Here is a 121,896-nt window from a genome sequence, read left to right on the forward strand (position 1 = left end):
GGCGGCCATCTCTTCCTCTGTGTGATGGCCCCTGTTTTTGTTATGAATGGTAGAAATAAACCTCAGTGCAGGTAAAGGCTTGAAACTCATGCTCCTAAAGACTAATTTTTACTCTTGGATTTGGAAAGACATTCAGAAATGTCTGTCAGCCAGCAGTGTAAGCCAAACCGATTGCACAAAACGCTTATTTATGTCTAGTCAGGTTCTTAGGCTGCCTTCATCTTTGAAACTTCTCCACTTCTGCTACAGTGTATTGGGTGCACAGGCCGCCCATCCTACCTCTTTGCTGATTTCTTGTTGGCATCAGGACATTTTTCTGGTTTCTTCCCTTTCCAGGTTGGATGATTTGTTTGGCTGTTTCTGAAGTGCTTTTTCTCTCAGATTTGTCAGTTTATTGCTTAATAGAGAAGGTACAGTTCCTACTAATATTTAAGGTGAAGGATACAGAGCTCTTATTCATAGTTTTCTTCTTTTTTTGACTAGCACGCAATTCTTTTGCTTTTTTGTCTTATAAAGCGGTACAGCTCTATGTGACAAACCAGCCATATCCTTCAGCTACAGCAGAATTAATCTTTCCTTCAGGTGCTCGGGTTCTGCTTCAGTACTTTGTTACCCACTGTTCAGAATGGTTTGTTTTACTTGTTTTGCAGTGTCTTTCTGATTTGTCTTGTTCTTAACTTAAGATGGTCTTGTTGTTCTATTCTGTTTGAGTTAATTCCCAGCTATGTCACTATCGTCTGGAGACTAATAGCTTTTTTATCTATTACTTGTTTTCTGAAGGGTAAACTGCCCCTAGAAGAGTCTTAGTGATGGTGCCCTGGAGATTACTTGCTGGAAATTTTTTACATCCCAACCTATCATACATGCAACACTAAAAAGGAAGCAATGCAGAAGCGCTTAGTGGATGATCTGGAAGGCATCCTTTTGACAGAAATATAGAAGAATAATTTGAGATTCATGAGTGTTGTCTTGAGTTTCTGGAAGGATTTGCTTAGACCTGAGTGAAAGAAAATCTGCTTCATATGAAAGAGTTGTGGGAAAAATATGACAAAATAAAGTAAGCCTCAATTTTTAAAGGTATATATGTAGGAGGGAAGCACAAAACACTTGAAAATCTTGGCCTCCCACCTTCTGTAAAAGGAGGAATGTGAGGGTAATATTTGCCAAAAAGAGATCTGTTTCTGATTAAAGGAATCTTAGGCTTGATACAGATTCTAGGGATAGTACAACAGAAGTGCATCAGCTCCTAATATTGAATTGTATGTTTCTTCAGTATCACTTAAATGTGTAGTTCGAGAGATTCTTTGGACTCCTCTTAGATAGTTAAACTCTGACTTTCAGAGGCAGTTAGGTACTGCACTCTTCAGCGCTGTGTGAAGACCAGGAGAGCACTATCACTTTGAATAACCAGCAGTGCAACTTGCTGTTTTATTTAGCTAACTATGAAGACTTAGGTCTCGACACACTAGAATCTTGAAAACATTAAAAAAACCCCAGAACTTGAGGAAGTTCCCCTCATTTCTGGGGGAAAAAAAAAATCTGCTTTATTTACTTTCTTGTCCAACCTAAACTTTATTTACTTCTTTGAAGCACGTTACATAAAATAACACATGAAAAATGCTACTAAATACACTCATGAAAATACTACAAATTATGACTGGAAAAATGATAAATATAAGATGTGGAATTGTACTGCAGACTAGTTTCTTCACGCATTACTCATGAGTATCCAAAAATGAGTGTTTTATAATCTCCTCTGGATGAAATGATTCACTTTGATTGACTATAGAGGAAGCATAAACAGCCAGCTCAGACTGTGTGCCTAACTTCACGGCTGTTTTATGATTTAGATGTTTTCATGATTTAGAGGATGTGAAATCTGCTTGAGGTACTGTTCATTTCGTTTGTTGATTCCGTCTTTGGAGATATTCAGGAACTGTCTGGACATGGTGCTGGGCAGCTTGCTCCGGGTCACTTTGCTTGAGCAGAAGGATTGGATGAGATGACCTCCAGAGGTCTCTCCCATTCTCAACCGTTGTCTGATTCTGTGACATCTTTTGAAAAAAGATGACATTGCAAGTAGAATGTAGCAGTATTGTTAATTAGTAAGAAGAAAGGTGGCCTAATAAAGTAAATAGCATGATACCATTTTCTTACAAATTTCTTTAGCCAATGCTAGCTCTGGCTTCTCTGCTCAGCAGTCTTTGTGGTGCTAAGCTTTTGGCTATTGAAAGAAGGGACACTCAGGAATTAGCTGAATATACATCTGCTTAAATTAGCCAGGTAATGAAAAAGAAGAAAACATACATGACTATCAGTGGTGATTGCTGCTTACATTTGACTTAGTATGTACCTCATTCTGTTGAGGTTGCTCATACTCTGAAATCCAATAGTTTAGTGGATGCGGAATTTTTATGGCACTTTCTCTGTTTGCCTCCCTTTCTTCTCTAGGAAGACGTGCCTTGTGAAGAGGCATTCTACAGTGCTCTTGCTACTGCAGGTTCAGTTTCCTCTGTGTATCCCCTCTCTTGATTTCTGCACTGTGCAGTATCGTATGTCCCTGTTGCCTAGGGATTCCTCATCTCCTCTTCCATCACTATGTTGGTTTTTCTAAAAAACTGCATTCTTATTTGCAAGGACTGAGAGGAACCTCAGGTAGTTTCTTGTAACTTAAAGGGATTTTCATCTCAGTAATTTGTGCTAGTAGACAGGTATTGGACACCAGTGCATAGTGAGATTGTCAGACATTCATCGTAGGTTTTAGTTCAGGTGGATTTTCTAAGCAATTGCATAGTTACTATATATAGAAAAAGGAATTGTATTTGTCAGTTTGCTTTTTAGTGCTATGAGCCTACAGTTAAGTCAGTCATGTGCTGATGTGGTCCTGGTCTCCTTTTCCTACTTCAGTGCTATATTCTCCCATGGATGATGTTCTAGCGTAGTGCTTTGTAGTCACAGTGGTAGATTTTATATTTGGTCCAAACATGTTATAGTTTAAACTTTTTTCTGTTATTCTAACTGCTGACGTACTGGTACTAACAGGAGTAGTGTTTATGTTTGGGGTTTTTTTTACAGAGAATGTTTTCCAACAGGTATGTTTTAAAAATACAAATTCTCCTGTTGTTTGGGGGGAAAAAAAAAAAAGTAGTATAGGTTTAGCGCCAAAATATACAGTAACTTTGTATGCTAATATGGAAAAGTTGGGGCAAACCTGACCCTAAAACAATAAAAGTGGTTTTTTATTTTTTTATTTCCTATTTTCATCCTTACTTCTTACTGTTAAAATTTTGTTATCTAAATTCTCCTGCCTTTTCAATAGTCAATAAAAAAGGCAAAACAAATCTCTCCTAACACTCCCTAATAAAATTTGTGCTTAGAGAACAGCATCACTGATTAAAAACAAGGCATTTTGAAATACTTATTTTTTTATTATCACTGGCAAGCAATGTCTCTTTATGTAAGTGAACAGAACACTGATTTATCTGGGCACTCTTCATTATTGTTCACCAAATTCTTAAATAATAGGAAGTGGAAAGAAGTGCTTCAGCAGATTCCTCTTCCCCACATCTGTGAAAGTAAAACCACAAAGTGTAAATTATAGTAAATGTTCAGAGATATCTGGAGAACAGTGACTATTGTTTGCTGAAAAGTCTGACAGAAGTAAGCTATTGTGGATATATCCTCTTTTTCTTTATATTTAAGATGGCATGTCTTTGTTGCTTCATGGAGATTGTAATCTTGAATTTCAAACCCCTGCTTCTGGCCCCTTGCAGAGATGTTCCTCAAGCATAGATTTGTGCCTGAATCTATCTTATCCCTTCCTTCTTGTACTCCTGCTCAGCACACACAAATTATTCTTGCAAATGCACTGATTGTCTTTGAGAGTTGTATGTTTACACTTTGGTCATGAGACTGGAGACAGTTCTTCATGAAAAAGTTCATTGGACTGTTATTTACATCTGGACTACATCTGTGGCTCATCTCTGGGTCATCTTGTCCTGAGGCATCCAGGGAGACAAAATAGTTGCCCCTGCTGTCCTACCCCTGCCTAGATAGAGAACTCCAGGTGGGTACCTATTTTGAAGCTGCTGGGATGCTTACACATGTTTTAGCCACTCCTTTCTCCTCAGCAATTCGAGTTCTACAAGTCCACAGATAATATAATAATAAGTTTATGCTTCTGTCAATAAAATCTACAGGGATACTAATGATATGAGTGTTAGCTTACAATGTCTTGAGTGAAGTAAGGTATGACAAGTCAAGAACTTGAACTGAAACATGTGAATGGCACCGAGTTGATGACAGAAACCAGTGTCTTACGGGAAATGCAGCTGCAGTCTGGGGGTGTTCAGTGGAAGAAACCTCCCCCCAGCTTGCAAGAAATCAAGCAAGGAAGGAACAGATGGTGCAGAATTGGGTGCAAGGAGTACAGCTCCTTCTCATCCTCTCCCACTATCTTCCATGAATTAACCCTAATGTATAGATAGGTGGCACTGTGTTCTTGGAGATGTCAAAACCAGAGCTTCACCTCCTATGGACATCCAGTAGTCTATGACACTGTTTGCAAGGGCAGAGGTGCTCTTCTTGGTGATGTAGTCCTTATATGTCACAGCTTTAATAATACATTCAGATTATATGTTTTGTTTGGAGAAAATATTCTATTACTTCTGGTCTATACATTTATTGAGTAATAGTCTTGGTTTACAAAGGCTGCCATATTTCACCTCAGGCTGCGCGTTTCATTTGAAGATGCTTCATTTGTGTGGAGGGGAGAGATCTGGTAAAGAACACATCTACAGCAGAGGGATCGTACCACATTCTGTTGATATCCGTACAGTTACATAAATAAAATAATGGAATTGTATCTATTTGTTAATTCCACTTTTCCTGCAAGCTATTGTTCTAATGAAGGCAAGATGGCAGAAAGAGTTGAAGCTATTTGAAAGATAAATGGCCAGACCCTCCGCTGGTATAAAACAGTTGTTGATCTACTGATTACAATTAAGCTATACTTTACTGGTTCACAGCCTGTTAGATTTTCTGAAAGACTGGAGTGCTTAAGTGAGTTGAACACTTAATTAATTAAGCTGAGCTAGAAGGCGGCTTTCTTTGGTCTTATTCTATTAAAAGTTTAAGTGAAGTTATTGTTCAATTCATTAAGAGCAAGTGTTTATAATATTCTTTGCATGTACTACTGATAATTACCTACCTGAAGCTAATATCTTCATTTTCTTTTCCAAGTGTTTTTTCCTTAGGTATATCTTTATAGAAGTAAGATTAATACAATATTAAATGGAAGGTGATATTTCAAGTACATTACAAAAATCTGTAGCAATTCTTTTTGACTCCCTTCAGGGCTGAAGAGTGCACAAACAAACCTTGAGAAAATACAGGGCTATTTTCGTTCAGTGCAGCATCTTATCATGGGACTATTCATGAAACATATTCTAGGTGTCCCTTCAAGGAAATATTTAAGCCTCAAAATATTATTCTGGTTTTATCTGTATTTATCCACATTTATCTGATAGATAATTTAATGTCACAGCATTAGACAAGTAGGGTACTTGCTTAGTTGCTTGATTATTTTTTAACAACGCTAGGTAATCTGAATAGCTTCTTTCATAAGATGCAAACATCTGCTAAGGGACAGTAAAAAGCTCACTATATTTAGTCCCTAGAAAAGCAGGCTCAGAACTGACTTCGCAATCATTTTTGATTGCCTACTTAGTGAAAAGTGGTGTAGAATTGTTTTTGCTCTGTGATCCAAGGGTATCTGTGCACTGTTTCTGAGAGGTCTACAAAACCCAGGAAAAACACAGCTAGCTCCTGTAGGCTTAGATGTTCTCTGCATTGTAGTTAATTTCCATAGGAACATTTTTAGAATTGAAAAAATTAAGAGAGGTTGAAGGCCACTTGCTAGCCATCTCATGGGCTAGAAGCTAAAATCAGCCAGTATCAAACTGGTAATTGCAAAGTTTCGGTTTGCTTGAAAAAGTAAATGTAATTAACTGTTGGACTGTATTATACATTGCTGTGGCAAATTATCCATATTTGATTTATATAATCTTGTGTGCTTTATTTCACTGCAACTTGCTGTTTTACACAAGGAAAATTCCACATTTCCTGTGTAGGATGCTGTACTAGATTATGAAAATAGTTTCTTCTGGCCTTAAAAGCAATTAATCCATGTTCAGCTCATTTTTATCATAGTCTTTGAGCAAGTTGCATACCACTCCTGGGGTGTGGCAGTGAAGCAAATAAGATGATTTACTCCGTTTCCAGAGGTCTGAGTTGGCACTTTCCTCCAGACTTGTGCTTTGGACTGTCTCCATTTGACCCAACTGCAAGTGAGAGCTAGGTTCTGGGGCTTTGGACTCAAAAGTGTCCAAACATGATTCTAAAGGTATCACTGTTTATTCTGTCATTTTTCGTAGACAGCATTGTGCCACTCTGTCTGATGTGCCATCTGATGTTCCTGATGTGGCTATGTACCTAACAGTCTCAAGTAATCTTTGAATTGCATCTCACTTCATCTGGAGAAGACTTATGAAATGCCAATATTTTTGTGGGCACAATGGAGAAATATGAAATTCAAAATAACTGAAATGCCCAAGTTTTTTAATATGTTTCTTCTGTTACTTTTTTTTTTTTTAAAAAACAAACACTTTTTGAAGACAGAATATGGATCAAGACAGCATAAGAAGAATCAAAATGAAAGACACCTTTTTTTGTTTCATTGGTAAAGCATGCAAAACTATTTCAGGAAAGACTATAAAACTCCAGTAAGTGATCCTGGAAGTTTGTGACTGGCAAGGCACCGATTTTTGAAATATATGTGACATGTTTACCGCTAGCAAAATTGAGATTGATGACATATGTTTTTCAGATGTCAAAAAATGGAGTAAATAGTGTAATGAAAATATAAATACCAGTTTTATTTATGCAATTCACTTTTTAATTCTACATGGGGTTTTAGGAAAAAAAGATTATGTATCTGGGAAAATATTTGAATTGCAGAATGTCACGAAGTATTTTAGTTTCATTAATTTAGTGAGATTATGAAGTAGACAGCTAGATAAATCTAAGCTACATGACAGAAATGTGTTTTTTTTTCTTTGGTTCTAAAATAGCAGGTGCTTGAGCTGAAGATACAGCAGACCTAATACCTAAAAAGCAGTATCAGCTTTTATGAACAATATGACAAAAGTATCTGGAAAAATAAAAAAAAAAACCACCAACCCAACACCCTAGCCTTCTCAAAATATAGATTTGAGGGGATGCAGCCAAGATCAGATTCAGCAAAACATAATCAGACAACCCTCCCTTCCAACACACTGTAAGGCAGCAGAAGTTACACTGTAAACTCAAAACAAAGCTGAAAGCAGTAGCACAATCTAAAATAATACAGTTTTTATGGAAGTGAGCAATAAGTATAATGAAAACCATGTGTCAAAAGACTATGGTGCACTACTCTTCAAGCAAATGAAAATTTTTTTTTTTAGAAACTAAAATACTGATTACTTACTTCAATGCATTTTAAGGAGCACTTTAATGAACTGGCAGTGGTTGCTCACACAGAATTACGTGCATTTTAGAGCTCTTCAGGACACATCGTTAAGAAATTCTAAGCCCATTCAGATAGATTTGTTTCTAATATATTCATCCAGTTAATTATGATGTAAAATACGTGAAAAAGACAAAGGTAGAAGGCTGTATCTCTGGATGCCACTATGACTTAAGAGAATGAAATATACTTGTACACTACAGTGATGGATAGTTGAAATAAAAATTATACAGTAATACTATTGTATGTGTACCAGAAAAAGCTTATTTACAGGCACACATTTAAAGGTCAAAAGAGATGAGTAAGGTCAGAAGAAGACATCTGTTTTGATCTTCTTCATAAAACCCCATGGATTTTCTGCCAGTTATTTCTGCCTTAAGCCTGGAATTTCTGTAGAGCAGCTCAGGTCATCACATTTTTTCTTCAATTTTCTAGTAGCATAAGTACATAGAAATGTGATAATGTGAACAATGACAAACCCTTTTCTGTATTTGTGACTAAAATTATCTCAAAAAAGGGCGACAGGTCCTGCTGCTGCTTTTGTTCCCTCTCTAAAGCCACATTTTGTCCCCTTTGCATTGAGCTTTACATTGCTCTGGCATTTGGTGTTTTGACTGAAATAATGCTGAGAGCTTTGGCTTCCATTAAAAAACTTCTTAGAAATATTTACTTTGGACTCTGGTATCCTGTTTACTAAATTAAGAGATAACATCATTATCAGAAATTGTAAGAAAGCAACTTTTTAGACTTATTTGTAGGATGCCACTAGGACTGAGGACGATGCTGTGTATTGACATTAGGACCTAATGTAGGATGCCAAACTAAAAAGTGTCTTTTGTGGTTCTGTTTTTTCTCTTATTCCCCAGCCTCCACAACCTATCTATTTATAACTATTTTTTCTGTCATTCAGTAGAGGAAATACTTCAATGTGAACCATTTTGATACTGAACGAAGTTAAAAGTTTTATACTTCCAGTAACGTAGATTAATTCCACTCTTTCCTGTGCTAGAAGTCCTTATATTTTCTTTGATTCACTTGCAAAATCTTCTATTTCCCCCAGATTTTTGCTGAAATTTCCACTGTGCTTCAGGATTGATAGGTATGGTGCACAGCTGGGGAGTAAGTTTGCCGGTGTACAAGAATGAGCAGACTTGCATCAGCAGGTCACTATTGAAACCCACAAGGACTGGCAGCAGAGATTGCCTCCTAAGAAGTTGTTTTGTTTTCCACTCAGTGAATGTGCCACTAACTAATGGCAGAGAAATGTTGAAAATTATTTGGCTTTTCTGAGATTTATGAGCCAAGTTCATTGTTTTGTTTGCCTGGTTTATTATAGTTGAATGGATAAAGTACTATTACTGTTGCACTTTGAGCAAGAAGTTAAGGCCAGAATAGTCAAAACATTACTCATCTGATTGGATTACCTCAATTTTATATGAAGGAACAAAATTTGATGTTCTTTTTAGAATGTGGATATGTGTAACTCTGGTTCAAAGTATAGGCGTGTAACACCAAAGTCTGTGCCAATATATTATCTGTCTCTACAATAATCTTCCAAATAGCTGTTTCTGTAAAACAGAAGTGTTTCTATTTTCATACATACTCATTATTCTGTCCAAGTCAAATATTGAAATGGACAACATGAAATTAGTGATTATTACTTGGTCTCAGAAATAAAATATATTTGACATGATGGAAGTATCTGGGGAATTTGTAAACATGTCATCAATGTCTAAATATCAGTTACTTGACATAATACCTACAATTTACTTTGTTTTCTGCTTATAAGCTCCTTGGGAATGGAAGTATTTTTTCATTGTTCCTTGCTTGTTTAGACGATAACACAGACCAGCAGAAGTCATTCCAGACAGGGTTAGAGCACCAAGCTACAGCTAATCCTACAGCTGCTTTCCATAAGGGCTTGTACTTACCCCCTGGTATCTCATATAGTTGTGGCCAATTAGGTTCCTGCAGGCTGAAATTGCCACAAAGAGCATCATACCTTTTCACTACCCATCCTACTACTTGCACAGAAAATCAGCATCGCTGAAGGCTACTGTTATGATTTGCTTCAATCTTCTTTTGCTCTGAAAGCTTGGGGTGTCTCTACGTATAAATATTGAGAAACAAATTTTTTAGCACCTTTCTACTTTTTTCTTCCCTTTCTTCTTTCTTTCCTCCTTCTTCATCTAACCCTAGATGGATATTGCAGATCATCGCTAGGGAAAGGCTTTCCAAAGGAGGGCCATTCTGCATTTCACTCTGAAGCACAATTCAGATAAAAAAGAGTTGCTGGGGTGAGGAATTTTCCTTGCCAGAGACGTTTACAGAAGCTGTTCTGCCATGAGGTGGTAGAACTTTGCTCTGGAGTCAGAGATCTGCAACATCGTTGGAGAATCCTGATATCATGGTGGTTTGTGGGCTGAAAGCTGCGCAATGTTACTGCTGGTCTGTTGATTGAGAGACAGCTCAGAATTAGGAACACTAATTAGATCCAGAAGCAAGTATGGATACATCAGAAATGTACAGCCCTGGAGTAATGTGTTCCTAATACTCATATGAAAAAAATAGGGATTTGTTTGGCTTTCCTTTGCTTCTTCAGTGAGAGTTAGAGACAGAGTAGGAATTACTGTAGCAAGCTGTTGGTCTGCGAGAAAAAGATTCTCTTTTTTGAATTGAATAAATATCACAGTGAAAACTTTCCAGACTAAGCCTTTCATTAATTTCTCCATGTAATCTTAATATATTTAAACTCTTTAAAATGTTATGCTGCAAAAAAGTTCTCCCCACGTGTAATTTTTCCCCAAGTGAAGTGCATACCTTTCAAATTATAAACTTTCTACTTGTCCTAGGAAAATCCTCACTGTATAAATAATTGAACTCATCTGCTGTGTACACAAGTATTCTTTCTCTAGCAGTCTAAAATATATGCCTAAATACACATCTTGTACGTAGTACTTTAAATAGTAATTACTCCCGTGAAGTCACTGGAAGCCCTTAAAAGGATTTGACAGTTCCCCCACAATCTTTCAGTGAATGTAGTAGCTGGGCTGTGCAGTGCTACATCCACTGATAATTCAGCAGCTGAGGAACTCAGCAAAGCCTGCTCCAAACTTCTCAGCTGTTGACAGGCTTGACTTGCTGAGAACACTGGTTAAATATAGCACAAGCGAGCTGAGCTCAACAAAGTCATTGCTGTAACACTGTGTGAAGAGACCAGAAGAGGGGAAATACAATCTGAGAACTAAACTGCCAAAGCCTAACACCACCTAGCAACAGTTGAAAAAACTTTTAAACAAAAGTCTGGGTGAGACACAGGCAGAGTATACCTCCTGCTTCTTCTGCCTGGGATTTCTGCGAGAAGCAGCTTCGGTCTTCTGTTCTCTACCCCGTTTCCTTCATTACTTCAGCTGCTGGTAGACCTAGAAAAGTGGGAAAAGTTTCTCCTTTGTGTTCTCCTGGGCTGGATCAACCTACTACTGTGGCACGAGCTGCTGCGTTCTTGTAGTGTAAAGGATATATTCATAGGTTCGTGTTGCTGACAGGTAAGACTGAGCTAACCACTCTAATGCATTCTTTTTTTAAATCTATTATCTTTTCTAGTGACTATTGTCTCTTTCCTTCTGCGAACAATCCTCTGCATGTTTTGGAAACATCAGTAGACGAAAGCTAGGAGACAGGTTTTAGATTTTTTTTATGCTTTCATCACAGAATAACATTGCTTAAATAACTTTTGCAGTTCTTAGAATGAGCATAATCAATACGAAAAATGTATATAGATTTTGACATGTCGTACTTATATCTGCTTACATCTTGCATTCTGACAGAAGACAAACCAACATTTAAGAATAGAATATATATCATCCCTTACCAGTGATAGTCTAGCAGCTATTAAAACCAGTGACAGCCTGTGTGGTAACTAAGAGGAAACAGCCATTCAGTAAGGAATTATCTGAATACTTTGTGACCCAGTGCATTTGTACTTTTTGTTTCCTTACTAACTTCTAGCACACAGGCACACCTGGTGCCTTTCATACTGTCCTTGTGACAACAGTTCTTGGTTCTTCATCTTGTACTTACTTAGAATATTGTTCTCTGCTCATTTGATTAGCTGTAATGCAACCATCCTAAAGACTGACCTTATGTTTATTGTACCCAAATGTGCTTGAGCTGGGTCATTGTTGTTAAAGCGTTTGTTTCTTTTAGCAAAATAAATGAGAAACTGGTTCTCAGATGTTTTACCAGGACAGCAGAATGGAAGCCAATTTGTCTGTTGGAAATGCATATCCTATGGCCCTATATGGGACCACAGGATATAATGGTCATGTAATTTAAGGGAAGAATTGCTTGGTATGATTTGCTTTCTCTAAACTGACAAAAGCTGCTTGGTCAGTTGAAGAATGAATCCCCCCCCCCCCCCCCCCCCCCCCCCCGCCCTGTCTTTTAAAGATCTCATTTTCTCCAAACAAAAGAAATTTAGTATGCATGAATTTTGAAAGATGTACTGATTATAAATTCATGTGCAATGTGAATTCAGTTATGAAGGCAAAGATTTAAAGAATGCACTTAACCCCATGAAAAATCCCTGTTCACAGATTTCTGTAGAATTGTCTCAGATGAAAAATATTTATCCTAAAGAAGGATTGGACTGACTGAGTCTATGCTGACTGTCTGTGGTGTTTGACACTTCTTAGTCTCTGGACTCTGGGACTGTCTCAGGAAGATGAGAAGGTCTTGCTTGAGCTGAATAATTCATCCCTGCATACTATATAAATGACATCAATACCACAGCAGGGACATGCTTACAGATTGGATTAAATAGAAATACTCTGAAAAACTTTGACTTGGTGGCTAAGAATGCAACTGCCTGTGAAACAATAAGATAAATTAAGTATTAGAATGGAGGAAAAATCTTTTATTTCATAGCAATGGGCACACTAAAGCACTAAACATGAATACTTTTTGGTGGCCATGATTTAATGTGGTAATCATTGCTGTGGAATTACTACAGCACTATGGTATCCCAAATTTAAATCTCAAAAGGATACTTTGGTGTTACTTTTTAATTTAGATGTATATTGAGAAAGTTATTTTTTCGTAAGAAAACTGTACAGTAAGAACTAAAACTGAGACAATATGATTGATAGAGTTTTTGTCATCTTGACATTAGAGTGAAAATTCCAGTTTCTTCTTTTGACTGAGTTAATTGGACATAATAAACTGGAGAAATGGCAAATTTGACCTTCTGAATACACAGGGATGACAAAATCTGGGAAAATGCTATACTATTGTCTGCTTTTTGGTTTTGGTTGTTGCTCAGCACAATGTATGGTTTTACAGTTTGGCTTTTCTTGCACAATTTACTTTTAGCAAAGTTTTTAAAAGCAAAAGTTGAATTTATTAGACTGATAACTATCAAGTGAAGTGACTTGAACAGGCTGATAGCAACTTCCATTTCTAACACATGGAGTTGTGGTTTTACGTACATCTGTCTTCCTTTCCACTTCAAAATGGAGGAGAAGGCTAAAATTACTCTTCTCAACAGGTGTCCACGAAGAGGCTCTGGGATTTTCCAATCAAATCTGTGGAATATGTAATGTGGCTATTCAACAGATGGTTTCATATTTGAAGAACAGCCAATTCTGCTAATGACTACAGTGATATCAAGCTCAATTTTATATCGAGTCAAAAAGTAATTTAGGTTTTGGCGATACACACCATTGTAGAGACTTTCTTGGAAGACAAGTAGACATAGCATACCCATTTATTTTCCCCATTATAGTTTTTATTTTGTTTGTATTCCCATAACTGTGGAATGAATGGTGCCTTTCATGGTGCTAAAGACTCTGTATTCCTCCCAATCTGAATCCACTTCCAAACTCTGCCTGTGGCTCATTCTTTCACCTTCATTAGAGCAATGTTATAATTTATGGCCTCTTCTAGCCAATCTAGCCACAGCTAAAATCATCATCTTAATAGTGTTTTGTCATCACCTCAGTGTTTCAATCTCTGTAGAACGTCTGGTTCTTTTTAACACCAAATTCAAAGGCTTGAAATTCATCTTCAAAGCTCAGTACTGTTCTGTCTTTGCCTACATCTGCCCTGATTTTCCCATACTCCTCCCACTCATATCTGGTAGACCTTCAGCTGTGTGCTAACTGGTCCATCCTCTATGCTACTGGCTTTAGTAAGCTTGAAATTGACCTAATGACATAGGAGTTTTCTGTAGGGACTCTCACTACATGTAGCACCTGACACTAAAGTCACGATAAAACTAAACTTGTCTACTACCAGAGCTGTGTTGACCCGTGTAGGACTCCTGAAGATGTAGCTGTGCTTCCTGGAAGCAGCTTGTGGAGTATGTGTAAGCATATTGGGAAATCTCTGCTTTTACTGGTGTGCCCTGTTTTGTTCCTCTGGGTCACAATTTCACCAGTATATGTTCCCACATGAAAAGCTTTTTACTCATACAGGTGTATCAGTAAAACTCCTCCTGATACAGGACCTTTCTGTTGGCATATATTCCACGCATGCTTAATTTAAGGCTTTTGGTAATCTCATCTAACTCGGTTGAGGTACCCGCAGGCATAAATTAAGAGCGCGCCTCAGAGCTCTGCTGAGTCAGAGGCCAAGTTTATGCCACTGAATTCAGAGTGGGATTTCCTTCAAGTTTAATAAGATCAGGTCTTAGTGTTCAATAATTAACAGATAAATTTCCACTCCCCTCAAGAGCATTTAACAACATGGATCGTCTATATTTCTGTCTAAATGAGTTTTTTCCTAAGAGACATTTTACTTTTTCTCCAATTTCCTGTTTCTTTTCTTCCTTTCTCAGGGTCTGTTGTTGCAGTTTGCTGTACTATTTTAATATATAAACTGAATTTGGGAGCAGGGATTTTGTCCTTCTACGTGTCTAAAATGCCATTTAGAGAAATAGAGCTATAATATGTGCGAGGAAGCCAGATAAAACAACAAGAAAAAGGAGAAGGAACATTCATATTTCCTTTTTCACCAAAAATATTTAGTATATAAAACCTATGATAAGAACTGAAAGCTAGAAAGATAAAGTAGTGTATGTGATAAAATACTGATAATCTGATGTATAGAAATGTTTAAATATATCTTTACAAGAAGCACAAACACCTGTACTTTTCAGCTTCATCATCTTATTCTGGTGCTTTTCATTTTTAGCCTTTTCTCATTTCATTTTTTCAATGTTTTCTACTGAAAGTTGTTTCCTAATTTTATACAGAATACTGAGCATTTTTGGGAAATACAGGTTTTTTCTTGATATTGGAGGATACTGGGTAACTGAGGAAAGAATTATTTCATAAATAATTAAGATTTCTTAACCTCTCTTTAACTAACTGTCTCAAGTTAGTGATACTAGAAAAATAAAGCATTTATAACACAGTCCTGTACTTATTCTTTGAGATACTGTTGTCCAAAGGACTGGAACGATTGTGCCTATTTCCTGGTCATGTTGAAGATTGTGTGATGCTTAATGCATTTGTGACAATTATGCCTTTCTGGATACTTGATTAGATTTTTTTTCTTTTATTTTGGGTCTTTTCATCTACTCCTTCAGTTTCTGCAGATAATCTGCACTTGCTGTATTAGTTTTTATTCTTGCCATCATAGCAAACTAAGTATTAATATCAGTGCAAACACAAAGTCTTCCTAAATTGGGGCAGTTATGTGGGTTTTTTTTAACATTCAAGATGTCTTTGTCCTATCATTCTCATTCTGCTTTGGCTGTACTATATCTCTAAATCTTTCCCACAAGTAAAGCGTGCAAATGCTAGCTGTGAAGATGATATGTAAGATTACATAGATTGTGGTCTCCTCCAAAATGCTTTACACAGTCCACAAACAGAGACAATTACTACAATTAAAAGCATATATCATAAAAATGCAATTGCATTTCATTTTGAAATCATTCTTCTATAGTTACACAGCTGTTAAAATACGTGATTTATCCTGGGCTGTTTAATGGGTGGTGTTCTGAGGTGAAGAAATGGCAGTGCTTCCTGCCCCTGCCCCCCCCCCCCCCCCCCTTAATAGAAAATTGCTATATGTGGTATTACAGAACTGAGAAGAACATGAGGAATTCCAGCATCCAGTTCCTTAATCTTGCAGCTCAGTAAGAGCTGAAACTTAATCAGAAATGTATGTATGTTTGTGCACGTGTGCATGCCTTTTACAAGAAAAGCAATGCCTTTTGGCATTACAGAATGCACTGCTGAAGCAGTGGGACAAACACATCCGAAGGACAAGGAAATAATAGGCTGGAGCTTGTACTTTTTCCCTTAAATGGGCAACCCATCTCGCTGCTGTGAGCTGACACAAGCAAAAGGGTGTGTGAATCTAAAAGATTGCTGTACGTTGTCCAACCGAGTTTCATTTCAAAGCTGATAAAATGAGAATTAAAATCTTAATTACCTATGATGTGGCTCATTCAGATATAAACCAGTGGGGTTTTGGAACAAGAGCAAAAACCTCAATGGATTTATAAGAAACTTTTTTTTTTAGTTTGATGTATATACTTTAAGAGCTCTTTAATACAGTAAGGGTTGCTTTCTTTGCTTTTCCTTTTTGGGGAAGTGGTGTCAAAGTGTACAATGTTTTGTGATTTATGCTGTTCAAAAGTTTTTTCCAGTGCATATGTAAAAGTAATACTTTGGAAGACAAATCCATTCTAGGTTTGGGTGGAGGGAGGTATCTAACCAACCAGTGTGTTATGGCTGTGGCTACCAAGAGCTACAGCTTCACCAGCAAACTAAAAAAAAACCTGAGAAAAAGTGGATTCTGTTGAAATAACAGGATTTTTTAAGAAACTGGTTTTAAGACTGCTCCTATTTTTCAAAAAAGTCATTGAAAATGAAAGCTCACGTGTCCTTGTTAAAAGATTTCTCGTTAGAGTTTATCAGACTGCTTGCATTTTTCAGAAAATACAAAGCAATGAACACAACAGAAAGCAGGAGACTGCTAACATCAGTGCAATCGAATTGCTGCCAACTTGCCTTGTTTATCTAAGAGATCTCTGTGAAAATAAGGTCTTTCCCACACATGCATGAGTCATAGGATGTAATGGGGCTAAGCAGGCTTGCTTCAGCTTTCTAATGTGCACATATCTAAACTAACCTGTTTTAGTGCCTGTTCCTGTAACTAAATGAGATCTAGTTTGACAACAGGAAGGGAGAAGTGGTGGTGAGTTCATGGCGCTATTTCAGTGCAATAACCTGAATGCTAAGGAAACGATGCAATTTCCATTTATTGGGAAAACTCAGTTACTGTGACAACAAATATACACTGAAGAAAAACATATACAATTTATCCTCAAGTTCAAATTTGTGAATGTAGTAGATAGGATATTTATAAAATGTCACATTGTCCAGTTGTGTGACTCAAAGAACATTTTTACCTTTAAAATATGTAATCCAAATTGTCGAAAAAATACCCCTTTAGAAGCCGTAAGCAAGGACATAAGTGAAAGGATGGCAAAGCACATGTGGTTAACCATGACTGGTCCAGTGCTGGGCTGACTGGAATTTTTTTTTTTTCAATTAGGCATCTATTTCTCAGGTTAGAGCTATTCGGTTCCTGTATCTGTCATTCATACTTATCCCCAAAAGCTCACATCTATTTCTTAGGCTAAAGCTATTCAGTTCCTGTGTCTGTCATTCATACTTACCCCAAAAAGCTCACTTGTCCCATCATCATAATCACAAAACCTCTTGGATCTAACTTCTAAGGTAAAGGTTACAGTAGGTTTCTATAGTGTCTTATTTCTCTCCTTTGATTCTTCTATGAGGACTTCTGTAATAAAAATGAATTATATTCCAGTAGATAAGGATTTCAGTTCCTCAATCTGATGAAATTCTTTAGAAAAAAATAAACATTCTGATTTTTGTCTCTGGGCAGGAGACAGAAGGAAGGGAACAGTGCCATGCCAGATGTCCTCAAGCATGTAAAACACAGCACAGAACGAGATATCTCTTCTGCATGGAGGGACAGACATAGCAGCAGAGCTCCTGAGTGCCAGAGGAACCATGTCTTAGAAGGCAGCTGGATATGGGAACCACTGCTGCTTCAAGTGGCAGGAGCCAGAAACTAGAATCCAAGCCACAAAAGCCATCACGTTGCAAATAGTAAAAGGCAGGATCACAGTGGCATGCCCTCTGAATGAGAGGTGCCACTTAAGGAATTATAGAACCAGACTTTAGGTGGAGGGAGCTGAAAGATGTTGTCCGGTCTCACTCGGAGTAGGGCTAACTCCAAAGTCTGATCAGGTTGCTCAAGGCTTTGATCATTTTCAGTTATCTTGAATATTTTAAATTTTTCATTATTCTAAGATCTCACATCTTTTTTTGGTTCACAAAGTTTTGACCATGGCTGGCTGAGGAATATTTTGCTGGACTTTTTACAAGGGCATGTAGTGATAGGAAAAGGGGCAATGGTTTTAAGCTGAAAGAGGATAGATTCAGATTAGACATGAGGAAGAAATTCTTCACTGTGAGGGTGGTGAGGCACTGGCGCAGGCTGCCCAGAGAAGCTGTGGATGCCCCATCCCTGGGAGTGCTCAAGGCCAGGCTGGATGGGGCTTTGAGCAGCCTGGTCTGGTGGAAGGTGTCCCTGCCCATGGCAGGGGGGGTTGGAACTGGGTGATCTTTAAGGTCCCTTCCAACCAAAACCATTGTATGATTCTATGATAATCTGTGTATCGAAATTCATACACTGTATAAAAGACGGCTGGAGAGATGGTTGATAGTAACATGAATCACAGGCCTTTGGCACTTTCAAAATTACAAAAGAAGCAATATCTTTTGGGTTTTTTTCAGTTTGTTATGTTTGATGTGTTCTATCCTAAAATAAGCAGAACAACAACCAAAACACTTCTGTGTATTTTTCTATCCTAGTTTACTCCAGCTTTTAGAATGCACACCCTCCTCCTCCTCCTCCCTGTCATATTCTGCTTGAAAGCCAAAGATTTATAATTAGGATGCCGTTAAGGTGCCATCTGTCTGCAAAAGAATTCTGCAGGTTAAGTACATTCTCTCTTTATCTTTCCAAGTAGTCCAATAACCTGAAAGGCTAGCGTTGAGTAGCAAATAAAGAAAGAAAATAAGAGATGCTGCTTTTGAGGAGGGAAACCCTGGAGCCTGCTTCCACTGCTGAGTTCACTTTTCTTACTGAACATCTCTTTCTAATTGTATCCTAATCAGGAACAGAGCATGATGCACATATGGCAAACAGGATTCCTAGACGGAGTTCTGGTTAACCTGAGACTAGCTTAGGCCCTTTTGGCTTAGAAAAGCCCTTGGCTGTGGAAGCACGTTTACTTGGTGGCAATTACTGTAGCATGAAGCAAGGACAAAGAAGTGGCTTTGTGGCACTCAAAGGGATGTGGCAGGCCCTCTTTTCATCTAGGATTTCTCATACCTGTTAAGAATAACCACTGAAGACAGATATTATTATCTTTAGGTGAATCAGTGAGTGATGTTTCTAAAACTGGATACCGTATAAAGTTTTGCCATCATTAATAGAGGTAAGTGGAATAAGGCTAGGGATTTTCTTCGCTGTGAGGGTACTGAGGCACTGGGCACTCAGGTTGCCTAGAGAAGCTGTGGATTCCCCATCCTTGGGATTGTTCAAGGCCAGGTTGGATGAGGCATTGAGCAATGTGGTCTAGTGGAAGGTGTCCCTACAAATGACACAGGGGTTGGGTTTAAGGTCCCTTCCAACCCAAACCATTGTATGATTCTATGAATTCTCATGGACGGTGAAGTACAGAGGTCTCAGCAGTGCTTGCTGCAGAGAGGAACTTGAGGAGCTAGTATGACTTGCACACACACAAAGGTCATACAAATTACCCCTGCAGCTGCTTTAATAAAAAAAGCTGCCATATGCTCTAGCAGTGGTTGAGTTAGTGAGAAAGTTAGTGAGATTTAGGAAGAAGGGATCATGCTTTGAAAGACACCAGAACAGGCTGGGACAACAAGAAGTGCTTCAGCAGGAGGCTAGGAAGCTTAGTGTTTTAAACCTAGGGGCCTTTACACCATGGGTTAACCAAATGGCAGCATCTTTAGCTACCCTGCCTTCAATCCATCTGGGCAGTGTTTTTAAAAGTAGCTTATGGATTAGAGAAAAAAATAAGGAAACTGATTTTTCTGCTTTCAGAGAACATATTCTTAAAACCCAAATTATTTTAGAACAGTTTTTTTATTAGAAAGATGGAGGGAATACAGTCTAAGTACCTTTGATAGAGAAATTGATCTATTTGTAAATAGAAACATACAACAGGATTGCTGTGGTATTCAGGAGCCTGGGACGACCTGTTCAGAGCCCTCTCTGTGACAGTGACACAGCTGCCTGGCTCCAAGAAAACAAATTCCCTGCAGTGATACTAGTCTCTAGCCCCTCTTCAGTATCACTACCAGTCACACAAACTATATCACCACAGGTCTCTGAGAGCTAAGGAAGTGTTAGAAAAATACATGAAGTTAGCTATAGACAGTGTAATGACTTTCTCCTTAGCTTAGATAGCACAAAGGAAACACAGGAAAATATCAGAAATAAACTGAATAATCTATGTAAGTGTTCGGTAAATACCCAGAACGTAACAGTTTATAACAGTTTGTTAAGGAATAAGTAGATTGGGAACAATTCTACAGGCACTGGTGTCAAAATGAAAAATCCCTCCAAGACAGCAGTGAGTATCTAAAAATGCTTACAGAGAGGGTTAATTTAGATACATCCAGCATTAGTTGTATAAACAATGGCTAAATCACACTGCAGGGAAACAGGCTGTAAGAGTGACAGGACATCTGATAGATTGCTTATTAAACAAAAACACTTTGCTAAATTCAGGTCCCCTCTCCAAAGTATTCATGCTATATTCTAATGTTGTTATTTATCCCTTTTAAATAATGTTACCGTAAACTGTGAGGTGCTAGGTACCACACCAGGGCAGAGGAAGGCTGGTTAAATGGCTGGCTTTCACATCAGTGACTCCTTGTAAGAGTCTCAGCAAGCTATTTACTTCTACACTTTTAATAACACCTGGGATCTTACAGGAATAAATATAGTAGTGACTTTGACACCCTGAGATGTTGCAGTATTGAACATAATGTCAACAGCTTTGAATAGCCCTCCGTGGAAACCAGCTTCTGCTGGGAGAAGTAGGAATAGAAGTTGTATTAGTCTGAATGACAAGAATATGTATTTTTAGAGGCGCTCTGCAGAGGGAAGCATAGCTGTGTCCTGAGTTGTGGATAGCAAGAAATCGGCTATACTGGTAAAGCACAGCAGAAAAAGGAAAGAGGAGGACCAGGGATGTGACCAGGAAGCCATACCAAAACGGAAATCAAACTAAGTCAATACTAAGATGTTTCAGGAAAAAAACCATTCCCTCAGGCTGAGTTGTACCAGAAGTAATTCACAGGACAAAGATGGTGCTGTCAGCTTGTGAGCTTCTTGTTATTTTGGGAGTACTCAGGACAAGCTGCCTGGTACAAGGAGGAGGCTGCTGGGGTGAAAAAAACCAGCTTGGAGGAAAAAGGACTTTTGAGGGAAGGGCTGGGCAGGTGGTGACTGCCCAAATTAGCTGGTGGTGGGGCAGCCAGCCCCAGAGCCACTGTGGGGCTGGGGGAGCAGCCACACAAACCCCATGTACTGGGCTGGGGAGGAGAGAGTGCCTGGAAAACAAGTGTCCTGCCGTGCTGCCTATCTCCTGCAGGAACAGCAAGCAGCTCCAGTCCTGCCTGCTTTGTTACAGCAATGGCAGCAGCTCAGGCGACTGTCATGGCAACAGAGATTTTTGATAAGGATTTACCCTAGGGATTAGATGGCGGTTACATGACTCTGACTCTCGGCTTCAGTTAAAAACAGAGAAGATTAGAAAAAGACAGTCTTGATGGCTTCAAGAGAGTTGAAGTCTATGAGCTATGGATGATCTGATGCCATTATGTATTGCCTTAAAGTCTCCTGAAATAAAACTTTGGGTAATTATTTCAAGATTTTGAATGTGTGTGGTTGGCAATGCCAGTAACGGAAGGGACGGTGAGTCCAAGAGCAGGGCAGAATCCCACACTCATGTACGTGGCATGGCCCAGAAGAGGCAGGCCAAGGTTTGCAGCCACAGCTGCTGAAACACTGTCAAAGGCAACACGGGTCTACCACACCGTGCCCTGTCACGGTGTAACGACAGCAGCAACTGCAAAGGCAGGCCCAAAGCTAGTCCAGATCAAATCAGGTGGTCAGGAAATTATTTCTTAGTTTACTTGAGAGCCTTTCCAGCCTTTTCAGGGGGGTAAATAATGGGGTAATACATGACCCTTCCTTGGATTTCATGAAAGGGAGGTCAGGTCTTGATTGAGAGCTTCCCCTGATAAAAGGTGTGAAATATGGGAATCCCGAGCAGCCACCCATGTACCTGGGTGTACCAGCACAGGCTGGATAGGGAGAAAACTGCTCTGCGTGTCCTGCTTTGCTGGGAGGGGCTGCGAAAACTGTAGTCCCCACTTGGGGTATGATGCAGGGAGGGGATGTGGGAAGATAGGAAAAACACCTACAAAAAAAGGGTTGGGAAGAATGAAAATTGAATTTTGTTAAGCTGCAAGAAAAGGGAGTGGAAAGGAAAAGAAAGCAGTGGCACCCTTTTAGGTGATCCCAACTAGCTGTAGGAAATCACTTAATTTCACTCAAAAAATAGGGGCCCACATTAACAACATTTTGAAGGCTTGAAAAATGCTAGGGTGTTGCATACATACCGTAGTGCTGTACGGAAACATAGCAGCATTTCAGCAAATGATTTAGCATTGTGGATAGTGGAGCTTCTCCACACGTGTACAACGGTAGCACCCATTCTCTACAAAAAAGGCATACTATTTTCAGCCGGTGATGAGTTCAAAAGGTTTGTTTAAAGTCTTAATAGTAAATTGTAGCATATCAGGGTTTGTTGTTGGGTTGTTTTTTTTTAATTTTGTGGTTTTGTTTTATTCTTTGTTGTGGTTTTGGATTTTTTTTCCTTTTATAGTGAAAGAACAAAGTTAAACTCTCAGGGTTTGGACCGACTGTCTCAAGGCTAAACCTAATCTCTAAGCTCCCCTGGACAGCCTACTTCATTCTTGTTTTCCTGATGTAAAAACAAGGGACTCTGAGGAACAGACAGCTAGTAACTTCATTTCAGGGTGGTCATTTGGTCACTTCTTGAACCAGGCAGCGTGAGATGCTTGAACACAACTCAGTGTGTCTTCTCCAGAGGATACATATATATCACATCTCTGATGTGTCTAAGCTCCCTTGGCCTCTGTCCAGGAACATCCAGATTTCCTGACTCATGGCAATGTACCCTGTCTGGTTGTACTTCATTAGCAGCAGCTCAAAAATCAGAACAGTATTCTGCTGTTGCATAAGTTTTTCCAAGCGATAAACAATAACACTCCACCACAAGCTTTATTATATTTATCTTGGAATTCAAGATCCAGAAGAGACTGCCTCTTATTATTATCTTTAATAGCAACCCCAAAAGACTGTAAGATGTTATTCTTTAATAAATATTTTCAGGATAGCTTAATATCTTATTAATTAATGTTCCTAAGGGGAAGAATAAATGCTACAGAAGCTATAACAAGCCAATAATTTTTCTTCCAGCTGAGAAATGTTTATGATTTTTTATTGTCAATTTCATTGTTATATCAGCACTTACACACTAAAACAGTGAGGGGAAATATAAAGCTACAGCAGATGAAAATAATTAGTAGGAAAAATTACATTTTATAGGAGTAATAGCATACCTTTCAATAAGTCCTATTCTAAACAGCTCTTCTTGACTTGCATTCAAGTATTTGTTTAAAACATTTTAAAAGCAGTAGCATTATCAACTGGCTTAAACCAGGTTTGAAAATAAACAGTCCATGACTATTACTGGGATTCATTAAAAGAAAACTCTGTCTGACTCTCAAATCTATTTTGGAGCTACGACTGCGCCACTCCCGTGGTTGTGGCATGATGCAGCTGCTCTTTCTTTAATATTTTTGCTGACAGCTACAGCTGACAGATAACATTTCAGTTCACCCCAGCATCAACCCTATCTCCAGGCTCCCTTACTCAGACTGAAAATGCTCCCTTCCTCGTGGCTTTACCTGCATCACAGTGCAACTGTAACTATGCCATTATTTGTACTGGTCACTTGTAATGGAGCAGCAGAAATAGGGCTGCAGCCAGGTCATGTGTTGGGGGGAGCACATCAGCCATCCCACAGCTGCTAATGGTGCAGTGACAGCTCCTCTTCTTTCCCTTCATCTTCTCTCCCATGCTCTAAGGAAACAGGGACCTGAATCTGGGAATAAAAATAATATTGCATATATAGCTATGCGTTGTCAATTGATATTTTACATTTTACGGTCAACATAAAAAAAATATTTTATCCATCTTAATGTATAATCCCCTAGCAAACAGGCTTTGATTTCTTGGTTCACAACAGTTTTCATGTAATAATCAATCATTCAGTAATACCGTGGTGGTTCACCCGCAAAAGTAACTTTTCACAAATGCAGCACTGTTTTCCTCCCAGACAGAAAACAAGAATATTTACAGTGCTCCCAGTTCTGCCTCTGAACCTCTGAAGCTGTAAGACAGCGAACTTTGACAGAGAATTGGGACACGTGGAAAAAGAGGGCAGAGAAATAATTTTCTCATAATTTTTTTGCTTCACTCTAATAGTACTTCTGACTTCTTGTGATCTTAGCGTGGGGGAAAAATGATGAGAAAAAGCGTAAGGAACTGTTTCTTCAGTTCATGCATTCCATTTTCTTTTTTCTCTGAAACTTTATACTGAATTTGACCCAAATCTTCAGAGTGCTCAAACCCATGCTTTTATGCAGGATGAATTGTTTACTAGAATAAATTGCGCAGCATGATTTCAGCTGCAGGCTCTAATCAGACTGTTCTGCTTCCAGTCCGCCTGCGGTGGGAATCCCCAAGGGGCAAAACCTTGGCAGCATGATGGATGTGTACCTGTAATACCAGGCGTTAAGTGAGAAAAGCACATCCTCGAGCTTTTAACAATAGTGTGCAGGTGTCCTAGCCTTTCTCTAGGCCACAGGAACCGATTTAGTGCTGGAAAATATTGGTATTAACCTCCTATTCCCATTTCTCTCCATAGAGAGAACCTAGGCAAGCAGAAAGCCATCACTGAGAAAAATATCTATCTGTACAAATAAATATTATGGTACCACTGTACTATGAAGAAAGCAACAGACCTAGGTTTTCTGTGAGTCCAGTGATGATACTAGATTATGTAGCCTTTGACAGTTTAAGAAATACCTAGTGTAGGTACTATTGTATTTTATTTTTGGTTTATATTGTCCACATACTTCTCAAGGATGGCAAAAACTTTGCAGTTCTGTCATGCAGTTCAGTGGAATCACCTGAATTCTAACTCTGAGGAGTAGCATTTAATCTGTGTAACCCCTAAAATCGAAACCGTTTCTTTATAGAAACAAGCCTGCCTTAAACAGCTTGCGTTAAAACTCCATTGTAGTTAATAGGTCAAAATTCCCAAGGACATCACAGAAAAGTCTGGCAGAGTGTCAGGTTAATCTACAAATGCTGTCATAGAGCATCGCACACAGGAAAACTTAAATTGCAGACGTTATGTTATTTTTATATATTTTCAGATTGCTGCCAAAATAGGTCATTTGCAGATCAAATAAGGAAAAAAACTTAGCAAGTTTGGCTGAAACCATTATAAGTAATATTCAGAAATTTCTTAGGGCATCTTTGAGAATGTGCTGTGTATGTTAGCGCAACAGTCACGATCACCTCCTTTTTTCATGTACTTTTAAAGAAACTTCAGATTTAGATGTCTCATGAAATCCACTCAGAAAAAGAAAATGAAAGTCAGGACACTACTTCTGATGTTTCCATTACAAAAAAGAATATGTGAATTTATTTAATAAAACTTCTTTTTCATTTTTAGCATCTTTAAAAATGCTTCCTTTTGAACACAGAAGGGAGGGAATGGGTTTGTTGATAATTAGTCTTATGAACATAGGCATATTCTGAGTCTCATCTATTTAATTCTAGAAAGAGAACTAGTTGATCTAAGTCAACTGCTTCAGCAGCTTTCTCTTAAATTTTCTTTGTGAGTCAAGTCATGAGAAAGCTGGGAAAAGTCAAGATGTTCCATCCATATACTTTTGTGAGGTTGATTTTTCTGATCTAGAAAATAATCTGAAACTCTGTTAATAGAGGCATTAGAAGGAATCTTACTTATCTCAGGTTTTGTCCTCGTGTTAGCAAAATGTAGCTAATCAGCTGGGAATTAGCAATAGATTAAATTGGGAAGTATAAACGTGAGCAGATACTAAATGCTATATTAAACTCAGGTATACCGATTAACTTACAAATGTGATGTTAGGCTGGGACGTAGAAGAGAAGACATAGAAGACAGCAAGCTGATAACAAGGCCCCTATCTAAGTTGGCCTGACATTTTTCTTTGAAATATCCAGTCTTGTATGAAGCCCAGTTGTTTACAGCTTTGCAAAACTTCAGTCGTTCAGGCTGGATGTCTGGCTGAGTCTGAACTGTTTTGGGAAGTTTCAATGAGAATGCTCTGAGCATTTCTAAGAATGACATGAGAGAAAGTTGTTGTTTGTCCGTGTGAAAATAGTCCTATAACCATTTTGCTGAAGAGCTTTAATGTCTACGTGTTCTAGAATGATCTACTGAAATTCAACTAGGGAGCTGCCTTGTGGCAGGGAATTGACTTTTGCCATCCCTGTGAAAATTAGCCAGGCTAAGAGCCAATGAAAAAAGGATTTCACTGAGGGTACCTGGTAGAGAGTTGTACCTAACTTCTCAGAACGGCCCACACATGCCGATGCTGTCCCAGTCCCTCACATCTCACCTATTGCAGATGGTTTATGCATGCGCCATTCCCAGAGAGCGCTTCCATCTCAGGCTTACAGGGTTAAGTAATATTCTTCCCACAGTTACTTATTCATCTAATGCTACAGCACTGCGGCGCAATAAATGAGGTGAAGGCTCTTGGTTTTTTCTGTTGCAACAATACTTCCTCAGCAGAGCCTGTGCCACGGTGGAAGAAAAGTGTGTGGACAGCCTGATTGCTCTTGCTGCTAGGGAGGGACACTGGGAAAGAGCAGCGCTGTGACAAGCCCTTGCGTGGAACCTTTGTACCTCTCAGTCAGGATCTCTTTTCCAGTGGTAGATATTGTCCATCACCTTTGCTGTGGGACAGAAACACTCTCTTCAGGAAGACAAAGGATAATCAACAATCATACTGACACTTTGCCAGTGTGAATATGCTTTTATTAGGATTTGGATTGTTTGGATCTCCAGCTGACTCATTTGGAATCAGAATTATCTCAGTTCATGTCTCTCTGTGGTCAGGGCTTTGTGTCATTGTTCTGTTTGGCATTCACCATTGCCTGCCAGGCAAGCTGGACTTCTCTCTGGGTCCCAGTGTCCACCTTGGCTGATCTTCCAGCTGCGAGCTTTGGAAATGATATGTCTCTGATCCCTCTCTAATATCTGCAACAGTGCACAGTCCAGCCTCACCCATCTGCGTGGCACTATACTTCCCTGCAAAGCTGTCGTCTTCGTTCTTCCCTTTGGATTTGGGCACAGGGCAGGCTCCTGAGGCAATTTGCTCAACCTGCTTTACTTTTGTAGAAACAGCTATGGCAGCTGCTATTCCCATATTTTTACCATGCTTGCTGTTCTTCTTCTCTCTGCAGCACTCCCCCTCAGGAATTCATTCCATCTGACTGTGCCATCTGTCTGAGTGCTTCTCATTTGCTTGCCCTCCTCTCAAAAATCAGGGCTTTTCAGTTCTGCTGAGGTTTTGTAGAGCAACAATACATGTTTCCGCTTCTCACAGTTTTATCCTTGTTTGAAAACAATGTGGTAACTGCCACACAGAAACTGTTAAGAATTTATGGGTGACACTGGCTATGTCTGTATTCAGGAAATTAGACAATGCCAATGCTGGTTCTCTGACCCTCAGTCCAGTTGTCACTGGTACGTCATACCTACACTATTAAACTTCCTCAGTCTTCAAAACAGGTTGGCTATGTCCAAGCTGCAAACCCCTGGCTAGGCTGGTCCCCACCCAGGGCTAATCCCTGAACCATTCTGGGAAGACCACTGGTTAGTCAGTGCCAAGCCCTGACACTGTTTAATCCACTAGTTTACACATAGTCCTCATGTCATACTCATCTGAACGCATCAAATCCCTGGAATCATCTGAACAATCATCTAAAAGCTTTTCTGCATTATAAAGATACATTTTATTATTATTGAATTAGACTTCTTTAATATTTCAGATAGACTGACTGCTTTCCAAGCATATTTTGAACTTCTAATGCTGGAAGATTCTAGCATTGGAAAAAATTTTGTGGTTTACTGATGTATTTTTTTAAAATTGTTTAAACTGAGTTTTTTTGAGTTGCTTCCTTAGGGGTTATTTTAGTAGCTCCTCTGCATGCACCTTTGTTTGCTTTCTACTGTTCCACTTCAAATGTCTGTTTCCTTGTCCTCCTTTCATGTGAAAAAAAGACCCAGTCAATTTTAATAAAGCTCAGGGACCAATGTTTCCACCTGAACTATTGTAATTAATGAGCATACCAGATGATACTTTGGTCAGATGAGTCAAAGCTGGTAACACTTCATTGTGTCTTCTTACTTCCTCATGGGTAAACAGTGCTTAGAGCTACAGGCACAGTTGTGCACAGGATTTCACAGAACTGTCTCCTTTTCAAAAGGAAACATGAGCGAGGAAAAAAATACCAGCAAAAAAAGCTTATTTTAACCATATGTGGGTTTGGAGGACTGTCTTTTACTAAACAGCAGTTCAATGAGTAACATAAAAAACTCGTACAAGCAATTCTAAGCTCTGTCAGAGAAGAGAATAATAATAATTTCCTGATGCATCAATGGCTAAACTGCAAACAGCCAACAAACCAACCACAAACTGAAATAACTACTTGAAACCCTTGGCTTCAGCAGAACAGAGCCCACACCTTTACACAGTGGGAACATCAGGCCATGCAGGGCTTTCTGCACTGTTCCATGCAGAAGTAGAGCATTGGTGTTTGCAGCAACACATGAAGATTTGATGCTGGCTGACTCCCTTGGCCCTCCTCTCCTGTGAAAGGACAGTGGCAGTGGCTTAGAGCCCCAGGAGTTGTTCCTCCTGTTAGTGAAGCAGAACCTCAGAGGCAACTCCATCCTGAAGTGATAGCATGAAGTTAAAAAGACCACCCTTTTTGCATAAGTTTCCAATGCCCTATGTACAATGTATGTTTTGTTAAAATTATAAATTAATGTATCACAGCTCTAAAGCAAACCAAAAGGACTTTTATCTGCCAACATCCTTGTTCAAATTCTTCTCCCAGAGCTGATGAAATCATCTGACATAAAGCAGAGCAGAGGCTGCGTTCTTTAGAGCTTCGAGTGATGCATATTTTACGGACTCATCCATGAGAAAGGGATTCTTGACCAAAATGGCTAAGTGAAAGAGATAATTTTAAAAATATGCTTATGTGGAATTTTAGTTGTGACATTCACCGTGAACATTGCTAGTGATTTCAGTTATCAGACTAGCCTGCAGTTAAGAAGCAATTCAATATGCTTTTAAATTGTAGCTCTGAAAACATAATTTGTGTTTCCTTTACTTTTATCTTAAATAGTATTTCTGGCTTAACAAAAAATTGGATACAGATTGTTTAAAACCTTGCAAGCCCAGCACTAACTCAGCCGAAAAGTTTCAGAGAAGCAACCAGTAAACATAAATCTCTAAATATATGTACGATTAAGATCCTTGCTGTTCAAGTTATTCACCTTTCATTTTAGGTATTTGAGGCATTACTGAAAGCTTAAAAATATTACTGAAAAGAGTGCTGTGACATCTGAGCCATGGCATGCAACTCCTCCACATGGGCAGTGACAAACAGCATGCTCTGCCCTTCTTTCTGTCCATGGGAAGAGTTGATTCTGGATTTAATTTAGGGGTGAGGCAAGGGCTTTTGAGATAACATTTTGCAGTTCCCTGCTGCTCTGTTCTTATTTGAAGGCCCACTAAATACTGTTTTGTGAGAACAGCTTTCTCGTTTGAATGGCTCAGTAATGACAACAAATTTTTGTGGTTTAAGATTAACATAAACCAGTTCTAGAGCACCTGCTGGGAGATAGTATGATTTTTATGTACTTCAGCTAAGGATACAGTTGGCTTGTGTTGTTGCAAGGTATGAATTACAGTTTTTCTTCTAAAAATATGTGTTTTGCACTTGGACAATAAAGGAAACATTAAATTTATATTTAAAAAAATTCAATGAAAGCGTCATCAGTGAGATAACTCTGTTTTTCATGTCAGAACTACAGTGGGTAAAGAAGCCTGCTTTCAAGGGCCCCAGCCAAGCCATAGTAATTTAAAATAGTTGAGCATCAAGTCCTTCAGTTTTAGCTCCATGTCCTGTCATAAGCAATCAGATGAAAAGAGAGAAGTTTACTGAATTAGTTGTAAACCACTGAGTAGGTTTCCTAAGATGAGATTTAAGCCTTGCATTCTCTCTGTGCCAACCCCTGCAATTCAGTCAACTGCAGGGAACTCTGCAGCATAATTTGTGGCAGCTGGGGACTGCATTGGTGCTCTGCTCTGGGCAGGCAAACAAACCAGCCAACACACAGACCGGTGGCTGAAAGCAGTTAGCAGGAGAGAGCAAGTGCAGGGCAAGGATTTGAAACTTCCCCCGAGTACTCTCCCAGCCTCCAGCTACTTCAGTTTAAGAGATTGCCTGAACCTGATGTGGTTTATCTGGTTAGCAACCATAAGCGAGTATTTCTTCCAAGTATTTCTTCCTGTCTCCCTCCAAGCCATGTTAACTTCTGCATCCATGGACAAGGCGTTCTACAGATCTGCTGTTTGGGGTGTGATGAACCACCCCATTCTGTTTGTCAGTGGAGGCTTCTTCAAAGCCCATGTAAAGCAAAAATAACCATCCAAAGAGAGCAGGTGCATGACATGAGGACATGACAGCAGCGTAGACTAGTTTTCTACTAGAACTCTACGAGTTTGAAACATGTCAGTCACCCACCTTCCTGGCTTCCTTCCCAGACACAGCCAGGACAGGGGGCAGTCCCTGCCGGAGCCCTGCAGAGCCCAGCTCCCCGTTGCGAGCAGGCAAGCAAGGGTGAAGGCAAATCCTCTCTGGCTGCTGTGATGCACAGAAATGATCTGGCAACTCCAGGAGATTCTCGAAAACAGATTTGCTTCTCACAACAGATGAATAGAAAACCTGCACATGAAATTGTTGTTCAGGGGTCTGGATCTAGAATTAGTACCATAAACTTGCTGACCATCCTTAGAATATTTATCCCTAATATTTCAGAAAAGCACAGAAACCATCAGTCCTTTGGGAGGCTCTACTGTGCTTATACCAGTCATAAAGGAGACTTAAACCCTACGGTGCTGGACATTCCTTAGTGAAGCCATCTCTTTCATCTGGTAATCAAACCTGAACAAAATAATGTGGCCCATTAAGATTTTCTCAGATGCCTTTCAGGGCCCCGACACTGTTGACTCACTTGTGAAATAAGTTTGTGATCTTTGCCTTGCCAGTGTCCAGCAGCTCTGAGTAGGATCTGCATGCAAAATACCATGGTGCTTTTGCTATGTGAATAACTTTCTGTTAGGAATTCCGCCACAACCACTAATTTATTCCATATAAACAGCAAAGAAAGGAGAAAATACAGGCTTCTATTTACTACCAACCTGGCCTACTGTCACACAAGCACATGTACATGCTGCGTTTTGGTCAGCTCTTGCTGAGAGTAGCAGCCATACTTAATTTATCTTGTCTAAATCAATGCACTGAGTAGTTACAACTTTCACTGAACATGGAGATGATTTAGTTTTTGCATTGGTGAAATCAGTCTATTTACACAGTAAAGCATATATTAAGCATTGAGAAAAAAGCACAGAAAATGCCTAACCACCTTAGTTTTTTGCACAAGTCTTCAAGAATGATCTGTAAATTTGCAACTGAAGATTAGCATAATTCAGCATGTTACTATTTTAGAACTACATTGCTATATTTACTATAAAATGGTGGAAAAGAGATCGGGCATCAAGCTTTAAATTAGTAGGTGACAGTGATTTATGTTACTTCTATTGTGGGAGGAAGAAGTTAAGAATTTGAAGTCTGTTAGAAAATAAATCTTGACAAATCAAAGGAGTACATTTTAAAAAACCTATTAAATTACTGATGTGTAAATTCAGAATCTAGTGTCAGAAAGCATGTAACTTTTCTTTTGAATATGGATCATGTTTTCTCTTAAAAATAGTAAGGACATTTTCCCCCCATGTATGAATAAATATTTCAGAACATCAGACTTCTGGAAACACATTAGTCTCCATTTATTCATGACCAGTTTGTTCCTGAAAGAGTTCGGACCCCATAGACAGTTTCTGTTCAAATCAAGGACTGTTTTTGCTTGAGACAAAAGTGGCAGTTTAAGGAGGGAAATGGACTGTTTTGATGTATATACATCTTGTGGACTGCTGAGGTAAATCAGGAACTTGAAAAATGTGTCTCTCTTCTGAAAGAATCCTTAAAAATACATAACAGGAATAGAAACAGAGGCTATGATGAAAATCACTAGCGTTGTCAGAGTCAAAAGCGATATTGTGATTGCTTAGTTAAGAGAGAAAAATATAAAGGAGGCATGAAGGAAGGATGTTGAATAAGAAGAGGCTGGAGAAGATGAAGGGGTGCTCCTTCACAATGCATGAGTGAATGTGCGTATGGTAAAAGCAAAAGGCAAAAAAATTGAAACAAAAAACAACAACATGCAAAGATATGTAGACAAACACATATGTAAATGGGTTCTTCATTTTCGCCATGTTTGATTAAAGCCAGAAGCTTAGAATGCTTTCAAAAGAATTTTAAAATAAGGTAGGAAAAGATGTTAGAGGTCAATAATTTAGGTCTTAAGCCATCCATTAACCGATGACAATGGAGAGATGTGTTCCATCCTACTGAATCCTTTCTTCCAGAGCATCTAATGCTGCATCTGAAGAGCTGAAATCAGCATTGTTCACAAGAAACTGATGAGAGATTTTTAATTTCACCAGCTAAGAAAGCAAACTGCTAATAACAAAACCAGCAAAACTCCCCTTGGGTGAGAGTAGAGCAAATCAGATTAAGATGCTATCAATTACCATAAGATATAATCTTACAGTAATGTTTTGGGCATCTTCATAGTAAAATTTGCCTTCACTGTGCAATAGTACAATTTATAGGAAGATAGCATGCTGGTATTTCTATAAAAATTACAAATAGGAGCTACAGGAAAGTGAAAAAATGCATAGTTTCATCATGACCATAGTTTCATCCCATTTTGGGGGGTCTCTGTGTGTGTGTTTATATGGCTGTGCATTTAGAAAGAAATAATTTTTGTAATGATTGATTTTTATGTAAATGTTTTACTGCTTTTGGTGAAAGTAGATTTTTTTTCCAAACTTTTTTTTTTTAACCACGAAGATTTCTGCTTTGTAGAAATTCATGGGTTTTTACTTAAAGCTTAGGATAAGCAATCCTTTAAGCATGAAAAAACTGAAGTTCTGTAAAGGAACTCTAAAACCAGATGGCTCTGTTTTTAACAAAATGTCTTTCCTCTCATGTGTACAACCCATGCAATGACCAAAGTAAATGAGAAACAATCATAATTCTGTTCCTTTGGCTATATCTTTTGGATACCCTCCAACATAAAATGCATTAGCACAAAAATGTACTTGTCCTTAATTAATTTATAGCTTAAAGCAGAATACCATAAATAACAGTTGAACTTCAGCTGCAGAGGTTTTAAAGTAACGGCTAAAATGTTGTATAAAATTTGTAATAAACCTTAAACAGTGCTAGAGGACAAGTAGAACTAATTATCAATAATCTTAGGAATTTCTGTGATGGACAACTGAATGTAAAAGATGTTTATTTTGTAATACATTTGGGTTCTATTGAATTTATTGTCATTGTGGGAGAGAAAAATATTTGTTTTACCACTACCCTGAAGAAATACACTTACTAAACTGAACTATTTGGTTGGGGGTTTTGATTTAAATAGCTTGAAGCATATAAAGTATGCTGCCATATCTTGTTCTGAAGCACGCATGGTTGAAGGTTACAGAATCTCTGTGATACGCTATAGCCTTACACAGGAACTCAGGACTGGAAAGGATCTAATAGGTCATCAAATCTATTGTCCTAATATTGGAGGAATCCCATTTTATAATCCCCTCCATAACCTTATCAGGTTCTACTGTGAGTGTAGTTAGGATTTTTTCTGCTGTTACTCCAACTGGAAGATGGTTCCCAAATCTCATTGCTCAAGTGCGAACCTGTTTCTCGTTTCTAGCACAGATTAAATTCTGGCCAGTCTGTGCTGATGGATTTCCTTGCCGACATCTACATTTGGTTTAAATGGCTCTCCCATCTCCCTGATGTTTGCCTCCATTATACATTTATAGACAGCAACTGGGTATCTTAACAGCCTTTATTTTGTTAAGCTAAACAAGCCAAGCTCTTCATTCTGTCTTCTCATATGACAGGTTCTTTATTCCCCTCATCATCCTAGAAGTCCATCTTTGTACCTGAACAAGTCTGAGGTAATGTGCTACAAACAACAGTCTTTTATAATAGCATAATAAAAGAAACCATAACAAACAGAGTAATAATTTCAGGCTTGTAAGGATATGCTGTGCCAAATATTTAGGAGGTTGAGTAAAGGTTTTGAAATCTTCTAAGGGGATCTTTATTAGAAATAATGGAGTTTTTTCTACGTTGTTGATTGAAATTGCAGTATGAAAGGTTTTAGGGTTCTAATCAAAACCTGGGAAATCAGTGAAAATTATGACTTGATTGAGACCTTCAGCCAGTGTAGTATGCACTTAATTAGATTTGTGACAGTAATCGTTAAAGAAATGGGTCTGGCACTTTGAAAGTTTGTTTGACAGTAATGGCTGAGAAAATTCCTATGAACACTGTATAGGATGTGATGAATCTTTCCTGGATAAGCTACAATTGCATGCACATGTTGTCTTTAAGAAATGGCAGGGTTCAGGGAAAGCCACTGGAAATCAGAAGAGAATGTGAGGACAACTGATTCCACCACCTCCCAGGGACAAGGAGAAAAGGATATTTGGTCAAATCCAGTATCTCTTGGTCTCTTGTGCCATAGCTGCTTGGAAAACTCCAGGAAACTCCCAGCTGTTAAGACTGTGACAGCAATCTTTTTGGCTGTTTTCCTTCTAATCCCTACTGAGTCAATAGTTTAATCAAGTTTCAGGGGGAGCTTCGTACAGAAACTTTTTCCCATTTGTGCTGAGCCTGCCATCCCAGTGCTTGGGGCCACGATCACTGGAGTGTAGGATGTCTCTGATAGTGGGGAGGAGAGGCATTGTTATGTTGAGGGGGGGTCATTTGTTTTTCTACAGTCCTTCTTTTTGCAGGAATAAACACATTGATTGCTTTTTTAGCTTTTTGCTGTCCTATAGCATAAGGAAGAGTTTTATAATATGCTGTAGGAAAAGAGAAACACAAATTTTAGTTGGTACACGCACATATGAAGATCAATGGAAATGAAAAGCTTTTAAAATACAAGGTATTTCTTAAGCAAGAGCAAAAGGGAATCCCAACCGTGATTACAAGCAATTTAATACACAGTTAAGGAAATACATGTCAGGGCAGTGCATGGGTGGCTGCTCCTTGAGGGGTGGCAGCAGTCAGCATCCCCATAGGGACAAGTGGGCTGGGGGCAGCCCCAGCCCTGGGCATCAGGCACTTCCCTGGGAATGGGGATGGGCCGAGGCCCAGATGGGCCCAGCTCAGTGGTCCATGGCCAGGCAGGGCAGGGCTGTGGGGAGCTAGAGACCAGTCTGCTGCAGCAACGCTGGGGCAGGAGCTGATGGCCCCCCAGAGGGGCTGACATAGTGCATTTTTAATGTAAAATTGTAATGCAAATGTAATTCTAGTTAACAATTCTGATGATAACAGTTGTCATCAAATAGTTGGTTTGATAGTGGAAGCTGTCACACGTTGCCTGCCCCCATGGTGGCCTATGGGCTGTGGGAAGTAGGTGCCCCTTCATGCATCCTGAAGCCCCCAGTGATGCTGGTGGGGCACAGGGTGACTGCCAAAATCAGCTTCAGCTTGTGTCCTATTCTGAGAAGCTGTGTGTAGCCAGACCTTCACAGCGCCCCACCAGACTTGTTTGGGAGGACTCGCCCTTCATTGTACCATCCCCAGTGTGACAGCTGGGGCTTGGAGTTGCAAGGGAGAGAAAAGCAGCTTCAAAAGCTCTTTGCTTTCCCTGGCTGTTCCTTTGAGGGTCGTGGGAACTGAGGCTTGTAGATCAATGGGAATATGGAGACTTCCATCACAGCTGTCATTAGAGTATCTTGGCCAACCTGCCAAAGAAAGCTTCACAACTTTCCTTCTGCTAAGTTTGGTTCCCTGGTTGTGGTGCATCAGGGGAAAGGGGATGTGTATGTGAACAAGGGAAGCTGAGAAGCTTTCTCCAAAACAAAGCTACAGAGAATCAATAGCTTTGTATTACTGCACTGAGACTAGCAAACAAAAACGTTTAGTGCATGTGATTAAAAGTCTCAACAACTGGCATGGAAAAAGCAGCCCAAGAGGCATCTTGCTGTGCCAAGTGCTGTCATGTTATTGTAACCCTGTTAGGTTAAAGATGCTAGTAAGGCAAAGTCTACAAGCAAAGCTGCCTCTTGCTTTAGCCTAACGGGTGGTTAGGAGCATTTTTTTTATGTACCAGTGTGATTGCTGTGAGTGAAATACCAGCTCTATTCAAGTCAGTGGCAAAATCCCATGGGCTTTTCGGTACAACACAATGTTGTATAATGGAGAGTATTTGAATTAAGTAGTGATATTCTTCCTGTTTCATTTGCTCACCATATTTACTGTGGCATCACTTAGTTAAAGTGGAGAATAAGACATGTATAGGCATAAATATTATCTCAAGATATTTTAAAGATGAACGAAGAAAACGGTTTTCCAGAGTCATGTAAAACATCTACCTTATCCTGCTGCTTGGTAAAACACCGGAGGACCTAAATTACTCAAGTCCTAACTGTTTTCAAGGATGTCTCCTTTTGGAAAGATGTAGGTGTAGTTACTACGCTTGTAAGATGACTTTAAAACAACATATAGTGGAGGGAAAGTACTCTTGTCTATTTTTAAACCATGTTTTCTGTGAACAAGGTCTGTGCAAACCATGAACACTGGCACTTTTTTTTGCATTCAGTACATCAGATTTTAATCTCATTTAGACTGATGAAAATCTAGAGTAACTTCTTTAAACTCAGAACAGTCAAGACAAATTAGGTCAGAATTTGACCCATTAAGCCTTGGTCCACCCTTTTTGTCATAATTAGTGTGAGATGATTGACAGAAAACCATTCTTTGTTTCTTATACTTTGTGAATTGCACTGAAAATTAAGCTCTTCATTGCAAAAACATGGCCCACTTTCTTTTATTAGCCTTTCATTAGCTCTAGATAGTTGCATATTAACTTTTAAAGACAATAGTCTTGATCCTTCCTCAGTTCAAATTAATGAGAAAACTCTCACTGACTTTTCCAAAGAACAAACTTTTTATAGGACAAATTAATTCCTGTAAATCACATGTGCCTCATACAAATTATCTCTAATTTGCTTCTTGTAAACTGTTACGCCAGATGTGATTTGGAGCTTGTGGGCGTAGGAGTGTGATAATCTGAATTCTTGAACTTGTAGGAAATGCTTTCTACTATTAATAAGTAAAAATATAGATGGATAATTGCTCAATTTTCTCCTGGAATTAGCTGTTCAAGACTAAAGTTTTCTAAACAAATTTTCAAGAAAATTGAAGTATGTATCAATAAAATAATCTGGGCTTTTTTCCTATAAAGCTAAGTTTTACTAAAGTGATTGCACCAATTTAACTGTGATGACAGCTGGTTAAGATTTCATTGTTGTATCTGTCCTTGTGTTGTTCATAATCCAATAAATCTTGTTCTTTCAATTCAGAGAAAGGATGAAAAAGATCTACAAATACTAAGTTGATATTTACTATTTTACAAGAATTCATATATAGTTGGTTAAGAAATAATGGGGAAATATGCCAGACAGTTCTAATTGCTATTAACTTTGACACTGCAGTAGTCCTGCTTTATTCCTTAAATAGTAGTGTCCCTTGTATGGCTACACTGTTATTAGGAGAACTATATAAATGATTTAAATAACAGTTAGTCTATAGAGTTGAACAAAATTATTACTGTTTTCTTTAAAAAGATCACAGCTTTCCAGAACACCATGTTCTCCTTGACCAAATGTTTTGCCAAAGGAAAGACCTCCGTGGTCTCCTCACAGCCCTCAGAAGCTCTCTGGCACCACCAGCCCTGGCACTGAGCCTGCCTGGACACATTACTGCTCAGATCCATTGGCTCTGATATTTCCGTGCTAGCTGTCTCGGAAGTGGGTTTGACCTACCAAACTTTGGTTAAACCATAACCATGCTGCACAGTTAAGAAGGTCAGGGCAGAATTCAGGGAATCAACAAGGTGGATTCAAATTTTGTTCATTTACGCAAACTAATCAAATGCCTGAATGAGCTTTTATCAACATGAGACATTGCCTCCCTTCAGGATTACAGCTCTGTTCCTCATATGCCCTGCAACATCCCCAGCTTTCCAGTAGTAATGTCCTTCATGCATTCTCACTGAGCAGCTAGAAGTCTGCAGACTGCTTGCAGTGCAGCTAATAGATGGGCCAAGCTGGACATGTTACTTCTCTGCTGTCATTTTGTCATTGCATTGCATTGCACATATTCTGCAGAGCTAGTCTACTCAATGAAGAACCCAGCACGTCACCTGTAGAGGAATGAAGGCAGTGGGTTGGTCAGCGTTGATAACATGCAGCTGTGGCCTGGCCTCAGAGGCAGTGGGTTGATTGACATGGATGATGCCCAGCTGTAGCTCGTTCCTGCTAAGTAGTTAAATAGCTCCGAGGCTGTTGGGACAGGTGGTTGGAGGAAGGAGGGGTGGGGTTGTTTGGCCTTTGGGGGAAGGAGAAGCAGCATAGACAGTAGAATCTGATGGAAGGTAAAAGCCTTGTTACAGTATACTAGTTTGTGCTGTTGCAATTGGTGCCTAGTGTGAGGATAACTGAGTTGGAGTCTGGCTACAAAATTACCTGCCAGCTTTTTTCTTCACTTGTTATGGCTGCTTTTCTTTTTTTTTTTTTCTTTTGGATGAAGGGGTTTACTTGGTGTTTATTGCTAAATTAAAGCAGAAAGCTGTGACTTGTGGTACCAGCTCTTAGGAGGCAGCAGCAGCGTGAGGTTTTACCATCTGGGTTTGTGTATGGTATCATGTCTGTAAATGTGTATTCTGGATTCTTCAGGTTCCTGTGCTCTGTCATGGCTTTGGAGACACGTGGATAACATCAATGGGAATCTCTAAATTAAAAAATGTAATTATCTTCAAACCACTTTAAGTATGGAAGCCTGTGTTTTCTAGCTGGCCTTCTGGCTGGCAGGCAGAGCAAGCAGAACGTGTTGCTTCTTGCTTTGTCCTCGCATGCAGCCCCTGAGCCTTATCTTTTCCCTAGGGAGCAGCAGGGACCCCAGTCAGCCTCAGGTGGGAGCAGCAGAGCGATGGCACAGGGACACCTCCATCCTCGACTCCCTCCTTCCCCCTCCGGACCTAGATTCTAGCGAAGCCCCTGCTCTGGAAGCATCCCTCAACACAGGTATTACTCCACACCGTGGGCTGTCTGCCTGATGTGCAGGAGCTTCCAGGTGGAAATCCTAACTTCATAACATTCAGGAGAGGCTGTTGCAATAGCATGGCTGGAAAACAACACTTGAGCTTCTTGCAGATACCAGCTCTAGGAGGTGACCAAAATGACTTCTTGTCACCTCTTGTCTTTCAAAGGTTCATCTGAACTGCAGAGCTGTCAAAGCCCTCAGGGACTGTTGAGAATTACCAAGAACATTCTGAATGTATGTTATTTTCCCTGATTTTTTTAGCATAATGAGTTAATACTAAGCATCTTAAGTTAACAAGTTAATATAATGAGGATGTTTTCAGCGGGCATTGCTGACTTTTATGACCGTAGTGGGTGTCTCACAATACTTATCTGGGCTTTTGCCTGTCTTTTAAAAGGCTTATTGCTAGTATCACATTGGTTATACAGTAATCTATTTCCAGTTTTAAACTGCCTCATGATGCTGGAATATACTTTGAAATTGTGAACCCAGCTCAAAAACTGGAAGGCAATCTCTTAACTGATTTTATAAAAATTTCACAACTTTAAGCCCAGTATCATATATTTTTAAATGTCTGACTCATTTGGAAATCTTGGGATTGTCTATATTAATTATGGCCCCAGATGATCCATCTGAACAGACAGAAAGCAACTCCATTTGTAGTCAAGGATTGCAAACGCAATCTTCCTGGAACAGAAAGTTGTACAATGTGCAATTTTTATGGCTTGTATAGTTTTTCTATTTTTAGTTGGTTGAAGCCTGCAATACATCATATAATCTTTCTTAAATTGTCATTCAGAATGCTAATTTCCATTAACTTGGCATAAATAAGTTATTTTCTTTCTTAAATTTGTATAGTTACTATTGTACCTAACAATGTTACACAAACAAAATGTTAGCTTTCTCTGATACAAAGTTGATGTGACTACAAACTGCTATTGATGTGTTTATAGTTATGGACTCTTTAAACCAAATTAAAAAAACCCTCACCACAAAATACAAAAAAGTATTTTCTTTTTTATTTAGAAATATGCATGTGTTATAAAGTCCAGTAACTGTTCCATTACTTCAGCAAACCATTTATTTAATCTTCCACCTTTCCAGGCATTTGGAAAAGTTTCTTTGAGGTTTGAGAAAGCCTAATAAAATATCACTTTGAAGCTTTTTTTGAAGATACAATGGGAAGAACAATTCTGCTTTTTTTTTCCCCTTTCTAGAAATGCATCTTCAAGGTATAAGAGATTAGTCGGTGACAAGTATTTCTACAGAACTCTCCCGCCTTGTTCTTGCTTATTTAAGTAAAGATAACGTCATATGTTTGGCTGCCTGCAGAAATTGTGCAACATTACTTTATGCCCTGGCTGAACAGAGGGCAGGGGAGCTAAGCCTGCTGCTGGTGCACCAGTTCATGATGTCTGTGCCATAATGCTAAATGCTGGGTTCTGACAATATTTTTATTTTCTAGGCTTTTGTAACCCTCTAATTATAATCCTTTGTCTTCAACACATGCTTATTTAAAGTCCAAGGTTTGCTGAATACTTAATGTTTGCTGCTTTCCATGGGGTATGGCCAGGTGATTTTTTTAGTGCTTGGAAGGCTGGTACTTACAGCTGAGCCATGATACCATGCTGGCATGTGCTGCCAAGTACTTTTCTGTGCAGGCTTTTGGGTTTTCTTGATTACAAAAGTAATAACATTTGTATCGGTAAGTACAATTATAATCAAGATTTTTTTTGCAAACATGAAAGTTACCTTAGGTCAAGCATGTGGCAAACTCCCATCTGTACAGATTCTCTAAAGATGGCCATTTCATATCAGGTCAGTTTTGCGGTCCTAGAATCAACTAACAAACTGCTGACTGAATTTGGTTTTTTAATGTATGTTTGTTTGGCATGCAGTCAATGATGTTGTACAGGATGAGTTTAAAAGACATGTTAATATACCAGATTTTGGAATTGGCTTTGATTAACTGAGTTACAGACCTTAATATGGAGGCAAATAGTTTTTCTTGGGGGGGTTGGCTGAGTTTAGTGATTTTTTTTCTAAGATAGTGATGTATAAATCCTAAAGCAATGTGCTGATAAAAGAAAATCTGAAACTGTAACTGAGTAGAAATGAATGTGAACAGATGAATTTTAGTTTCCTGGCTGATAAATATTATAACAATGAACAAATGTAGGTATTCCTCAAATTACATTTAATCTAGCAGAGTCTTTCAGGATTAAAGATATAAAATACTCTTTAATAACTTGTAAGGAAATATTTATTCAACATAAGGACTTTGTCCTGGCTCTTCTGAAAGCCTTGTGAAGTATTTTCAGTATATGTACAGCAAAGGCTCAGTTGCTTAGTCTGAGCTTGCTTTTTCTGGACAGTTGTTCTTACCAGTCAGCACTAGGTGCTCTGGAGAGCTGTCCTTTAACTTTCAGCTGGGTGGGACTGAAAAAAACCTTTCACCTCTGAAATTCCTGCAGTGTGTGTGTGTGGACAAATACAGATAAGGAAAAGCTCTTATCTGTGGCCTGTGTGATGAATATTAAGAGGAAAAAGGTGGTACTACAAGCTGACTCTACAGACATTATCGCTAGGGATAGAAACCTGTGTGAGGTCTATTCTCACTGGGAGTAAATCAGTATGAAATGTGAAATGACACATGAGAATACTTTCTGTTACATCTTGTTTCTTAAGATAACTAAATATAGCACTTTAATATGACAAGAGGTGAATTTGCATCCTCCTGGGAGAAAAACTGGTTAATCTTTCTTTTCCCAAACCACAGGTGAGAAGCTAAAAAGCAGTAATGATATCACTTTGAGCAATTAGGAAAGATTAGAGTTTTGGCTGTAACTAGCATTTACACCTAAGCAAGCAGCTGCCTGGGCAGTGCAGGACCTAGCCTGGTCCCCACAGAGCCAAGACATGACAGAGCTGCCAACAGTGATCACGGCAGGTCCTTGCCAAGGCCATGGATCTGCCACACATGCACAGGGGAAGCAGCCCAATGTAATTTGCCAGTCACCTAATCTTCCTTGAAGGCAGCTAAAAAATAGTTAAGCAAACAAATAAGTAATGTTGAGACATTACATAACTGGGTCAGACAGTTTTTCACTAAAGAAAGAGAAATAGTTATTTCTCTATTTATATGCTGCTTTCTTACCTGGTTTACCAATCACCTACCATCTGTATATGCCTTCCCTCAGCTGTTTTTTTTGATGACCAAACATTTTGACATTATTGTGAAAAGTCAAATCAGCCTTTAAAATTTGTATTGATAGACCCAGTGATGCCTTAATATTTAGAAACGCCCATGAGTTCCCTTGAGCCACACTGAGACCCATGTTGCTTTTCTGTCATCTACCTCCTCATAGGAAATTGGAACTTAAATCTGGAAAATAATAATTTTTACTTATTAAAAATTAATCTCTAGTTTCACTTGCTCTAACTAAAAGAAAGCTAACATAGATCCATTATTTACTGCTATTTTTTAAATTACTGTTTTGGGGCAATAATGGCCAAATTCATCCCATTTTTCCTCCCAAGAAATAGAGTTCTGCACAAGGAGTTGTGGCTGGAGAGTCAAGTAAGCTCATTTCTTAGGCAGCTCAGTAAGGGTGAGCTTTTGACTCTTTTGTACTTTTTAGAAAAACTGTGTTCTCTTCTCCTCTCAGCCAGAAGTGTCCCTGCGGCAGCAGTCTGTGTGCTGATGCTTTGTAGAAAATACATCCCAACAGCACAAGCCACTTGAGTCTGCAAATTTATTAACACAAAGTTGGCAGGGTTGGTTATAGCAGGGACTGTGAGGGGTGGACGCAGTCCCACAGCCTCTGCCATGTCCTAACACTCGCCACCAAGTGTGGCACTGTGTCAGGTGCTGATAACAAGGTGCCAAATGCCTGCTATTGCCTCCCCACCCCGCAGGAAAATCGGCCTTTGTGATGATGCGTTTATGGATCCAGTGCCAGTTTATCAGTTATCTTACTGATGTGCCTGAATTCAGGGCACAGCCTCTTCAGAGAAGTCAGTAGTGGCTCAGAGGGGTGAAACTGAGACCTCCAAGCACATCCCAAGGTCAGATGCAGCGGTGTCCTCCAACCATGTCCTCTCACAGGGAGGCTGGAGCAACACCACCCTCTGCCTAGCACCTTTTTCCATGGAAAGAAAGTGAGGGGATGCTTTCCATGACAGACAGGAGCCATGGTGGGCTTCAGCAGTGGTCACTGGAGCTGCATGACTGAGGACAAGGACAGGCCTGAAGTCTTAACATAGCCTCAGAGAGCCTGGGCTCCATTTCAAAGAGTGCAGATTACAGATGAAACCTAAACTCCTAGCTCAGTCCCACAAGTGAGGTACTTAAAGCTGAACAGAGTGAATTTGTGCAACTGCAGATGATTTTAACTTGTAAAACACCCACTCCATTTGTAAGGGCTCTTTTTAACATCTTTCCATGGCTCTGAACTGAAATTACTTTCTAAGAAAAGCAGCTAAGAATTTTTTACTCTATCCTAGTGGAAAAAAAGAAAGTTCAACCTTTTTTAAAAAGTTAAGTAAGGTAACATGTTTGGCTAGTTGCAACAAGGCGCACACAATTCACTCGGGTTTTATCCCTGTTGAAACTGGATTTTTAAAAAGTCACAGACATTAAAGCAACTTGAATCTGGCAGCAGGTAATTTTACTTATGTTAATGCGGGACCAAGCCCGTGAAATGATACTTGTCTTCCTTCCCTACTCGAAGAAGCTATCCTGTGTTTTCAGCTTAGCCTTTTTGCTCTGAAGTAAAAAGCCAGATGAATATTTGAGCAGATTAGAATTGATAGGTTATTCAAAAAAAGATCAAAATCAGCTCAACCTGCAGAGGTAGGATAACTCTCTACCTTCGTTCTTTTCAAGTGAGGAAATTGTCTAGGGGTTTTGAAACCAAGATATTAGAAGAGGCACATAAATATGGTTCCTATAAGTGAAAGCTATTACAGTGGATGAAGCCATTTTCAATGCCCAGGTGAGGTAACTGCAGGGTTTTGTGCCGCTCCCTGTTAGTGTGAGGCATTGGTATTATTTAAATCGGTTAGGCTGACATTTACTTCTTTACTTTCTTTGCCACAAGTTCTGAAGTCAGTGGAAAGCCTGCAGGATTACTGGGAAATAATGACAGTCACTAGGCTGGCACTGCCAGGAATGAAGTAAGACTCTCCTTTCCTTTTACCTCTTTACAAATAGTAATGGGCTTTGAATAATGCAAGTGCCACTCTGAAACCTCACAGTGCTAGTTGTCTTATCAGTGACATGAAGCAGAAAAGCTCAAAGTTTGTGCCACCGAGCACAGCAGAAGCCTGGTGTGAATGGGGATGTTGTGTGATCTCTCTGCTTCAGCTGCCCTGTCTCTTCCTGACCCCTGCTGAACTGCTCTATCTCCAGACCATCCTTCAGCAGCAACTTAAAACTACTCCTCTAGAATAAGTAATATACTTCTGCATGCCTTGACCTAACTTACTTGAAAAAATATGGATTCTTTTCTGTTTTCCCACCACCCTCTGCTTATTTTCTCTCTGCAGACTGTGTATTTATGGTGAGTTGCACTTTCCCTTTACACAGCTGATTAGTTTTCCATTTCCTTTGTTTGTAAAAGAGCGGGCTGTGGAAAGGAAAGGTTCTAAATTAAACAGTGCCAGGGCGTGAGCACAGATAGAGGGTGAATGTCTGTGCTCTTATTAAACCACTGGAGTGGTCCCCGGCATGCTTCTGCTGAACCATTTGCGAGCATGTTTCAGGAGTCAGCATGGGCTAGGAGCAATTCCCAGCGGGCAGCGTGGATGCAGCCAGCATGTTATGGATGCTGAGAGGGCTTAAGAGCCTGAAGGATTTTCCAGGACAGCTGGCCTCACAGTCAAAGAGCAGTCCTGGACGTGGATATTCACTAGTATACATGTAGCCAGAGAACTCCTTTTTTCTTTTTTCTTTTCCCCTACAGGGTAAATATTATTATAAACCCACCAAAACTGATAACGAAACTCAAGGGCAGGTTTATATCAAAGGCTATTTTAACGCCTTGTTTTGAAACCACCTAAACTTTACAGAGGAGAAGAACCTTCTGGGAGGTGGAAGGCAGCCCAGTCTAACGGAGGGGGTTAAATTCACCTCTGACCAAATGACCAGACGTTCATGTGCAAGCTGGTACTCTGTGTCTATCAACAACTGAAACTTCCTACAAAGGAGTCACTGAGAGAGATTTGGAACTTGCTCCCTGCTTTGTTTGACAGCTGAAATTTGAGATGCTGCAGATGTGTTTTTACACTGTTGCCTCTTGGAGACAATATTTGTAGAAGATACAGGTCTTCTGTATAATTTCTTTCCATTTGCTGTAAAATCTGTAAGGGTATCTATATTGTGGTTGGTTTTTGCTATTTTTGTAAAACAGAAGAAAGATAAATTAGTCAAATGTAAAATGTAGCTATAGTTATTTACTGGTTTCAGCAAAATCAGAGCTGTGCAAATCATGGCTACCGAAAAGAATATGGGATTCACAATTCATGTCTGGTCAGCAAGAGACAGCAAAATATTTCCCTTGACCCAAAGCCTGAAGTTTGGTTTTGGGACATTTAGCTTTTTGCCTTGTCTTACGCTTGTCAAAATTCAAGTGAATTTTGAAATAAAAAATAATTTTGAAGTGAAAATTTGAAATACATTTCATAGAAAGCTAATAAGAGTAATTTCTTCATTTCCTAATTGTATTCTTTAATTCCCTGTGGTTCACTTCTAGGTTAAAGCAGGATTGCAAGGACCACAGAATGACTTTGCTTTCCATGTTGTGTTCCCTCAGTGATATATCAGTTTTAGGTTTGTTTTGTGGTTTGTTTTTTTTTAAATCATTATAAGGATAGGGACAAGGGACTCAGACGCAAGAGCTGTGACTATTATCAGCCTGCTCCTGTCTTTTGCTGCTTTCAGCATTTTCTTGCCATCTTGGAAGCAGAAAATGCATTGTTGTAGGAGCAGTGTTCTTTAAAAACTACTTGTGAGAGATACAGTGTGTTTCCTAAGTCCATAGTACATTTGATCTTGCAGGTTACCAGCTTGATTCTATGCTGTCAACAAAAAGGAATGACTAAAGCTTACCTAATACTAAAGATTACTCACTGCAGGAGAGAAAAATCTTTGGTAGGCCAGCTAATCTGCATCACCTCTTACCATTTTCCAGGCACGTTCTGGCTGTCAGATGATAAAACAAACGTTTAGTGGGTTTGGACTGAAACTAATGGTGACATTGCTACATTTATCTTCATGTGAAGTTCACAGTTTGATTTTCAATTGAAATGACATAACTCAAAAGGGCAGAAAGCTGCAAAACAATATGTGAAGAATCATGATAGGGCACAGCGCGCATCCAACCCTCAAGGGGTGGCTGTGTTTCGAGACAGGCTCCATCAGCTGGGTGCAAGGTACAGAGCCCCAGGAAGCAGGGACATCTTTTTCCTCCAAGGATCCATGCTTTGCTTTTGAATCAGGAGTAGTCCTGGGCACAGGACACTCCAGTGGGCTGGAAACAGGCCAGGAAGAGGCATGATTAGGAACCAACCTATTCCCTTGTCTCCCAGCTCAGCTGAAATGTGCTAGAAAGGCTGCACAGTTAGCACTGTTGCCACCCACCATGCTTTTGGCCAGTCTCTTTCAGCGACATAACCACTCCAGAGAATAAATATCTAAACCCTCGTCAGACCTAGTAGTATGTTTGTCTAGTGGTGTCAGCTACTTGAGCTGTCTCTTCTCTATGACTCCTGTTTGTACTTTCTGGCAGCTGGGAAGCACAGTAATCAAAACATGGGTAAAGTGATATATAAAAGTTTATTTTTTTTTGACTGAATGATGATCTAATAGCTTATCATTCCTCATGCATCCAAGATGTTTTTCCAGATGAAGGCTGGGAAACATGAATCTTTGTGTAACGAATCTATGTTACTCCTTAGTTGGTCAGCATGCATTACTCAAGTAAAAGTATTCCAGCTGAAACCACAAGTTTTCCGGAAGATGACAAAATTAATGGAATTATACCAGCATAAACTCTGTTCTTTGTAATTCTGTGCCATAATTTAGCCAGCGAATAGTTTATCTTGGAATTTTTAAAAATTGTGTTAAAGTGGTATAAATCTGCCTTAGTGATGGCTGGGTTTCCTCCTTTAGTTTTGTGAAAGCCTTTTCTGCTTTCACACAGATTGTATCTCTTCAGAATGGCACCTGGATATGGAATTTTCAGAAATGTTTTTCTTTTCTTCTTGAGAATACATTTATGCTTATTCCTTTCATTTCTCTTTTCAAGCAAAGGTACTATTGTTGGCATAATCCTTGGTGAATATAATCCATGTGCCACTATGTCCCACTGTTATAAGAATCAATTTTAGAAGCTATAAAATAAAACTTTGATAAAGCAAAAAGGCTTTGCTGATTCTCATGCTGTACCTCAACAAGCTTGTCTGCTATAACTTTGCTACTTTTCTACGCTATTTGCAGGCAGCATAAAAAAAAGTTCTATTCACCAAAATAGATTAGGGATTGCTGAGATAGAAAAAAATAATCTGTCCCCTGCATCTAAAACAGTCACTGAATTTTTGTCAAATACCCTTAACAGGGACATATTCTGCTTCTTTCTCATAATTAAAAAGACTGAAAAGTTTCTTCCACTGATGAGACTCCATGTATGGTATGACAAAGAAGGAGACACCATGACATTTGCCTGCCATGGGGTAATATACCCATCCCACACAGTCTGCTCTGAGCAATGCCATGGCCTCTCCCCCTCACTGGACTGCAGGCAGCAGGTGCAGTCCAGGGACCAGCCCTATCTGCTGCATCTGACAGAGGGCTTACGTGGTGGGAGGGAGCCCACCAAGCAGCATTTCTAGGGCAGGTGGTGCAGACCCCACTATGGAGGCAGCGTCAACAGGATGACATGAACATTTCTTTTTCAGTGCATGAGGGTCAGCATGCGTGTTTGCATGTTGCTCCTCCTAACACCTGTATGACAAATGCTTTTCCAGTGCAGCAAGCAGACCAGGTGAAAGGATGGAGGCAGTAATGGTGTTACATAGCTAGACTAGCCACAAGTTCTCTTCTAGTTTGTGTAAGAATTACAGCCATGTGGCTTGGTTGTTTAAGCTGTTTAGTTGTCCTGATTCATAAAGTATCTGCACCTCTGTGCAAACACTCCAACAACACTGACAAGCAACTAACACATGCTCTCACAAAAGCACATGGGCAAAGTATAAGACTGTCAGAAGGAACAGAGACTTTGTCTTGCTTGCTCTTGCAGATAAGTGATGATCCATATGAGGGCAAGAGATTGAGGAGGGGTTAGAGAGCACAATGCATTATGCTTTAGGCATGAAAGTTTAGAAATTCAGGAAACTCCAGAGCTGCTAAGGGTAGATATTTGTTCTGTTCTTCATTGTATTAGTCATTTAGATTAGCACTCTCCTCTGACCAGCATGACTGAAACAAACACTGGAGTAATCTACAAAAGCAAACCCAAGAATGAAGTCTGCATTCCCTTGGCACAGTTTTGTTTGGCTGTTGCACAGTCCGGAGTCTGACACATGTCTGCTTCATGCAGCATCCGAGTCCAACTGGGCAGCATCGCTCAGCATGCGTCTCTACACAGTGCAGCCATCAGTTCCTAGCTGGTCCTATGACAACCTCTTGGTAGCATGATTTCTTTTATTTCTTCAAATCAGATAATAACAACAAACATTTCCAAAGCCCAGGAAAGCCGCCTGTAATAGCTAATAATAAGGAATAACTAAAAATAAAACTGATAATTTTAATCAGTTTCTGAGGTGGTACGAACAGCGGCATCTCTACATGTTTGTTCTATGAAAGCCACACCACTGAAGCTATGTAGCTTTAGTTCTCACTACCTAGAGCCCCTGGAGCTAAAGCCATCCATCCTTATCTGGAGTGGTCCTTGCTGAGGACTCAACAAGGTCAATTTGGTGCCCCTTTCTTCCTCTCTTCCTGATATCTCCAAAGGTGTCGTCTTTTTTTTGGTGTTTTTGTTTGGTGTTTTTTTCTTGGTATCTACTACTACTTATGGATACAGACTGATAGTATTTTAAACATTTTCCAGCTCTCCTCTTCATTTATGGGATGTTGCAGATTTGATGGAGATTTTATATGATTTGGTCTCCATTTTGAATATATTTAAATTATTTTTCATTTCTGGTGCTATACATTGACTGGCAATCACTGGACAAAGATTTGGCTTGCTCAGTGCCTGAATTCTCAGCAGTCATCTCTCCTGTGTACCAAGCACTTCTGCACAGTGCTTTGTACCACTCCAAATGCCTGCACAGCAGACCCTCTGAAAGTTTTGGTTCACTAATAACTCAGTTGCAGCAATTGTTAGCCTGTCAGAAACCCAGAACTTTCATGTGATATCTTAATCAGTTAGATCTGCAACTGAACTCCAGACTACAAATTTATAGCCAAAGGCAATAACCATATCATGGCCGTAAATCAACTTTTTGTGTGTGTATATTATAACATTATTATGATGATTTTAAGGGAAAGCACTACAGAGCCAAGATCAGCATGTCCAATTAGCAAGAGGGACTATGCATTAAGTTCAAAGAACTCTTTTGAGTTATCTGATTCTAATAGCACTAGCAATGGAGCCTAATCTAACCTGTCACTTCAAGAGCTATAGGGAGAACAAATTGCTGTCAACGGGGGGAAGGTCTGGAACAGCATGCAGCCTGTCCTCTCCTGACATCCTACTCAGCAAATTCCTCACAGATTTTCTCCTGATGTCAGTAAAACTAACATAAAGGTTATTTCATAAAATCTTGTGTGGATTGCTAACTTGTGAAAACTGAAGGACCCATGCCCAGAACAACAATACAGACTGAAATAAATAATCATAGCATTTGTCCTTTGTGCTTAAAGCTTAACAAACAAGTGAAACAGAAGAGAGGCTGGAGAGTTCCTATGCCAAGTACCAATGCTGTGAGCACATATTGAAATGAGTAGCCAATAAATGTCAAAATCAAGGTGACTGATCATATAAAGACTTCTTGTTTGACTGGAGACTGTTAGCAAAGGTTTCCAGTTTAATATGCAATATGATAAGGGGTGGGAAAAACCCCAGTAGAGTTAAATATTAAATGCTAAAGTCATTATAAATCATACAAGCTATTTCTTCAGGGAACACAATCCCTTCAGCAGATCAGGAATGCTGTAAGATATAGAGACGTGATCAGGGCAGACAGCAGGAGGACGTTTGTTACCAGTGTTAGACTGGCAGTGTCCCCAGGATCAGTTTTGGAACCCTGGTGAAACAACAAATAGGCAAGTTTGGGGATTTTGGTATTTGTGTACTGAAATAAGGTTGTGCAACTGGTCAGAAACTTGTCTTCTCTATCGTGTACCATCAGAAATACAGATGGACATCCAAAATGATAATACTATGCACTCCTTTCCAGCACACAGTATTTCAGCCAAGATCACTGGTATGTTCTGGCTACTTCACGCTGCTCTAATTAAAACTCAGTCATCCTTACAGCTGCTTTGTATTCCTAGAGCACTGCACAACAGCTGGATCATGCCGTTGATTTTGGCCCTTAAACTCCTTGGAAATTACTGTGTGAATATCAAAACGTTGGCCCTTTCTGTCACCATTTAAGCTTGAGTTCACCTGCATCTCTGGCTTCAGCACATAACACCTTTGCATTTGGATAACATGTTGGAAAAGTATCAACATCGTAACTGAAGACAGAGTAGGTGTTAGGGTTACACTGATTTTGGCAGGCTTTTAGCATAGAAAGGCTGTTAGGGGCAGTGTCTCCGAGAGTGACAGAGTGTCTGCCACACTTACTGTGATGTAAGACTTGCTGCAAAATAAATCTACAAGTGCTAAAGAAATTTTTAAAAAGGCCAGATTTGACTGACTTTAGCAACAGTCATATTCTAATTAGCTAGTTGATACAAAACTCCAGATCAATTGTTTAAGCTGCTCTGCTGCTGTATTAATGAATTTGTTAAAAAAATAAATTTTCATCTGTCCTTTGTAGACCTATATTGATTTACATCAAGTAAAAGAACACTTAAAATATGCATTCCTTATTTGTTTGTTAGTGTGCTTATAAACCTATAGTCAACTATGCAGCCTTTACATGCCTTCATGAGTTGTGATCATCTCAGCTTCCACAGGGACAGGTGGATTGAAGCGGCTATCTTGAGTTATGATGTGACAGGGTGACACACCACATTTCATGAAGTCTAACGTATCCAGCTACGTGCATCTGGTTGATTAAGCAGTGCTAGATGTGGATGATGTGTCTCAACTAGTCATGAGTTAAATTTAAAATTAATTGTGCACCTTCAGGTCTAAGAGTTGAGTCATCTTACTACAGAGAAGTCGCTAACATAGCATGTTACTAAGCAGAATACACTGTAATGTAATAATCTGTTTTCCACTGTAAAACATGTGTAAGACAGACTTGCAATATTTATTCTTAAAACATGTAGGATGTTCTAGAGCCATGGAGCCATTCACTGTAAGCCATGAAAAATAAGTTGGTTTAGAGATGAAAGTGGCTGGAGGCTGTGACCCATAGGGACTCAGAAGGAAACACTTAGAAAATAGAGACAGATTGAATCCCAAGTGCTCTCTCCTGAGAGGAAGCGTGGTTGGAAAGTTTAAAACCCATTAAAGTTAAACAAATTGAAAGGCCCTATCTAAGAGGAAACATAGTACAATGTTTATTTTTCCATTACAAACCTGAGACCTAAAAGATTTCCTGAGGTTCTCAGGTATTGTTCATGCTTATAATGGAGATCTGTTTTTAGAAAGCATAATTCATGTGTTTAATCCAAACTGTTTGATGAAAACCACACTGCATAAGCATTCAGGAAGTTAAAGGCCATTGTATACCTGTATCACATATTGTTTGGATAGGAGCAGACGTACAATGCAAGGAATCTCGTAGTGAAATTCTCTCGTTCGAAAACATTGGGTCTAATTCTCTCCCCATTTATGCTGCTGGACAAATTCCACTGAATTAATGAAGTTAAGACATGAGTAACCAACGATAATAAAAAGACTATCTTCCTGCTGAGTGTGAAACTACCAAAATGCAAGGCTAATGTGAGCAAGAGATTTATAACACTGGCCTGAGTCAAGTCAGTAGCAAGACATAGCAGGCCCTGTGTAACATTAGCCAAGCTGATCAGTCAATGTAATTCAGGTTTTGCCGCATCACTAGTGAATTGCTGCTCTGAGATCCTTATCAGACAAGTAAGTGTGTGATGTTAGCAATGTTGAGAAGCATCTGTTTGACTAATGAACAAGATGCAAACTAAATCCAGAGATTAAGTGAGAGGAAAGATTCGGAAGCAATGGAATATTATTCATTAGATCTATTGATGTAAAAACTGGGCAAGCCTCAGACATACAGACTCTTCTTCACCTTTCTTCAGTCTGTGTGTTCAAATTGTAGTTGATTATAGAAACAGCAACATATTTCTCTGTGAAGATATTGCTTTCTAGTATTCTTGGACTGTCTTGGGTAAATTGGATTTAAGTAGAAAATTAAAGTACCAGAAAATATGACCATAAACAAACGTAAATTGGAGTAAGGCAACACAAACGTCTGATGGTTTGCCTTGTCTGTTATAGAAGCAATTTCAAGTAGGATGAATAATGTCTAATTTTCAGGAGACCAACTTACTTTTTACATTTGAGTTTGGCCCCAAACCAAGCCTAAATTCACTATTGTCTTTGTACTGTTTGTGACAAATATCTTGACTACAAAGAACAATCAAGGTCTTCTACAGTTGAACACTGAAGAAAATTACAAAGACCTACTTCAACATAACACAGGAAGGTGACAGGATAGCAATATAGGTCCATATAAAAACATGTCTGAGTATCCTATGCACATGTGTTTAATAGTGGTAAGTAATGAAATACACACAGAGGAACCCACCCTGTCTTCTGTGTGATTGTTAACCAGTGACACAGGGCAAGACCTTACAGGGTAAATGGGATTTTAAGGGCTAGCAACCTCCCTGGCCAATCTGCAGGGTCAAGGGGAAAAAAGAGAGATGTTCATAGGAGAAGACAGCAGACAGGCAGATTAAGCTAATTTTAGGTGAATGCATTGTGTGGATGACACCTTGAAAAGAGCTGATGGGTAAGAAAGAGAAGAACTGTGTAAAGATTTAAAGAAAAGGGCAAGTGGTTTAATTTGATATTGCTGAATGACATTCAGAAGAGGGAATCAGAGAAGACTTGTTTAGTGATGATATGCAGGAAGGATGATTTTCACAGCTGTGTTTTGTGGGACACCAAGGTTATGTTTGTTGTAAACTAAACAGTTCCAGGGCCCCCCATTCTGTGTTAAATAGCACAGTCTAGCTATGCTTGTACTGCTAAACTCTCTTCTCTTCCAGAACAGGGTGGCTGCATCTGGAGCTGGCCTGGGTTAATTCCTGAATTGTGCTTAGGAACTGGTTGGAAGAGTGGTAGTTTACCTGGACCAGAAGTGTGCCAGGAAGGGTGCTAAAAATTTAGCGATACAGTAGGTCAAGTGTGAGAGCTCAGGAACATTTGCTGTCACTATTTAATTTCCTAGGATAGATATAGTCTAAGAGTGCAGTGTAAGTGCTTAAGAGGACAGAGATGTGAGCATTCGATAACCATGACCTGACATTTTGGAGAAACCTTGAATCTTCTGGAAGGACTGCATTGATCTTGCTCATTTACCTCTTAGCGGTTTCATGCCCTCTGTGTTCTTTTTTCAAAGTGCTTTTCAACTTTCCTTTACGGCACTTACTGTCTAATAATCTCATGCAGTATTTAGCTTAAGGTGGAGTTTACCACTTGATTCAGTCTGCATTCCCTGTTTTTCTTGGTTACCTGGAATAAAACCACTGCTTCACTTAGGGAAACTAGAGAGAGAGCTTTGTTTGTCGTGCAGCATTGTCACTCTGCTCTTGTGGATAATTTATACTCAAGAAATATGCTTTTGTAACATTCATTTGCATTCCTCTCTCTCAAGTAAACCTCATGTTAAAATAAGATCTACGTAACAACGTCCTTTGTTTTGTATTGAATTGTGAAGGATCAAAATGTTGACTGAAACTCTGGAAAATGTTCTTTATAATTTTTCTGCATAATTTTTAAGTTTCATACATTTAAACTCATATCAGCATCTTAACATGCTGAAAAAGATGGTTACCCTTACTTTAGCGCTCTGTTAAATTTATAATTAATGACCTGGATTCACTGTCTGCCACACACAGAGTTGTTGAAATAGTTGAGTTTTCTACTGCTGTCTCTTGAGCATGACAGTATTTTTCACTGTTTAGAAGATTGTTGTTCTTCCAAAAGGCAGTTATTTCCATTGCGACTTTTTTTATATAATCTTGTTTATAAATGCATCTTTATGTTTGTTTCTTTTTAGGTAGGGATGAGATCCCGAAACCAAGGTGGAGAAAACTCGTCTAACGGGCACTTCTCCAGTTCCAAGCCTGTCATCAGCCATGCAGAGAATGAAAAACTTCAGGAGGATGCCAAGAAAAAGAATAAACCTCATCGGAAGGAAGATGAGGTCATGGTTTCAGCAACTGTCAAACGGCACTCAAAATCACCTGGACCTACTGAACGAAAGAACAAGAAGTCCATAGAACTTTCTAAAGAGGACTTGATAAAACTCCTCAGTATAATGGAAGGAGAACTGCAGGTAAATTAAACATCTTTTAAACTGTATTTTCAATGTACCTATTTATTTTTCGGTTGTCCAAAAAGCACAAGGTTCAACTGACAGGGATATGAAAATTTAAGGCAAAGGACGGTAAGGACAAAGCAGTGGTAGCTGGTGTTTAACAGGATAGCCATAGCTTTAAGTACTGCTTTATTTACCGTCTCTACCTGCAGCTACCAAAGCAAAAGAAATTATAAACACCTGTCAGAACTGAGGAAGAAAGGGGCATCTGCAGGTCTTGAACACTTAAAAAGAGGCAGAAGACCACCACAGAGGAATCAGTTGTGGTGGACAAGGGGTGGGGAGTAAAATAGTGAGTGTAGTTACAGTCAGTAATGCAAAGATTCAAGAGGCAAATCTGCAAGTCAGTGATACTGAAGAAGGAGTTAAGATGGCCCCTGGACCGTCTGCATGTTCAGATTTTGCTCAGGGCTCAGCCAGATCTCTGCCTGTCCCACCTGGCTTCCAGTGCTCTGCACATTCCCTGCCTTACAAAGACCCATTAGTTTTATTTCTTGGAGTAGTGCTTGCTTGAAAGTCTTCTCAGTTGTCCTGGCTTGCATGTTTATTCAGCCCAGTACTAAGTCCTCTGTGGCAGACAGCCTGATTTTGTCCTTAACTCCCCTAAATGTCCACCCCATTCTGAGGATTCTCTTTAATGCTGATAAATCATTGAACTCTCAGAAGTGTCATCCTTCAGGGAATTTCAAAATAAAAAGCTGAAACATGGTATTTAAAAAAGTCCATATGAAGACTTCTGACTTTTCAAAACTTATCCTCTTTTGCAACAGGAGGGCTTGCCAAATCTATAAATTCTTTTGTTTGCACTTTAGTAATATTTTTCACTGAACCTATGGACAAGCAGAAAAAACTGCCCAACCTGTGTGAAAACATTTTGTCTCACTCCCTTTATTCTAGTTAACCATCATTATTTAGCATTTTATATAAGGCTTTACTTTTTCCCTAAACTCAGATTCATAACATTTTTGCTTTAATTTTAGACTTGTGACCATCTTATCTGATTAAAAGAAGCAATTGTTTTGCTAATTTCTTGGTATGAGTCATCTGAGTTGCACCATTACCATAATTCTGAGATTTCATCCTATTAAGTACCATTAAGTATCACTCTTCCTGTACATAACTGACCTTCAGTTTGTTGGCAGGTACTTTCAAATTTCAAGAAATATGCATTCAAACTAAATAATTTTGTCACAAAGACAAGGAATGGTCATTCTGCAGTGAAAAACTGCAAAAAAAACCTGTTGAATGCGGTTTTGCAAAGGAAAAACGTTTTAGCATTATAGAACAGTTATCCATTTTTACAGTGCTTCATTTTACTTTATAAAAAAACTTGTGTATGTCATTTCCTAAAAGATGGGGCTAGGATGCAGCTTCAGTGATGATTAGAGCCAAACCTCATTAGAAATGTATCACGCTCATGTTGTTCAGAAAGGTTTACCCTGAAGTCACCTTTGTGGTCTGGAGAGGGGAGGCGAAGAAAATCACTAATATTTCCTGGGTGGCAATAAATGTGCTCTTTATTCTTATTTCTGTATATTTCTCCTGCTCAATACATGGAAATGTGCCTCTTCACCATAGCCTTTTACACTGTGGGGGAGTTATATCACCTTTAAAGGACTACCTATGTTCTCATTATCCCTGTGGGGAAGATGGGGATAGCTGCCATCTGCACTGTAATATAGTTGAAAATCCTCACCAAGGTGATACTCCCATTGTCCTGGACAATATTTTTAGGGATATTTGTACATACAGACCCCACAGAGATGTTAGACACTGATAAAGCTTCCTGGCATCATGGGAAGATTGTGAGCATGCCACCATGGTGGCAGCCGTAGAGTATGCCTGTTCTTCTGCTCCTACTGCCAGGCAGGGAAGAGAATCATTATTCTTTTTAATCCATAGAAGTTTTTAATTTCATTTCAAAAAGCCCAGTTTTAGTTATTTACCTGGTACCTGTGTTGAACTGTCACTGAAGTGGGCAAAGCTGCAGCACTTTGGCTCGAGATGAGAGCCTGGCTTTGATGCTGCAAAAGAAGATGAGCCAAAGAAGACTCCAGCCAAAGTAAATGCTCTGGCATTACCTCCTGGCTGTCACAGTGACCTAATGCACTGAGTCATTTCATGGCTTTTCATTTTCGGATCTGTTAGAACATCTCTGGTGGCTGGCTGGTGTTTGTTCGACTGACAAATCAGACTGTGGGTTTATTTTGAAGCCATTTCAATACTGGCAAAGCAAGCATGATATAGGCCTAAATGTAAGAAAATTTTGTTTTGAGAATAACAGCAGGCTGTACCTGTAGGGAGATCAAATATTTTCTGAAGAACGGGATAAAATACCATGACTCTTTACTTTACAGCCGTGAGCAGAGAGGATCTTATAGCTGTACCACAAACGCAGAGCAGGGTGACACTGCCTTATAAACGCCAGTGAGCTCAGGAAGCAACCTGGTCATGACAGCCATGGGGTTAGCAGGGTAAACTGGTAATGTGTACAGATCCTTCATGTGCTTAGTTCACTATTCACGTAATTTAACAACATAGGAAACACTGCCACGTTGCTGTCAGTATCAATTTTGAGTCCTTACTTTGGGACTTGACCTCCCAGCTCATCATTTTGAAGGTGAATCTGCAGGTAAACCATGGAAGGGCAGTGATGTTTATGTCTTTTTGTTTGGTTTTGTTTTGGTTTTTGTTGTGTTTTTTTTTAATTATAATTACCTCAGGTAGCTTGCCTGTGCTTTAGTTTCTAAGGCCAAGTTGGCCTTGGCTTTTCCTGTCATCAGATTTCCTGGCAGGGCCCTGTGCACTTACAGAATACAGAGAAGGAAAGGCTTTCATAAACAACTGAGGTCACCGTAGCCTAGGCCTTATTTTGTAAGAAAACAAAAGGGGAGAAAAGGTATACAGGAGCTGTGGTGATGAAACTGTATCCCAGTATACATAGCAGGAGAGCTCTTAAGTACGGCCTCTCTGAAGGAGAGTAGGAAACAAATTGACTGATGACAGGGATTGATTTTAAAGGCCTTATAGCTCTGTGGAGTGTCTTGTCTTGTGAGATCTCACAGGTCATATAAAAAACCAGTGATTACATGGTCTTTAAACACATATTGACTCTACAGGGGTAAAAAATCCATAAAGGATTTATTCCTATACCTGGGGAAAAAAAAATATTCTGATTTTTAAATGCTGCAAAACTGAATTGAAAAGAAAATTTCTAACACAGGTAGAAAGAATTGGACCATGAAGGCATGGTGTTAATTTGCCTAGTTGTCACAGTGATTTCAGACAAACCAACGTGTGAATATTATTAATTACAGAGCAACACAGGCAGTGAAGACCTTTACAATGATTATATAATCCTATCAGTGGTTCACAGATTTTTGTCCAATGGCCTATGTATTTGTCCTGGCAGGAATATATTCCCTGTACACATTCTGAGCAGCAGCCATTCATCTCCAGCAATACCAACACTGATTTTCAACATTTCCTGATTAGGGGCCCAAAAGGAAACGGGGAGTAGTATTCATACATGTTTACCATTCATTCTTCTATTGCATGTTGGAACAAAACCCCCACAATAATAAAAGTACATTTATGAAGACAGCATCACACTACAAATCATTGGGTTTTTTAAGAATAATATCTTAGCCAGGTTCTGTGCCTATTTCCAGATGACAGTTTAAGCTTAAGGAGACAGTTTCCTATATTTCACACCGATTTAAATAGGAGCAACTTTTCCACTCAAGGCCTTCATTATAGCCAGTGTTTTACTGTGTTTCTCCAGTGCAGAAATGGCATTCATCCCCTGCAGCTCAGCCACCCGTTCCTGTTGAGGTCCTTTACATGCTTTAGGGCTGTGGGAAATGTTTCCTGAGAGCCTGGTGCGGTGGAGGAGCAGAGCTCTGCCCCTCAGAGCTAGGCAGCCATGGGGTATGAATGAAATACATGTTAAGGTATGTTTCCTCTGATGCAGGCCTGAGGATGTCAATGGGCAATATGTGAAATGTGATGTCTTGGAGAATAGTATGTATAGTGTACAAATTATATGTAGACTAATCACAAGCCACAACTCCTGAGAAGTCTTCAGACTTCCAAATGGTCTAATGTAACACTGTGTTTGGACTGACTTTTGAAGGGAAACACTGCATAGCAGATACTCAGAGGCAAACCTATTTGCATAGCATCCCTCCTTCAAGGGGAGAGGCCAAATGACTCCACTGTCAAAAAAGCCCTTTTCTTTAATCTGTATTTATTTAAGACTTCATTTAATAGTTAACTTGAGTACTCACACAAGGTGTCAGAGTGATAGCTCCTAAGGAAGGATGTTTCTCCCCTTGCCTGGGGAGCAGCAGCCAATGCACCCCATAGCAAGGTGTGCTCCCTCTGTATATCGAAGTTCACACTTGTCATGTCCAGTTTGATTTTCTCTATCTGATGAGGTTGCTATTGAAAACATCATTCCAGGATTAAGACTGCCAGTCTGGCATTAGTAGGTTAATTGCATTTGTGCCACCGATTACCAAACTGCAGATTGCACTGGTGCTTCGTCAGCTGCAGGAGGGGTTGTTGTAGAACAGATGCAGGTACAGGGGGCTGGCTGCTGATGGTTCAGACAGGGTAATCATGTGGGGAAGGAATCTAATCTGACAGAGCCAGGATGAGGTCACCTTCAGATGGGCTGCAAGACTTTCTTCTTGACCTGGGTGTGTGAGGGAAGGGGTAGCAGAGGTGGGTGAGGGCTTTGTGTTTTGTTCTGTCTAGCGAGGTCTAGGAAACACATAGCAGTGGCTGTACATCCTGTCACAAGGGAAATCCTCTCTCGTAACACACTCCATTAACAGGTACCCATGTGGGTATAGGTGGTGTGCTACCTATTCTGTTCTAACATTTTTAAAGGTATTTTAGTATTGTAACCATGTCTCTACCAGAAAGCTAAGCTTTGTAAATGTAAAGGAAAGGAAATTTCTTTACTGTTTCCATTTGTCTGCTTTTTACTTTCCTTTTTCTATAGCTACATATTTTATTAATATATTTCATTCTATAATAACGTTCCGTTCTCTTTCCTAAGATCAAAATTTTCCTTTCTTCAGCTTTCCTTCCCTCCCTTATCTCTCTAGTTGTGGCCTTTGTCCTTATTCTACCTTTTTGTCACTTCCTAACTTAGGCTTTCTTCATCCTCATACTGCAGATGCATTGACTAACCCTTTTCCTGAGATTCCTGGTAAAAGAATTGTAAAAGATCTGCTGTGAATCAAGTCCCAGCAGCTAATTCTTTAGACAACCACTTCATTTAACCTTTGTCATGAATAAGATTAGGTGGGTAAACCTTCACTAGTCCTATTGGAAAACAGGTCCAGAACTGAAAAGCTTTAATGTTTAGTAAATTTCTGTCTTTTAATTTCTAGTGAAACCTTTATGATATGGTGCTATACGTTGATCATGCTTTGAAAAGCCTGCCTCTCTCCCTACTGTTTAGTGCCTGATGTGTTTGTAGGCAGCAGTCTCACACTTTAAGCCTTCCTTTTGCTGTGCTAGCTGTGCCATGTCCTTTTAGTTTCCTCTAGCAAAATAGGCTTTCCACGTCTTCCATCACCCCTTGATCGGCACCCGTTAAACCCTGAGTTCATCTTTTTGTCTCTGTAGCAGGAACTGCACACAGTGCAGGAGGATAGAGTTCACTGCTGTCTTGTATATTGGGTTTAATACTTCTCGTTCTCTGCTGACATGGCTTTACATGGCCTTCCCATCACTTGTCAGTCTCTTTGATATAAGTGAGAGAGTTTGATTCTGTAGCTGTAGTTGTGATGTTTTTCTCTCTCTTTTTGCTCTTGCTGCAATGTGTAAACTTTCATACAATGCCTTGAACTGCTTTTGTTTCAAGCTTGACTTTCCTGAGATGTTGAAACAACATTGTGATAGCCACCTAGGTATCACTCAGTTAAAAACAATATACAAAGTCCTATATTTTTTCTTCAGTGCCTTTCTTGATACTCTTGCATTAATATTATTTAATACCAAGCTGGTGTTAAAAGGGCTAGATAGGTGGGTGGAAATGAGATGTGTTTCTTTTGGGTAATAATAAAGTCAGAAGAGAAAGCTGGGACAAGGTGTCTTGGCACCAGAGGAAGGGGTACATAACAGTGAAGAGAAGGAGTTTTCAGTCATTAGCAAAATCTCACAGTTTGAGAAGCTGAAGAAGAGCCAGAGTGGAAACAACAGGTAAAGCCAGAGAAAAATGCATGTAGAGTAGCTTTGGCTAAGTGTTTATAACTGCAAATTCTTGTTAATTGGATTGAAATAGTTCAGAATTTTCTGAGCATATCATACAGATGAAATTCAAATTCCCTGAGAGAAAAAAAACGTGCAATGTACAGAGTGACAGGGAAAAAGAGAAGATAGGGTTAATGTGAGGAGGGAGAGGTGACTTAAGGAGAATGGAATTAGGGGAAAGAGGTTGGGCAATAGAAGAAAAAGAGTGTAAGGAAAACAGGAATACAACAGTGATAAATGGAACCAAGCTAGAGACATGGAAAGGGGACATAGAAAAGGCAAGACAATGAAGAGAAAGGTGATATCCACACTGCTGCAAAAAGATCCCTAAAAATGTCTGGTGTATCCGAAAAATGAGTTAAAAAATTCTCTCCCCTCTGACTGACCCCTTGTTTGTTTTTGTTTTCCTGGTGAAGCAGGACAAAAAAATGAAGTTAGGATAGACTTCAGACCATAAATGCTCTCTTCTATTTCCACTGAATAATTTATAACCAGAGATTAATTTTGTCCAGAATAGTATGTTTTTTCTGTAGCTTGCAATCATTGCTGTGCAAAGTGCAGGAGATACCATGAGAACTAAGCACGGCTTGTCTAGCAAGTCCCAGAATCATGAATTTTAAAATAGAACCCTGCTGTTTTATAAGAGGGGGGGAAAAAAAGCCCCAAACCCAAACAACAAAACATAAGACAGTATACTGAAATATAATTAAATTTTGCTATTTGGGCAATTTCCTGCTCCCTCTGAAATTAAGGGCAGAGGTACTAACAACCATAGAGATGATAGTCATCTCTTTGGTAATAAAATTGCTTTATGTTTTTCAAAGTAATTATCCTCAATAAAATGTCGCTGTTACTGCACAGCTGTAGGCTGAAAACCTTTTTCACAAAGACATTTTAACATCCTTCTCTGTTAATGACTGAGCTGTACTTAACAGAGCTACATCTATGATGTTATTTAGGCTTGGAGGGTCAGAAGAGAGAGGAATAATTGACAAGTGTCTCTGATCCATTGAACATCTCATCTAGACTGGAAGGAAGAGTATGAACAGCTTGGGTTTTTTTCCAAAATTCTTGGTCCTCTGTCCAAAACAGAACAGTAAGGACTGCTCCAGATCAACTTTTAAGTTTTGGTCTTGTTCCCATTCGAATCAGTGCCTTTAACAGATCCTCCTTCACAAGCTTTTAAAAATAATTTTGATCAACCAATGTAATTTGATTTTTTTTTCCATTTACTTAATAGAAATTGTATACTCAGTGAAACAGTAATGTGAAAGCTTGTATCTTTTCTCATTTTCTTGAGAGAAGGCTCACTCTGAGAGAGAGGACATGGCCAGCCCTTTTGCAATAAATGCTAGATGCATGGACTTGCTGGCTTTTAAAATATCTGGGATTCTTGGGAGAGCTTGCAATGAGCACATGTCTTATGTATCATAATGCTGTCCAGTACTCTGAGTCACCAGTTGTTAATGTAACATTGCAGTTGTAGCTGAGTCTGGTTTTATTAACTTTACTGCCCCAGTTGTGCATTTATTGAGTTTGTGTCTCCTGTTCTCCAGCTGAGGATTCAATAAGCTCTTGAGAGCAAAACAGATTACTTTCCATCCAAAATGAGTTTTAATAAAAGCAAATATAAGTCTTCATATAATAATTGTGAGAACATGGCTATCTGAGAAAATGTCTTGTTTCTAGGGTTAAAGGCTCCACCTATTGGTTGACTAAAATGAGAGAAATGTAACATTTTCGTATAGAAAACTGCTGGCCCTACTGAACATCCTGTGCCTTGCCACATCTTTACAAAACTGCTGGCTTCAGTGTAGAATTTTGCATGATGTCCAAAACAAAATGAGCTCGGTGGCTTATTTCTGAGGGCTGTGCACATGCAGCACCCAGAATGATACACTGCTGAGACGCTATGAAGGAAAGTCCTTTCCTAGGACAGGAATGGTTTGGATTTTGCAAGTGAAGTCTTTCTCATGCTGGAAATGATTGTTTTTCTTTGCAAAGTAATTAGCATCAATTCTTCCATGCCAGCAAAATGAATGGAACTTCCAGGCATTTGTCACCTTCAAGTTTAAACAAATCAGAAACAGAAGTACTGATGCAGTCAGCTTTATAATGAAAGGCTGTTTCCTCAGTATGGGCTCAGGCAGTCTCAGCAGTTCAGGCAAAATGGCATTTTGAAGGGCTTCAGAGTCATTCCTGGGAATGCAATGGGAGGATGGAGAGGGGAGAGCTTGTCCAAGTGGGTTTTGGGGAGGGTGAGGGGAAGGACAGACAGTGGCGAGGATCAGAGGGATTTCAGAGACAGCAGGAGGCTGTGAGGGCATCGTGGGCATGGCTGGGAGTCGCTCTGTGCCTTTCATTGCCGTCACTCTCTTAAGTTACTTCACTCTAAGAGTTCACAGCACTCCCCTCGTTTCCTTCGACAAGTCCTCTGTTCAAACAATTGGCTACACTGGTGAGCGCTTGCTGTAATGCAGTCCTACTGTTCTTGACCATTCATCAGTCATCAGTAACTTGAATGCACATCCGTGTAACACACAGCACTGAAAAACAGCTTGTTGAAGCCAACAAAACGCTTGGACAAGAGAAAGTTGTGTATACAGTTTATTACACATGTATACACACGTCTGTTGGTATCCCACTCTGAGTTTCTGAGTTGTGCTCATGTCTCCACAGAGGAGGCAGAAGGATTTCCTCTGAAATTCATCATCCTGATGGCTATGGCCCGACTGGCACCAGCTTGTCTCTCGTTCTGTCCCACTCCAAGCGTGCTCATTCCTGCCACAAGGCAGCTAGATCACTGCAGGAAAAAATACCTGGGCAATTTTGTTCCTCTTGGAGAGGGGGTACTTACACCAGCAGCTTCAAGTGCCTCCCTGGAGTTCAGGTCAGAGCACCTAATCTCTTATTCTTCAGTTCCTGATACAGTCAATGAAGCACTTTCAAAGAGCAATTTAGACAACCTGAGTTAAATGTCTAATGAAGATACTTTTTAGTTTTGAGTGCGTTTCAACAAATTGGGTATAGTATAGAAGCGCATAAACGTGGAGGAAATAATATAATGAATGGGAGAAAATGAATGGAACAACTATATTGATGTTGGAGTGCCATATTTTTGGTATTATTCGCAGCATTAGTACCTAGATCTTATATATACTTATGAATTAAATCTTGCAGCATTTCTAGGAAGTATTATTTCCTTTATGGAATGGAAATTGGAGCATGGTGAAGTTAATTTTATGTGTGAAACACAAGAAAAAGGTCCATGAGCAGAACAGGGATCTCCTGAGTCTCGGTCCAGTCTGGCTAACATAAGATTAAGGGGCAGATGATAACACAGGAAAGAGGAAAAGGAATGCTTTTTCTGTTATTACCCTTTCATTATTCTTCTGTTTTTTCTTCTGAAAGAGGTGATAACTGATCACTAACTAAGTTGTGGTTACAAAAGGAACATGACAACTTACTACGTGACTCCGGCAATATAAAAACACCGCAACGTGCAAAAGTGCTGCAATTTTAATGACTTCCTATACTGCTATAGTAGCTCAAGAGTGGCCATTCACCTATGGTATGGAAAGCTGCAGACACTTCCTTAGCACGAGTAAACCCGAATAGGGAGTTAGTCACTTGGGTTTTCATGTCTGATTTGGAGTACCTGAACCAGGGAACTCTCTGCCTTTCCAAGCATTGTGGTGACTAGTGCTGGTCAGAAAAAAAAAGACCTAAAGTTGCTTTGTTAATTAGCTCATTTGTTAGGATGTACACTGCACCATGCAGCCACATACCAGCCCTGAACTGCCAATACAGTCATTTGTGTGCTGTTAATGATTCTTCCTGCTCAGGAGTCCAAAAAGGTGTTTTAATAGATGTTCCTTCCTCTCTCTGCTGGATAGTTGGATCAATCTGCCGCCTCTGCTTGCTGCTGGGCTTCAGGTCATGTGCAAAATGTTATTGTATGGTTAATATTGGCTGAGACATAAACTATATGACTGGAAACAGCAAACCCAAAACAGCGGGTTTAGCCATTGTGATGCATTGCTGAGGCATGTAAAGCGTATCCCAACATGCAGATTTGTGCGCGTAACTGACGGCGATGCCTCGCACTGGTCTTTCTGTGCTGACTGGTTCATGACACTGTAATTCTATATGCTACAGTAACTGCCTCAAAGTTCGATGTTATCGAGCATAACGCTCTTTCAATGTGAAAAGACATGACAGGATATCCCAGACCCTAATAATTCTGAAAACATCAAGCAGTGTGGAGTTAATACTTCTCGGGGCCTTGCCATGGGAATTTTCTGGCTGTGGCCCAGACTACAGATAATTAATTATGTCAGTGAAAGGCTCTGGTGGCCTGTTTTCTTCAGAAAAAAGTGACATCATCCATGGAGCTCTCTGGCAATAAAGCAGAACAAAGCTGTGTGGGCAGGAAATAACAGACAGATGTCTTCTAGTGCTCATTTGATCTGTTTCAAAGCTTGCTGTAAGAAGTAATACATTGCTCAGTGCTGCTTCTCCTCAGCTCTGCAATCTTTAGTGTGGACTTTTTAAACATAAGAGGCCAAATTAATCTCTGATGTAATTCTTCTGGAGCCACTTCAGAGGGTTTGTGCAGTGGATGAGCTGGTCTGTCATGTGCCTATCCTTCAGTATTGGTTTTAGAAGGACTTTCTGTGTTATCACTGTAAGAAAACACACAACAAAATGAAATACACTGTATAGCTCCAAAGGCTTCATACAGGGCCAGAAAGTTCTGTATGGTGTGGAGAAGGCAGAAAATTCCTGTATCATGTCCCCAGAGTTATGAGGGATCCCTTGCATTTCCAGATATATTTCACTAAACTTTTGTACAAAAACATGATTGTCACTTTTAATCACTGAAGTCATCTCTTTACCTCTATCATGTACATAGACCCAAGTCCCAAAAAGTTAAAAGAAATTCATGCAAGTGAACTCAGCAATTTCAAGTATTAAGAAATCAATCTAAGATGAAAAGCAAGAGAATAATTCTGCTGTACATAGAGTCTTCCTTGCAAGAAAAACTGTGTATACATGTAATTAGCCAGCATTTTGCATGAGTCACAGAGTGATATAAACAAGGGTACTTCAGATATCTGCAGTAGGAGAGAAAAATATTTCTTGAGTTTTTAGCAAAGAAGAACTTTGTACGATGTAATATGCAGTAGGGCCTCTAACTTTCCAGCTTTGAAGCATGCTTTGTACACGAAGTGCATCTGACCTGGAAGGCAAATTGCTACCCAGTCCTTATAGCAGTGCGTAGGGACAGTTTGAAGAATCAGGCCTTTAACAAGCAGCATTCCAGTAGGCAGGTGTAATTTTTATTACTTTCTCTACTTATATTCATAGTATCATGACAGAAAATGAAGGAAGTGCACTTCCCTTTTAATTATTTGAATTTCCTCCTGGGGTAAGAAAAGAAGGGAAGTTACTGAGTTTAAAAAGGGAGTAATGGATTAGTGTTAGGAAAGTTTTGCAGATACAGGGGTTTGAGTACACCTGCCTGAAGATGCTTTCTTTATTAAAGTAAACAAAGCGAAATTGTGCTATTCACTTTCTGAGGTCTCTAATGGGAATTTTTAGAAATAAGGCTATTCCTGCCCTGACAGCAATACAGCACGAGCATGTCCTGGATAGCATAGAAAGCAGCTCTTGATCTCCCTCAGAAGGATGCCTTGAGTGTGATGTTTGTTAGCTCTAGGTGAAATGTTTGTAAAACCTACTGGAATGTAGGAAATCAGCCACTGGTAAGACCACAACATTACAGGGACAACCTGTGACCTTATCTAGTTTCTGATGCAGTACAGAGCAGCTGTTGCACTATAAATAACCTGAACTGTGTGCAATGCAAGTAACAACAACACAAGTAGAAGTAAAGGTTCCTGTCTGTGGTTTGATAGTTATTTCTTGTCATTAATCACTAGCAAGAAAAATATGACTTCATAAACATTAAACGTCTATTACCTGGTGCTTTCACTTGTGCAGGCATAAGAAAGTGTCATGATAACTAGAAAAGAAATAGTCAAAAGGTGCAAATAAAATATCACATCTTCCAAATATTACCCAAGTGTATTCCTTGTAAATGCCACTTACTCCTGCTCCTAAATTTTCAAAACTCAGATAATTCAGAGGATTTTCATCATGTGACTGAAATATTTAGATCGGTCTGAAGTAGTTACATGTCTTTTAGATGGCTCCAAACATGCAGCTATGAAAAAAATAGTTACTGGTAACTGATTTAGAGAGAGGCATACTGTGAGTTTTGCAGGAAGACTGCTTCTAAACAAAATTCAGGAGAAGAGTTTAGAAGATGTACTGGAAAAGGATCTTGAGTTTGATTTTACCTTCAGCTGGCAGTGGTTACTTTGACTCTATTTAGCCCATCTTGAATACAATTGATTCCCCCCCCCCCATTTACTAGATGCCTTACATTAAATGAGTTTGATCAGCTCAGTCCCATTTCCCAGGTGACAAATGGCCCGTGGCAAAAATTCCCCGTTTAGTGGGTGCTGAGTTTTGTTAGCAGTCTCACAGGAGAGGCCAAAGACTGTGGGAATGGGGAGAGAGGGCTGTAGTAAATTGGCAGGGCAGGGCACAAGGAGGAAGCACTGAAGGAAGCATCTGAACACCAGGCTTGTGTAACAGTCTTTCCATTGACCAAGAATTTGGTTGCTAGGCTGCCAGTCCCCTTTTACAAGCAGCAGAGTCATGCTATTGTTTCCTAAATGGTTTCAATTTTATGCAGGGACCTCTTTACATCCTTTCTATATCATTTAAATATTTTACTAGGCACATAGTAAAGCGAGGTTTGGAACTCAGACCCCTGCGCTGCTCAAACCAGTGAGCAAAAGAAAGCCCTTCTCTTTTATTCTGCCAAAAAGTGAGTGTTTCAGGGTAGCCCTGCAAAGAGTGGCCTCACAACAACCTTCCAGCTGGGCAGCTAGCATGCACGCCTGAGGGGAGGGAGCATTGTCTCCTCCTATTTCCCAGGTAGAAATGCAGAAGCCACAAGTAAGAGCAGTACTCAGTGGGTAGTAGAGGTGGGTAGTAGGGAGGAGGGAAAGGAGAGCAAGCAAAGCTGTGTGGGACTTCAGCCCCTCCATGGACATACTCAAGATCTGAGGTCATCAGCCTTTAGATTTTGGCACCTCCAGTACGCATAAAACAAGGCTTAGATACAGTTCAGCTTTGCGGTTCCCCTATTAGCAAGGATAGCTGAAAGGAGGTAACTGAGTATAATGTCCAGTCCTGGTCCTCACAATTCAACAAAGATACAGACGAGCTGGAGAAGGTCCAAAGGAAGGCCGTGAAGATGATCAAAGGGCTGAAGAACATGCCTGGTGAGGAAACACTGAAGGAATTAGATATTTTCCCCCTGGAGAAGAGAAGGCTCAGGCAGGACCTCATCACAGTATTCCAGTACTTAAAGGGCAGCCACAAAGAACACAGAGGCTCTCTCTTCACAAGAAGCCACATAGAAAAGACAAGGGGTGATGGGTAAAGGTTGCACTAAAAGAGGTTTCACCTCAACATAAAGAATTTTTTTACAGTGAGAACAATTAATCACTGGAACAACCTTTCCATGGATGTGATAGAGTCCCCATCACTGGAAGTTTTCAAGATGCAATTGAACATGGCGCTAGATGATCTCATCTAGGCTTCCTTTCCCATGAAAGGCTGGACCAGATTATTTTCTGAGGTCTCTTCCAATCTGAGCTGTTCTATGATTTGATGGACAGGGAATCTCTAAGCAGTCTTTGCTCCTGGAGAAAATGAGTGTGAAAAGATACCTCTTAACATAAATGGTCTTCTTTGTTTTTTGCCTTGAGTCTATTACTAAGAGATAAAAGTGGCCTCTTCATTAATCTGTCATCATTGCTCCTTCTGTTTAGAGAATCAGGTATTTGGGGGCACTTTATTAACAGAAAAGTCTGTTTATTTTCAAGAACCCACAATCTGAACAACATAGATAGAAAGTTAGCTTGGAGTTTTCTGTAGGACAGTTTAAGTAACAAAAACCCAATAAAAGTAAATTAATGTATTTTCTAAATTCTGTATCTTGACATTAAAGAACTTCTGTAACTAATTGCAGTCTTCTGGACTTACACAAATAAGTTTCATTGTGTTACAAGCTGTTGCAATATGTGGTCTTCTCATGCCTGAATACCCTCTCTCATCAGAGCACCAACAAAACATAATAAAAGGACTTGAGAGATGACTTTCCTGTGCCAAACAGCATGTTCCTTCTACCAAAGCAACTAACAACTCTCCTCTGGGATTTTTAGACAAGTTTACTTCCAATTTGAAATCTCTTCCTTGTGTTTGTCTCCTATCTTATGATTTATGCTAAACAGCATTGTGCTTTGAGACAAGGGAGGGAACTACAGTAAATGTCCATGAGTAGAAACAGCTTGCCAGTATGGTTCCCTCTTCTTAGCTAGGACCCCCCACTTTGAGCCTCCTGAACCTCTTTCCAGGTACATGTGTGTAAGTAGCTCAAGTGCTCCTGTACAGGATTATTCTGACTTGTTTTCCGAAAATGGTCTGTATCCGGTGATAGGGTACAGTGACAACTGTGTCCTGTGTAGTGCTAGTTGTTGACTCTACATTGAGAGAAAACATCTCTACATGAGCTTTATTCTAGTTGTTTCAGTGGACAGTTAGTCATTTGGAGGAAACATGAAATCATGAGTTTGTTTCAGCTGTTTCATCTCCTTCCCTCTATATAATCCTCAGGAGTTTGAAAGGGACTAACTGGAGTTTGCAAATCCCAAGGTTGATGGGAGGTTAGGATGTCACCCTGGCCCCTCTCTGACCTAGGGTTCGGACTTCAGAATCTTCCGATGCTAGGGCTTGTTGCTGAAAAGCAATTTGCTCTCTAGTTTATTATTAGCACAAGGCCCCTTTTTTGGTCCAATGCTTCATAGCAACATGAGTGTCTGTTTGTTAGTTTGCTTTTCGCAAACTGTTATAAGAAGTCCATTGAAACAAGAGTACCTGGTGAATTAGCCAATACCTTTGATACCATGATAGGAGCAATGGCAAAGCCCAGAAAAGGTGGAAGGCACCTTGCCACACTGACGTGATTCAGATCCTGAGTGCCTGCAGAGCATGGGGTGCTCAAGAAGGGGTACGTGAGCAGGGAGCTGCCTGTGCCCTGGGGATGGTGGCACCCGGGGCACTGCCTCCAGGTTGGGCACCCTCCCCTTGGGCTACAGCGAGGGGTTTTCAGGGCTGACAGCCCTGCGCTGTTCCTTGGAGCTGTGTCACTACTTCCTTTTAAAGATGAAGCAATGTTCAAAGCTCTGGACAGAGCTTGGGCGCCTTCTTTCCTGCTTGGAGTGCTAGTTCCTCCATTCAGCATCACCCACTGCCCTCACTCAGCTCATTCTGGCTCTTGGGGGACCCAAACCTGCAGCTTCCAGAAACCTTTCTTAGCTGGCAAGTTATAAGCTGTTTCAAGGACTCTCCTTCCCTCCTGCTCCATTTTAATTGTCAATGATTAATGAGGCTGGATTGAAAGTATGCACAGCAGTGCACAACTGAAGAGGGGCTGGGGCATTCGCTGGGAAGAGCGGTGTTCGGTCCCTCCATCAGCTATTACTGTATTAAATAACCATCGCAGGGATCGGAGTCCAGCTTCTGGCACTTTGCTTTCCCAAGTCATACTGTTAAATCACCAAGCCCAAGCTGCCTCTCTTTGCTCTGCCTGGCCCTGTCAGTGCTTAATTATGCCATGCAGGGACCGACAGCTTCAGCAGGAGAGAACGAACACGTCCTCCTCCCCTCCAGAATAGCCTAGGGTCTGAGGTGTGCCTGGCCCTGAGGGTGGTGGGTGGTGGGGCCTGAAGCTTTCTGTGCTCAGGACCAAAACCATTTCAGGTTTCAGCATGCCTGGTTGCGGCCCCTGGTGCATAGGGTAGAAGGGGGCTACCCCCTCATCCTGCCGTTTGCAGTGCTCCCTTTGCACAGTGCCCTCCCTGAGCACGCCTGTGCCATGGGGTCCCTGCTGCGAGGCCACAGTGGGGCACCGAATTCATTCACTGGGGCAAGACACCGATACGACCCAAAATGGTCTCTTCCTAAAAGGGCCTAAGACAACATGTCATAGAATCTTGATACTGATGAATCCCCACAAACTCCCATGCTATCCTATTAGACTTTTTAAGGACTTTTTCTTCAATATAGAAGCATTGGCCTCATAGTAACAAAGACACTAAGATAACTGTTATTTTTACGGGGATATAAAAAATTATATATTCTCGAACCTGTCTAAAACATTCCTAAAATAACATTTTTCCTGTACTGAGAGTGGCATATTCCCAGGATGTGGTGTAGTGAGGAGTCTTTGGGACTAGCCCACATAATTCACTTGTAGTTTTGACATCCATGGGTGATGCACCTTTCCCACGCTCATGCTGAAACAACATTAACACCATTCCAGTCTACATTTTGTGTCTTGCAGACATGCGCAAAGCTTTTACTTAAGGTCACAAAATGTGCAGTGCAAGTTTCTACAGCTGGCTGCTTATAATTGGGCTAGTCCTCAACTGGGTGGCATGATCTTTGCTTCAGGTTCATTTTTTGTTTTATTTTCATGTTACTCTGGTTTATTAAAAAACCAAAACAAACAAACAAACAAAAAAAAGATTACAGGGTCTTTGCCATTTCCTGAAATTATTTCCTTGCTCATTTTAAAAGCAGATAATTTTGTAGAGCTGTGATGCCTCTGTAGTACTGGATAAAGATTTAAGATTTGCTAAAGAGATAATATGGAGTGCCATTGTGAACACCGTGGAAAAGCGTGAAGCATTGGTCAGTTCATAAATCATAAACAGTCATTGCTTACATAGGGGCAGGATTTGTAAGGGTTTTTCCCTAAAATATCTGAACCTTTCTTTTCCCCTTAATTTTCTTCCCAAGCTCACATGGGTTGAGCGTTGGAAGGGCAGGTGAGAGAAAAATTGGTGCCCATACTCTTCTGTCCCACATCCCTTTGGTCTTGTGGGAGAGAGGCTCTCCAGGGAAATCTGGGAGCTCCCTTGTGTCCACTGAAGACTTGGACCTTTTACAGCCCAGGTTTTACAGATGGCTTAACAGATGTCGGCAAGTATCATTAGAAACAGAGCTCAGGGTTAAGAGTTTGTCCACAGCATAGCCCTAAAATGCCCCTTGTCCATAGCCAGGTGGCCTCACAGAGCAGTGTTATCATGCCCAGATGCCTGCTTGCACTGCCTGAAACTGGGGGCTCTCACCCAGGGCAGGGAGCAGGAGCTGGGACCCACGGTCCCCTCAGGCACAGGAGCACTACTGCTCCCAGGGGTGCCCTCTGCTCCAGCATCAGCAGCTCTCCTCTGCTGCTAGGAGGGTTTGCTCAGCCTCCTTGGGTCTGCTGCCAGTTATGCTGGTTAGCCAGGGTCTGCAGTGTTTCCAGGGTTTTGTTTAAACAACAACAAAAGTTAGAAAGCTTTATTTTAAAAGTTACTTGAAGAGAATATTTAGTCACAAAGTCAGGTGGGGAATGACTAGAAAATACTTGATTAGAGGCTGTCTGAGAAATATTAATTCGGCCCACTTGTGCTGCCTGTTCTGCTCCTCTCCTAACCCTAGTCACGGAACAGCATGGGCAGTGAGTAAGATGAAGTATAGGAAGAGAAATTATGTTCCCTGGCTATAGTTGCAACCCAGATAAAAATGCATAGCATTCAAATGTAATAGCAGGCAGGAAAAGAATAATTAAGACCTATGAGGACGACATTTGGATTGCACATATCATGTTTACTCTGTTATCTCCCAATGTTTTTATATTTGCATTGGTAGCCTGAAATTCCTCTAATTTATTTTATTTTTGTGTATGCAGTCCATATATATGAAAAGCCCCTATTTTCCCTTTTTTCCCTGTTGGTTAATAGGTTAGCTTATGGTAGTGATTTGCAATGTTGCAGGCAAGGGAGGATGTGATCCACATGCTGAAGACGGAGAAAACCAAACCTGAAGTTTTAGAAGCTCATTATGGGTCTGCAGCTCCAGAGAACGTGCTCCGAGTGCTACACAGGGATGCCATTCTTGCCCAAGAAAAGTCTATAGGAGAAGACGTCTATGAGAAACCAATTTCAGAGGTAATAACTTCTTAATTCACATCAGTATGTCTGTGCAGGGGGAGCCCTACCCAGAAGTGAGACTCCACATATTTTGGATGTGCACAAAGCACAAAAGGGGGTAACAGAGCGTTTGTACATTGACAAGAAATCAAAGAAAAATTAATATTCGTGTTACTCAACTGCAGAATAAATTGTAAGCAAGTCACTGGGCTAGAACACAAACAATAAAGAGCTTGTATGCTCCTTAGGGCTGGTGCTTTTAAGCGAGAACAAAATATTTGGGTATTATATTTTTTTAAAAAAAATTCCTTTCAATTATAGGCTCCAACCTCTACTGCTCACAGCACTGTTAAGCACTCTTTGGTTCTCTTGGCATACTAAACCACAATCATGTGGGTAGTTAGGAAAAGAAGACCTTCAGAGATTGCCTTTGACCGTATCATGAATCCATAATCATTTTATGTCACTTAAGCTCTAGGACTGCAAAGTCAGTTCAGCCTCTAAAGGAGAGCTGTAGGTCTTGATCCCTTGCTTTAAAATCTAAGCAATAAATGAATGTAGAATAGGCCTGGGACTGCCTGAGGCCAGCATGAGTGTCAAAATAAGCTCATGTTTATAGTTTTAGAACAGTCCAGGGCACGGAGAAAGAACATGCAACAAGATACAATATAATATGCTGTAGTGCCTGTCCAAACTTGCATAATTCCTCCTATTAGAACATTTAATTTTTTCACCAGGAATTGTGTCTACCACAGGATATCTTTATACTGTGCATTCTCATTGAAGCAGCTTCTGAACATTTTGGGGTGATAGTAAATAAGGAAAGCAAGTTCTAGCATGTGGGAGCGTGCATGAAATACTGTTGAACAAGATGAAAAGAGCTTAGCAGGGCTTTTGTCTAAAGAAGCTGGTTATTTGATGCGGACCTCAGTGTAAAACTTTTGTCATGTGTAGGTCCACAGAGATTATGATGGAGGTAAAAATAGGATGGTAACAAAATTTTGTAAGTGCAAAAGATCTATTCTCAAAGGCTGAACGCAACCTGGCTCCTTTATAAAATGCAGTAACTGTTTTACTTTGGCCGCCGGGGTCAGTTTCCAGAGAGCAAATCATGGTGGTCCTCCTGCTCTCTTATTTCCCTTGGTTTGCTGAGACAGCCTGTGAAACAGCAACCGCCCGGTGTAGCCAGGGCTAAGGAAGATATGACTCCCACAGGGTAAGGGCTGGGGGTGGGCCGAGCAGGCTCTGCCAGCTGCCATGCCAGGGGCTCGCAAGCAGAGAGGTGCCAGGGCTGTGGGCTGCTTTGGACGGAGGGAGGAGGATAGACTTTGTCATCAGCTCCCAAGAAACAGTGAAAGGAGCAACATGAATAGCCATGGTGGCTGCAGGGTGCCCTGACAACTTTTTAGACACACCTCTCTGACCTTAGCGTTTGTTTCAATAATAACTGGCATATTAAATTAATTAAAAAAAAAAACCAAACCCAGAAGATAAAAAAGCTAGTATGTTGCTAAGAAAGAAAGAGAAATTTCTGTCAAAAAACAGGCTGAGGGGAAACCCCAAAGGCTTATAATGAATTGTGTTTGGTAATGTAAAACTGAATCTATGCTGAATATAAATAGTTTAGACTTTTTGTCTCAGCAGTCCTACAGGTGCATTGAAGATGCATAACTCAAAATTCATCCTTGAGTGTACACCTAATGTCCACATGTTGGTGTCTAGCCCCATACAGGTGTGTGAACTCAGGCTCCCAGGGTCTGAGGGCATGTATCCTGCCTGGCATTTGCTACTGCTTTTCCTGTGTGAAATGAGAAAAGTGTGCATAGCACCTTGCCACAGGGGAAATTCTACACTGCAGCAATATTATTTGTTACCCTAAAACTAAGCAAAGTTTTGTCCTTTGTGTATCTGAGAACCGTTTAAATGCTTATTGCAAATACACCATTCAAAGAAATCATTACTTTTACAGGACAGTGATTTCTAGTCATTGCTTTATGTGACGCCTAAGACATAACATTTTTTTGGAACTTGCATTTACCATACACAACATTGTTGGTTAATAAATCAGGTGAAGTAAGCAAGGAGACGTTTAAAACAGTCTGTTCTCCTGTCCTACAATCCAGCTGGACAGACTTGAAGAAAAGCAGAGAGAGACATATCGGCGCATGCTGGAACAGCTCCTATTGGCAGAAAAGTGCCATCGCCGCACAGTTTATGAGCTGGAAAATGAGAAACATAAACATACAGATTACATGAACAAGAGCGATGACTTTACCAACCTCTTGGAACAGGAGCGGGAGAGGTGAGTACCTGACACAGTGCAAAGAGTATCCCCAGTGTCCCAGAGCTTGCCAGTTCAGCAGTGACATGGTCTGGTATTTTCTATTATGACACTAAACTCACGTGTAAATGATTTTTAAGTTCCACACATGTTGTTAGTAAGTACATTACTGTGCAAGTCTAGAGGTGGAGGAACACCACTGAATGTTCCTGTAGCGTGCGCTTGAATTAAGAAACAAATTTGTTTTGCATTACTCATGCCCATTTTGGGTTCACCTCCAGGTAGCTTTTGATCAGACATTATTTATGTTGGCTCAGTCTGAGGCTGGCTTACTTAGCCGAGTGCTGCATTTTGTGAAGGACGGGGCACTGTTTGTCACAGCAGGAGGAAAAGGTAAGGAAAATCACAACACACATTAGGAAGCTGGCACACAAATGGTAGGGACTTTGCCACGCCCTTCACATTTAGGCTCGCAAAATCACAAACCGCTTGCATTATTTTTCATATTTTTGAAGGCACATGCCTCAGACAAGATCTGTGTTCCTCTGGAAGAAAATATTTTCTTGTTGTATAAAATGTGCCTGGCCTGAGATGGACTATCTGCAGCGTTTATGTCACAGGCTCATACACTCCAGGTTTTTTTCTTCAAGTGCTTGTTCTCCTCGTGGGAGTAATTTGTTCTTTGAGTCTCTAAGAAAAGAAAGAGCACCTACCTTAGGTGAAAAATAAGCACTCAGTAATAGCCTCAGTTTTTCAATATGAAATTTTCATGCTCATACCAAACTGCTTGAAATCAATCCACAAAGTGGTTGTTGTTTGGGTTTTTTTGTTTTTTTTTAAAAAGGCTCTAAGAAAAATACTTAAGGCTAGTTCAAAGAAGAAATGCTTTTGAGGAAACCACAGTCTGGTGGCAGACATTTGCAAAAAGCCAGGAGCTAAATTGTTCAGTGTATTTCCTGAGCTCAGTTCAGCGCCAGCTTTGAGTAGGTGGCACATGAGCTACAGTGACCATATTTCCTGGTTTAATAGCTGCTGGTTTTCTGTCTCTCAGTTTTCCTGGGTTGACTGACAATGCTTAAAGGACAAAAATGCTTCTGCATCTTAGAAATGTGATTCTCTTAGCAGAAAATAAATAAATAAAAAAGTTGTATTTCCAAATAAGGAGCAATTTCACATCTGATTCTCACAGATGCCTTTTTTTCTCTATGCTGAATATCTGTGTATTTGTGGACATCCAGGCAACTAAAATGCTACAAAAATAAAAGTGGTATTAAAATACCATTTATATTTGTCTTTACATTTTACAGTCACTTTAATTTGACAATTATTGCCTTCTTATTATTCCAGCTCAATTAGTGAATGCCACTAAATAGCCTAAAATTATGACCTGTTTTGAACTGACTTCCTTCAATGAATTGATTTCAGAAAACTTTCTGTCTCACATTGCTACTGCTGAGATCTCAAGTCCCATCTCTGTGGGCATTTTCTCAAACTCTTCCTGCTCTTTTGTGTCTTTTAGGCTTCAGTTTTTCTACATTCTACAGTTTTTGGAAACACAGCAGTAAAAAAATGAGAAACTGAGTCTGAAATTCTATTGAAAGTAGGTCTTTAAGAGCAAATAAATCTGCTAGTTTTAGTCACCAGTGCCTTCATACTGGTGGCTGCAGGGGAAGAACTGCAGTGCTGAAGCCCTTTTGATTTATGTTCAGTGGCACAAGAAACCTGATGTTTGCTATTTAATACACTTTGTCTAAGCCACTAATGAGAAAAATTCGTTTTGAGTTTAGTAGCGACCAAGCAGAGAGAACAGTACACGTAGCTAAACATAGAAAACCAAGCATGCACATCCCTCCCTCTTCAGGGTCCTCCTCCCGGATCACTTGCAGACTAGATTAGCAAGATCAGGATGGGCTGGAAATCACTTATTAGTTTATAGTCTTAAATGATCTCAACTCCTTATCTTTGTTTCCTGAGTGTACGTGAAACTGAGGCTGTTTGTATCCACATCTTTGTAAGTATTAAAAACTGGATGTAGTATCATTTGAGGGCTATATTCACAGAGAAAGAGGTTGATGGGCTGACTACTCAGGAAAGCCCCGCAGTGGCAATCAGCAATAGATTTTTGTTAAGAAGGAAGAGTTTATAGTGGAAAGATTAAGTTGCAATAGGCTAAAAGGTACAAAACCCCTCCCATATTCACTTAATCTGCACATTGGGACAGAGAACAGACCTGCCCAATTGTATTTGTCAGGGTCCTGCATAGGCATTCTTATTTTAGAAGTACCACTATATATATAATTTGTTTTACTGTGGCCTTTGAGGCCTGAGTGTTATTTTATTAATAGCTGAACAGACTTGTAGTCTCCGTGAAAAAGGGACACGGAGGTGAACTTTGCTGGTCAGCCACTCTGCTGCACTCGCAGTTATAATGTTAGTGAGACAGGGTGAGCCAGAGGAAGAACAGTCCTGTGGGACGGCCATCGCACAGCAGTCTGGTACAACAAAAGCAGTAATAATTTCTGTCCTGGATCACTATCATTCAAGTAGTTTCTTTCCTCACGGTATTTTTACTAATCTTTCCTAACCATTGTTGTCCACACCAACTTTTAGAGGCCACATCTGCTTTTGCTGACCTGTGAAAGTTTGAACAAGATAAAAAGGAAAATTCTTTAAGAGCAGAAATATGCCTTGGTTCTAATGTATTTCTAGCACTCTCTTAATGTGTTTATTTTGGAATACTTCTTTACATACACTTTCATACATTATCTCTAATCCATCCATAACAACACGATATGAAAACAAACAGTCCCTATGAGGGAATAATTATTAGGTCAACCCTGCACAGGAAGGAAGGAACAGGAAAATATGATTTGTCAAGAATAATATGCATGAAAAGTATAAAAAAGAGAAAATACTTGTACACAGGGATATTAAAAATGTATGCAACTAGGAGGGGTAACTGGAGAAAGCTGGAGAGCCTGAATGTTGGTGTTGGTTCCACAACACCAAGTGCAACTTAGCTGTAGAAAGGTTGTGGAAAAGGTTAGCATGTTATAGGAAAAAAGTTGTGGCAACCATTGGTATTTTTAGTGAAAGGTGCTTCTACAGACATGGTGGCTGAAGTGCTTTGCAAATTTCTGTATAGTACGCTATAATCATATCTAAAGATGGGAAAGTTTTGAAAATTAGGGACAGTAGTTTCTATTTTTAGCATTCGACCAAAAGCCCCCTTTTCCACACTTGCCCACCTCATCTGCTGTGCCTGTAACACTGAGTTGTCCTTGGTCATCTCCCAGCCCTGGGAGTACAAAAGCAGCCATCTTCCTGGAGCCTTCTGATGAGGCTGAGGGATAAGGAGAAGAGCTGGAGGCCCCCCAGCCCCCTCAGAGACCTTTAGCAGCAGACGGTGGTGTGAGGAGTCTGGTCTGGCAGGGGGAGAATGAGGGGTCTGACTGGAGCTGCACTGAGAACACAGCTTGCAGCGGGCACCATGCAGCAGCAGCTGCAGCAGCAGCATTAGTCCCGCCAGCACAGGCACGCTTCTCTTCAGCCAGGTTTGGGGAGTGAGGGGTGGTGTGAGCTCAGGCATCGGTGGAGCTGGCTGCAGCTAAAAGCACTTCCCTGCTCCAAAAAGTTCTTCTGTAAAGCAGACCTAACATGAAATGGGACTTGGTTGTTCTCTGTTCTGCCTAGTCCCAGCCGCCTTGCCTTCTCTTTTAAGGAAATGGGCAGTGGGAGGGAGAGAGAGATCTTTAGGATCAATTATAAACTTTTTTTATTTGATCAGCAGGGTTTTTTCCTGGTGGAAAAGGGGATTGCTCTGTGTAACCTCTACACTGCTTCGACCTCTCCATTGACATAGGAGACGGGGTTTAAAATCCTGACATTTTCAGAAGTGCTAATCTCTGAACAATTTGTTTTGTACTCTTCTTTTAATCCTGTTTGTTGACAGCATATTTTGCTATTAAGAGCACTGGAAAGATCCCATTGATTTTAATGGTTCAGAAACAGGCTTGTGGTGAGGACCACTGAGCCAGTCCCGAAGGACAGATGGCAGAAATAGCCTGAAAGCCTTCAAAAATGGGGGGAGGAGAGAGTTTCTTTCATATGCATGGGATGGGTTTGCCGGATAGAGGGTGAGATGCGGCAGAAAGGCTTTGTTGGAGCTCATTAAGGGCGATCTGTGCAACTGCTTTGTGAGTAATTTGATCATTTCCAGCATGGTCCCTGAGACTGGGGAGACTCTCTTACCCCACCACGCAACACATCAGTAAATAAACACCCAGTATCTAATGTAAGCATTGTCTGTCTGAAAGCATTGATATTATGTTCAGTCACATTTTATTCAAGACTTCATTGAAGTGATGAGGATTTTAAATTGGCTCTTGCTTTCCTTGTCGCAGCTTCAATTTTTTCTTTACAACCACAGCGACAGCGTTCCCAGTGCACTGAAGCATTTCGCATTTTCCTCAAAGGCAAGGCCGAGATTCAGTCTGTACTTCCTAAGCAGTGCCCTGCTAAATCTGGTTTTGGTTAAACCCTCTTTTTGAAGTACATGGCCATAATTAGATCTGCTTAGAGGAGACAGCAGGACTGTGACCCCAGATCTTTCCTCCACAAAGTTTCCTTTCAGTCTTTGCATAAAATTGTCTCCTTTCTGCCTCCCCCATCACAGCACCCCCAGCAAGGAATGCACTGGCAAGTCCCTCGGAGGTCTGTGATAATACATTCCTCTCGGCTTTGGTCATCCTGGCACCGAGATGCTCTTGGCTGCCCTGCTGGTGATGTAATTCTGGGCCCACATCACCTGCAAAGGAAACTGATCTGCGAGCAATAAAGCACACAGCCGTCTCGAAACAAAAATGAAGTGTTGATGTTAGCAAGTTTTTAAAATCTCTTTTCTCCCCTTTTTGCATTTCTGCTTTTATTACCAAAGCTCCCCTTCTCCCTTTTCCCACGAGACGGCAGCACCAAGCCTTTCATCGGGAAACGCTGGCCTTTTTGTTCCCCTTTATTTCGTGAACTCAAGCAAGTGTAAAGGCTGGAGTGTGACATAGCTTGGAGTTTTTGTGTGTGTTACCTTTCCAGTTTGCATTTTCTCTTTATTTTTATGGAGACTGTAAAATGAAGAAGCTGGCAGGAAGAGAGCTGGCCAGAGTATCCATCAGTCAATTATTTGTTTAGAGGACAATCAAGCCAAAAGTATGAAGTGTTCAGGGCTAATAAATCTCTGTGATTTACTAGTTTAAGGCAAAACTCTGTGGTCAGAATAGCCCCATACAGAGATATTGCGGTGAGGTTTATGGTGCAAACATATAGCACAGATTTTGGCCTGTAACTGTGTAATCTGTTGGTGATTCCTTTAAAGCCTGGAAATGAAGTTACCTTACAGAAAGATTTTTGCTATTTTTTTTTCTCCAAGAGTTCTTAGCCATATTTGTACTCTGGGTTTTTTCTCATATGGTGATAGTTTCTGTGTCCTGGTTTCCAAATGGTGACCCAAAAAAAGGGAAAAGCCAGCCCAGTGGGACTGTGGGAATTCACCGTTGCCTACAGTATTTACTCATCTTACCGCACATTGCTGGCTGTAGTAGAGCACTGAGTCACTCTGTCTACTTTTCAGTAAGTTCATCTCTAAACTTTTGCTCTTACAATGTAGAAGACAAGGGCAACAGTACAGGGTTGTTTGTTTTTTTTCTTTTCTTTTAGGCTGACATGCTGTCTGTATAGTTTGGAAGTGCTGGCTATTTTCTGTCAATGTTATATATTCACAGATCACAAATTCTGTGGTAGTCTATTAAAAGAAATAAATGAAAAAAACTGGCAATGACAAATACCGTTTCCGCACAGTTAAGTAAATCTGAAGGTCATCTATTTTGCAGGTCCTGTTTTACAGCTCTAGCTGACTGCAAGGCAGTGATTGCTCAAAGTTTATGTTTTAACTAATGAATCTGGTCCCAAGTTCCAACAAAATGGCTCCAAAGGTAATTTAAAAATGAGAGAACAGGCACATCTGACTGTGGAGAAACAATATGAAAGTATTGCGAGCCTTACACAATGTGAGGCTTGCCATGAGCTGGGACTAATCCAAATCCATCTCTTCACACTTGGATAGTCCTCAAAACTGTCCAGTCTTTCAGTCACTTCTGGGATTATATAAAATGGCATCATGTGTTGTTTCAGCTATTCTTCCAAAATTATTTCTAAGTAGGCATCAACTTCACAGCCCTTGAGAGACGATTATTATACAAAACTATATGTGGTTCATTACTCCCAGCAAGTTTGCTTGCTAAAATCATCAATTCAAATGCTCCCAGGGTCAGACAGGGGGAAAAAATGATTTCATTCAAAATCTACTCACGAACCCAAACTCCATCCAGGGTGCAATAGGTGACAATTTTAACATTTAAGGGGCCTTTGGCATGTTTCAGAGTTATTATACTTCTGAAATAAATATCAGTTCACAGTTCTGCTGAGGCCATCTTTTTAAGTTGTCGTTTTTTAAGGCAAAGAAAACAAGAACTGAGTCAGGGTCATGTAGGGAAAATTGCTTCCTCATTCGGAAAGATTAGAAACAGGTTTCAGGTGAAGTGCCAGGTTTCAGTAAATTTCTAAAAAATTTAGATAGATGCCACTTATTTACAAGTACAAATATATGCTAATAGGCACTCAAGCTTGAACTTGCTGGATATTTGCTTTACAGTTAAATGGAAGTTCCCCCGTGCAGAGATGTACAGACTGACTAGTGAACTATATGAATGACTATTTTGATTAATGCCCTCCAAAAATTCAAGACCTGTTCTACATGGTCAGATAACTTCCACTAAGTTGTGTGAAGACCCACAAGATTTCATCTGACTGGGGGAGTTATTCTGACCCAGTGAGCCTATATAGAAGCTTTCCTAATCCTAAACAGATGTAACGATTTTTCCATCTCCTTTCCCAAAAAGGGTGCTAAGTTCTGCATCCCTTCTCATTCCTGCAGTATCTCCACCAGCAGTGGAGATCACCAATAACAAGTTTTATATTTGCGTCATTTCAGTTTTCAGTTCTTTTTAAGGCTTATATGTGGAGAAATCTTAAGAAGGAAAAACCCATGTGGTGCAAAAATCCAAACCAAATGTTCTTGTGAAATTTGCCAAACCTTGTGCAAATGTGAGGGGGAAGAAATGCAGAACACAAAATGTATTATTCAGCACATATTTGTAAAGCACCTGTGATTATAATATTCTGTTGCCATAGTTAGTGTTCCAACTAATTTTTAAAAAACACATTAAAAAATACCATTTTGGTTGTAAGATAATTAATATGAATGTCATCAAATAAAATCTGGTGACTCAATTTACAAGACCGGCTACTCAAAAACCCCATATCAAATAACCCTGTGATTATGCCATTTCACCTGGACTGTGGGAAACTTTGAATCCTCCTGTCAACCCGTTGGGATCCAAACCCACCTCTCTGAGGAGGCATTCCTGGTCATGTCGCTGGGTCTCTTGGAGTGTCTGTTCCCATTCTTCCTGGGTAAAATTGTTCCGCTTTTACAAGTTACAAGTTGCTTACATACCTTATTGAGTTCTTTTCACTGAAGGGCTGAAAATCTTGTAGCTCAGTGCCTGGGTTTTCAAATTCCCCCAGACACAGGAATTCACCAGGCCAGGTCTCCTCCATATTCTGAAAAAGGAGGACTTTTCACTTGTTAGTTTGGTGCATGGTGCTAAGATATGGCCTTCTCTATCTGCTGCTTTTCTTAAAATGATGAAGACTGAAATGAAAATACTTATTCAAGATGAACAAAAGTTACAGTGAAATCCACATGAAACTTCTTTTCACTTGAATGAGAAAGAAAAATAAAGTGGTTTTTTTTCTTTGATAATTACATATTGGATTTTTGATTCAGCCCTGGAACTGAGTAATCAATTACTCACACAGTTCTGATATACAGTTTCTTATGTTAGGGAATGGTTAATAGTAACGTAGCTGAATATGTAATGCCCTAATGAGAAAAGATAAAGAAAATAGGACAAAATGAGGCTAAATTGTAGCAGTGTGACAGCAATGCTTTTCTGATGATAGCAATTACGTCATAAGTGAAAAAGTATCTCTTGGTGACAACTCTGTATATGACAGGGTGAGACTTCCTGTACAGTTCCATTTAAAATGTTTATTTTCAGAGAAACTGGAAAGGGATAGATGTATGCTCTTTCATCATTGAAATATAAGGCTTTTCCTAGATGACTTAACTTGTTTTAAAATAATGCATAGCTTTCAACATTTTTTCATTCTGCAAATTACTGGCTGGGATAGAATCCTGGTTTCCGAAAACAGCAGGGGCAAAACAGTGCCCATACTGGTGAAAGGCGGGCAGGTGCTGTGGAGGGTAGGGCATTGCCGCTTGCAGTTATTGCACAGCTCACGCTTTGTAGGCACTGCTGATCCTATGATGGAGAAGAGAATGTGTCCAGGTTTGACTGGCACGTGTCCTTACGTGACAGAACGAGAGGTGCTGGCCCGACTTGCTTTCAGTGGCAAGCGCTATTGCTTTGTGCCCATCGTTAGCACGCTGAGCTCTCCACATCCAGCTTCTTTAGGTCTTAGGAAACTAATCCATAAAAATGCCAACCTGATTTCATGATCACATGATTTGGATTTCATGATCACAAAGCTGGTATCGTTGCAATTCCTTTGAAGCCAGTAGAGCTCTTCTTGATTAATGGGATTAATAAGAATCAGGGGAGGAACGCTGAAAATGCTACAGAGTGTGTGTGTGTGTGTGTGTGTACCTGTAAAAGTATATATATGCATATAGAAATGTATTATATATGTCAGTTTCTTGAATTGAGTTATAGCTCCTAGATAAGAATTTCTCCAGCAAAATAACTTATCAATAATATTTATTTCCTGTATGAATATATTTTAATATAACTTATATATACATTTATGTTTATTATAACAGTAATTTATTAATGTATTATTTTTACATAATTTCTACAGCCAAATAACGCCTTTGTATTTTGAATTATTTTTGGTCAGTATTGCCTATTGATTCTACCATGGAGGCTGTAAGCTTTTCCAAGCTGATTTTTCCTCTCTTTCTGTGTGTGGCATCATTTGCACTTATGTCACTATAACATTTTTAAACATTATAGTGATTTGTAAGTGATGACGCTCAGTGGAAGACAACAGCTGACAACCAAATACCTGACTAGAAAAGAACAGGTCCAGGATGCATAAGTTCTGCGTTTATTCGGATGGCAACACAGACAAGGTAGAAAGAAATTTTAGGGCAAGAAGAGCACCTTCTAATTCACATTTACTGTATGAAACTGGCCTGGTTTCTCCTTGCTTGCTCTCCGTCTATGTACATCAGTGTTCCCTGTCCTTTCTTTTTGCCATCCAAACACTCAACAGGCTGGTGATCGGGACATTATCTTGGAAAGAGGTAATGCAAGCTGGAATTATTTCAGACTGAGGAGAGAAATAAAACGAGGCATACCACTCCCTGGGTAAGCAATGCAGCTCACAGGCGCTGGTGCAAGAGGCAGCCCCCTTGCAAGTCTTCATTGAATGGAAGCACCTATGGCTCCTGTCCTTGCACAGTGGCTGTGGTCAGCCGTGTCTCCCTGGTTCTCAGAACAAGCCCCTTGCCATTCTGTGTGTAGACGTGTATTTCATGAGGCCCAAATAACCTCGGGTGGAGAATGATGTTCAGCTCAGGCAGGATAATGGCACTTCCAAGGACGTGTAACAGCAAGTTTGGGTGACCGATACACAGATCTGCCCAAAAATCAGGTGCCTATGAACATTCAGTTTTATATGTGTGGGTTTGGTTTTTTTCGGGGTTTTTTTCCCCTTTCCTGTTTTTTTTTTTTTTTTGTGTGTATGTTTCTTTTTACCTTTCCCTTTTAAAATTCTTCTTTAATTACATTCCAGATATCTATGTCAGTCCTTTTTGGATTCTGCTTTAAGCAACTACAAGTAGGAGGTTAAAATAGCAGGCTTAAATCTCAGGAGAGTCTAGCCCCTGGGAGAGTGCCGTGGGGTGTACAGTGGGGAAAGTCTCCTCTATAATTGCCTCTTAATTTTCTAATGTGAACAGCAAACCTAAGAATTGCATAAGCTGTAGTAATTATCTATGTGGTAGTAGAAAAGCTTTGTGTAGGTGTAGGGGGGGGTATTTGTGGGGGTTTTTTCATGGTTGCAGTGGGGTTTGGGGTTTTTCTGGTGCGTATGGGAAGTGTCCATTTATGCTGCATCTCCAGAACACAGGGGCAAAAAGCATTAGCAAAGGTGGGTTTGTGGGGTGGATGTGGTGGGCAGGTGTGTGCTCCTTCGTGTTCAGGGCAAGAGCTAAGGGTCCTGGCATGAAAATAAACAGGAGTACCTTCATAGCCTTTTAGACTGACAGTTGGGACACAGCATATTAGGATGTGGTGTGACAGCCAGGATTACTCAGTGCTGATGTTAAAATCAATAGATTTTCTTTAGCTCTTTAGCTCATAAAAGCAGCCACATACTGCTCTTTTACAGCATTTGAGAGTTTTACTGAGGATTCATTAATTGCTAAATCACTGAATATGGTGCTCACAGGAAGTCATGTTTAAAAAATCTAGAAGAAATCTTCATGAGTTTATTTAATTTTCTCCACTTATGTGTATTTTATCCTTATGTCAAGCTGTGACTGAGGTGGCCAAATACGATACAAATCAGTGCGCTTATAGCCTGTATTTCTAAGAAAATCTGAGACCCTGCATTGAGGGAGATGGAGTTTTTATATTGAGTATGCCTGAGCAGGCTCTTGCTCACAAGTTGCATTGCTGTTGTACAGCTGTGTGAGCTTTTCCATGCTTGACTAGCCTAGTGCATGCAATTATTTGAAAGGTACTACTTCCTAAATCCAGATCTTAAACTTCTTCACTCTTTTTTTTTTTTTTTTAACACTTTCCCATGTTTGAGACACTGTTATGGTGACTCCAGACACCATCAGTTGGGGTTCCTTGATGCTAAAACAACCTGTTTTCTCTCATTTTTCCTGGCCACCTTTTTTATTCACTCTATCAAATAAATTATTTCAGTGGTGTATCAAATAGGAAGCATTGAGATGGAAAACCTTTAGTTTTAGGTGTTGGACTCAGGTGCCTTTGAGTCCCAGTCAGTCATTAGATCACTTTGCTTTGAGGAGGTGTCAATGAGAAGAAGCAACAAAGAAAATGAGGTCCAGAAAAGGTCAGAGTTAGAGCAACGGGGCAAGAACTGAACTGATGGAAAGGGGAAATAAAGGGCAAGGAATAGCAAAGAGGCAGGTTTAGTACAGGGAATGGCAGCCACGAGACAAAGAATATGGGAACTGAATCTGAATTAAGAGATTAATGAGAACAGAGGGAGTGGTGAGGGGAACTAGCTGTTGGCAAAAGTATAGTGCTATAGAGCCTTCGAGGTGTATGACTGAAGAAAGATAGTGAAGAGATAAAGATGGAAGAGAGACCAAGCTGCAAGCAAAAGATGACATATATAGAAAAATACAGCAAAAATGAAGCAGAAGGCATTGTGTTGATGATGATGCTTGATGCAGTATAGCACAGGCACTGGGACTTCCCAGAACTTGTTTGCGCCAACAAATCATGTGCTTTAGGGGAAAAAAAAGTAATTCTGCCTTGATTTTCAATTTCCAGTAAGGGAATATTCATCACTGTTCTTTATGAGTTACTTACTGTCACACTTTAAAATGTAACCCTTATCTCTAGAGGGAGTATTTATTTCCATTCTATAAACCCATGCTCAGAGAACTCAGGTGAGGGGGAGGCAGCAGAAGGGGCAACCACAAAGCACCAGCTGCCAACAGAATAAAAGCAACACACAGGTGAAAATCAGTCAGATTTAATTCATGTCCCAGACCCAGCCTGAGCAAGAAAGGCCAAGACACTGCCAAAAGACTCTTTCCTGGTAAGCCGAGAACAGGCACGGCTTTCCCTGCTCTTAAAGTCTCAAGCTCACTCATCCACATCATTTTTTGACATGAACACCTAGCATATCAGAAGTGAGTAACGTAGAAAAACAAGGGTAGGGACCAGATCAGGTAAAGACAGCATTTGGTGGGGTGCTGTGGTAAAGCACAGATACGTGAAGCAGCCAAAACTAAAGATGGCAGGTCTGCAGGGAGCAGCAAGGAAGCACTTCACTGAGGTCCTGGACACCTTTTCCCCTGACTCGAGAGATGCTTTCTGTGGTCAAAGGGCCACAGCCTGCTTCTATGACACTGTTGGTACTTATTCACAAAGTAATGATGAAATTATATTATAAAAAAGTATCCTTGATGTAGATGAGCCCTAAGTTGTAATCACTTATCCTTCAGGGCATCTCACCAGTATTGGAGATGCTGAGCTTTCCCAGATATCAAAAGGGTACACACAAGTGTTAAGAAAGCAGAAAACCGGAAAGAAAAAAAAAAAAAAAAGTGGAAAAGAAAGCCAGAAATGCTTTTGTTAAACTTTTGAATCATGCTTGCACAAAAGGCAGCAGTTCCTAACACAGGGCAATTTCCATGCTACAAAGAGAAAAAGAATTGAAAATCTAAGCAGCATGACTTATTTAGAAAGATCTGAGGAGTAATAAAAAAGCCTGTGTGGAAATGTGTATGCATGTGTATGTGTGCGCACAGTGTCTTTAACAGCTGCGTGGAACAACCTGCTTTAAATAAGAACAAAGGTGAACAAAGCCAGTTGTCAGTGCAACTCGCCGAGTGAAGTTTTTTTAGTGTGCATGACGTATGCCATATAAAATGTATTGCCTGAGATATAACAGCACGGAGTCCAACTTGAAGTCTTTTTCTCTGGCTTTTCCTACAAAGTCATGTTTCAGGAATCTGCTGTAGTTTTCTTCATTATTTATTTGTCTTCAAAAGGCCCAATGGATCACCTTGTTCACTGTATCTTCAGCAACAAATTAAAAGTCAGACTCTCCCCTCCCTCTGTGTTCAAAGTTGTCATGCTCGATCAAGACGCTACTGAATTCATTAGTATCTGTTATGCTCAGAGTAGGCAACTGGCTAAGTAGAAAGTGGACAGGTCTGACTTACCAAATGAGTTTGACTTACCAAAAGAAGAAAAAAACCCAAACCCACCCCAAGTAATGATAGAAGATTTTCACTGCTTTGAAGCTTTTATGTACAAAGAAATTAAGTCTGGCAAGCAACACTGTATTTTTTTCATGTATGTAAGTAAACACAAATTTAGGACAAGTTTTATTTTGCACAAACAGAAATATTTGGGCTTTTTGTAACATGTTAGAAAACTTGGAGAGAGTTGCAAGTGCTGCCTTTGCTATAAATGTTACATATGTTTCTGCACTGAAGATAAAGAGCCAACAGAGAGCAGGGCAGTCCCTCTGGAAAGGTTACAAAGCCCTGTTTACAGAGAATTTTATAATCCAACAATCATTTGGTACAAGTCTCTAAGATCCACAAGAGGAATCCATTGCTGTGCAGTTTAGTGAGTTTTTAAAGAGAGGAACTTGTCAAAGAAATGTGTAGTCTATTAGCACATCATTTAATAGTTAAACCAATTCCATCTTTTGTTGCTTCCTAGTTACTCTCCTCTAGATCAGACAGCTGTGCCAGGTGCACAGTATAATTTCAGACTTTCTGAGGTGAGCTGGAATTTGGGATTCCTAACTATTCCTTCCCCTGCTTTTATTTCTTGGTGTTTTTCTTAACTGGTCTCACAATGTCACAAGTGCTCCTTTACTCAGGAATGCATTTCTTGGACTACTTCATCATAAACAAAAAGACTCATGAAATTCTGAGAAGCAACTTAGGTTTTCCCAGCCTTTGATGGGACTTGAAAGTGAAGGTGCTCTTGAGAAATAACAACATATGTAGTACCCTTATATTTTTATATATACACATAATTTGATTCCTATGCAGTAAAAGGAAAGTTGTAAAGGTTAAAGGCCTGTTTGACCTTAGCTGTGACGTTCTGTGTGATGTCCTCTATAGCTCTGGTACTGCTGTCATGGTGCCTACCTGGAGCAGTTGTACTGGTGATGGAGAGTAATTATGAGATCAGGTGGTGGTACGGCCATACCTCAGCTAGTGCAGGGTGTGTAGGCTCACCACTGCCACGCTGCGCTTTCTCTAACAAGTCTTGCAGCCAGTTGCCTGCTGGCTTACATCCAGACAACTTCAGTGACTCTACATCACATTCCCTGTGCTTTTATTTCTAAGTTGCAGAGTAAGCTGGAGGAGCTGGCAGGCTGGGATAAGTCCCCTCTGGGGATCACTGGTGGACACAGGTGCTGCTGGTGACTATCATGAGGCAGTGTATGTTGTATATGTCACCTTGTCTTAGTGTTCCAGCCTAACTTAAGATTTTTTTTCAAGATGAGGTTGGTCAGGTGCTGGAACAGGTTGCCCAGAGAAGTTGTGATGTCTCTGTCCTTAGAGATGTCCCAGATGGAAGTAGAGCAGGCCCGGTGCAACCTGCTCTAACTGGACCTGCAGGGGGCTGAACTAGACATCTCCAAGGTCCTTTCCAACATCAGCCATTCTGTGGTTTTATGATGCAGCACACTATGGAGGACACCACATGTTTCCTGACTTTGCTTGCACCAGGGCAAGATGTAATGGCTTAGACTGGGACCAGCTCTGTGGCATCCTCTGGGCATTCCCTTTAACACATCCCTTGCCAGGCAGGGACACTAGCAATGCCCTCAGTCAAGCTCTGGTTTTCTCATGGTACATTATATTTCTGGCTGCTGGTTTTTGGCTGCCAAATTTGTGATGGGCAGAGGTAATGCCTTGAGGTCTCTGGTGTGGCCAGGAGTCCACTGCACAGCTGCTGTGATTGTGTGTGGTTGGACTTCATGAGACAGGTGATGTCTTCTGGCCTGGATCCCCAGTGTCCCCTCCCTTCTTCATGTCACATCTGTACAAAGCTGACTGCTATAAACTCACAGCTGCCTTCCTAATATAAATATTAGGATCCTCTTGATGTCCCTGAAATTTCTGCTCTGAGCTGAGACCAGGAAAACATAGATGAAGGAAGATGTGTCATTTGCAGTTCCAGGCTAGCCTAAGAGTGCCATTACGGATGAAAGAAGAGCCAGAGCAGATAGGGGACATCTAGGTGGGCTGTGGATTTGGGAGGGGTGGGGGTTAGAAATAGAGTGCAGAGGTGAGGATGAGCCTAGAACTGAACAGTGGGTACGGTGGGACTGGTGTGAGCTGTGCAACGAGCTCAGAGCCCAGAGCCAGCCAGGTCGGGGTGTGTGACCAGATATCCTCCTGCAGAGCCAGCAGTGTCACAGGGCAGAGCCTTGCTCTCAGCTGCTGATCACAGTCAAACCCGTCTGTCAGCAGATAGTTTTGAAACTTGCTTGCAAAGTACTCTGTGGCTTTCTAGTATCAAACTGCCTCGAGGCTGACAGCCTGCTATTGCTATCAATTATTTTACTAACTCAGAGCGTAGATTTTTATGCAGGCAATCTAAAGATCTGAACTCTTCAGATGATCTCCCTAAAGCACCAATATAATGCCACATCATTAAACTTCGATGCTGGACATCTATTTTAGTGTTTACCATTGTGCATGTAATTTCCTCTTTTTAAAGAATATGTATCTTTACCAGAACAGTTACTAAGACTGCAAAGAGCACAGTGAGTAAGCAGAATATTTGTCCTCTTGATGCGTGTAATGATTTTAAACTGCATAATCAAACACAAGTTTTGTATAGAAACATTTCCTCTGACACTGGAAAAATAGAAACATATTGAGATGCAACAGCTTCGTGCACAGGAGGCAATGATTTCTCTGTAGAACCTCAACTTCATCTCTTGGAAAGTATTTAGTAAATGAGGTAGGGGAATATAAAAAGGGAGAGAATGATTAAGGCTGGTATATGTTTCCCTGGAAAATGTGACTCTACCTACCCCTGTTGAGTTTGTGTGACGGATTTCCTACATGGTGCTAGTTAAGTCATGTGAAGCTAATTTACATGGGTTGTGAAAGTTTTTCATTCTAAGACTGATTCTCATTTTGAGGAGCTTGCTGGAGATCTGGGCTCAGACGTTCAGGAGCCTGGAGCATCCGCTCCTGGGCTGGAGGCAGATGGGGCTGTGATCTGAGCACACGCGGCACCCACCCTGCAGCACTCTGAAAACCACATCCTATGTATCCTGGAGCAGGTGCCCCAACAAAAACCCTGGTCCCTTTGTGCTTCTATCTCACACGCAGAAATGAACAATTCCGTTCTCAGCAGAGTCTGAAGAGTGTGTGGTAAATAGGGCCTCGAATAAAAAGCATAAAATCAATCATTAAGCCACTGCTTTTCAAATGAGCACTGTCCAGCCTGTATGCTAAATGAGGTGAGGGTCCTAAGGAAAAATAACAGAAGGACATGAAGTTAGATAGTTGCTCAAAAATGTAAATACAACACTGGTCCTTATTTTTTGGGTAATAATATTTGACATGATATGATTTCAGTGGGTTTGGATATTACAAGCTTCTTAAGAAAAGAGGAAGGTGAACAGGAAGGGGAAGAGGAAAGAAAAGGTGAAGGAGAAAGGGAAGGGGAAGGGAGAAGGAAGGGTAGTTTGTAGTTCCCCTTGCAAAGCCTCGAAAAGTGACCGTGGGCAATCTAGAGAATCATTAGGCAGACAGAAGGAACCCCCAAATTCTTTTATGCTGGTTTGGGAACAAAAGGGCTGATTTAGGACCTCTTTAATGCAGGGAGCTAGCAGAATGGTGCTTTTCAGACCTCACGCAGACTCTCAGCCGTGCTACTATGCATGAATTTTCAAAAACAAATATGCGCGTATATTAAATCCACAGGGGATTTTCTTCATGTATTGATGCCTTTATCAACTGATCTGAAGATCAGCCAGCGCCTACCAACAGTAGCGCTGTCACTTCAAACACCGGGAAGACAAGAGAAAAGCAACAGGAACTTTCCTTGAGCCAGAGGAATGAATTGGCAGCTCGGACTGGGAAGCGTTGCTTTTGTGCATCCCAGTTCAGCTCACAGCAAGCAACCCGCAAGGGTTCTCGGCGATCAAACTGTTAGTTCTTAATCGTTAACCTATAAACTGCAAGCCCGCAGGGGGCTGTCAATAATAAACTCCGGGAAAGTGGTGCCACAGGGAAGCGCTGGCAGAGGCGACCCGCCACGCCAGCGGGACCCCCGCACCCCTCCTGCCCGGCCGCGGCGCGGCGGCGGCTCCACCCCTTCCCCGGCCCGGGGGAGCGCACGATGCCGCGGCCCCGCCGCCCGCTGCCGGCCCCGCCGCCGGCCCCGTGCCGTGCGCGGGGGACACGGCAGCGCCCCAGCCCCAGGGCGCCGGCCCGCCGGCAGAGCGGCTCGGCCGGCGCGGGTCGGGTCGGGTCGTGCCGCGGAGTTTTCCTTTTTTATTATTTTTTGGTAGCTTAGGGGGGAAAAAAAAGTCTAATTATAAGGTAAGGTAATGGAGGGGATTTTTAGTGTTGACTCTGAGCCGTGCTAATTGTTCTTGTACGTGCACGTCACTGGTTAAGCGAACGCACCGCGCACAGGCGTAGGCGCCGGCGGGGGGCTGGAGAGGGGCGTGCGGCCGGGGGGCGGGATGCCGGGGGGGGCGGGATGCCCGGGGGGGGGGGGGCGGGATGCCGGGGGGTGGGCGGGATGCCCGGGGGGCGCCCGCCGCCCTGGCTGGGCTCCGGCCGGGCTGGTCGGGGCAGAGCGGCGCGGCGGGGCTGGGGCGGCCCGGAGCTGATGTTCCCGTCGGGCTGGAGCCCTGGAAGGTGCACTTGGGGGGGCTGGGCTGCGGGGCTGCCTCGCCCGGACAGCGCATCCAGGGGTCAGGGAAGGATAACCGCAGCTCGGAGACAGGTTTGAAAAATTTCAGCCCTCAGCTGAGCGCTGCTGCTTCCTTCTCGCACAGATGCTGTTTGCATGCTTTCTGCTCGTCCCCCTTCCCCTCCTCCGACCTGCGAAATTAATGTGGATATCTTAACTGGGGGGGGGGGGGGGGGGGGCTGGAAAAAAGTGCCTGTTGGATTGTAATACTGGTTGATAGCTTGAACAGGTTTTGTTCTTAAAGATCTTTGGTGCTTTTCTTCTGTGACCAAGGTGCTGGAAAGGTGCTGGGACACTGAATTTCCTAAGTGTCCCTGTTCCAAAATACTGCCTTTAGTCACTGTTCGGTTGAAGTAAGACGGTTTAAACACAAATTAACTGTTTTAGCAAACCAGATTTTAATTTTTTCAAAATCAGAGTTAGAAACAAAAGGAGGAGAAAAAATTGTTGCGGAAGACAAGCAATGTGTCCTCCAAAGTAAAGAAAATGTTTTCTTTCTTGCAGGATAATTTGGGAACTGTTGTGTAGTTGTGAAGTAGCAAGAATATTAATTTGCTTTTGATATAATTTGATACAACCACTTTTTAAAAGTGAATTCAGTAGTGAAGGATATGAAGTTTTTTACGCTTCCAATTTTGTATAGGAGGTAGCCATAAAAATTTGGCTTTATGAGTTCCTAGAGCTGGTAACATTTATTTTCCCCACAAGTTTTTTATTTGTTTTCAGAGTTGACCCTGTGGTAAACTGAACAGCAATTCGGGAAGTTCTGTAGCAAGGTCATTCAAACATTTGTCTCTGTTCCTTGCCTTTAGAGATTAATGGATAGAAAGGAGAGAGTAACACAGATGTGCTTTATTCTTTTGCTTCCCGTGGGATCTGATCTGATTTGCATCTTTCTTCTCTTAGTTGAGACGGATGTGAGGGAAGGACTGAAGCTGATGATTTGAAAGTGTTACCTAATTTTGAATTGACCAGCTGGAGTGTTAGCCCTGATTGTTTTGCTTCCTAGAGAGCATGACTACCTTTTGGCTCTCTTTGGTTTTAGCTGAGACTGTAAGTGCTCAGACTCAGTGAAATTCAGCCTCTGAGTATCTCACCCTGGCCCCAAACACAGAAGCACGCAGAAATAGTCCTGACATATGGAGGATTTCCCAGTGGCTGCAGAAATAATCTTCAAAATCAGCTGTTGTACATTAAACAGGAGAAAAAAAAAAAAAAGGGAACTCCTTTATTAAGTTAAACCACCTCTTGCTGGTTTTCATTGTCCAGGGATTCTAGTGAGCAGCCTCTCAAATCACTTAATGGGCAGCAGCTTTCTAGCTACCACTAGGAAGTTGTCCAGTCTCTGTAACTCTGCATATGCAGTAGCAAACTCTTTAGGGTTGAAATGGAAAGACGAGTTTGTGAAGGCTTTTGCTCTCCCAGTGCTTCCTTGGGATTGCTGAGTGAGTGGCAGGAATGCTGTTGGCCTCTCGGGGAGGAAGCAGCCTTCATCAGCCCTCAGTCAGCTCATCCCTAGAGTGACTAGGTCCTCGTTAAAGTGCTTCTCTTAACCCCTACTTATTGGCCATCCACAAAATAGGACAGAAGTAATTACATCCCATCGCAACAAACGTTTTGGAATCTAAATGGCAGAAAAAGGTACTACAGGAGCAGTATGTCCGAGATGGCTTTGTGCTAAAGCAGCAACGAGGAGCTCTGTGGACCTCCAGGCTGTGAGGTCCTTCCAGAGACCTTACCTGCTTCCCTCCTTCCCACCCGCTTCCTTCTACCTGCAGTTCCTCTTGCTGCCCTGGTTTGACAGCAGGGAAAATAGCTCTCCACCTCTCTCCAGATTGCCCTCCACATTAGCCTCTCTCCTGCTAGCGCTTCATTAAACACTGACAGACGCCTTGGGAAGCTTGGCTTAGTCTGTTTGCAAAGCAGGAAGCTAAACCAGGCCAACGCAGCTGAAACACGGTGCCAAAATGTTCACACATTTGCAGACCACAGGGGCAGCTCATGTCCTTTCAGGTCATCCTCTGGCTTGCCCTGCCTAATCAGCATTTCTTTGCATAAGTGAGTGCTTATTTCTATGCTAGAGATGGAAGAGGTGGCATGAGCATTTGTGATGTTTTCTCATCTTGATGGAAGTACAAATGGAAAGGGCAATGCAAACACTGGTATAATTTTCAGTACATGTTTTGGGGGCTTTTCATTTGTGCCTGCTCTGTTTGAATGTAAATTTTTTTGAAAGTAAAATTTCTGAAGTAAATGCTTTTTTTGAGGGGAGAGGTGGTTTTTTGGAAGTCACTGAGCATCTTTCCCTTGATAACTGAAACTTCTTTGTATTTTCTGAAAATACTGTAAGCCACTTTGGAGAATGGCTTCTCATATCAGCTATCAGTGCTAAGCAGGGGTTTTATAGTTCCCAATTTGCCACATTTATTGTATTTCAAATGTAGTTATGAAGTTTATGATCCTTCAGAAGGCAAGAAAATGTCTCTTGGCCACTATTTGTAATATCTTTTGCAAATGTAGATGAGAACTAATGCTTGATTTTAGCTGAAGTCTTGCTGCTGCTACTGCTTTTACCATCTACAAATGAAATCTCATCTAAAATCCAGTAATGCACATTGGGGCTCTCCTGGTATGAAATTACTGCAGCGTCTTTCAAAAACACAAAAACATTATTTCCCAGCTGCAAGTTATAATTATAATTTGCATTGAAGTCTTACTGTGGTCTGAGAAGAGATACTGTGAAAATGGACTGTGGGGTTCCGCCTTTGCATCTCAGTGACTGAACTTGACATATGCAGAAATAAAACAGGAGACACAATGTATGTGGTTAAGCAGAGCCTGTAGCTTTATTGATTCAATAAATTGATGCAAGAAGCCCTTCAACCACTCTGCATGGAAGGAGGAGATACAGTTATCCATGTCCTCTGTCACCTGTCCTTCAAGACAGACTCAGGGACTTGCTTGCAGCAGACCAAAGCCCTGTCTGTGTTGGACATGTCTTCTCAATGTACCTAAAGTGCTGTTTTACAAACTGTGTCTATTCCGTAACCCACAACTATCAGAAGTACATTGACACAATAACTGTGCTTTCTGGCAGCTGGCATGTCACTGGGGGAAGGAGGGGAAAAGTATGGTATTGGCTAGGTTTGCTTTAAGGAAAAATTGCCATCCAGATCTGAAGGAGTGATTAGTCCCAGCGTGAGCAAGGCAGTCAGACTGGTAGGACAAAGCACTGGAGTATAACCGTAATAAAAGCAGTGAAGCCACATCTCTGGAGGGAGAGGCTTCAGCAGCTATCAGCATCCTGTTGCACTTCTGATCATCAGTCTGAAGGTTGGAGGAAGGAAGGGTAAGCAGAAAGACCCTTTGCAATGAAATGCTTCAGCACAAACCCAAAGAAAGGAGGACACGGAGGGCCTGGTTACTGCCCGTCCACTCTCACCTTCCTCCTTGCTGGCTGCTTCCAGCACACCATTTATGAAGGATGTTAAAACTAAGTCCATAGTTGCACTTCCTCCACTCCGGGGCCTGCCTGCTCTGCAGGCTGAGATTGGTTGGTGAAAGTCTTCTCGCTCCTTACTCCGTGTGCTGCCCAGCATGGCTGTGAACAGCTAACGCTGCAGGCTGTGGAAGGATGCAGGAGACGCAGCTCCCTGATGCAGCAGGGACCATGCAAACTTGCATCAGTAGCTTTTGTAGTCCAGTGTCCTTCCCCATGCCAGTCAGACATCTTCCTTTGTGGTACAAAATCAGGGAACAGCATTGTCCTGGGATGTTTGGTTTTAACTGAGGCAGTTAACAGTTTGCACATAGTCATACCTAAAGCTTTGCTATTTTATTTATCTAATATACTGCAAGGGGGAGTGTGATCATCTTGAACGCTGGAAAGCTGTGGGCACCTGTTCTTCAAATACTGTGGGGAGGACAGATAGCAAGGAAAGGGAGAGACCGTCTGGATCCTCATGGCAGCAGAAGACCGTGTGTTCGGGGAATGACTCGGGCTGCATGTTTTGATATGATATGCGTGGTAACCCGTGCGGAAAAGGTGCTGCACAGACCTCAGCAGTGCTCTCCACAAAGGAGCAGGCAGCATGGTCCCCCTTTCTGCAGGGAACTGGAGCAGATCTGCCTGTTTCCCTGCGGTGATCCGGATACCGAGCCCCTCAGACACACTGGTGAATGCAAGTTATCCAATTGTATCCAAATTATTTCTCCCCATCTCTAAAAGACCCCAAACCAAGACAGCAAATACAGGGACTGGACTGGGAGTACCAAACTGTTGGCTTGTCGGTGTTTTGACTGTATCTAGCCCCACATTTCATTATTAAAGATTTTGGTTTGGTTTGTTTTTCTTTTCTTTTTTGCTTATTTTGATCCTGAATGCAGGTGCTTTCAACCCCTTGACAGTCCAGAGTGCAGTTGCTCTGGATAACACGTTGCAGACACACGTGCTGTGAATCTGAGGTGCTTTTAGTATTGCATCAGAGCCCATGCAGGTCTGCGTTACTTCACACTCCTTAAAGTAAGCATTAGCAGCAGCAGTCCGATGAGAAGCCCGATAATACATCAGTTGTGAGGGTCAAGAGGGGACAACATCAATTCCATTTTAACCACTGAGGTAGGAGAGTTCTACAAGGATGGAAAAGCTTAAACTCAGCTTTATTTTAGTAACAGAAGTAACACTTCTGAAAAGGTGTAGATTTTGTTTATTACTTTGGCATCTGCACTTATTTGGATGCTGTTTTCCCATCCATCCCTCCCAGAATCGGATTTTAGAAGCGGTTTCCCTGGACGTGGAAAACAGAAGTATTGTCAGGTATCTCCTGTGAAAGTTCACTTGTCAAATCTTAGGCAGTCTAGTTTCACCGTGTAAAAGCTGAGGCAGGATAAAATGCTGCATGGTGCTTCCTACCTTGTTCAGCACGGACTTGTTAGTAAATTCATCTCCACGTATTGGCACAGTTACAGTGCTTTGGTTTTGCATGTCCCAGAGGGGCCAGGCCAGATATTCCCCACTGTCACCTCTCCTGCTAGGTACAGCAAGGCAGTTGACAGTGCTAATGTGCTTTCTTCTCCTGTTGCTCAGTCTTATCCATGGCATTTCTTTGTCTTAGTGTAACAGGTATCTGGGCTTTTTTTCAGCGGCTTTCTTGGCAGTATTCCCTAGTAGACTCCCAGGTAATCATGGGGGCCGTGTGTGGCCAGTGAATTGTTTTGTACTCTGCTTAGCAGCTTGGCTGGTCCGTACCACCTGTAGCAACTGCTAAGTGAAAATCACACGTGTCCATTATGAACAGCCTAGGAATTCAAATTCATAGGCAGTTTTGTGAGCATCTCTAGATAGTCTTTCAAGGGGCAAGACTGTTAAAAAGAAAACAAAGTGCTGTCTTCTGTTTTTTGAATTTATAGGGGTCACCTTAAAATTTTCCTGTGGGACAAGGGAGGCTGGAAACGTTCTGTTTTGAAGATCTCGTATTCTTGTATATATGTTTATGACTTTGGGAGATGGGTCATTTAGAGCACCACCAGATTAGGGCACACTGTTCTGTCATGGCAAAGTAATATTTTGTGGAAAGGTGCATACTATTTCTTTAAAAATGTAGCCTGGGAGAGATGAGGGAGAATTCTTGGCAGAACCTTTTGCATGAAGCAGTGTGATAGAACAGCCACGGAATATATTGCATGCTAATAAAGTTCCTTCTTCAGTGGGAAAAGTGCATGCTTTGTGAGTGGCAGCGCGTCTTTTACCTTTTGACATTCTAACTTGACCCATAATGAGGCATCCACCAGCATGCCTTTTCAGTCCTTTCCAAAGAGCTGCCAAAACTAAAGAGATTTTTTTGAGAATAATCTGTGACCCAGCAAGGTTGGCTGTGAGGTTTGTTTGTTTTTCTCTCTCCTGCTGGTTCCTGCTATTCTCTTACTCCCACATCCTACCCGACTCTTGTTTTCAAATGCATTCTTCAGCCTTCTCCTTCCCTACCTACTGCATCCTGTGTTCTGCTTTCTGACTTCCTTCTCTTTTCTTATAGCTTTTATTTCCAGTTCCTGTTCATTCTGGTCCCCGAGGAGCAAGGAGTGAAACATTAACAGTTGCTGGAGGACCAAGTTAATATGGCTGTTAGGAGTTTAGATTTCAGGTGAGGGCTCCGGGAGACATCCTTTGTGTATGACACTGTGCCCCGGAGCTCTTTGCACCACTTCATTGCTGGGGCAGCAGAGAGGATTTTATGTCTGTGCTTCCTCCACTACCATCTACAGTCCAGCATTTCAAATAAAAATACTGAGAAGAGTAAATCTTTGCTAAGATATGGATGTTCCAGTTATTGCAAGTTAGTTAACAGGTGGTAAATTGGTTTGCTATTATCACTTCGCTGTGTGTCTCAGTTACAAAGAAGTTGAAAAGCTTCAGATGTAGGATAAGCAAAGCAAGTGGATTTGCATCGTCACGTGTATCTTGATAGGGTATATGGGAGTTATAGGTACTTTGGCAGTGGTTTGAAAAACATGTCATTTCACGGTAAATTCAGAGCGCGTACCTGTGTCTTTTCTAAGTCGTATTGCTACTTTTATAGTAAGGCTCTTACATTAGTAGAGGATATATCCCTGTGTTATCTGTACCTCTTTGTCAGCTAAGGATCACCATCCTCAGAAATCTGTGCTTAACAACATGTGCAAACTTCCTGTGCTGATGTCCACATATCCTGAATACAAATCACAGATATAAAATACTTCTATTACTAGTAATTTCTCCATTTAAATGTTGCATGGGTAAGGCTGTAAAATGTCGTTCTTTATTATCTTTCTGAGGATACACCTAATTTGAGTATTGCGAGCTTTTATATTGGCTGAAAATACAGCTTTGCAGACTATATAAAAGAAGAGTGTTTTCCAGCTGAGGTTTTCCAAAGGTTTGATTAGTCTGACCCTTGCAGTCCACAAAATCTACTGCTGTAAATGGAAATGTGCCTGGAAGAAGAAACTTTTGCACATCATAGTCACTCTGCTGGCAAATTTATCTTCCTGCTAATTTCTTATGCCTGTGATGCCCAGATGGTTTTCAATTGTGTGCTAATGTAATCTTCCGTCCTGCTGGTTTATTTATAACCAGGATTGATCCATTTATGTGTGGCTGCATATATCAATTAGTTTTCATTTTTTGTATTATTTTACTCATTTTTGTGTATGCAAGACATAAGGAGGAATCCACCTTGTAAAACAACTTTGGTATAAATGGATTGGTGAGTAGATATACACCTGTCCTGTTGGGATATTACATACTTTTACCAACATCATCCTAACAGAGAAATAAATGTAAATGTATCAGACCCCCATGTATTTGTTATCCACACAGGTATAAAATTTCACTGCTTTTCAGAATTCTAGATGATTTAATGTCATTTTCAGTTAACTTTTGTAATGTAAAATATTTGGGTTTGGAACGTAACTGTAGTTGGTAGTTATTTCTTGAGAGACTACTTAGGTTATTACAAAAAAAAAAAAAAAAGAAGGTTATTTTAAAAATTGAGAAATACACACATGCACACACACACATATATTAGTTTAATGCATCTCTTCTATGTTTCAGGTTGAAAAAACTTCTTGAGCAGGAGAAGATCTATCAAGCCCGGAAGGAGAAGGAACATACAAAGCGGCTCAATAAGCTAAGAGAAGAACTAGTCAAGCTCAAATCATTTGCACTCATGCTAGTAGATGAAAGACAAATGCATATTGAACAACTTGGTCAGCAAAGCCAGAAAATACAGGACTTAAACCAAAAGCTAAAGGAAGAAGAAGAAAAACTTAAAATTATCAGTGCAAAAACAAAAGAAGATGGACAAAACCTGATGAAGTTAGAGGCAGAACTTGAACACAAAACATCATCATTTTCTCAAGAACATGAGGAGATGACTGCTAAACTGGCTAATCAAGAGTCACATAATAGACAGCTGAGGCTTAAGCTAGTGGGGTTGACTCGCAGAATAGAGGAGCTAGAAGAAACTAACAAAAATCTTCAAAAAGCTGAGGAGGAACTTCAAGAACTAAGAGATAAAATAGCAAAAGGGGAATGTGGGAACTCTAGCTTAATGGCAGAAGTTGAGAACCTCCGCAAGCGTGTGCTTGAAATGGAGGGGAAGGATGAAGAGATCACAAAAACTGAATCCCAGTGTAAAGAGCTGAAAAATAAACTGCAAGAGGAAGAGCACCATAGCAAAGAGCTGAAACTTGAAGTGGAAAAACTGCAGAAAAGAATGTCAGAGTTAGAGAAGCTGGAAGAGGCTTTCAGTAGAAGTAAGTCTGAATGCACCCAGCTACACTTAAACTTGGACAAAGAAAAGAGTTTGACTAAGGATTTGATAAATGAGTTGGAAGTGGTGAAGACTCGAGTGAAAGACCTTGAAGCATCAGAAAGTAAGTTGGAAAAGGCTGAAATAAGCTTAAAAGATGACCTTACGAAGCTGAAGTCATTTACTGTAATGTTAGTTGATGAACGAAAAATTATGATGGAAAAAATAAAACAGGAGGAAAAAAAGGTTGAGGGTCTAAACAAGAATTTTAAAGTTGAACAAGGGAAAGTTATGGATGTAACAGAGAAACTGATAGAAGAAAGTAAGAAATTTTTGAAATTGAAATCTGAAATGGAAGAAAAAGTATCTGGTTTGACAAAGGAAAGGGATGAGTTAATTGGCAAACTGAGAAGTGAAGAAGAAAAATCCTCTCAACTAAGCTGTAGAGTTGACCTGTTAAAGAAAAGAATTGATGGTATGGAGGAAGTAGAACGAGAAATTACGAGAGGTAGAACCAGGAAAGGACCAGAGCACGGCTGTCATGAGGACAACAAGATTAAAGAACTTACCATTGAAATTGAAAGACTGAAAAAACGTCTCAAACAATTGGAAGTGGTTGAAGGAGATTTGATGAAGACAGAAGATGAATATGATCAACTAGAGCAGAAATTTAGGACTGAGCAAGACAAAGCTAACTTTCTTTCTCAGCAGCTGGAGGAGATAAAACTCCAGATTGCCAAAACCAAAGCAATAGAAAAAGGTGAAGCGGTGAGCCAGGAGGCAGAGCTGAGGCACAGGTTTCGTCTGGAAGAGGCTAAAAGTAGAGATTTGAAAGCAGAAGTTCAAGCTCTTAAGGAAAAAATCCATGAGCTGATGAACAAAGAAGACCAGCTTTCTCAGCTCCAAGTTGATTATTCAGTTCTGCAGCAAAGGTTTATGGAAGAGGAGAATAAAAGCAAGAGCATGGGGCAGGAGGTGCTGAACCTAACAAGAGAGCTGGAGCTTTCTAAGCGTTACAGCCGTGCTCTGAGGCCTAGCATAAATGGACGAAGAATGGTCGATGTTCCTGTGACGTCCACTGGTGTGCAGACAGATGCTGTGAGCAGTGAAGCAGCAGAAGAAGAAACTCCAGCAGTGTTTATAAGGAAATCCTTCCAGGAGGAGAATCACATCATGAGCAATCTACGACAGGTAGGTCTGAAAAAACCCATGGAGCGTTCTTCAGTGCTGGAGAGATACCCTCCAGCAGCGAATGAACTTGCAATGAGGAAATCTTGGATACCATGGATGAGAAAGAGGGAAAATGGGGCTCAGGCAACGCCTGATAAAGGAGCCCGGACCCACAGTAGTTCAGCGCATCCTGGGGAGGTTGTCCTTTCACCAAAGCAGGGTCAGCCTCTTCATATTCGGGTGACACCAGATCATGAGAACAGCACAGCTACTTTGGAGATAACCAGTCCAACCTCAGAGGAATTTTTTTCAAGTACCACTGTCATTCCTACTTTGGGAAATCAGAAGCCACGAATAACTATCATTCCCTCTCCAAATGTTATGCCACAAAAAGGAAAAGGCAATGAAAGTCCCATGGGCCCTGATCGTTCTATGTCTCCAGTCACTATAACAACATTCTCCAGGGAAAAGTCCCCAGAGGGAGGGAGAGCACCCTTCGCTGACAGACCTGCATCACCAATTCAGATTATGACAGTATCAACATCGGCAGCACCGGCAGAAATCTCTGTCTCTCCACAGTCGCAAGATATGACCATGGGAAGGGCTGTCTTCAAAGTAACACCAGAAAAACAAACCGTCCCAACTCCAATCCGCAAGTACAACGCCAATGCCAACATTATTACGACAGAAGACAACAAAATCCACATCCACTTAGGTTCCCAGTTTAAACGGTCCCCCAGTGCTGCACCCGATGGTGCAAGTCCTGTCATAACAGTCAGACCGGTGAACATAGCAGCAGAGAAAGAAGTTGTGACTGGTACTGTCCTTCGATCGCCCCGGAACAACCTGTCCTCGCGACCTGCAGCAAGCAAGGTGACAAGTACTATCACTATAACACCTGTTACAACGTCTTCCACCCGAGGAACACAATCAGTGGTAAGCAGCATCGTCTCATGATGTAGTCTTGATGGTAAGGAGAAGGGCAACTACAGTTGCGGCTTGAGATGCCAGCAGGGAAAATGGATGGAGTGAGGAGAAACTCTTGATTTCCCGACATTTGTTTTAGATACGAGCTTAACCATAAAATCAAAATTTGCCGGATTCATATATTTTTGTGCCAGTGTTGGACACTGTTATACTTCTGGCATTTTCTCCCAAAGGATTAACTTTCAAAGGAAGTCCCTTCAAAGTTCCTTTGAAGTTATTTTCATAATGGTAATCCTGTAAAATTGCAAGTGAGAGACAGAGAGGGTCAAAGAATGATGAAGGTGACAGAGCAGGAAACTTTCTGTTACTGGTGAGTGCAGTTTCTGACTTCTGAAAATACTTAGAATGATTTTTGGCCCAGCTGATGGGTCTTTAGAGTGTGATCATGCAGGCTGGTATTTCTTTGGTATAATCCCATCGTAGTTATAATTTAATTAGTATCCACTATAATACTGAACTCCAAAGGAATAAATAGGTAGACATGGTATCATTGCTGACAGTGCCAAGCCCCTTTCAGCCAGCGAACAGTAAATCTCTTTCTGAATCTGAAATTCTCGACTTCTTTGAGTGCGGCATTACAACAGTGCTTCATCTAACATATTTTTGCTAACATATTGTGCCTCTGTGGTGGTACCCTGGCTGCTTTTTTGTACTTTAATCAGGCTTTCAGCTATGTCTTTAAACATATTGGACAATTATTTATTGATAGTCCTCCCCTCAGGTTTATTACTGGACATGGTTTTGCATTGCTTTACTTGGAAATACCCTGGGAAAGAAGAATTTAACCAAAATAGAAAACCAGCAGTACTGTATTAGTCCAAAAGCTTATTTAGCTACACAGAGCCTGCAGCAGATGCTTAAGGGAAGATTATTTTGGGTAAACACACAGTAATGTTTCCCTCAGCGTCTGTTCTCAGTTTTTGGCAATAGGTGGGTATTTCTTTCTGAAGCAGGGCCTGTAGCCACATCTTTGTGTTTAATAGACCGTGGCGGAGTTTTCTTCTATTTATTCTTCTAATTACTTTTTGAACTCATTTATACTGTTGTTTCCACAACATCAGGGGGCAGTGAATTCAGTTGTGGGCTCTGGGAAAAATGCTCTTTTGTTTGATACCTTTTATGCAATACCTTCATTGGTTACAGCCTCTTTCTTGTATCTTGACAAATACTGAATAGTCATCCCCTGTTCATTTGTCTGTGCTGCTCAGGAGTCTGCAGACCCCCACAACACGTCTCGTTCAGCCATTTCTTTCCAAGCTGAAATGTCAAAGTGTATTTAAGATACACTTCCACACTTCTGGAGAGAGACTGCCATGCCCATTTAAGCCCTCTAACTTAAGGAAACTTGCATTCATCATATACAGATCTATTTGGGTTTGCACATGTGCTCTCTCTCTCTCCCCACATATATAATGTGTATACTGTACTGTACAGTGTTTTCCTAGAGACAACTGTTCATTTTTTAAAAAGTCTTGAATTAATTCATTTACAAACTCCTTTGTCTCTCAGAAGCTTGGAAAACTTTTCTTTTTTTAAGAGTTCCTCATTCTTTTTTACTAGATGTCTGTCTCTACTGTGATGATGCGCTGAACCATGGCAGACAAAACTTTTTTGTTTTGTTTTCATCTAGCTAAAAAGTGGTTTCTTTCTTCACTTCATACTCCCTGACTTGGAATGTAAGGAAAATAGTTCAACCATAAGATTTACTTTTATCTTTTGCTCCCCTTTGTTTTTTAAGATCCCTAGTCCTTAGATGAGCAGGGAACTTCCAACAAGCCCAAATGTGCCTTTTCCTCCCTAACCCCTTGAAAAAAAACTCAGAAGTTGTGTATTCACCATCTGTTTTGCAAATGACTACTTTACAAACACATTTCAATACCCCTAGTCAGAAAAAAACAAGTTGTGACGATTTACTCAGTAACCCTAGAAGAAACCAACATCGATATAATTTTGAGCATTTAAGTCCACAAAATCAGAGAAGACAAACTGATACACAGCTGCTTTCTTAGCTTACTGATTTACTTCTTTTCTCAACTGTCCTCATACAAGATGCTTTGTGCAATGTACTAGTGCAGTGCCAAGCTACAAAGGGGAAAATAATTCTGAAATTCGAGCTTTCATCTGTTGCTATAACAAATCTGCAGTTACTGTTTTCATATTTGAAAACATTTAACTCTTCTTCCAATTCAAATTTTTAGTTACCTTCAGTACTGTGGTGAAGTTAATGTTAAGGTGGTGCACACAGGTTCAGCCTGAACTGTGATGTCTCCCTGCATATGTGAGTCCAAAACCAGACTGTGGTTTCTTGATGAACCATCATGACTTTTGAATCCCACAAATCCCATGGATTAAGGGGTGTTACAGTTGTGTTTATTTGCACTCTAAAGTAGCTAGAGATTTATGTTCCTTTGATCCAAGTCCTCTTCCGAGTCTGCCACAGTTTTGATTTAGGTAAAATGAGACCCTGATCCAAAGAAAGACACAGGCACCTGAAGGAGAACATGGGAAATTTTTGAGCGCTTAGCCAAAAAGATGAACCGAAAAAGGCACCGGTCAGTGACTGTGTCTCCACTGGCTCGTAAACCTACTGGACCCAGATGTTTTGGAGGACTTCACGTTCTGCCTGCTGCACAAGCCCAGGGTTACCTAGCTGAGGACTGGCTTTGTCACACCAGTGCTGACACCCAGTGCAGTCCAGTCCCACAGGGGCCTCCACAGCAGGAGCTGGTGTGATGGAGACTGTTTGACCAGTTGGATTGAATTCAGCATTTAAGAGAATCATTGCCACTTGGATTAAAAAAAAAAATACAACCAAATCCTAAGCTGGTAACTGCCTTTTATATGATAGCCTATGGATTTGGGTAATTACCACAAGTAAAAAAAATGGATTTTGGTGCTCCTTAGCTTGACTAGAGTCAAACCTATTCCCAGGGAAATACTTGGACTACCGTAACAGAGCTAGCAGATAGTTTTATTACTACAGATGGACCACAGCACAACCAAAAATTCCAGACTATGAGGCCAGAGAACATGCAGACTAAAATGAGCCTGAAACTGTAGCCTGGCTGTTAGCCCTGCCTGAGCACATTAGCCCAAGTCCCTGTTCCCAGGACAGTTCATATAGTTTACAGTAAAAAATTCACAGAATAAAAACAAATATTCTTGGGGGAAAAAACAACGGTGGTGCCTATATCCTTTATTTATTTATTTATTATTTTTATTTTTTATTATTGTTATTATTATTAAGGCTTTATATTTGGCTGTAGGATTGCTGGTAAATTTGGGTCTTCTTTGGCTACCAGGATGGGTGTCAGTCCTATAATGGCTTCATCCCCGTGCTCCCCACCTCCTACAAGCCTGGCATCCAGTGCCAGCTGTTCATGCTGCCAGGGTACACAGTGAAACTGGTGACATGCAAATCTGCAGGGAGCAGAGGGAATCCTGGCTGCAGCAGGGCCAGCACAGTGGCATGGCACCAACCGTGCAAAGCATTAGGTAACCGAGGCAGGAAGGAACAGCTGAAAAGCTGTTGGGTGCCAAAGCTAACTGGGCACACGTTAAAGCAGCTATAAGGCTACTTTCATCTGAGCAGCATTCAGTTTGAGGCCAGCATCTAAACTGAGCTCTTTGTAGGTGTCCCATATATGCCCTAAGCTTCTGTTAGAGTTACTAGAGATCCAGGGGTCAGCTCGCTTGCCTGTTTAGAGGCGCGTGGTGCTGTCTGCATTCCCTATAGCAGTTGAGACAGGCTGGTAGTTCTAACACAGACCTGTACCTTTCTGCAGTGGAAGCTGACGGGATACCTCAAATGGCACAGCATGCCCAGAGCACTGAGCCCTGTGCGCTGGCACGGCACTGTGGGGACTGGAGGGTGATTCAGCTGAGACCCCACTAGCTTCAGTGTGGGCTCAATTGCCCACTGGGCTCCACTGACTGTACTGACTAGATCTCAAGGCCCACCCTTTCAAGATTCAGTTGCCTAAACATACTTCTTTAGTGTCATTTTAAGTGCTGTCAGGTAGCCTGCCTAACTTCCAGCTGCTTTATCAGAGGCTGAAGGTCTCCCTGGGTCCTCTGTCTTATCTACCAGCCCTGTGCTGGTAGCTTGAGGTAGCCCAGGGCATCTCAAATTGCACTAGGTATCTGTGGCACCCACTGAACTGAACCATTTCTGTTCAGGGCGAGCTGGTCCCTGATCTGATCAGGAACAAGTGCTGAAAAAGCACCTTTGTTATTAAAGTATTCCAAAAGTGAATGTGTGTGTGAAACCACTGTTTGTATGTGTCAGTAAAATGCACTAAGCAGGATCTGTTATAAACAACAAAAACATGCTAAATGTTCTGTACATTCAAATTGCTTTTCTTCCTCTAATGGGACTGTTCAACTACTGCAACCTTGCGGCTTAATATACCTGCCGGTGTCTGCAGTGAGCGCTGACTACCGACCTAACCAGCTCAGCGGCTGCATGTATTTATCTCACTCCCAGTAATGTATTTCCTAACCTCGCTCTGGCTCCCTGTGCTATTCCAGCAGCATGTACTGCCAGCTCAGAGCCAGCCAGCATCACTCTGCGTCCCGTGGGGCTGTGCCTTGGGCACTCCGTGCCAGCTGCGTAAGGGTTGGTTTCTGGTTGGAACTGCATTCCTGTATCAGCCAGAAGACAGCGGCCTACAGACAAACAGGGCTGGAGGGAACTGCTTAGAGCTTGGTTCTTGGAAGAGATGACCGAGAGACAGACAGTCGTGTGGCTTCTCTGGAACTCTCTACTGGAGAGTGTCCTCTGCTCGCTTACCCCGTCACTCTCGTCAAAGGGGACTGCTTGCTGGAGAGCCACCTTTGTGCCGTTTCACTTAGCAAACACAAAATGCTTTCGCAGCTGAGTGTGAAGCTGGCATTAGCTTCCGTATGATCAACATGTTAGTACGCTGTAAAGAAGGCAACTAAGAAATATAAAGCAAGTTAGAGTTCTTTTCAAAGTGCTTTTGAGTGATCTAGGCTTGAAATGAGTAACTTGAAAGCACCCAAATCCTTAGTTAATAATTTACATGTGAATAAAGCTGAAGAAATGCCTGAGATTCCAGCTACTTCATTTGATTGCTTCATGTTTACACACTGTGGAGCTCTTTCAGGGAGTACAAGATGTTTGTCATTTAGGTTCCCTGGGATGTTGACATATTTTCCAAGGCTGATGGAATGCATTTGCATGTTTTGCCCTACAGAATTGTATGGGCCTAACTTGTTTTGACATCTTCATGTGAGTTCCATATTAGCCTTTAGACTGCTATTGTAAATGTTGCTTTTAGTTATTGAAAATGGCTTCCTTCCTGCCAGGCAGACAGTATTCGAGTTTTGCGGTTGTGACTTTTTGTGTGTATGTGTACGTGGGGTTTTGAACTGTCCTTGGAAGATTAAGGAATGGTTTTCCTTTGAATACTCAGGCTGCAGACAGAAGGCTCTGATGCGACTGGCTAGAAATCCTTCGAGAGAGAAAAATGCTCCTTCATGGATCATTTTTAAGTAAATGTGCAAATAAATGTTGCAGTCGATGCAGCCCCCTCATCCAGTCTATTTCAGCAGTTTACTTGTATTTTGCTTACATGTCATAAGTTGCAGAATTTAGTCACTTAGCAGATGGGTCTAGCTAGAATTCCAGGACCTTACGAGAAGTATTTTCTTTTGTGACATCAAAGTCTTGATTATCTAACCAGAAAAAAGTCATATATGAAGTTCAGCTGAGACACAATTTGTCACCAAATTTGTTAACGTTTTGAGTCTGTATTGCACGCTGCAGTAGGTGAAATGCATTTTCCTTTCAGAATTGTCATGGTTATAAGTGTTTTCTTTAGGTCATGGTCCATAAGGGGTAGCTTCCAGTTTTGGTGTTGGAGTATGTGCAACATTATCTGGCCAGTGGAGACAGAAAATAGCAGCTGGCCCTTTCGAACCTTTTTGTCCTATCCAAGTGTTCCTTGTGTGTTTACACAGTGGGATTATTCAGTTGCCTAAACGTATGTACTGATTCTGTTTTCAAAACTATAGAATAGCTACTCTGGCCTCCAGCTGGTGCTCCAGAAGGGCACAGATCCCTGGTAGGAGCCGTGTTGGGTCTGCTGGCCCCACGCTTGGGTCCTCAACCGCTTAGGCCATTTTTATTTTTCTTTATTCTGAAGTCCTCAAATTTGAAGCTAAGTGTACTTGGTAGGCTGTTGTCCAGGGCAGCAGACTGGCAGAGATAGTGAAGTGACCATGTCCACACTGCCTTGAGGTATCCCTGGAAATCTGGGCTGCCTGCTTCATCCTCACCAGAGTTCATCGAGTTGTGGCTAGGGTCAGGGGGGAGAGCCCTCTCCCACATCCCTCCTCCCACAGCCACAGGAAAAGGAGGTCCAAATCTTTGCTCTGACTCTCTCTGCAATTCCCAGTGCAGAAAGAAGTGGTCCCAGCCACGGCCCCAAGCATACTTCGGGAAGCAAAGTTCAATTTTATCCATAATGCTAAGAAATCTTGCCCCAGCTCTGAAAATACGGCACTTACTCTGGGTTCAGCATTAGCCTCATGTAGCTATATTGTTTTGAGGGCCTGTGCTAGTCTCTGTGCAAGATGCTAATATTGCTGTCCGACAGCTAAGCCAGTGTTTCGGTAGCTTCCAAGGCAGTCCTGCACTGTGTTGTGCTGTGGAATCGGAGTTTTAGAGGGATTCCCATCCCTGTGACATCTTGATGCAAAACACCAGACCTCAGTTCTGGGAAATGTTTAATCCCCACCGTACCTTTGGCCCTACTCTACCAGTCTGTGCTATAGCCAGGTTCCAAATGTGTACGTTAATTTGCTAATAGGGGTGAGTTGGGACATTGTTGCTTGAGAGGTAGATGAAGAACCAATGAAAAAATACAAGATGAGCATATATGAGAAGAAAAAGTCCTCTGTTCATGTCATTTCTCTCTGTCTCTTTCTTTTGCAGACAGGACAGGATGGGTCATCCCCGAGACCTACACCCACCCGCATTCCTGTGTCAAAAGGTATGAAAGCAGGAAAGCCAGTAGTGGCAGCCCCAGGAGCAGGAAATGTGACAAAATTCGAGCCTCGTGCCGAGACTCAGTCTATGAAAATAGAACTGAAGAAATCTTCAGCCAGCACCTCTGCCTCCCTGGGCGGGGGTCAGGGCTGATGGCGGTGGCTCAGGGGGTATGTTCTGCAGGTTTTACTGCTACCATGGAAGTCAGCCCCCTCCCTGTCTGTGTAGTTGCTCACGTTTCCCTGTACTAATGAAGTCCTGCAGCTGTCACTTACAACAAACTAATAAGTGTGTGCACTGACTACTTAAGTAACAACATCCTTTTGTTTTCTTACTGAAGTTTAAAAAAAAAAAAAAAAAGCTATCAAAAAGGCAGTTGTATGCCAGGAAGCTTTTCAGCCTAGGAAGTGGGAATGGGAGAACTGCACTAGGTTATTAATCTAGTTCAGAAACTCTTAACGATAGACTTGGTCACTTTTTAATAGATTTAAGGTTTGGTCACTTCTACTAGATTGTCTTCCATCTTAACAAATCACTTTCCACCTCTGCTACTGCATGGGGCACTTGCCTTCCCGCCTGTGATCACATTGTTGAGGTGCCACATTATCTAGGGAAGCAATGCCAGGGGACAGCACACCTGAGGTCCTGTTTTAATGACAGCTAGTACCTCAGGTGTGGGAAGGAGGGGAAGAGAGAAAGGTCGGGCACTGTGTGACCAGCCCTGTCTCTAGGAGTCTTCCGTCCAAATCAGTGTTTCTCAGTGGTGAGCTGCTTTCTCAAGGCGGTTACAAAATTCAAGGAGGTAGGGAATTGGCACAGTATTTGGCAGCAGCAGTGCTAAGCAGCAGCTTATTTCTTCCAGAGGGGGTTAACATTCATAGATAGTACTTAGAACCAGGTCTCTGACTTACACATGCTGGGATGCTGCCAGCTCAGGGGTCAGATGAAGGCAAGTGAGCCAAAACATGTTTAGTCTTTAGAAAAAGCTTGAGAAACATTGATCTGGCTAAAATCAATACAGTCCATTTGTGCCTGCTCCAAAGACCACCAAAGGCTATGAAGCAAGTAAATTCATTGACTTTACTAGGTTTTCAGTTTTCCTGGCTGGCTGAACTTATGCTATATTTAAACCTTAGTTGCCAAGCATCCTTATGTTGGCTTAGAGAGGAAGTCAGCACAGACTGCTGGTGGCAGAAACTGGTATCTAAAGGCAAAGCTCGGGTACAGTGAAAGAGAGAGGGTTTGGTATGGAAGTTACTCTCAATTCTCAGTTGTTTGAAATATTTTCTCTTAAATACAGACCACCTCACAATACCATGGCAATTCATCATTTTTCCTTCCCTCTTTGTGATTTCCTCATTTATATGTTTGCATTTTTAAGCATGTTTTAAGGAATTGTTCCAGCATGGAAATGGTGTGGATGCCAATGATTGTTATGGTTGTTTATTTAATAACAGTAAAGTTATTAAAGGGCATTTCCATTAAGTGATCAATTTCCACAGGAGAAAGTCACAGCCAAAAGAAATGGAGCCAAGCAGACTGATAAATGAGTGTTTTAAAGCTTGTATACTCCCTCAACCACCACAGCAAGCTGTAAAGGACCCAGTGGTTAGGAATAGCTTTCAGAAGGCAAGGCAGGAAGACCACCAATAAATAATAAATACAATTCACAGAAAAGAAAATGCACCAGTGGGTGAAATACTAAAGGGCTTTCTGTCTGGGGGAAGAAATGTGATGTAAGAACCTGCCACAAAAGGTCAACAAAATTATATTCAGTCCAAGCAGTGTTTAGTCTTCAGTCTGCGCTTTGCATTGCTCTCCAATTTAAGATCCAGATATGGCCATTATCGCAGAGTAAAGCTGGCATTTTATTATTCACATGAAGGGCATTTTGTCTGTGGTGTAAATGCTGCTGCTACATCAGAAAAGAAGGTTTCAATTTTCACACATGTAGCACCTGCTACACTTGTTAATTTTAAGGTTCTGGTTTCATATGACACCTGAAAATCAGATTTGTATTAATAGCATTTTTCATAACACTCAATTCCCAGTATTTCAGATAATACTTGGAAACTGGAATTAGCAAGCAATGTGAGTTACTATGCCTGAAATACATCTGATCCTCTCAACTAATTGTTATCACTTAAAAGCCTCTATTTTTCTATAGATTGTTGCTGAGATCTTACTGTTCTTATTGTAGCATAGACTCTTTAGCAGATGTTTTGAAGCAAACACATTATTAAGAGCTTTTTGCTGGATAGTCTCTCTAAATACTGGCACTGAAGCAAATCTTCAGGTCAAAACATTGATTTAAATAATATTGCAAACATGAGCCCCAAGCTAGTGTGGCTTGATGCAGTGATGAACTACAGATGCCTTAAGCCCTCCTTTTCAGATCCTTGTTTCAAAGAGATTTAGTTCCTTAGTTAACTGTTGCTATACAGAAAGCAATATTTAGTGTGTGCCTGTGGTTGAAAAAATTGTTTTGCTTGAGATCTAAGAAACTAATTCACCTGAAGAAACAAGCCAGCCTTACGGTACCTGAAATCCAGGACACAGAAAGTAGCACAACTGAACCAGAACTTGCAGGCACAAGCCAGGCATTGACGCTTGTAGGGTCAGCAGGATTTCATGAGACAGACTCAAGAAATTCCAGACATGTCAGACAGAAGATCCTGTTATTTTCCTCAGTGGCAGCACAACAGAAAGAAACTTTTTCACCGTAGCAGGAGCCTAAAGAGTTGGAATCAGGCAACTGATTTAACCGTTAGCTAAAAATAGGTATTTAGTTGTATTCATAATTTTTAACATCTGTTTTAATTGACTTGATACTCTCATTTATTGAAGGTAGAAGAAGGGTAAGACGAAGAAAAAAGAAAACCTATGGTTCAGAAGTCTTAAAAGTTGAAATGTAACGCTCTTCATTATATTGGAATTTTCTCTGAATCTGAAGACAGTTACGTTTAGCGACTGCAGTAAAATTCTCCATTCAGTAGGTCAGCTCAAGAAGGCAATCTAGACAACCAAGTCCAAAAGACAGTGCCTGAGCCCCAGAGGCATCCTGAAGATCTTCCTTAAGTTCTTCCACTGTCCTTGTCCAGTCAGTGCTTCAGTTGTGACATAATGAGCACTGCAGCCTCTGAACCTAATAAAGATCCATAACCATAACCATAACCGCATCAACTGCATAACCATAACTTCACTTTAAAGACTCTCTTCAAGGAGAGGAAATTCTTACATTTCCCCTAAGGGCTTTAAGTCAAGCCACAATTTCATGGTCACTTAAAGTCAGGATGTAACCCCACACTGGAGCCAAAAGCTGTAGTCCTGTCTTTGTCACCTCCAGGCAAGAAAGTACTCACTTCCATGTGGTTGTCCTTTGAGCTGGCACAAGTGTTTGAACTTAACTGGGGAACTGATCTGAACTAAAAGGAATCTGGCAAAAAGTATAAAGGCTGGCTTTAACATAGCTAAGTTCCAGGCTCTCAGGCCAGAAAAGGAAAGAAGGCAGGTGTAGGAAACCAGTGGCTGTTCTAAAGTCACTGCGGCATCATGAATGCCTCCTAGTAGGTCAAATACCACACAAATGTAGGGGTAGTACTGCATATTTTAAAAAGGTTTGATTGAAACTTTTCTTCAAAGGTAGGAGACAGGTCCCCCTTCTCACCAGTAGCTGAGAGGACTCAAACCCACATCAGCTCCAGCCAGGTTCACCAATGGCACTGACAGTTGAGGGGGAAGGAGGTGACATTCTCATTCCCTCCTGTAAAGGCTGTGCTGTTCTGCATGGAGGGCTTCAGTATTCACTGAGCAGAAAAGAGAGAGTGGTTGAGTGGTCAGGATATTGAACTAGGAGGAGGGAGCCCCCCTGGATTCTGGTCCCTGTTCTGAAGGCTGCCTTTGAGCCTGGCCTTTTGTGAAAAGACAGCTTGTAAGATGAAGTGTCTGTGTTCATCCGCCCCTCCATCTGTCCTTCATTGATGAATAACGTGGAACACATCAACCGATTTCAACCAAATCTGACAGAGTAAGAAGTTCTTCCAGTTTAATGAAAAGGGTGACAGAGAAGAGGAGCAAGACCTTAGCAGTGTCCCACTGTGTGAAAGAATGTAGCATGAGCTCACTTCATACAGCACCAAAGAATGAACACAAGAGAGTGATGTCAGAAATGCCACAAGGACAAGCTTTGTTCAGACCTCAGATTTTACTAGGCACCAAAGAATCAAACTCTGATACACCAACCCACAGGAAAATATTAGGGCCTTTACTTTCAGGGCTTCTTGTGTATTCTACATTAGATCTGGATTACGATGCAGAAACCAAGCCTTCCTCTGCCCAGGTGATCATCTAGAATGACGCATCCTCATGCTTTCTCTCTCTAACCTTTTCCTCTGTATTGATTTTTTTTTTTAAATGAAATGGAACAGTTTCAGTAGCAAAATGCGCTCAACTCAGAGTAAAAATTATAGTTACAGTGCTTCATCAGGAGCTGAGCTGGCTGAGAACCGGTCTTTGTATTTTTGGTAGGATTCAATGTCAGCTGGAGAGATGCCCTGTTCTGGCTGACTGTGTGGCCATATAAGCAGTCGTGGTAACTCAAACCCAGCAGTGGGAACATGAGGCTTAGGACAGCAGTAAGGTGGAGAGGGGGAAGGGGGGGGTAAGATGCCGACCCATTCGCGAGCAGCACACAGGGACTGAAAAGGTGCACCCTCAGTGGTCCGGATGGTCTCTGTGCTTTTAAATCTAGTTCCTAGTAAGTTTTCCACTGTGTTCCCTATATTGGATCCCATCACCTGAATTACTGTTACATATGAGTATTGCTATTGTGCATTTGAGGAAGTGTGACTGAAAATGAGAGCACAGAACTTCGGCCCTAATGCCTGGGGGATTTCTTTCAGATTGGTAAACATGCTAAGTAAATAATAGAAGAAAAGCAGAAGTTTTGATTTATTTTGCCTACATTTTTTTTCTTCTGTGACATACATTAGTGTGATTTTTTTTTTAAAAAATAACACTTTGTGACTCTTCTGAATATGCTGATAGAGTATGCACGTTACCATATTCAAATCTCAAACCACTTACAGCACATACTAATTAGCATCATGTGAGTAATCTCTAAAGTCGAATTAATATGTTGATTCGTGCCAGCTGGATGCCAAGTCATATGTTACTGCCTGAAGTATGCTACACATGTTCTGAAGCGTGCTCAATATTTACATGAATATTCAGTAATTCTGATCAGATGTGGAAGAGCATGTCTTTAAAGAGAGTAAGCTACTGTCCTGCTGGGTTTCAGGTGCTTGGCATAAACTGCAACAATCTGGACAATTTTCAGACCAATTATGTGTTCCCATCACACATCAGTGGCTGGTTTCATTGAGTCGCTTTGAAACCTGTAGTTCGCTGGCAGGAGTTTCTGTGAGCTCATCTTTCAAACCATTTTCATGGTTTTCTCCCCTACGTCAGTGTGAGTTGTTCCCTTTGCCTTAATTTTGCCTGCGCTCTCAGGCAAAACTATAGGCAACATTTCTCATTATAGTTGTTAACTTCACTTTGCATCTTACTCCCCGCGCACTGTTCTTACTTGGCTTTTTGGAAGACACAGTCAGGGTTACGTACTCTCAGATGCAGATCTGTTAGCTCAGAGATGACAGGTATGAATCACTCAGGTATGAATAGTTCTTCACTTTAAAGACTCTCTTCAAGTTTTTAAAAATGGAAATACTGATGTATGGTTTTCTTCTGTTGCTTGGCTGTGTGTCGCCTGTGATACATAATTTTTTGTATTATCTGGTGTTATTTCTTTGTATATATTGTAAGAAGAAATTAAACTTCATATGTTAAAATGTCAGTTGATGTGCTTCATTACATGAACTAGTACTTTGCATAGGGCAGCTGTTAATGATGTGTTTCCTGGAGGAGCTGATTTACATCAGTGGGACTGAAAGCAGAATTAGCAGTTTTACGTTGTGTTCTTTTCCTGTCATTAAAATAAACTGTTTTCTTTAAGTGAATTCATAGCTCCTTGAAATAGTCACCTTTATAACCCTAGAAAAAATTATGTAATCATATCCTACAGATGTAATCGTATTCCTACAGAGGGTGGTCCAACAGAACTCTGACAAAATCTGCCCTACTATAATTTTAGCTTAGCAACTGCTCAGACACCTCTTTTAGTAACTGGAGTGTATGCGTATGTGTGTATTTTATATATATATATATATATATATTTATACAAAAGTATTTCAAATACAAACAACCGATAGACAAACTAAGAGCATACATATACGTGTGTAAGAAATGAACAAATGAATACTAGAAGTGGAAATTATTTGATTTTTTTTTTATTATTTCTCCTTTTCTGCTATATTATATATAGCTATAATTGCTATAGTTGGTCTGTAGGAGGAAGACTGAATCAGAAACCTACTGTAGTTTTGCTCTTCAATCAGTGACTGAGCCTCTACAAGGAGTGTGATCTTTTTCTGCTATTTTTAGAATTTTGTATCTAAACTCCATATTAATATCTAATGCGCACAGTGAATATTAAGACAAAATTTTTCCTTATTGAGTTCGTGTGACTCCCATTGAAGTTAATGGGAGAGTTCACCTGAGGTTACAATGTGGTATTAAGTAAATGCAGCTTTTTACATCATATTCTGCAAAAACTTGGAAGTTAAAGAACAGCACTGACTGTAAGGTAAAATCGTACTGTAGTTTGTGGTTCTTTCACATGCATTGCTCAAATTCAGTAGAACTGGTGTACACATCTTGTTGCAAATCACTTGTTATTGATAAATTATATGGAAAAGAAATCCTTTCTGTTTGGGAAATTCTATTATTTCCTTTGTTTTAACATATTTTCTTGAATGTTGCCTTAGCCCTGCTTTTCTGATTCATTACATCCGAAAAGCATCGCTGGAATCTGCCATCTAGTGGCATTTAAGTTCTGGCAGTATGAGTACATGGAAAACTTTTTGATTTTTTCTTTTTATAATGTAACTTAATCAAACATCTTGCAAATATTAGTTAGGAAGCAGGCAAAAGCAGAAGTCAATAAAAATGTGAAAGGGAACAATTATATCATTAGTGTAATTTCTTGGGTTGCATAAATTTTGAATAATTTTCAGACAAGAGGAAGAAATAATAAGAAAAATAATTTCAATTAAGAAAACTTGTATTTCTGAAAGTGTATTAATGTATGTTTCTAGTTAGCATCGGTACAGTTATATTATTTGAAGTGCAGAAAATACACCTTCTCAGAGAAAAATGTCATTGGTAGCTACATTCTTATATTTAAAGAGTTGCCTGTGAGAGCAGTGTATATAGATAGAACAGAAGACGACATCACTAGTATTTCAGCAGAGCCCAGGGATTAATCAGGATCAAGGATCTCATGCGTTACACACAGGGCAAAGTTAAACCCAGCCTTCCAAAGACAACACCAGCACTTAGTTTTGCATGCTGTGGCTGAAATTCATCCCCATTAAAGTCAGTAGCAAAACTCAAGCAGACTTGCTGAATAAAACCAGCATATGTTTCTAAGCCAAATTCAAATAAAATGTGAGAGAGAACTCCATACCTCTTCCTCATCCCCATTTCAGAATTGCCAGCAGATATATATGATGGATTTGCTCAGGCAGGATACAGCAGACCCAACCGCAGGTCTTCCACTATCTGATTTGGGTGTGGGACTGGAACCTTGGTGCCCCTGTGGTTTAATCCATTCCACTGTATTATTCTTTTTCCCTATAGTCGACTAAATGGTGGTCTTGACAAGGAAGTGGAAGCCGAGGGGCTCTTAGCCCTAGCCTGGTACTAATTTAGTTTCCCTTCGTAGCATTAGCCAGGACAGCTTTTATCAACCAGTGATGTAACAGTATGCCTGTGAGACATTTCTAGAAGCAAAATGCTTTGCACTGCCATTGTAATTGTTCTTCTTTAAAGTAACTTGTATTTGCAGTTTCATAAAACCAAATGTTTTGCTCTTTTCTTTTAGAGAGTGTCATCATTCACCAGTTACGCATGAACTCTAGATGAGTTTCCGCCCCCAGTGTATGTGCTCTGTGTGCACTACCCTTCTTGCCAGTTGGATGGATCACTGTAGAAGCTCTCTACCATCAACACCAGGGTCACTTGTGCTACTGATTATTCGTGGAAGTATTTATTGCTTCCGTTAGATTTTATATATTTTTTCGTGGTAGAGCTTTAAGAATGAAGGGCCTTGCTGATACTTTGAGAAGCAGTCTTTCTGCCAGCTGAATTTCACTTTTATTTGCAAAGCCTAAGGCACGTGCTTGATTTTGTTTGATGTTTGCCATATAATTTATTTTTATAATACACTTTGTAAAGTTACTGTCCCAAAGTTGCAATTCCTGTTGTTCATGGCGCATTTATTTGTAGAATACACTGTCAAATCCACAATTTGATATTTTTGTAATAGAGAATATGTAAAGAAAGAAAAAATTCAGCAATGTTTGTGTTTAAATGGAAAAATATTCAGCACATTTTTTTTGCCACCATGAGATTCTGTGAGGCTAAATACTCTGAAGACTGCTGTATGGAATTTGTAGTATTGCAGAATATTTCTTGCACTGTGTGATGATTTGGCATAAAATTAAGTATTAAAGTCCGATGCCTTGAAATACAACCAGATTTACTCATTTTAAACAATGTAAGCCAGTTTTTAAAGCTGTGACTTTTTTTTTTCTATATAATGTATGTTTTTACTTCTGCCTGTACCAAAAAAGTTGATTTTCATTACACTGTAACTAATAAATTTTCACACTATGCAAATGTAATCAAGAGTTTGAATTTTAATTTCTTAAGGTTGACAGTACTTATATATGTATTTGTTTATAGGGACAAAATGTATGGCTTTGGAAGGTCCTTTTTCTGACTGGTATCTCACTGTGGTATCACAGTGAGTGATGTACACAGTAAAACTGATTCAGATGTTAAGACACAGAGGGGGATCTGTCACCAAGCCCTTAATGACTTAACGATTTCTAGCCTTGTGCTTTCACTGCATTGACAGAGATCTTTGACTGGTTCCATCAGAATATTCAGTCCTGGATGAGCAGGACTGCATAAATGAGATGCCGTGCACTCTGCTGTACACTGAAGGGCACATTTGACACTGGTGGCTGTAACTTTTCAAATAGCATCTAGACAGTTCTGCGACAGCTATACTCAAAATGTGATTTTTTTAATGAATTATATATAAAGCTGTACACAACCCAGGCAGGGTCTTTTTTTTTCTTAGCTGTTTCATAATGAATTATTTTTAATCAAAATCTTGGCGCATATTTAAAATACTGCACATCTTTTAATTGCGGGAGCTGCTAGGAGAAACTACTTTTTGGAAGGGAAAATGGTGTTGCTTGCAGGAGATACACTGCGACACATCAGAAAAAGTGCATTAACTCAGCGTCCCACTGAGATGACTAGGTTAGTTCACCTTGAAGCTGTAATACCACAGTGCTGTGTAGTCAATTTGATCTTCATGGGAGACCTGGGAGTTGCTTTTCCTTCTAGATACGAGTTCTGCAGCAAATGCCGACATTGTAGAGAAGCAGGATCTTCTGGGACCTGTATAAACTTTCTTGGAGTTCATCTGCACTGTCAAGAGTTTGCTAATACGGCTATGCTGAGTAATCAAAATAAACGCTGCTTCTCCTTGGAAAAGAGTTGTTTTGTTGGTATAGCTTATGCTTCAGCTGGTGCGCCAAGTTTTTAAGGAGTAGGGATTTTTTTTCTTATGGCAATGTATACCGATAACATAGCTGTGTCTGTAGCTCCTATTTTAGATTTGAGAAGAATTCCAGTTTTCAGAGAGTAATACAGCTGAGGTGAATAAGGTTTAGTACGTGCCACATCTTAGTTTACTGCACAGCTGAATGAATATTGTAATGACCCAGATCTTCTGTTTTCTAAGCATTATTTAGGAATCAAAACCTATCCATGTTAAGAACTACATTGAGCTCATCTGGAATGAGGTTGCTGGCTATTTGAAAGTGACAGTGACATGCCTGAAATAAACTTCAGCTTTTAAATAAGAGTGAGACACAAGTAAAATCTTATTTTGAAATTGAGTCTAGATTTAGGTCTCAATCAAAGTAGAAAATATTTTTCCTTGTCTAGATTTTAATATAAAGCTGATTCAGTGTGAGTTGTCACCTTTTGGTTTCTGATTCCGAAAGAAATATATAAACATTTACCATTTTGCAAATACATTGTTTTTAAGCTTTATAAAATAAAGGTTTGTTTAAAGCATAAACACAGTCATGGTGTATTTGAAATAATTTAGATTTTAAAATATTTTCAATGAACTGCAGCACTTCAGAGTAGGAGACTGGTAACACTGGTCATAAAAGGTCCGTGGCGATATACTTATTTTATCACCGATAATGGTTTATGCAGGTAGAACAATAAATTCTGATCAGACATCTGGCAAGCAGCTGAAGTATTTCATAGAAATGCCTGGAGGTTATAACTCATGTGTGCAAAGGATGCTTTGACAGGTGTATTTCATCTTCAATGGATTTATGTTCCTTGTCAAATTTTTTACATTATCTGATTTGGATATGAATCTAAAACAAGTAAAGAAAGTGCATTAGTCACCTAACTGGCCTACATTTGAGGGACGCTCAGGAAGAAATCTATTAGTATAGGCTAAAGCTGTGATTAATTTCCACAAGTATTGTAATTTTAAAGGAAGTAATCAGGAAGTACTTTCAGACTAAGAAA

At 40.6% G+C, this 121,896-nt stretch overlaps 1 protein-coding gene across 5 annotated transcripts; it reads left to right on the forward strand.

Moving 5' to 3' along the window:
- Positions 1-10,620: 10,620 nt before the first annotated feature.
- Positions 10,621-119,948, forward strand: FILIP1 (filamin A interacting protein 1). Of its 5 annotated transcripts, XM_056342976.1 has the most exons (8): positions 10,623-11,109; positions 39,256-39,396; positions 54,866-55,144; positions 73,423-73,596; positions 75,702-75,880; positions 101,273-104,078; positions 111,091-111,148; positions 119,147-119,948. In XM_056342976.1, exons 3-8 carry the CDS (start codon positions 54,872-54,874, stop codon positions 119,185-119,187), a joined length of 3,531 nt encoding a protein of 1,176 aa, XP_056198951.1. In that variant the 5' UTR covers positions 10,623-11,109; positions 39,256-39,396; positions 54,866-54,871; the 3' UTR covers positions 119,188-119,948. The 5 variants fall into 5 exon arrangements, with proteins under 5 accessions (XP_056198949.1, XP_056198950.1, XP_056198951.1 ...); XM_056342974.1 differs by lacking the exon at positions 119,147-119,948 and having other exon boundaries at positions 10,621-11,109; positions 111,091-111,308; XM_056342975.1 differs by lacking the exons at positions 39,256-39,396; positions 119,147-119,948 and having other exon boundaries at positions 10,621-11,109; positions 111,091-111,308.
- The last annotated feature ends 1,948 nt before the right edge of the window (positions 119,949-121,896 follow it).

Source organism: Falco biarmicus, chromosome 6 (genome assembly GCF_023638135.1).
Source record: "Falco biarmicus isolate bFalBia1 chromosome 6, bFalBia1.pri, whole genome shotgun sequence".
NCBI classification, from domain to species: domain Eukaryota; kingdom Metazoa; phylum Chordata; class Aves; order Falconiformes; family Falconidae; genus Falco; species Falco biarmicus.

Bases quoted from the DNA above. Each gene is read 5' to 3' on its own strand.
- FILIP1 (XM_056342974.1), top strand. From the start codon at position 54,872: ATGAGATCCCGAAACCAAGGTGGAGAAAACTCGTCTAACGGGCACTTC. The intron at 73,597-75,701 runs GTAATAACTTCT...CCTACAATCCAG, and splicing joins ATGAGAAACCAATTTCAGAG to CTGGACAGACTTGAAGAAAA. The intron at 75,881-101,272 runs GTGAGTACCTGA...TCTATGTTTCAG, and splicing joins TTGGAACAGGAGCGGGAGAG to GTTGAAAAAACTTCTTGAGC.